The 114,097-nt window shown below is 40.8% G+C and overlaps 1 protein-coding gene and 1 pseudogene across 6 annotated transcripts; one reads left to right on the plus strand and one right to left on the minus strand.

Annotated features, from left to right (window-relative positions):
* Nucleotides 1-12,494: 12,494 nt before the first annotated feature.
* Nucleotides 12,495-91,264, plus strand: LOC309656937 (uncharacterized protein). Of its 5 annotated transcripts, none has more exons than XM_082453925.1 (6): nt 12,495-20,811; nt 21,617-21,729; nt 22,211-22,282; nt 25,561-25,652; nt 54,816-54,885; nt 90,103-91,264. In XM_082453925.1, the coding sequence occupies exons 1-6, from the start codon at nt 20,696-20,698 to the stop codon at nt 90,237-90,239; spliced, it is 600 nt and encodes a 199-aa protein (XP_082310051.1). In that variant the 5' UTR covers nt 12,495-20,695; the 3' UTR covers nt 90,240-91,264. The 5 variants fall into 5 exon arrangements, 4 of the variants coding, with proteins under 4 accessions (XP_082310051.1, XP_082310052.1, XP_082310050.1 ...); XR_014261621.1 differs by lacking the exons at nt 54,816-54,885; nt 90,103-91,264 and adding exons at nt 28,382-28,811; nt 29,753-33,975 and having other exon boundaries at nt 15,438-20,811; nt 21,617-21,790; XM_082453926.1 differs by lacking the exon at nt 54,816-54,885 and having other exon boundaries at nt 12,507-20,811; nt 21,617-21,790.
* A 7,779-nt stretch (nt 91,265-99,043) lies between these two features.
* LOC309656902 (NADH-cytochrome b5 reductase 3 pseudogene) lies at nt 99,044-108,271 on the minus strand (annotated as a pseudogene). Its single transcript has one exon. The product of its transcript is annotated as an NADH-cytochrome b5 reductase 3 pseudogene (transcript).
* Nucleotides 108,272-114,097: the final 5,826 nt, after the last annotated feature.

The following is a 114,097-nucleotide window of genomic DNA, read 5'->3' on the forward strand; positions in this document are numbered from 1 at the left end:
GTGGTTAGGACTCTGCGCTTTCACTGCCGAGGACCCAGGTTCAATCCCTGGTCAGGGTGGTGCAGCCAAAAAAAAAAAAGCCCTTTCAGAGTAACACATAGAATAAGCAATGGATCAGGGCAGACAATGACAGCATCACTAGAGACAAAAACTTTCCTGGCAAAAATTTTACTTTAATCTGGTAGAGTATGGACATCAGCAGGATGGTTGGTCAACAATTGAAGCAAAGACATAGGCAAGTCCCAGAGGCAAAGGGGATTTGGATTGTAGATGCATCAACACATGCTCTTGGTTCTTGTGACCTGTTTATCTTTGGAAGAGATGGATGTGGAAGGCTACATAGCTGGAGGCCAACACTACTGTTAGCGGAACATTCCAGTCTTTAGGAAGAATCTAAGGGCACTCTATCTTACCCTCAGAGGAGGAGTCTTTAATATTATCAAGAGTAAGGATTTTGGGGGGCCACAGTGTTGGGAGCTGGAGGGAGTGAGAGGCTTGACCGAGATGCAGCCTGCAAAGAATTTAAAAGCTACTGTGAACCTCAGGCAACATGATCTTGTACATAAAAAACTGCAAAGGGAACCCTTGTGCACTTTTGGTGGGAATGTAAACTGGTACAGTCATTGTGGAAAACAGTATGGAGGTTCCTCAAGAAGTTAAAAATAGAGCTACCATATGATCCAGCAATCCCATTTCTGGATATATATCCCAAGGAAACAAAATCACTATCTTGAAGAGATATCTCTTCAAGAGGGGGAGGGAGGGACAAATTAGGAGGTTGGGATTAACATATACACACTACTGCATATAAAATAGATAACCAACAAGGACCTATTGTATAGCACAGGAAAGATACTCAATATCTTGTAATAATCTATAATGGAAAAAAATCTGAAAAAGAATATATATATACATATATCTGAATCACTGTGCTGTATACCTGAAACTACCATGATACTGTAAATCAACTATATTTCAAAAAAAATAAAGAAGAAGAAGAAGAAGAGCTATCTCTATTCCCTTGTTCATTACAGCATTATTCACAATAGACAAGGTATGGAAACAACCTAAGTGTCCATCAGCAGATGAACGGATAAAGAAAATGCGATACACACACACGTTCACACACGGAATATTATTTGGCCTTAAAAAAGAAGGAAATCCTGCCCTTTGTGACCTGGAGGGCATTATGCTATGTGAAATAAGCCAGATAGAGAAAGACAAATATTGCATGATATTACTTATTTGTGGAGTTTTTTTAAAAACTCAAACTCATAGAGAGCAGAATGATGGCTGCCAGGAGCTTGAGGGTTGGGGAAAACAGGAAGAGGCTGGAAAAAAGGTAGAAACTTTCAGATACAAGTTGAATAAGGTCTCAGGATCTAATGTATAGCATGGTGATACTGTACTGTATTGTATACTGTATTGTTTAACTAAAATTTGCTGAGAGCGAAACTTGAGTGTTTACAGCAAAAAAGAAAAAAAAGGCAAATACATGAGGTGATGGATGTGTTAATTAACTCGATGGTGGGAATCCTTTCACAATATATATGTGCATCAAATCATCATGTTGTACACTTTAACTATATTAAATTTTTGCCAGTTATACCTCAGTGAAGCTGAAAAAAGTTCTTTTAATTGCAAAGAATCTGTGAAGAAATGACTAGAACTAATAAGTGTGTTTAATGAAATCACAGGATAAAGAGCAATGTACAATAACTAATTGTATGGGACTTCCCTGGTGGCACAGTGGTGTGGTTAAGAATCTGCCTGCCAATGCAGGGGACACGGGTTTGATCCCTGGTCCGGGAAGATCCCACATGCTGCAGAGCAACTAAGCCCATGAGCCACAACTACTGAGCCTGTGCACCACAACTACTAAAGCCTGCGCGCCTAGAGCCTGTGCTCCGCAACAAGAGAAACCACCGCAATGAGAAGCACGTGCACCGCAAAGAAGAGTAGCCCCTGCTCGCCGCAACTAGAGAAAGCCCGCTCGCAGCAACGAAGATCCAACGCAGCCAAAAATAAATAAATAAAAAATAAATAAATAAGCTAATTGTATTTCTATAAACTATAAACAAACAATTTGAAAATGAATTAATTTTAATTTATAATAGCATCAAGAGAATACAATACTCAGGGATTAATTAACCAACAGAAGTGCAAATCTGTATACTGAAAACTACACAGCATTGCTGAGTGAAGTTCAAGAGGATTTGTAAAAATGGGGAGATACACAACGTCCATGGATTGAAAGATTCAATACTGTTAAGATGGCAATTTCCCCAAATTGATGCACTATAGAGTCAACGTAATACCTATCAAAATCCCAGTGGGATTTTTTTTTGGTAGAAACTAACAGCTGTTCCTAAAATTTATACAGAAATGCAAAAAACCTAGAATACTGAAATGATTTTGAAAAAGAAGTGCAAAATCTGAGGACTTTACCTGATTTTAAAACTTACTACCAATCTACAATAATTAAGAAACACTGAGGGACTTCCCTGGTGGTGCAGTGGGTAAGACTCTGGGCTCCTAATTGAGGGGGCCTGGGTTCAATCCATGGTCAGGGAACTAGATCCTGCATGTCACAACAAAGATCCCAAGTGCTGCAAATAAGAGTCCGCGTGCCGCAACTAAAACCCGGCGCAGCCAAAATATATAAATAAATAAATATTTTTTAAAGAAACACTGGACATTTAGATGGATGGAAGAGAATAGAGAGTCCAGTAACAGACCTTGATGATCAATTGGTTTTCAAGGAAGGTGCCAAGTAATTCAATGGGGAGGGAAAGGATAGACCTTTAACAAAAGGTGCTGGGACAGTTGGATAAACACATGCAAAAAGATGAAACTTGACCCTTACCTTACATCATTCATAACAACTTAAAGAAAACATAGGATGAAATCTTTGCAACCTGGGATTAGGCAAAGAGTTCTTATATATAACACAAAGGCAAACTCAACACATTGAATTTCATCAAAATTAAAACTTTTGCTCTTTAAAAGACATCATTAAGAAAATGAAAATATTTGCAAAACCTGTATCTGATAAAGGACTTGAATCCAGAATATATAAAGAACTTTTGTAATTCAGCAATAAGAAGACAAACTACCCAATAAGAAATGAGCAAAATATTTTAATAATCACCTCACCAAAGATATATAAATGGCAAATAAGTATATGAAAAGATAATATCATTAGTCACCACAGAAATGCAAATTAATTAAAACCAAGATGAGATACCACTACATACCTACTAGGATGACTAAAACAAAAAACACTGACCAAGTATTGGTGAAGATATGGAGAAACACATACATCGCTAGTGGGAATGTAAATCGGGACAACCACTTTGGAAAACTGTCTGGCACTTTTAAAAAAGTTAAACATGCACTAATCATTTGACCTAGCAATTCAACTTCTAGGTATCTACCCCATAAAAATGAAAATGTATGTCCACAAAAACACTTGTATACAAATATTCATAGCAGTAGTATTCATAATAGCCCTCAGACTGGAAACAGTGTTTACCAACCGGCAAATCAGTAAATGAAATGTTGTATATCTATAGAATAGAATATTACACACAATAAAAGCATTATGCTAAATGGAAGGAGGCAGCCACAAAAGACTCAATATTGTATGATTCCATTTATATGAAAATTCTAGAAAATGCAAAACTGTAGAGACAGAAAGATCAGTGATTGCCTAGGGCTGGGGGTGTGAGCAGAGATGGATTGCAAATAGGCGCAAGGGAATTCTTCCTGGTGATGAAAGTGTTCTAAAACTGAATTGTGGTGATGGCTGAATAATGGTATGAACTCACTAAAATTCAACAAAGTTTACACTTAAAATGGGTAAATTTTATTGCATCTAAATTAAACCTAAATAAACATGTTTTAAACAGAATAAAACAGAAAGCTATTATGTCTTCAAGGCACCCTTTTTGGCTCACCTCTGAAATACCTGGCGCCTGCATAACCCTGTGGTAAAATTTTCCTTGCGCGTTCCTCTCTACACCCTCAGAAGGCCTCGTAGGAGACTGGAAGTAGATGGTTTAGCAAGCAGCTCTAACCTTAGTGGGGGTGGGGATCTTCATTCTCTCGGTAGAAGTTAGGAGAAAACTGACACACAGGAACACATGCAGAAGAGCATGATCAGATGGTGAAGACCTTAAAATCATATTCTAGTTAGTCACTGTTCTTCTAGCATACACTTTTTGATCTTTTCTGTGCCAGATAAGTGCTGTGGCTATAAAATAATAAACATTATGGGCAAAGTCCTTGCTCTCATGGGGCTTAAATTCTAGTAGTGTGAAACAGACCATAGGTAGATGAATGGATACTGAGATAGATAAATAAATGACAGCCAACTAGATAGAGATATAGATGGGTATAGAGATACAGAGATAGATAATATACAGATACAAAGATAGAAGACAGGTAGATGATAGACAGATAAAAGAAAGTACAGGCATATCTCATTTTTTGCACTTTGCAGATACTGCATTTTTTTTTTTTTTAATTTTTTGGCCGTGCTGCATGAAGGATCTTAGCTGCCCGACCAGGGATGGAATCCATGCCCACTGCAGTGGAAGTGTGGAGTCCTAACCACTGGACCACCAGGGAATTCCCAACACTGCATTTTTTAAAATTGAAGGTTGGGACTTCCCTGATGGTGCAGTGGTTAAGAATCCACTTGCCAATGCAGGGGACATGGGTTCGAGCCCTGGTCTGGGAAGATCCCATGTATGGCAGAGCAACTAAGCCCATGCACCACAACTACTGAGCCTGTGCTCTAGAGCCCATGAGCCGCAACTACTGAGCCCATGCGCTGCACCTACTGAGCCCATGTGCTGCAATTACTGAGCCCATGTGCTGCAACTACTGAGTCCATGTGCTGCAACTACTGAAGCCTGTGCGCCTAGAGCCTGTGCTCCACAAGAGAAGCCACTGCAATGAGAAGCCCATGCACCGCAACGAAGAGTAGCCTCTGCTTACCACAACAACAGGAAAGCCAGCGTGCAGCAATGAAGACCCAACGCAGCAATAAATAAATAAATAAATAAATAAATAAATAAATAAATAAATAAATAAATAAATTGAAGGTTTGTGGCAACTCTGTGTCAAGCAAGTCTATCAGCACCATTTTTCCAGTAGAATTTTCTCACTTCAGGTCTCTGTGTCGCATTTCAGTAATTCTTGCAATATTTCAAATTTTGTCATTATTATTATATTTGTTATAGTGATCTGTGATTAGTGATTTTTGATGTTACTATTGTAATTGTTTTGGGGCACCGTGAACTGTGCCTATATAAGATGGTGAACTTAATAAATGTATGTGTTTTGATGGCTCTCCTGACCAGCTGTTCCTTCATTTCTTTTCCTCTCCTTAGGCCTCCCTATGCCCTGGGACACAACAATATTTAAATTAGGCCAATTAATAACCCTACAGTGGCCTCTAAGTGTTCAAGTAAAAGGAAGAGTCACACATTTCTCACTTTAGACCAAAAGCTAGAAATGATTAAGCTTAGTGAGGAAGGCATGTTGAAAGCTGAGAAAGGCTGAAAGCTAGGCCTCTTGCACCAAACAGTTAGCCAAGCTGTGAATGCAAAGGAAAGGTTCTTGAAGGAAATTAAAAGTGCTACTCCAATAAACACAGGAATATAAGAAAGCAGAACAGCCTTACTGATGATACAGAGAAAGTTTTAGCAATTTGAATAGAAGATCGAACCAGCCACAGCATTCCCTTAAGCCAAAGTCTAATCCAGAGCAAAGCCCTAACTCTCTTCAGTTCTGTGAAAGTTGAGAGAGGTGAAGAAGCTGCAGAAGAAAAGTTTTAAGCTAGCAGAGGTTGGTTCATGAAGCTGAAGGAAGGAAGCCACCTCCATAACGTAAAAGTGCAAGGGGAAGCAGGAAGTGCTGATGTAGAAGCAGCAGCAAGTTATCCAGAAGATCCAGCTGAGATAATTAACGAAAGTGGCTACACTAAACAATAGATTTTTTTTTTTATGGGATACTTTGATTACACAAACTATTTATACCACAGGCAGTAAGAGCCACTGATGGTTTTTGAGTGGAGGAATAACAAGATAAGACAGGGTTTTAGCAAAATGAATCTAGCAGCCACAGAGAGAATGGATTGGAGGGGAGAGGTTTTTTAAAAATTATTATTTATTGCTTATTTATTTTATTATTATTTTTTATTGGAGTATAATTGCTTTACAATACTGTGTTAGTTTATACTGTACAGCAAAGTGAATCAGCTATACATATACATATATCCCCTCTTTTTTGGATTTCCTTCTCATTTAGGTCACCACAGAGCACTGGGTAGAGTTCCCTGTGCTATACAGTAGGTTCTCATTAGTTACCTATTTTATACATAGTATCAATAGTGTATATATGTCAATCCCAATCTCCCAATTCATCCCACACACCCCCATCCCCCTTGGTGTCCATATGTTTGTTCTCTATGTCTGTGTCTCTATTTCTGCTTTGTAAATAAGATCATCTATACCAATTTTTTCAGATTCTACATATATGTGTTAATATGCAATATTTGTTTTTTTCTTTCTGACTTACTTCACTCTGTATGACAGTCTCTAGGTCCATCCATGTCTCTACAAATGACCCAATTTCATTCCTTTTTATGGCTGAATAATATTCCATTGTATATATGTGCTACATCTTCTTTATCCTTTCCTCTGTTGATGGACATTTAGGTTGCTCCATGTCCTGGCTATTGTAAATAGAGCTGCAGTGAACATTGCGGTACATGTATCTTTTTGAGTTATGGTTTTCTCCAGGTATATGCCCAGTAGTGGGATTGCTGGATCATATGGTAGTTCTATTTTTAGTTTTTAAAGGAACCTCCATACTGTTCTCCATAGTGGCTGTATCAATTTACATTCCCACCAACAATGCATGAGGGTTCCCTTTTCTCCACACCCTCGCCAGCATTTATTGTTTGTACATTTTTTGATGATGGCCATTCTGACAGGTGTGAGATGATACCTCATTGTAGTTTTGATTTGCATTTCTCTAATAACTAGAAATGTTGAGCATATTTTCATGTGTTTGTTGGCCATCTATATGTCTTCTTTGGAGAAATGTCTATTTAGGTCTTCCGCCCATTTTATGATTCAGTGGTTTGTTTTTTTTTTGATATTGAACTGCATGGACTGTTTGTATATTTTGGAGATTAATCCTTTGTCAGCTGCTTCACTGGCAAATATTTTCTCCCATTCCAAGGGTTGTCTTTTCGTCTTGTTTATGGTTTCCTTTGCTGTGCAAAAGTTTTTAAGTTTAATTAGGTCCCATTTGTTTATTTCTGTTTTTATTCTCATTACTCTAGGAGGTGAGTCAAAAAAGATCTTGCTGCGATTTATGTCAAAGAGTGTTCTGCCTATGTTTTCCTCTAAGAGTTTTATAGTGTCTGGCCTTACATTGAGGTCTTTAATCCATATGGAGTTTATTTTTGTGTATGGTGTTAGGGAGTGTTCTAATTTCATTCTTTTACATGCAGCTGTCCAGTTTTCCCAACACCACTTATTGAAGAGGCTATCTTTGCTCCACTGTATATTCTGGAGTCCTTTGTCATAGATTAGGTGACCATATGTGCATGGGTTTATCTCTGGGCTTTCTACCCTGTTCCATTGATCTATATTTCTGTTTTTGTGCCAGTACTGTACTGTCTTGATTACTGTAGCTTTGTAGAATAACCTGAAGTCAGGGAGCTTGATTCCTCTGGCTCAGTTTTTCTTTCTCAGGATTGCTTTTGCTGTCAAGGTCTTTTGTGTTTCCATACAAATTGTAAAAATTTTTGTTCTAGTTCTGTGAAAAATGCCATTGGTAATTTGATAGGGATTGCACTGAATCTGTAGATTGTTTTGGGTAGTACAGTCATTTTCACAATATTGATTCTTCCAATCCAAGAACATGGTATATCTCTCCATCTGTTTGTGTCATCTTTGATTTCTTTCATCAGTGTCTCATAGTTTTCTGTGTACAGGTCTTTTGCCTCCTTAGGTAGGTTTATTCCTAGGTATTTTATTCTTTTTGTTGCAATGGTAAATGGGATTGCTTCTTTAATTTCTCTTTCTGATCTTTCATTGTTAGTGTATAGGAATGCAAGAGATTTCTGTGTATTAATTTTGTATCCTGTGACTTTACTAAATTCATTGATTAGCCCTAGTAGTTTTTTGGTGGTATCTTTAGGATTCTCTATGTATAGTATCCTGTCATCTGCAAGCAGTGACAGTTTTATTTCTTCTTTGCCAATTTGGATTCCTTTTACTTGTTTTTCTTCTCTGGTTGCTGTGGCTAGGACTTCCAATACGATGTTGAATAATAGTGCCGAGAGTGGGCATCCTTGTCCTGTTCCTGATTTTAGAGGAAATGCTTTCAGTTTTTCACCATTGAGAATGATGTTTGCAGCGGGTTTGTCATATATGGCCTTTATTATGTTGAGGTAGGTTCCCTCTGTGCCCACTTCCTGGAGCGTTTTTATCATAAATGGGTGTTGAATTTTGTCGAAAGATTTTTTTGCATCTATTGAGATGATCATATGGTTTCTATTCTTCAGTTTGTTAATATGGTGTATCACACTGATTGATTTGCATACATTGAAGAATTCTTGAATCCCTGGGATAAATCCCACTTGATCATGGTGTATGATACTTTTAATGTGTTGTTGGATTCGGTCTGCTAGTATTGTGTTGAGGATTTTTGCTTCTGTGTTCATCAGTGATATTGGCCTGTAATTTTCTTTTTTTGTGATATCTTTGTCTGGTTTGGTATCAGGGTGATGGTGGTCTTGTAGAATGAGCTTGGGAGTGTTCTTCCTTCTGTAAATTTTTGGAAGAGCGTGAGAAAGATAGGTGTTAGCTCTTCTCTAAATGTTTGATAGAATTCACCTGTGAAGCCATCTGGTCCCAGACTTTTGTTTGTTGGAAGATTTTTAATCACAGTTCCAGCTTCATTACTTGTGATTGGTCTGTTCATATTTTCTATTTCTTCCTGGTTCAATCTTGGAAGTTTGTACTTTTCTAAGAATTTGTCCATTTCTTCTGGATTGTCCATTTTATTGACATATAGTTGTTTGTAGTAGTCTCTTATGATCCTTTGTATTTCTGCCGTGTCAGTTGTAACTTCTCCTTTTTCATTTCTAATTTAATTGATTTGAGTCCTCTCCCTTTTTTTCTTGATGAGTCTGGATAAAGGTTTATCAGTTTTATTTGTCTTCTCAAAGAACCAGCTTTTACTTTTATTGCTCTTTGCTACTGTTTTTTTGTTTGTTTGTTTCTATTTCATTTATTTCTTCTCTGATCTTTATGATTTCTTTCCTTCTACTAACTTTGGGTTTTGTTTGTTCTTCTTTCTCTAGTTGCTTTAGGTGTAAGGTTAGGTTGTCTATTTGAGATTTTTCTTGTTTTTTGAAGTAAGGTTATATTGCTATAAACTTCCCTCTTAGAACTGCTTTTGCTGCATCCCATAGGTTTTGTGTCATTGTGTTTTCATTGTCATTTGTTTCTAGGTAATTTCTTCTTTCCTCCTTGATATCTTCAGTGATCTCTTGGTTATTTAGTAGCATATTGTTTAGCCTCCATGTATTTTTGTTTTTACAGTTTTTTTTCCTGTAATTGATTTCTAATCTCATAGCGTTGTGGTTGGAAAAGGTGGTTGACATGATTTCAATTTTCTCAAATTTACTGAGGCTTGATTTGTGACCCAAGATGTGATCTATCCTGGAGAATGTTCCTTGTGCACTTGAGAAGAAAGTGTATTCTGCTACTTTTGGATGGAATGTCCTATAAAGAGCAATTAAGTCTTTTTGGTCTAATGTGTCATTTAAGGCTTGTGTTTCCTTACTAATTTTCTCTCTGGATGATCTATCCATTGGTGTAAGTGGAGTGTTAAAGTCCCCCACTATTATTGTGTTAATGTTGATTTCCCCTTTTATGGCTGTAAGCATTTGCCTTACGTATTGAGGTTCTCCTATTTGGGTGCATAAATATTTACAATTGTTATATCTTCTTCTTGGATTGATCCCTTGATCATTATGTAGTGTCCTTCCTTGTCTCTTGTAACAGTCTTTATTTTAAAGTCTATTTTGTCCAATATGAGTATTGCTACTCCAGTTCTTTTGATTTCTGTTTGCATGGAATATCTTTTTGCATCCCCTCACTTTCAGTCTGTATGTGTCTCTGGGTCTGAAGTGGGTCTCTTGTAGACAACATATATACAGGTCTTGTTTTTGTATCCATTCAGCCAGTCTGTATCTTTTGGTTGGAGTGTTAAATCCATTTACATTTAAGGTAATTATCAATATGTATGTTCCTATTACCATTTTTCTTAATTGTTTTGGGCTTGTTTTTATAGGTCTTTTTCTTCTCTTGTGTTTCCTGCCTAGAGAAGTTCTGTTTAGAATTTGTTGTAAAGCTGGTCTGATGGTGCTGAATTCTCTTAGCTTTTGCTTGTCTGTAAAGCTTTTGATTTCTCTGTCAAATCTGAATGAGATCCTTGCCGGGTAGAATAATCTTGGTTGTAGGTTTTTCCCTTTCATCACTTTAAATATATCCTGCCACTCCCTTCTGGCCTGCAGAGTTTCTGCTAAAAGATGAGCTGATAACCTTATGGGGATTCCCTTGTATGTTATTTGTTGCTTTTCCCTTGCTGCTTTTAATATTTTTTCTTTGTATTTAATTTTTGTTAGTTTGATTAATATGTGTCTTGGCATGTTTCTCCTTGAGTTTATCCTGTATGGGACTCTCTGTGCTCCCTGGACTTGATTGACTATTTCCATTCCCATGTTAGGGATGTTTTTGACTATATTCTCTTCAAATATTTTCTCAGACCCTTTCTTTTTCTCTTCTTCTTCTGGGACCCCTATAATTTGAATGTTGGTGTGTTTAATGTTGTCCCAGAGGTCTCTGAGACTGTCCTCAATTCTTTTCATTCTTTTTTCTTTATTCTACTACATGGCAGTTATTTCCACCATTCTATCTTCCAGCTCACTTATCTGTTTTTCTGCCTCAGTTATTCTGCTACTGATTCCTTCTAGTGTATTTTTAATTTTGGTGATCACATTTTTCATCACTGTTTCTTTGTTCTTTAGTTCTTCTAGGTCTTTGTTAAACATTTCTTGTATTTTTTCCATTCTGTTTCCAAGATTTTGGATCATTTTTACTATCATTATGCTCAATTCTTTTTCAGGTAGCTTGCCTATTTCCTCTTCATTTATTTGGTCTTGTGGGTTTTTATCTTGCTCCTTCATCTGCAACATATTTCTCTGTCTTCTCATTTTGTCTGACTTACTGTGTTTGAGGTCTCCTTTCCACAGGCTTCAGGTTTGCAGTTCCTCTTGCTTCTGGTGTCTGCTCCCAGTGGGTGAGGTTGGTCCAGTGGTTTGTGTAGGCTTCCTGGTGGGAGGGACTGGTGCCTATGTTCTGGTGGGTGGAGCTGGAGTTTGTCCCTCCAACGGGCAGGTCCGTGTCAGGTGGTGTGTTTTGGGGTGTCTGTGGGCTTAGTACGACTTTAGGCAGCCTGTTTGCTGATGGGTGGGTTTGTGTTCCTGTCTTGCTTGTTGTTTCCAATAGATTTTTAATGTAGACAAAATAGCCTTCTATTGGGAAGAGATGCCATCCATGATTTTCATAGTTAGCTAGGAGAAGTCAATGCCTGGTTTCAAAGTTTCAAAGACAGGCTGATTCTTTTAGTAGGGGCTAATATATCTGGTGACTTTAAGTTGAAGTCAGTGCTCATTTACCATTCTGAAAACCCTAGGGTCCTTAAGACTTATGCTAAATCTACTTTTCTTGTGCTCTATCAGTGAAACAACAAAACCTGGATGACAGCACACTTGTTTACAAAATGGTTTACTGAATATTTTAAGCCCACTGTTGAGACCTACTGCTCAGAAGAAAAGATTCCTTTCAAAATATTACTGTTCACTTACGATGCACCTGGTTACCCAAGAGCTCTGATGGAGATGTACAATGAGATTAATGTTTTCATGCCTATTAACACATCCATCCTGCAGCCTATGGATCAAGGAGTAATTCTGACTTTCAAGTTTTATTATTTAAGAAATATGTTTCATAAAGCTATAGCTGCTGTAAATAGTGATTCCTCTGATGAATCTGCGCGAAGTCAATTGAAAACCTTCTGGAAAGGATTCACCATTCTAGATGCTATTAAGAACATTTGTGATTCATGGGAAGAGGTCAAAATACCAACAGTAACAGGAGTTTAGAAGTTGATTCCAACCCTCATGGATGACTTTGAGGAGTTCAAGACTTCAGTGGAGGAAGTAACTGAAGATGTGATGGAAAATGCAAGAGAAACAGAATTGGAAATGGAGCCTGAAGATGTGACTAAATTGCTGTAATCTCAAAATTTTAGTGGATGAAGAGGTGCTTCTTATGGTTGAGGAAAGAAAGTGATTTCTTCACTCCTGGTGAAGATGATGTGATGGTTGTTGAAATGACAACAAAGGATTTAGAATATTACATAAACTTAGTTGATGAAGCAGTGGCAGGGTTTGACAGAATTGACTCCAGCTTTGTAAGAAGTTCTACTGTGAGTAAAATGCTATCAAACAGCATTTCATGCTACAAAGAAATCTTTTGTGAAAGAAAGAGTCAATCAATTTGGCAAACTTCATTGTTGCCTTATTTTAAGAAATTACCAGAGCCATCCCAACCTTTAGCAACCACCACCCTGTTCAGTCAGCAGCCATCAACATCGAGGCGAGATCCTCCACCAGAAGAAAGATTATGACTCACTGAAGGCTCAGATGATAGTTAGCATTTCTTAACAATAAAGTTTTTTAAAATTAAGGTATGTAGGACTTCCCTGGTGGCACAGTGGTTAAGAATCCACCTGCCAATGCAGGGGACACGGGTTCTATCCCTGGTCCAGGAAGATCCCAAATGCCGCGGAGCAACTAAGCCCGTGCGCCACAACTACTGAGTCTGCGCACCACAACTACTGAAGCCCACGCACCCTAGAGCCCGCGCACCGCAACTACTGAGCGCAAGTGCCACAACTACTGAAGCCTGTGAGCTCTAGGGTCCACGTGCCACAACTACTGAGCCCACGTGCTGCAACTACCGAAGCCTGCTTGCCTAGGGCCCATGCTCCACAACAAGAGAAGCCATCACAATGAGAAGCCCGTGCACTGCAACGAAGAGTAGCCCCCGCTCACCACAACAGGAGAAAGCCCGCACGCAGCAACGAAGACCTAACGCAGCCAAAAAAAAAAATTAAGGTATGTACATTCTTTTTAGACATAATGCTATTGCACACTTAGTAGATAACATTAAGTGTAAACATAACCTTTATGTGAACTGGGAAACCAAAGAATTTGTGTGACTTGCTTTATTGTGATATTTGCTTTTTAAATGTTATTCACTTTATTAAGGTGGTCTGGAACCTAATTTGCAGTGTCTCCAAGGTATGCGTAAAAAGAAAACATGTTAAGTACTCGGAAGAAAGTTAAACAGGTGACATTAGAGAATGGCTAAATCACAAGAGGGAGTCAGTCATGCAAAGACCAGAGGGAGGAGCATCTTAGGCACCATTTTTTTTTTTTTATTGTCCTTTGCCCCTTGTGGTTCTCCATTCCCTCTTTACTCAGCTTAAAATTCAGAGTCAATAGACATAATCACTCCCTAAACTCCCTTGATCACCTTAATTCTGTCATACTGGTTGGCAAACTCACAACCCTGGTTAAATCCAACTTTCTACCCACACTGGTCTCACTTTAAGCTTGTCACGAGGAACTTAAGAAGGCCCTTACTGTTCCCCAGCTAACATCCTCCATCTCCCTGATCCATTCACTTTCCTGCACTCTACAGTCATACGTTCACTTTCTGCTAATGGACTATTTTACACCTGTGCCTCTCTTTTCCCCCATCTTCACTCTCAGCTGATGACTGTGCTTCTTTCTTGAGAAAACTGAAGGATCAGAAGAGAGCTTCCACTTGCTCCTACCACATCCACATGTCCGTACAGGTGTACATGCTTAGACCCCGTCCTTCCTGCATGCTCCGTGATCCTACGTAAAAGCTTCCACTTATGCATTCTTCCCCTCCCACAGCAGACTCAAGAACACCAGACCAGCAAATCCTACCTCCATCCTACATCATGAACTTTTCCTCTACTGGATCATTTCCATCAGTATATGAATTTTTTCAAGCACTTTCAAGACAAGCAAACAAAAATCTTGCCTTGATCTGATTTCCCTCATTTGATTATTACCTTATTTCTCTGTTAGCTTTTGTAGCCAAACAGTTGTCTATACTAGCTGCCTCTAATTCCTCTTCTCCTGTTCTCATCTCCAATCCATCTTTTGTGCCACCACTGATCTGTTTTTTTCAAGGCCAACAAAACCGACAAAAATAAAACCCTACCATAAAGAAAAATGAATGAGGCAGCCCTGAGTAAAAGAAGAGGGTGGGGTAGGGGGGAGAAAATCTTAAATTCTAGCAGCTGGATTGACTCCCTGTATCATAAGAATTCCTTAGGTAAACTGTCTTCTTTCCTCTCCTTTTGAAAAATACTTCCTTTCTATACATTTTATTTTTTCTGGAATCTACTGTTGCCCAGCTTCTGAATATCAGATTAACCTGCTCACCATTTAGGGGAAAGGAGAGTAAAACAAAATCATAGCAGCGAGTGAGAGAGCTTTCATTTACATTTAACTACGAAATCAATGTGGAATCTCAGAAACCTAAAAGACTCTTTTACCCAACCAGGAATGATTTTTTTTTTTAAGTTTGAGAAAGAATTAGCCCCCAAACAATATCCCTCTATTCTAAAATGAATGTAGTTGCCATTTGTGATAATTTTGAGCTATCCCTCTTTATAAATGGCCTTGCCAGAAATTTTGTATATTAACCGCAGGCAGGTTAGAAAGTCTGGCTGCAGTACTCTGCTTACTGATGTTATCAAAAGGGACAACTGTGACTTACCTCAGTGAGGTGGCCTCAAACCCTTTGCAGGCAAGGTGGTTCCTATTGGGGACTGCACCGCATGAGGCTGACATTTGACAGCTGTCCTGGTCAGTTGGATAATACAGGAAACATCATGGATTGTGGAGACCAGCGCTTAGCAAAATGCAAGTCACAACCCATTAGTGGGTTATGAAATTAATATCGTGGGTTAACCAATTATTTTAAAATTAATTAATTAATTTTATTTTTGGCTGCATTGGGTCTTTGTCGCTGTGCGCAGTCTTTCTCTACTTGCAGCGAGCAGGGGCTACTCTTCGTTGGGGTGCCCGGGCTTCTCATTGCGGTGGCTTCTCTTTTTGCAGAGCGTGGGCTCTAGGCGTGTGGGCTTCAGTAGTTGTGCTCATGGGCTCTAGAGCGCAGGCTCCGTAGTTGTGATGCACAGGCTTAGTTGTTCCACGGCATGTGGGGTCTTCCCAGACCAGGGATCGAACCCGTGTCCCCTGCATTGGCAGGTGGATTCTTAACCACTGCGCCACCAAGGAAGTCCACCAATTTTTAGAAGATGAAATAGAATAGAAAATATCAGAGTTCAACACACACACTCACATTATGACATAGTTCACGAGACTTTGGCTTCCATTATGAAGAGGTGCATCCTGGATCATAAAATTAAAATTTTAAAAATTAAAGCCACTAGTCTAGATCCATTCATAATGCAAAAGCCAGAGTGGTTGAATGCGCTAATCAAAATTAGAGGACGTTTGGAAAATTTCCACATCATTTTGAGCATCGTATATCACCAGGCATATATGCCTGACACAGAGGAAATCCAGAGAACTTTAGAGAGAAGCTTTCCTGTATAGAACCAGGTGAAGAGCTTGAAATTAGTTTCTAACCTAAATTACCATCATAGAGACTTTATAATTTACAATCCACTTTCACAAACTTCATCTTATTTGAGTCTCTTGTTCAGCCTTTGTAGTAGGCAAGACAGGAAGATGACAGGATCTGAGACAGGTTTCAATGATCTATTTAGTTTAGTCAGGAGCCCAGCCAGCAGCTGGGAGAAAGGATCTAGCCCCACAGCCCCATGGAGAGAATTGGCAAGGGTGCAAAACCACGTGTGGGTCCCAGCCAAATAAACGGAGGTTCAGGGAAGAACTCCAGTTTCAGGAGGGAGAATGGAAAAGATGAACAGGAACTAGGGCAGAAGCCCAGGTATTAAACAAGGCTCACAGGTGGCCAGGCTCATCCCCAGCACACTGGATTCTAAGCTCACCCTTGCAGAGTTCCAGATCCCATAACCGGCTTTTGAAGAAGCAGCAGAAGAATATCATGTGGATAAGGGGCAGGATGGAGAGGCTCTCAAGTACTGATAAGGGCATGAAGAGACCAGTGGGGAACGGCAAGTTAATTAATCTGGCTGGCATGAGTAGTGAGGGCTGCCAGATAAAATACAAGATGCCCCTTTAAATCAGGATTTCAGATAAACAATGAATATTTTAGTATAAGTATGTCTCATGCAATATTGGGGAGACATTTATACCAAAAAATTGTTGTTTCTCCGAAACTTACATTAAACTGGGCAGCCGGTATTTTTATTTACTAAATCTGGTACTCCTACATGTGGGTCTTATGGAGGATGCGGCTAGAAGGCTTGGCAGAACAAGACCACGAAGAATCTTGTGTGCCATGCTGGGCAGATAATGGGGAACCATGAAAAATTTTAAGCAGGGGAATAATATAATCGGGTTTGTATTTTAGAATCACCATTATAGTAGCCCTTTGAAGAACAAAATAGTTCAGAAAGACAGGAACTGAGAGACCAGAAAGCTGTTTAAATAGCCCAGACTCGAGGAGAATTGAAAATAACTGCTCACTTCACAATTCTGCCTAACGCTAGTGAGATTCCCAGGTTCATGTGGGCAACAGAGACCAAACTATTCTTTCAAGAGCCGCTCTTTGTTTCAAGGAACAAAAACTTTTGAGGTGGGGCAAGGAATATATATATTTTGTCTTGCCCAAACCCTGTGTCTGTCACATACTTCTTGAGGAAGCTGGAAAGATATGTGTATATATCCATCTCCATGTAGTAAGCTCATGTCTTGTTCACCGTCACATCCCCGAAGGTAATCAATAAACACTTGTTGAATGAGTTCCTTAAGGGCAAAGTCTATCTTCACCATCTTTGTTTCCTTAGCATCTGACCCAGGGCTGGGAATAAGTTTCTCAGAAAATAGTTCTTGATTAAAGCGATCTAATTAATTAACAACCAGAAGTGCTTCCTATTAACTACATTTGTCCAACAGTACGTCAAAGGTACAACCTGGCATATTTTTCACAACCTGGCAAAAGAAGCCTGTCTCATCTATGGGACCAGAAAACTTTTCAAAAGCTGCATAATGATGCTGATTAGAGGGAGTTTTAAATGTAATTTTCCTCGTTTGTGTGAAAATGAGTGGGGTTTATTTTTCTTTTGAGGTGTTTTGTTTGTTTGCTTGTTCGTTTGTTTGGTATTTTCCTAACTGCTTCCACAAGTATTGTCAGTACCTGGCTATTAATAAATCTAGATCTTAATTAAGTATTTCTCAGATAGATCATCATAAAGTGGTATGAACCAAGTACTTGTCTTCAGTCCTCCAGTATCAGTATAGTTACTGGCATATGTATCTTTTCCAAGGCTGAAGTGTGAACTTGAAGGCAGGACTTTATTCTTATTTATCTTCATAGTCACAGAACTTTTACCAATAGCAGTTTTGTTGAAGGGTCAAGAGTAGGAAGCCAAAAGGGATAGACTAATTCTAAAAACTGCATGGGGTAAATACAAATACAATAACAACATTATTACAGCTGCTTGTTATTAAAAATTATGTTCCAAGGACGATGAGAGGTCTTTACATATATTTTATTAAATTTTGATTAAATTTCAGTCCTAAAAACTCCTCTTTGAGGTAGGTGTTGTAATCCTCATTTTATGCATAAAGAAACAGAGAATCAGAACTGATGAATAATTTACCCAGGATGACACAGCTAATAGATTTGGCAGAGCTGAGATTAGGACCTGATTCCAAAGTTCATCTCACACACCAAGAATTGTCATTTTGCAAGTGTGTATTCGAGAGATGAAAGAAGAGTTGTTGAGTGTGCCTATAAGAGTTCTCTTTAATCAGCAACTATGTAATACCCCAGAGGACTAAAGTTTGATAAAGAATATCGTGATGTGAGTGCACGGATGTGGAAGACAAGAGATAGAGAGGTATTCCCTATATTTTTGAGCTGTGTCCCTTTTTTCTCTGTTGAGCTTTGTATTTAAGGGAGCACATGACATTACCTATAATTAGGCTTCATCTCCACCTTGCTGGAAGTTGTTATTTTTGCCCTTAAAATTATTATCACACTGTTATTATCTGGGATGAAACATATGAACTTTAGATGTTACGATCAGTAATATCAGCTTGTCTGCCCTATCCAAAGGAATACGTGCAGTTCATGCTCAGATATGCAATGGAACCTCATCGATCTGGATGTGTCTGAGCTCACCTGTGACAGTCCAGATCCTTCTCCAAGCTGTAAATATAATTACATTTATCAGCTTTTCTCCAATCCTTTAAAGTTGCAAATGTGCACTTTTTGTCCAGATGCTGACATCTTTCCAGCAGCCCTCTTCCGCTTGCTCAACTGCCAGCCTCCTCACTTAGTTCACTGGGTTCCAGGAAGAATCCGAGTCTCATAAAGAATGCTGCCTCTTATAATTTAATTCCAGGCTGAGCAGAGTAAAATCAGTTTGAACCTCACCAACCTCTTGGAGTCTATGAAAGCAAAACTCAAAGGGCAAGTGTTGGCATAACTAATTATATGAATTAGATGGAATTTGAAGAGGAACCAAATATGGTAAAAAGAGGGGAGACAGCAGTTGTTTTAAAAAAAAATTGAAAAAGCAAATTATGTTTTTCTTGGCTCTGTAAATTAGAAGCCAAAAAATGTTCCGCAGAGGTGTAAGAATCAAAAAGCATCTCCAGTGTTCCGCTTTCACCAAAAACATGGAAGAAATTTCCTAGAAATGGTCAGGATGGAATTATGGAAAAAATCCTCTTCAGACCTTCACTGGCTCATTCATTGCCAGGCAGGGTGCTAAACATGGGAGATATAAGATTAACATGGCCGTGACCCTCAAAGCTTACCCTCTAGTTCAGGGAGGTACAGCAACTGTCCTGTACAATGAAGTGTGAAAGGCACCAGGAAATAAATATAAAAGGGACACAGTGGGTGCACAAAGGGGGAGTGGCCATCTCTGTGATTCTAATAAAATTACCTCATAGCAATCATGTAGGGTTGTTCAGTGAGACGGCAAACTCTCGCATGGAAAGGTGAAGGAGAACCTGAATTAACAGATATACTGGAGTCAAGGCACAAGGAAGGGGGTTTTGAAGAAGCAATCAGTTCACAACAGTCCTAAGACGTGAATGATCTGGCAAGTGTTCTCCATCTTTAATTTCTAGGATATGAATTTCACAAAGCAGAATTGCTGCTATACGTCGTCGCTAAGTTAACTCCCCCCCTCCTTTCCATCGCCACCCCACTAACAGATGTATCAGGTGAGTAGGGCTCAATTCGAATTAAATGTGTCACCTGGGGCAACTCCTCACTACGCAGGGCCTCAGTTTCTTCGCCTGTAAAGTGAGAAACCCGAACCCACTCTTAAGTCCATTTCTGCTCAGAATTACGAAATAGGACAAGAAACCAGAAAGGAAACTCAAGAGAAACAAAAGTGAAAGTGCCCAAAGGAAATACAGTAGTAAACAAAAGCACAAAATTCTATAGCTCACTGAAAAATGTGGCAGAGTTCCCAAATACTTTTTTCAGCAACCCGTGAACACGAGACTTGGGAGAGAATGAAATGCCTATCACGCCCTCTGAATGTGAATGAGATGAGTGTAACAGGAATCCACCTTGCTCCATGCAACTGTCATCTTAAACAATGACCCTGAACAACCATTTATTAAAATTTTCTTTCTAAATAAGTCAATCCGCGATGAAAGGTCTGTCCCCACGTAACAAACCCCACGGACCACCACACAAGGGTGTGTCCCGTTTTGGGAAGAGAGAGAAAAGGGGGTAGAGAAAGAGAGGAAGGATTCGAACCAATATTAGGTTCTGCCTAGTGTTGCCACGCGGTTGTCATGCAGCACATCATGGAAGCAAACTATTTTAAAACTTGGGAAATACAGTAGCCTTTAAACTTGATCATTTCCTCCTTCACGGTGTTAGTGAGACTTCTCTGCACGTAACCCAGAACTGTACACCCGCCCGGGAGGGAGAGCGCGAGCTCTGGGGTGGACCGGCAAGTGGAGGCAGCCAGAGGAAGGGACCAAGCTGACAGCTTCGCAGAGCGTTGGCGGCGGGTGTGAGACCGGGACCCGCGACCGCCACGGCTACAGGGCTCGATCTGGACTCTCCGGAGTCACAGGGCTCCCAAGGTGGGAGGATGCTCCCTGCCCACTGCGGGAGCCTCCCTCCTCTGCGCAGAGACGGCAAGAGCGCGCACTCGCGCGCGCGCGCGCACACATCATTCCCCTGGAGTTGTGTCTTGTCTCTTTTGTTTTTCTCCCTTCCCGGTCATGAGACCCGGAAGTTTTTTTTTTTTTTTTTTTTTTTTTTAATCCTGTCTCTCTCTTTTCCAACCCCCACCCCCCCAATCTATCACATGGCAGAGATAGAATAAAAACAGAAAAATGGCGACGGTCACGTTGTGGCGAGCACGTTGTATCCTTGCTGCGTCATTAGATAATCCTCATGCAAATAGCTTGAAGAACAAAGGAAGGGGGGCCCGGGACCCCCGGGGGCGCAGGTGGGTGTGGGGGCGGCGTGCCGGGCGCGGGGGCGGCGGTGCGCGCGCCGAGCCGAGCGCCGGCGGGAGGCGTGCGGCCGCGCGGGGCTCCGTGCGCCGAGTGTCTACGTCCGTGTGCGCGCCCCTGCGGCGCGGTGGAGCGCTGGCCGGGCCGCTCCTGGCCGGGTCTCGCGGCACCAGAGCCAGCCACCCGCCCGCCCGGCGGCACGGGAAGCCGGGGGCCGAGGAGAGCCGTTCCGGTGAGGCCGGCCGCGAGGCGCGCACACGCACACGCCGCCGCGGGGCTCGGCCGGCTCGGCGGCCGCGCGGGGGGCGGGCCGAGGGCGGGCCGGGCGGGGGCCGAGGGCGCGCCGCTGCCCGGCGCTGGGCGGCCGCCTGCAGCCGCCGCGGGGGACCGCACGCAGCTCGCCACCTCGGGGTGGGCGGCGGCACTGGGCGGGCTGGGACCCCGCACTCTCGCACCGACTTGGAGGGTATTGCTGGGCTGGGTCTGTTGTGCTTGGGGTGTGTTTTTTTTCCTGCGGGGGGGGGGCGGGGGCGACCTCGCCCATCGGTATTTGCGTGGTTTCCCTCTGGCCCTCGCTGGGGTGTCAGGAGCGACGCAGGTTGGACGAGGGCGCGGGGAGACCCCCGGTGCCCCGCTCCGGCCCCCCGGCGGGCCGGCGGCGCGGAGGGGCGGGGCGGGTATGTGTAAATGTTGCGCACTCGCTTTTCCCCCACCCCCGCTTGCTTCCAGGCAGCTGGCGTGGGTCCCTCGCCGTCCGGCGGCGACTGTAAATAGAGCCTGGATGTTGTTTACATGAAGGATCCGGCGGGAGGAGTCTGCGGGGAGGAGGCGGAGGAGGAGGAGGGAGGGAGGAGAAAGGAAGATCGGAGTCCCGGCGGCAGCGGCGGCGGCGGCGGCAGTTCGGGGTGAGGGTGAGCCCTGCGCGGCGCGGGCACCGGGCGCTACCACGAGGCCGGGACGCTGGACCCTGGGGTAGGAGGGAGAATGGGCGCGGGGCGGGGAGAAGGGGTCTGTCAGAGTGGCATTTTTAGCTTACAACCTGCCACGCAGATTCTCCGGAGCGATAGGGGAGGGGTTTGCGGGGAGGGCGGGGAAGACTCGATTTCTCTGCACGTTCATTCTCCTATCCCCAATCTTTTCCCGCTTCCTCTCGGGGCTCACCTGTTTATTTCCATCAGCCAGAGCTTTCAGTTTTTATTTAGGCATGAGAGGCTGTTTCTTTTTTTAGAAGCGTAATTGGGGAGGGGGGTGCGTGGCTGTAATTTATGCCGGTCCCGGTCGCTTTTCAAGAAGGGGGAGGGGACTTGGCGGAGACCTCCTGCTCCTGGCCGTAGCTAACCCCAGGATTTCTCCCTGCCTTCCTGCGGCCACGGAATCTTTTCCCTCACTCAGCTACCCGCAGGCCAGCTGCCACCTTCTTGGAGAAGGACCACACCTGTGTTTATTCCTCGCTTTGGAAGAGAGGTGAGCTGAGAAACCGGGAAATCCTGTGTTCCCCAAAGCTCTTAGCCAGCCATCCCATCCCAGAATTGGCCAGAAAGTGCTGCTTTCACCTGCTGATTGCGCTGGGCACGCCCATCCCCCCACCCCGGCAAGTTGTGGTCTACAGATGTGTTGGGATTTTCTCTTGCCTCTGGACCTGCACCCCACCACCCGGCAACTAACTGCTGGGTTTAGATTGAGAGAGAAGTGATCCCCTTGGATTTAGTGTGCGTTCTGCATTCCCCAGTGGGTCTTCCAATGGAATCATCTGCTCTTCCATCACAGCCCCCTTTATTCTTCCGCTAAGAGCTTAGTCCAGAATCTGGCCGAAGAAGCCAGTCTCTGGCTCTCTTTTTCTGGGCTCCACCCTGGCCCCTCTTGGTTCTCCAGAGCCAAACACGCCTCCCAAGCAGAAGGCACACCCTGCCCTAAATCTCTTCCATTCCAAAAGGGAGGGGAAAACAGTGGAAGAGAAGGGAGCCAGGGGTCTTCCTTCTGTCCTGAGTATCCCCAACAGCATTTCCCTCTTGAAGCTTGCTGTATTTATAATCCCTTTCTTCTTTTTATCAGCTGCTCCCCCCACCTTTTGCCCCTAGTCCTATGATAGATACTTAGGGAGGTGCGGATGGGGGGGGTGGATTGTCACCCCTTTTCCTTGGTGCGAGGCATTTTCCTTCTCCTCGGTCTTTTCATTTTTGAGATGCTTAACAAGTAAAATATGTAAATATGTTTGCATGCTTATTTGAACTTGTTTTTTTGCTGGCTAATGAATAGCTGGGACTCAGAAGGGAGGGAGGGGAAAGCTACGAGAGGTGCATATTCCCATATTCCCGCTGGTGTCCCCCACATGAACATCCCCAGCGTTGCTGGAGGAGACCCTTCTGTGAAAGCCAACAGTCTCCCTTCCATGACATCACCACCTAAGCCCTTCCAACTTTAGCTTCAGAACAGGAAGAAGGCTCAAAATAGAACTACCTTAGGAATCCAGCTCCTTTTAGAAGATCAACTTTTAAATCAGCTGCAGGAGGAACACTGAACTTTGACATGGGTAGAGAAAGCTGTAGTGTTTGTAGTAATTGGTTCTTTTGGGGAAGGGTATGGGGATACTTCCCACGTATATTCACCAAATGCTTTTCTCAAGGTAAGTGGGGTACCTAGACCGATGGATGATTAATCGGATGGTTCTAGATTCTTTATTGAATTATTCATGTGTTTCGGTATGTCAGCAGTAACGAGTACTTTTCAGAATAAATTAAAGAGGGGCTCCTAGAATGTGCTCTAGAGTCTGCTAGAGATAGAGGAGGTTGTTCGTGGGGAGGGAGCTTTTGAAGGCGAGGAATCTGAGGATGCAGTGACAGCTGTTGTGAGTATGGAAGTTGAGAGGCTTACTATAAACAATGCCTGTAACTTTTGCAGGGTGACTAATATCCTGGACAAAGAAGTAATGATGTCAGGATTTTCCACCTTTACCTCGAAAATTAACTCCATATCTTTGAATCATGATGTCTCCATTTTTTTCCCTGAATTCTCTGAGCAGAAAGAGTTGTTCAGTCTTTAGGAAGGGCTGCTTAATGAATGATCATCACTGAAGTATTAACGACAATAAGGATTAGAAGTAAGGCAGAAAATACGTGGCATAATTTGAGTACCTGGTGGGTGCTGTAGAATGACTTGCTGGGTGAAGGGTTCCGGTTTGAAAAAAATCCGAATGACAGGACTTTCTCTACCTGCATTAATGCAGTAGCCACTAGCCACGTGTGGCTGTCAAGCACCTGCAATCTGGCTAGGGTGATAAGTTGATTTTTAAATTAATAATTGGTGTTCCATTCAGTTTTTGGAAAACTTCGTTATGTTTGGAAACAAGTTGGGTATGTGCAGCTACTTTTTAAGCTGTAACTTTTATGAAATCTAAATACGGATTGAGTATTTCTGATGAAAATTTAGTGTTCGAATTGACACGTGTTATAAGTGAATATGCTCTGGATTTCAAAGACTTAGTACAAAAAAAGAGTAAAATATCTCACTAATTATGTTTATATTGATTACATGTTCCAATGAAAATATTTTGGGTGTATTGTGTTAAGTGAAATTTATTGTTAATGTCACTTTAACCTGTTTATTTTTTAGTTTTTTCAAAATGTGACTACTGGACTATCTAAAATTACATAGCTTGCTTTTTACTTTTCTGGGACAGCACTGGCCTGTAGCATCGCTCCTTTTTCTCCCTGGATTAATTTCAAAAGAGATGACTGCATGAAATACAGTTCCTTCATGTTTGTCAACCATGTACTTTCCCCTGCTATTTTCCATTTGGAGATTTGGGGGCCCCAAGAATTAACTATCACAGTATATGAGACTAATAGTGACTGCCCTGCAGATTTCTATGCAGGAGGCGTGCCCTGCTCAGGAAGGTCAATAAAGATGTCCTGGGTACTGGAAGGGCTGATAGGGGTGTCTTGGAAAAATGTAGCGATCCACATATCTGGCCAGAGCTGCTTTTGTAAAAGGTTCCTGGGCATGCCAAAATATATCAGAGAACAGTTTGTGGTACTGTAACAGTAATGACACCTGGTGGCATCTTAGTGATGCCACCCACCTTTGTTTATTTTCTCTTTCTTTGCATTCACTTTCTGCCCTCATTTCATAGCTCCATTGGTGGTAATTGGGCCCACAAAGTTCCTGACCCTTTTCCTCCAACAAAAAGTATAATGCTGACCTGAATGGAGATGTTGCTATCTTTACCTGAATGGAGATGTTGCTATCTTTACCTGAATGGAGATGTTGCTATCTTTACCTGAATGGAGATGTTGCTATCTTTGGAATTTGGCTTTATCTAATGAGATTCAGTAATGGCAGTGGAAGGGACTTGGGCATTTAGTACTCTTCCCTCATTTTGTAGATGACAAACTGTCAGGTACCTTGCCGGTTGACATATAGAGAGAGGAATTAAGCATGTACGTTTGTTGATAAGCTATTTAGAGAATCGCTGGGAAATAAAGAAGTTTGTTAATGAATTAGGCAAGTATTTGTTGAGCTTGCACTGTGTGGAAAGGACTGTGATTAATGTGGAAGGACATGAAGACAGCAGTCTCTGACTTCAGGAACAATACTGTTGATTTGAGGAAATCAGATGTAAACAGTACCAAAGGAAATCACAGTTTAAGATATAGCACTTCATAATGAGTGCAGTACCTCTGTGTTACAAGTAGAAATGTGTTCCTTTTCTATGTGTTACAAGCAAAAATGTGTTCCTTTTCCAGATGTAGGAATAGAAGCTCTGAGAATGGTGGACTCTTCAGAAAAAAGGAGTGTGATTGTGTTTCCGGAACAGCCCAAGGCTCTAGAAGTAGAGGTCAGTGCACGTCTTTGGTATTGCCCCCTTTAGCTGTCCGTTAAGGGAATTTGAGACATAAGACCCAGCATTTCTAAATGGCAGTGCTGCCACTAATGAGGAAATCATAGATTAATTGGAGACACCCAGGGTTTTTAGAGACGACTAGCTAGGGGTGGATCATTTTGAAGTCAGCTGGTGTATTTTTGACTGGTTATTCTAAAAGGGTATGATAACAGGTGAGACGGAATAAAACTGACTTGTGAGCAGACTGAAATCCAAAACCTGGGGAAAAAAATTAAATCTCAAGCAAAATCCAACAGTGAAATAAGTAGACAGTTGGACTACAAGTGTGTATTCTGAGTACACATGTAAAGGGGAAAGGCCCATAGAATAGAATATTATATTCTATTAAGCGTTAAGTGGGATGGTCCATTTATTTGTAGATTTTTAGTCTCCTGGAGCCTTTTTGGACTAAAATCCCCACCAGTTCGTTCCTGTTTCTGTCTCTGCATTATTGTATAGAGACCTGTGTTAGGTTTTTTTTTCTACGTGACCTGCTGAGGTTATGCTGCGTGACTGTTTAGAGGCCAGTGCTTGGAATGGGTAAAACAATGTCACCCCCTCTGTAATTACTCCCAGTTAATGCTTCTCTGTGAGAATTGGGGCTGACTTGGCCAAGGCAGTCGTCCATGGCTTTTCCTTGCCATTTTAGCTGATTTATTTCTCCTACAGAAAGAAAGAAATGTGTAACCCCCTTATTCCTGGTTTCCTACTAATCTTGGCACAAGTTAGTTTTCAAACACTATTACCAGCAAAGCTTTGCCATGAAACGCAGGTATGCATTCTCTGTATTTCTGACAAAGCAGTAGTTGACATTTGGCATTTTCTGTTGACAGTACATTTTTATAACATGACGGTTTGGTCAAATTTGCACATTTTATAATGTCACTGAGTTGGATTGTGGTTTTCAAGTTGGGGAAGAAAAAAACATCACACTTTAGTAAAAGACCAGTGGATTTAAATTAACCTATTTAAACTAGTTTAGTTTTAAATTATTGTCAGATATTTTGCATGCCAGCAGTTCATTTTATGATCCCTCCAGTTATTTAATATATAATCAGATACTTAAAAGTTCAAAATCACTGTATTTTCACTTTCAGTCTATTGATAAGAGAGACGTGACATGTTTTTTGTGTATGCATTTGTACTCCACAAGGTCTAAAAGCACATTTTTAGTATACCAGTTTGCCAGTAGTACTTGGTTTTCTAGTTGATAATATTTGGTGCATGCATCACGAAGAAATTGTTCTCAGTTGTATCATTTTCATCATAGAAGAACTGAGTTTAAAATCAGGTTGACCTCTGGAGGAAAGCATTTTACATCATTATTTTTTTCTTCCTCTCTTACTGTGCAGTATACTTTCGTACTGTAGCATTAGCACCTGCCATCATTTGTTTTAAAATTAAAATAAGTCAATTTTTGTAAGAAAAATCTACCGAGAAAGAAGTGTTTCTGATAGATTTAGTTTTTTAAATGCGCATTTATAAGAAATAATTTCCATGAAGAAATAAAACATTTTAAGTGTTTACTAGTATTTATAAAATACAGTTCTGAAAACCCACATTTTTTTCTTCCTTGAAACTGCTTTAGAGTTATTCTGAGAAAATATTAATTTAACTCTTCACAGAATAATGGCAGTTTGCTTTTTGTTATTACTTGGCCTCTAGGCTCCCCGCCCTATCCCCCCGTGCCCAGTTTAGGTAGAAAAAGAAATGAGGGAAAATTAAGGAAGTAAAGGAAATACTCTTTGTTTTTTGTACCAAAAATCTTTAGTTGTCTGATTTTTGGTCATGGCTAAGAGAGTGAATTTCATCTTTGTAGTACATTGCAAACATTAAGTTCGTGTTTGTTGACTTCATATTTAGACATTCAGTTGCATTAGTACTCAGTCTTTGCGAAGAACAGTCTAATAACTACTAAGTATATCAGAGTTAACTTATTTGTCCCCATACTTACCCTCTAGTATCTCAGAGTAAGTATTCATCTTTTCCAAAACTGACAGAACTTGTGGCTGGGAATTGTTCGGTGGTGATCTTTTTATCCTTTTTGATGTATCAGCTATCTAAAATTTCATTCTCAAATAATCACAATATCTGTGTTCATGTAACAGATGTTTATAGTTTGGGTGAAAATGTGTGACTATTTCCAGGAACCTTAGGTTAAGGGATCCAATTTTTTTTTTTTTAATCTTCATTGCCCTCTCGTGTTTCAACTCTGTATTACATCAGTTGGCTAAGACCTAGGTGATGACCTCTTTAACTTTTACATATTTTTGCACTTTAGAGAATGTTGTTTTAATTTGTATGTGGGTGGATTGTTTCATTGGATATTCCTTTTCTGAAGATAAGGTCAGTTTCATAGTGCATTAAAGTTAACAGTTGAGCTAGGCTCGCTGTACTCTATTTTCTGACCTATGCTGATCTAAAGAATTGATTGATCTCTCTGACTTATTTGAAGTAGAGAGCTAATATCTAATTTGCATATAATGAGTCTTTGAAGCTGAGCCAATGCCTAATTGAAAACACAATTATTTTTCAAGTATCTGTCAAGTTCCACTCATATTGAAATAACTTGAGAGCTTATGACTGACATGGAAAAAAAAATGAGTGACTCATGGCTTTAATAAGTTGATTATTCTGAAGCCTGAATTCTAGTTTCAGAATCTTTTTGTCCTTTTTATTAAAAGTACATCATCCCCGGGACTTCCCTGGTGGTCCAGTGGTAAAGAATCTGCCTTACAATGCAGGAGACAAGGGTTCGATCCCTGGTTGGGGAACTAAGACCCCACATGCTGCGGGGCAACTAAGCCTGCGCGCGCCACAACTACGGAGCTTGCGCACCTCAACTAGAGCCTGCGTGCTGCAAACTACAGAGCGCACGCACTCTGGAACCCACGCACCACAACCTGAGAAGAGAAAATCCGCATGCGACAACTAGAGAGAAGCCCGCGCACCACAAGGAAGAGCCTGTGCGCCGCAGTGAAAGATCCTGCGTGCCTCAACGAAGATCCGCGTGCCAACTAAGACCCAGTGCAGCGAGAGATAAAAATAAATAATAAATCTTTTAAAAAAAAATGTACATCATCCTTGAAGATGACTTCAGGGTACATCTCAAAGGTACAGATAATTTCAAAGCAAGTAATGTGTATGTGTTGGTTTTTTAAAAGGCATTCCAGAGGTTAACGATCCTTCACCCTAACTGTAAAATTGACATAACTATAGTGAAAAACACCTCACAGGTGTGATAAATATGTAATCATCATCAGTGTCATCAATTTGAGTATATTCTTAGCACTCAGAGCAAGAACAATAAAAGTCATTCTTTTTGCTAATTTTTCTTAAATCGTAAAACTCCCACAAGCTTCTGCTTCATGATCTGAGATGCTGAGAAAACTAAAAATTTTAAGCAAAAAGTAGATGTTCTTAGAAACTTTGTTTGCATAAATTGTGTAAACTGAATATCCCCTTGATGGAGTTGAATGGCTAGGTTGGGGTAAAGAAAAAAGCACTAGGTTCAATTGTTTTGACATGGATTTGAACTCAGGTTCAATGTAACTTAGTGGTATGATCAGGTGAATCACCTAACCTCTCTTAGGTTTTTATTCTCTTTCTGTAAAAAGGGCTAATGATACCTAACGTATTCCAGAATCCTTTTGTGATGAATTAATGAGTAATTCATTGACAACCCCATAGGGGTTCTTGTGAAAACTAAAGCAGAAAGTCATAGGAAATTACTGAATGTTAGGCAGATATGAAGTATTATTGCCATGTTTGATCACGAGCACTTTGAGGATAGATAGGGACCAGGTCTTATTTATCTTCATTTCCTGGACATCTAGAAGAGGTCTTGGAATATAGTGGACCCTAAGTAAATATTTATTGCATGAATGATTGAGGTCAGGGAGATGGAATCAGCAAATCCAAGCACCGAAGAGGTAACAGCGTGAAATAGAGCTGGAGAGCGTATGTGATGTATTCGTGGTTGCTCATCAATATGTATAAATCATGTTTTCATCTTTTGTCTTAATATAATTCAACCAGGCCTTTTACTGTTTCAGCCTCACTAATTGTTGGGCTGTGACCCTACTTTTTCTTCTGCTTCCCCACATCTGGAACCAGAAGGGGATCTTTTAGTCTTCCACTTCCTGGGGAGCCTTCAGAGGGAGTCACGCAGCCACCCGGAAAGGATGCTGCCGGCCGACACAGTGACTGACAGGCTGCCCTGGCTCAGTTATCACAGTGCTGATGCTGTCCATTCTAAAGGTACAGTACTGTGATAACTGAAGGATGGCAGCCATCTTGCCTTCCAGCAGAGGAGCTCTGTCGTGCCTGGGAAGGAAGACAGAAGATGAAAGAGGCATGTGAAACAGTGGCAGGGACCCAGAAACCCCTCTTACCCTGTTCCTGTATCGTGCTTTCCCTAGAGCACAGGGAATGTTATTCCATCTGTCTTTGCCCTGTTTTGTGGTATGAGACTAAAGAGGAGTTGGGTAGTTGTTTGCCTTGTTGTACTGAGCAGACACGTTATTAAGATCTTTGGGGACTTTTAAGAGACTGATTTGGGATAAGTGCGAAGTGTGGATTAGTATCTCTGGAGTGGTATTCAGCGACATTTGTGCCACTTTTATAAACGTAAAAAGTAACCTGATTAAAATAGCTTGATGCTTGTCAATATTAGATGTTCAGAATGAAATTCAACTAAACGGAGAAAAAAGCCCTACGTGTTGAACAGTATTCATATTATTGCACGAATAAAATTAAATCTTTGTGTTTAAGAGTGGATAGAGACATGTCATGTTTCTTTCCGTAACAAAATTTAGAATCTAGTCTAATTCAAAACTTGTTGAATGCCCATGTTATTGCTGCTGTCACCTTTACATGAAAGTAAAATGTAAATATTTTTACTTGTATCAAATAATTAAGGGACTACTCTGCAGTGACATCTAGAACAAGTCGATTTCAGAGATATGAAGCTATAAAAATACCAGCCCAGCATTGGGTGTGCATAAAAGACCAGGAAATTTAACAGAGCACACATCTTCAGCCTGCATCCTTGAGAATACTTCTGGGGTTAGGGCAGGGGGTATTATAGAACCCAGGGTTTCCCACATCCCTCCTCCCTCAAGACTCCCGAGGAAGCTATACACATGGAACAGCAGCAAACAAGGCTCAGGATGCATGACCTGATTATGTGTTACATCACAGCCCGTTGCAAGGCTCAGGTAATTTCATGTAGTTCAGCCTCAGTGCCCTAAACAGAGACCTCTTAACCTCTTACCAGGCTCATGTCTGTACCTGGGAACCTTCCCACCCCATCGATAGGAACTGGTTTAGGAACCCAAAGCCGTGGGCAAAGAGAAAACAGCCTGCTGAGGTCAGGACTTGCTACCACAGGGCAAGAAGAGCCAGGGAAGGAAAAATTCCATGTGTGACCCTTTAATGAACCAGAGACCTTACTCACTACTCAGCACAGCCCAGTTAAGGCCTTAAGCCCATTTTATTATCAAGTCCTTCACTGGGACAGAGTATGGAAGAAAGGGAACCGGAAATGAGTAGGGAGGCAAAGTGTCGCCTCCTGTCCAGAGAGCTTTGTTCTCCCCGCTCATCGTGCTCCTTTGTTGGTTTACACAGTCCTCTGACCTCTTCCCTCCCCTTCTCGACCCCAACGGGGCCGTTGCTGGAAGAACCCCTTGAGCCACACCTGGTTGGCCCTGAATTGCTTTCCACATAGCATTGACCACGTTATGGCCCAGGACCTTCACATGTCTGCATAACTCAGGATTTCTCCAAACTGCAGGCTGACTATGGTTTTGATTAGTTACGGGGGGGGGGGGGGTTGGAATGGCCCTGCCCAGGTGTGTATTAGATTACCAGTTCTGAAATTCCTTGGAGTTTCCTACTCCCTTAAACAGAAAAGGAATTTCTGACAGAAACCCTGGAAGAACTTCTAAGAAAGGAAAGTTCTGGGATTGGTGAATTCTCAACTTGATACACTTCTAACTTTTAGTGTTACAGCAGGTAGAAAAAAAGTGCTTCAGGGAGTGATGTGTTGTGCAATCATTGGCCTTGGTGAGGATTTCACCACCTACCTTGATCTTCCTGTTTTCCCATTACTAGTTTTATAAAAATTCAGTTTTTATACTTACTGGATCTTGACCCCAAGTCCACACCCGAGCCCATGGGCTATTGCAGAGCTGAGTGTTGGGTGTAGTTTGGAGTCACTCCTGCATTTCTGCAGACAGCCATACTGGGTCCCATTTCTTGTCAACAGGAAAGCCTGGGCTCAGTCTGGGGCCTGCCTAGGCCTGGAGGTCCTTGGCACTTTGGGGCAGTTCATAGATGTAAGGGGTTTCCAGTGGGTTAAGTGAGAAGTGAATGCAAGCAAAATCTGATGAGGTTTTTCAACTGCTTTGTTTAAAACACACATACACACGATGTATGTTTGGTTGGTGTATTCTTCAGTTTAGGTATGTGAGAATGGGAAGACTGGGATTAAACATAGGAATATCACATGATCCAGCATTTCCACTTCTGGTTATACACCCAAGTGAACGGAGGCAGGTATTTTTGCACCCGTGTTCACAGCGGCATCATTCACGATAGCCAAAAGGTAGAAGCGACCCAGGTGTCCGTCGATGAATGTGGATAAAGTGTTTATACATACAACAGAATATTATTCAGCGTTATTAAGGGAGAAAATTCTGACACGTGTTACAGCATGGATGAACCTTGACGATAGCTAAGTGAAGCGAGCCAGGCGCAAAGCAGTGTATGAGTCGTCTTATATGAGATTCCTACAGCGGTCAGAGTCATAGAGCCAGAGGAATGGTGGTTGCCCAGCACTGCAGGAAGGGGGAAATGGGAAATTCACGTTTAACAGAGTTACTGGGAAGATGAAAAAATTCTGGAGATGGATGGTGATGGTTGCACAATGTGAATGTTCTTAATACTACAGAACTGTACACTTAAAAATGGCTAAAATGGTAAATTTTATGTCTATTTTACCACCGCCACAACCAAAAAAAAAAAAAAAGGCAAGGTAATAGCACTGTTGCAAGATTGAATTGATTGCTCTCTTCTTTAGACAGTCTTCAGTGTGAAGATAATTGCTGTTTCAAATAAGCAATTAAAATGTAATTCCCATGTCTTTATGCATTTAAAGTTCTCTAATCTGTAGACTGTTAGACATAAGTCCAGGGTTTCTCACATAGCATAGCTTTAAAATTTTGTAAAATATAAAGAAAACTAAGTATAATAACAATGAAAGTACTAAAAGTAGAGTGAAGAAAAGGCCTCAACAGGAAGGCAGATGATGGGGCATCTCGTGCTGGCTTTATGCCTTTTCTGGTGAAATTGGGCAACTCAGTGGCCCTTTCCGTGCTCTAGTTACCTCATTTGCCTGCCTCTTGGGAGTAGTGGTAAAGATGAAATTTTGTGTGTGTGTGTGTGTAGTTTGTATCGTATGCATAATATATATGTGTGTGTGTGTGTGTGTGTGTGTGTGTGTATGTATGTGTATGTGTATATATGACCATTTTGATGACCAAAGCAACATTCAAGTGGCATATTATTTCTTAAAATGTAGAAATACAATGTCTGAAAAGATTTTAAAATAACTTTTAATATTTTAAAATAAACTTTTAATAAACATCCTAACTGGACTTGTCACTCAACTATTCCCAGCCTCATTAAAAGGAGTATTCTATAGCTTGCTCTTCATCACGAAAGATTTTTTTCTATTTGTTATTATATGTTTAAATTTGAAAATAAGTAAAAGCATAGAGACTAGAAATAGACAACAATAACCTTCTCAAAGGGATTGCATGTTTTATTAGCCCTGAGTAGTTTGCTCTTCATCATGAAAGATTTTTTTTTCTATTTGTTATTATATGTTTAAATTTGAAAATAAGAGAAGTAAAAGCATAGAGACAAGAAAGAGACAGCAGTAACCTTCTCCAAGGGATTGCATGTTTTATTAGCCCTGAGTAAAAGGCATCATTTGTGGATTGTATCTCCTTTATCACGAAGCTCTCACTTGGACTCATGCTCTGGAAATCAGATTTTGGTGGTAGGAATGGCCCCCACCAGATCCCATGCAGTATTCTACCTTGATCATATCACACAGAGTTGGAGCAGAAAGCGAGCTCTGATCCCTGCCGTGCCAGTTTCAAATATTTTGCTATGCCTTGTACGTTCTGAGCTTCCCTGAATAACCAACCAACTATAAATATGCCACGAATTTGTCTGTACCATTATTAAACTGACTTTTCTTCCAAATCAATTGCTTTCTGAGACAAGAAGATTCTTGTGTTTCTGTGCTTCATGTAGAGGATTTTTTCCCCTAAAAGTGGCTTCCTTAAAACTCTACATTCATATTCACAATTTATCCTCGCCAAACAGTTCATTTTCACCATTACCTGTTAATCTTTTATTACACAAGTTCTTCATTAAGCATGAACAAGAGTAAGGGAGGCACCAAAAGACCACTTAGTTTTTTTCTTCTATATCCAAACCATGATTATGAAGATTCCCATTGGAAAGGAATGCCAGGTACCAGAGGGTGTGACTGGAATATTCTCAGCTGGAGTTCCTTATATTTAAATTGGTTGAAAGGGTTTTGTGTTGTAATGTGTGCCCCTAATGTAATAGATGTTGAAACAATTCACATAATTGACATGGAGTAAAGTAAGCTGATGATATCTTGCTTTATGCATTTGGACTATTACTATACTTTTATTTTTCCTGAGATTATGAGGAGATGGATAGTTCTGTTAAAAAGTGGGAAGACATAGAGGACAGTTCCAATGTAGTGGGAAATTCATTTTCATTTTTTTGCCACTGTCTTTGTAAATGAAATTCCAGACATATTATTCAGACTGCAATTGCTTGATTTTTTTTTTTTTTTCACTTGAAAATGAGTATCTTTGGACCAGGGATATCTTAGGGTCAGTGGGGGTAGCTGCCTAGAGCAATTTGCAGAGAAGACTCTTGAGGCCACATCTGGGTTCCACAGAAAGGATATATAACCACCTTTCCACGTCTACCTGTGGTCAACTCTCAGTGTCTGTCATTGGCATCAGATTGTGATGCAGGGGTACATTGCTGACGCCTTTCCAGGTACTATAATATTTTTAGTATAGAGCTTTAGATCCTCTGGGAAGGCAGACATTCTCAAAAGTTGTATTGATAGACTAGAATTCTGGGACGCTATGTCATTGAGAATCTAGACACCCTTTTTTATGGGGAGGGCAACATGGGCTTCTAATTAAAATGTCTACCAGCATAATGTGTAGAATTATGCCTAGACATAAATCTTCCCGGCCTTATTATCATTCACTGATTTCTGTAAAATTATTCTAATACTATTCTAATACCATAAAATTTGCCACGCTTTAGTAAATGCATTTGGGGCAATCTTGCATAATTTATGTATGTAGAATTTTGTGTACATAATTGGGTCTAGTAGCTAGAAGAGGACTTCCTTCCCCCCCCACCCTTTTTTTTTAAGTTGTCAGGATTATTTGCTTGAGATGAGTTAGTATTTGTTGAGTGCACGTGTACCAAGACTCTTGTTTCATCCGAATTCAAATCTTTGACGAAGAAGCGTTCTCCACATTTCATAACTGAAGAACCTGAGGAAGCTCACAGAGTCTTCAAGACACAGCTAGTAAGTGGTAGAGCAAGGGGAGAAGTCTAGAACAGAAAAAGTATGAGAAATTAAGTTAATGTAAGTTAATTCTGCTTTGCTTTTTTTTAAAATTAATTAATTTATTTATTTATTTATTTTTGGCTGTGTTGGGTCTTCGTTTCTGTGCGCAGGCTTTCTCTAGTTGCAGCGAGCGGGGGCCACTCTTCATCGCGGTGCGCGGGCTTCTCATTGTCGTGGCTTCTCTTGTTGCGGAGCACAGGCTCTACACGCGCAGGCTCAGTAGTTGTGGCTCAACGGGCTTAGTTGCTCCGCAGCATGTGGGATCTTCCCAGACCAGGGCTCGAACCCGTGACCTCTGCATTGGCAGGCAGATTCTTAACCACTGCGCCACCAGGGAAGCCTCTGCTTTGCTTTTGAATGTAGATTAGTAGATGAGGCTTTGAAAAGGAATTAGACCCAGCATATGTCACAGTGCTTTGAAACTTACACGGCACCTTCCCCCATCCACCATGGCTGCTTTCTGCCTTCTTGGCTGTACACTGTAGTTGCCTTTTTATTTTTTGTTTTTTTGGCCACACCAAGTGGCTTGTGGGATCTTAGTTCCCTGACCACTGATTGAACCTGGGCCCTCAGCAGTGAAAGTGTGGAGTCCTAACCACTGGATCGCCAGGGAATTCCCTATAATTGCCTTTTTAAAATGAAAATCTGATCATGGCACAATTTTATTTTAAAACCCTCTGATGGCTTCTTTGATCCTCTTGGGATTAAGACTACTGTCCTTAACATGCTCCATGATTGTGAAGATTCCCATTGGAAGGGAATGCCAGGTATGAGAGTGTGTGCCTGGAACATTCTCAGCTGGAGTTCCTTATATTTAAATTGGTTCCCACCCACCTCTCTTGTCCCCATGTCTCGTACCCAGTTGACCGGCCCATCCTTTGTCCAGGGACTCAAGCTTCTTTCCACCTCCGGTGCATTTCCTTCTGCCTGAGACATCCTTACCATTCATTTCTCTTATCCTTCAGTCTCTGATTAAATATTAATTCCTCAGAGAACCCTTTCCTGACAGTCTCAACTGTGTCCAGTCCCATAGCACTCTGTGCTTTTCTTTCAATGTACTTATCACAGCTGAACTACGTAAATGTACGTGTTTGGGGTGTGTGTGTGTGTTAAATGTCTCATTAGATTGTGAGTTCCTTGAGGGCAGGAACCATGGCTCTATCCATTGCTATGTTCACAGTGCCTGGCACAGAATCTGCCATGTGGCTCACAGTAGAAATCTAACGTGGTATGAGACGCTGAGTGGAGTCTTTCCTGTTTTCTAAGAACGGGTGAGAAGAGGCCACAGCTAAAAAGGTGTTTAAAATCCCCACTCTTCTATGCTCAGAGAACTTCAGCTCTGTGGCCAGCATTTTCCTGCAAAGCTTTTTCAAAAGGTGCCATTCAGCAGAACCAACTCTCAGATGACCCTTATCGCTTACACCCATCCCGGTAAAAGAGGGCTGGGAGCGGGAGAGACCCTTCCTCAGAGAGCAGCGTTCCACTTGAAGCTCACCTTTTGTCTGAAACTTGGTGAGCCGCTAGCTATCCCAGAAGGAGCTCCCCACGCCCAGACTCTGCAAAGCTAAGAGAAGGAGTGGGGAGAGGGAGGAAAGGAGAGATGGCGAATTGGGTGGGACCAGGATGTGAGTTTCTTGGACACTGTGGTCAATGGAAGTGAATCTATAGAAGGTGGCTTCGGACTTAAGCCTTCTGGCTAATGCCTCACGGGAGAGCAGCTGCCACAACCCGTGAGTGGATCCCAGGAGTGAGCCAGCGGTGGTATCCCAAAGGACAAGCCTCTAGCCAGCCAGAAAACTCACCCCCACCAAGGTGGCATGGCTCACGTGGGACCCCTCTTTGGAACTGATGAAGAGGGGAGCCCCGTTTGATGCAGAGCTTTTTTGAAAGATGTCATTTCAGCAGAACCAGCTCTCAGACTCACTGTCGGTGGTCATGAAAGGAGCCAACCAAGAAAGCAGTAAGCTCAGGGAGAAGAGGAGAGGCGGGGGTGGGAGAGACCACCTCACTCCTCCACCCCAGCCCCTGGAGCCTCAGGCCTGGCCTCAGCTGGAGAGAAGTACAGAGCTTTGTAATGAAGATGGGATTAAAATCCTCATCAAAGTGAAACGCTTGGCAACTCGACTTGGTTAGAGGTCAATTTGAGGCCCTTACTACTCAAGAGGAAAAGGGAGCACAAAAGTAGAAGCTACTGGACATAAAATAGTTTCATGTTTTACTCTTCACTGAGTTGAAAATCAAAACAGTTAAAAGTATTCGTTAAAAGGATGAAAGGACTATAAAACATCCTTTCAGGGGCTTCCCTGGTGATGTAGTGGTTAAGAAACCGCCTGCCAATGCAGGGGACACGGGTTCGAGCCCTGGTCCGGGAAGATCCCGCGTGCCGTGGAGCAGCTAAACCCGTGTGCCACAACTACTGAGCCTGTGCTCTAGAGCCTGTGAGCCACAACTACTGAAGCCTGCGCTCCTAGAGCCCGTGCTCAGCAACAAGAGAAGCCACCGCAATGAGAAGCCTGTGCACCGCAGCCAAGAGTAGCCCCCGCTCGCCACAACTAGGGAAAGCGCGTGCGCAGCAATGAAAACCCAACGCAGCCAAAAATAAATAAATAAAAATTAATTAATTAATTAAAAAAATATATCCCTTCAGATAGAAGTTTGCATGTCCGTGTGTCTTTACCTAGTTAAGTTCCCTCACCCGCTGCTTCTAACATGTGAAGGAGTTGAAATGCCAGTTCAATCCTAACACTTCCAGCAGCTTGTTACCTCCCACTACTGTCCCCTCTCCCCTGTCCAGAAAGCAGAAGGCAATTTAGGCAATTTAGTGAGAAAGCAGAAACCAGTAAGGACATTTCCCCGTAACCCAACTCCTAGCACATTTGCCTGAAGGCACCGTGCATGAGGCTAGATGGGAGTTATTCAGTGTTACCTGTAGGTAATCATCCAGTGGTTTGAATTCCACATCTTTGACCGTTCTTCTTTGTCACTAATAGACTCATTAAGAATATCTCAGTGTAGAACTAGGTGGCTTAAAAAACAAAAACAGAAACTTGTAGATGCGTCTGGCTTTAACAATGTCAGTCCTAAGAACCTGCTGTATATAGCACAGGGAACTCTACTCAATACTCTGTAATGACCTATACGGGAAAAGAACCTTAAAAAAGAGTGGATATATGTATATGAATAACTGATTCACTTTGCTGTACACCGGAAACTAACACAACATTGTAAATCAACTATACTCCAATAACAATTAAAAACAAAAAACAATGTCAGTCCTTACTAGACACCAGATTGTGGATGACTGACAGGGACCTACTTCCTAGCCATTAGCCCCATCAATATATTATGGAGAATGGGAACCCAAGAGCTCATTTGCTTCAGCATTTTTCACACTGTGGGTTTGAAATCGATTAAATATGTCTTGACCAGCACTTAAAAAAATAAAACAAGATAGAAAATATCAGAGTGCATAGCATGTGGTAAGGTAATATTACTTCCTGAAACTTAGCAGTTGCCCCCTTGAGTGTATGTTTGTGAGTGTGTACTGGGACACAAATGTTTTTTTTTTTTCACTTTGGGTGTCAGTTCAGTTCATAAGTTATTGATCTAGATCATCTCACTATGTATTGCAAATTTTGGAAACTAAAGCCCAGAACGGTGAAGACACTCGTCCACGGTCGGTTGGAAGAGAGTAGGAACTCAGACCTGCATCTCAGTCTCTTGGTTAATGTTTCCCCTTCTTCTCACCAGCCCAGAGAGACTAGCAATAGTAATAGCTGATATTCAGTGAGTAATTACTATGTGCCAGCCGCTGCACTAAATACATCATCTTATTTCATAGGAAAAGGGGGTTGTTTGGCTTTGTGTTTTGTTTCAAGTAAATGTTAATGGCTGAACAGTGACTTAGTGCTATAAGCTGTGGCTAGAACAGATACAGAAGCTGTGAGTAAACATTTAAAGTTTTTATAGCAGTTTGACAGAGTAATTTTATGTCTGTTGACTCTAGGAATAAAAACATTGACTTGCATTTTATGTCTTTAATAAATACTTTTCTAGCAATTCATTTTCATTGTATTTTATAAAAGTATCGGTCCATGATGGACTAGAAGTAAGAACAAACTGGTTCTTCTCCACAGATAGTTTAAGAAGCACTGACTTAGACCCAGCAAGGCCAACACCTTTGTCCCTTGAGGCCTCCGTAGTCCTTTTGAAGTGCCAGGTTGTCATAGATACCCCTGGAAGAGGCAGATTGCTGGATGCAAGCCCCCTAACAGCAGAGAAGGGGTTACTGTGTTATCTAGAGCCAATACGGGACAGCTGCCATTGTCTTGGGAATGACTAGTGGAAAAGGCACTAATGCCAATAAATATTCCAAAGCTTTCATTTACTTCAGAACTTGAGGAAGTGGGACTGATGGGGATGCTTTCCCCCTCTGGGAAAGCAGAAAGAGCTCCTTCTTTGTAAAGTTGCCCCATGAGAAAAAGTTCAACACAGAACAAATTAAATTCTCATTTCCCAAGACTCTCAGTCAGAGTGGTAAGAGCAGAGAGGATGCTACAGAGGTCTTTGGAAAACTAGGGCTCCATTAAAGGGAGCCTGTGGCTGTCCTTGACATGCAGGCTCTGTAGAGGGAAGCACACTTCATAAATCCTGCTGGACTGCTTTTTGGCTGAATCCTAAGATTTGTACGAAGAACTGTTTTGAGTGAATCATTGTGTCTTTGTTTGCATCTTCTGGAATTCTGAAGACTGCAGCCAAGGAGTTAGCAAGGCTGAGCACTGGACTGAGCATTTAATCAGTTGAATGCTTCCTTATGTTTTCCTGGTTTGTTCTCATAACAAGTGACCTTCGTCCAACTCCTAGCAACACATGATTGTGGAATGTTCCCTCCTGAGGAATACTGCCTTGTTTTTTCCTTCTGAACACACTGAAAATCTCTGAAAATTCAGATGACTTTGTTTGGACAATGATAATAATGTAAGCTAACTGTACCTGCTGTGTGCCCAGTATTTTACATATGTATTATATTTTCCGTATGTATTTACTTAGTGTTTACATACTAAGTGTCCCAACAGCCCTGGTCAAATGGGGGCACAGGGGAACTAAGGCTTAGAAAAATTAGGTCACTTACCTGATGTAATTTGGTTCAGTCCTCAACTTCTGCATTTCTATATTTCCTGCAGATTCATATCAACATCCTTGCACAAGTGAGACAATGCCAGAACTCCAGAGTCATGACATTTTCATTGATTCCTTCTACCTGAAAACAGTATCAGGGCCCGCTTCCTTTTGGTTTTGATTTTGAATACACACCACCTATTGAATAATTCAGGAGTGGAATGGTGCATATATAATTGTAGGTCCTGCAAACTCAGAAGTCCCCATGGTAATAATAGCTAGCATTGATTAAAGACTTTCTACATAACCTGTCCATGCAGTAATTTTTACCTGCATTCTCTTACTTCATCTCTTCACAGAAACCACCACCTTCTCCTTATCCCTATTTCTGCTTTCTTTTCTTTTTTTTTTTAAACCTTAACAAAATTTTTATTTTTTTAAAAAAATTTTATTTTATCTTGGAGTATAGTTGATTAACAATGTTTTTTTTTTTTTAATAACTTTTTTTTTCTTCCCCTGTGCCTCGCTGCTTGCGGGATCTTAATTCCCTGACCTGGGATCGAACCCTGCATCGGAAGCACAGAGTCCTAACCACTGGACTGCCAGGGAAGTCTTTCTGCTTTATTTTCTTAACAGCACTTTTACATAGTCTGTTCACACTAGCATACTTCAATTTACTTAACTGTATTTATTACTACCTCTCCCCCACTAGAATGTAAGCTCCATGAGGGCTGTGTGTCTTTTTAGCTCAATGATAGAAGTCCCCAGCAAGTAGAACCCGGTCTGGTACATAATAGGTGCTCAAATATTTGTTGAATGAATGAATGAACCGTCACTATAGGTAAATATCACTATCATCACAAACTGAGGTTTGTGGTATTACATAATGTGCTTAAATTGGAAGCAGTTACTCCTTTTTACTTCAAAATCAGTTTTGAAATGTTAGTGATAATAGCTTCCTTTCTCTGCTACATTGCAGGAATGAAAATTTTAACACACAAAAGAAGAGGTTGGTTTGGCACTTTAGATACCCTCCTTAGAGCAGATAAGCAGTGTGTATTTGTTAAATACATATATTGGGCCTCTCATCTGCAGTAGTAACGATAGCAAGTATTAAGGTAAAATATCTTTTTCTTCTATCCTGTTGTGGTGCCCCCAAGTTTTATAACAGAGTGGAGGACAAGCTTTATATGAAAGACTCGGTAACACAAGATAGCTTCTGTTGAAGCAGTCGTGGGCTTCTCATGAGATAGAATTTCAGAGCTGTGAAGGGCCTGAGAGCTGTCTAGGCCAGCCTCCCCACCTCTCCCCCCAGATGCCAGATTGTGGACTCAGGTCCTCCTTCACGGGACAGCCTATTCCACTGATGTACAGGAGCGTTGTTATTGGACGTCTGCACTGTCAGAAAATTCTTCGTACTGAGCCGAAATGTATCTTCAGGTAACTTCTCCCCATTGGTCTGCGTTCTGCTGTCCAGGGAATGACAGAATAAATGAAATCATCCTTTCACGGTCAGCCCTTCAGATACAGGTCTCTCTGTACTCCTCCTTGGGTTGCTCTTGTCCCAGTTCCTCAGACCTTCCGCCTGGCATCTTTCCAGCCATTTTTCCATCCTGCTGGCACGCTCTCCAGCTTTTTCACGTACAGTTTGTGTCCTCCAGTGCTCCAGGTGTGCTGTCGGGGTGACATCCATTGTGTTTTGGCAGCTGCACCACCCTGTTGACTCCTTCACACCCACGAAGTCCTTGAGTGTGAACTACTGTCGAACGCAAGGGGGCAGAAAGTATTGCACAGATGGAACCAAGGATTACTGATGATTATGAAAAGTAATGGTGATGTCTGTAGACACTCTGTCCTCCATTTCTTTGGGCACTTCTGCCACACCCAAGACAGTTATGATAAGAACAGCTATTTATTGCATTTGGACTGTGCGTGAGACACTGTCCTAGCCACCTTACATATACTTCCTATTTAACTTTCAAAGCAACCGTATTCATAGGTATTATGAAACTCTATGTTATACTTGAGGAGACAGAGATTAGGAGAGATTAACTAACATGCTTAAGATCACATAGCTTGTAATTAGTAGAGCATGGATAGGACTCTGTTTGACTACAAAGAGGACAGGCTTAGCAATTCAAGGCTCCAAGTCTCATTCTCTCTGAAAAACATGCACAGGAAGATATTTTAAAGGAGTTATGATATCTTCGTCCTGTCCTCTGAAGGAGGAAAGGATCCAAGTTATTGTGTTTTTCTACTCTCTGCCTGCCGTTCCATATCCGTTTATCTCATTTAGTCCTCAGGACAATTCTATGAGGAGAGCACTGTTGCCATTAACCATTTGACAGGGGAGGAAACCGTGGCTCAGAGAGGATAAAGCTAGGTCACTCACATAGCTCCCTGAGCCCAGAGCCTACATGCTTTCTGCCGTACTATGCCACTTCTCAGAGAAGATTTTTAACTCAACCCTAACTGCCTCCCTCCCAGAGGGTCTCTGACTAGACTGCCATCCACCATGACAGTGTCCCCTCTCCTGTGCAGCATTACCAGACTTACTGACTTACCAAATTACCTAAGCGGAAACAAGAGAAAACCCTCACGAAATTAGATGAGCATTCACTCATTGGTAAAGGCTTCCTATATGCATATCTTTGAGCCAAGGATCAGCCTTAGAAGCAAAGTAAGGAGCCAGCTGAAGGTATTAGAGCTCAGCTCAGATGTGGCCCATCATGCCTCCTTCTCCAATTGTAGGACCCCATATATAAATCTATGGTGAGTGCAATGGCTGCTGTCAAGACCTGATCATTAGTGATGCTCACTTGAGGGCCATGGACCCACCAGCCTTCAGAGTGAATTAATTTACTTGCCAAATCACAGGTCCAGAAATCTAGAGACCACCAGTAAGAATCTTGACAAATCACATTACTAATCTTTGCATTTGCATGGAATGTAAGTGTTCACAAAATGCTTTTTACTTACATTATTCCATTTGTTCCTCCCACCAACCTGGTAACAGAGGCCAGGCAGGGGTTCATTGCTCTGTTTTGCAAATAGGGAATCAGAAACTCCAAGGGACTCAGAGACTGGCTCAGAGCCTCATGGTCTCTAGGGCAGAGCCCGGACACAGTTCATTCAAGCTGGGAATCCTGCCTTTGCACTCTTGTCCCTTCTCCCTTTACTCCTCTCTCACACTGTGCCCCAAACTTCTTGTATGTCTCTGCCCTTGCCATTGGCCCATTAACTAAGAACAGGCACCGGCTCAGAATGAACTTCACTAGACCAAGCAGGGACTGCTCTTTTTCAGGCTTCACATCCCATGCCATCTGGTCACCCTGACTTTCTACAGAACAGATGTGATGGTTTACAGGTTGTCATCAATGTTCGCCATCACTTGGGAAGTCCAGTTGAGTCTGCAGCACTAAGCTGCCACAAATGTTCTTTTTCCCCAGGCAAGTGCCTGTGTATTAATCTTCATGTCACGCTAACCATTTGAAAAACTTACAACTTTACTTGCTTTCTCTAGGGTGTACAGTAAACTGAGAAATTGCCCTGGAAGCCAAGGCTTTCCTGTGTATTGGCTCAGGGAAGATCATCTGACCTAAAACTCACTCTGCACTTGGCCAATGGGCAGAGGCTGCAATCTCCACACCATCCAGCTCAGAGTTGAAGCCTGCTGACCCCTACCCCGTTCTATCTCTAATCTAGCCTCCCTTCTAAAATGTTGTCATTTCAGATATGTTCTGTGATTAGAATCATATTGTATGTAACCTTTTGGAAATGGCTTTTTTTCTGCTCAGCATAATTCCCTGGAGATTCATCCAAGTCATGATATAGATTTTATTTTTTAACATCTTTATTGGAGTATAATTGCTTTACAGTGGTGTGTTAGTTTCTGCTTTATAACAAAGTGAATCAGTTATACATATACATATGTTCCCATATCTCTTCCCTCTTGCGTCTCCCTCCCTCCCACCCTCCCCATCCCACCCCTCTAGGTGGTCACAAAGCACAGAGCTGATCTCCCCGTGCTATGCGGTTGCTTCCCACTAGCTATTTTACGTTTGGTAGTTTATATATGTCCATGCCACTCTCTCACTTTGTCACATCTTACCCTTCCCCCTCCCCATATCCTCAAGTCCATTCTCTAGTAGGTCTGTGTCTTTATTCCAATCTTGCCACTAGGTTCTTCATGGCCTTTTTTTTTTTCCTTAGATTCTATATATATGTGTTAGCATACTGTATTTGTTTTTCCCTTTCTGACTTACTTCACTCTGTATGACAGACTCTAACTCCATCCACCTCATAAAATAAAATAAATAAATAAATAAAATTTTTAAATCTAAGTGAAAATTTTAAAAAATTAATTAAACCTAAACTTAAAATTTTTTCATTTAATGTATGGACTTTAGATAATAAACCAAAACAAAAATCACCTGATACAGATTTTTGTTTTGGTTTATTATCTAAAGTCCATACATTAAATGAAAAAATTTTTAAGTTTAGGTTTAATTAATTTTTAAAAATTTTCACTTAGATTTTAAAAATTTATTTATTTATTTATTTTATTTTATTTTTGGCTGCGTCGGGTCTTAGTTGCAGCACGCGGGATCTTTCGTTGTGGCGTGCGGGCTCCAGAGCCCGTGGGCTCTGTAGGCTCTGTATTTGTGGTACGTGGGCTCTCTAGTTGTGGCTCGCGTGCTCAGTAGTTGTGGTGCGCGGGCTTAGTTGCCCCGCGGCATGTGGGATCTTAGTTCCCCCACCAGGGATCAAACCCGTGTCCCCTGCATTGGAAGGTGGATTCTTAACCACTGGGCCACCAGGGAAGTGCCTCACTTAGATTTTTGATGGGGGTGTGTGTGCGTGTGTTTTTAATTAACTAAAATCTGTAGCCGAAGTTACAGAAGCTAGCTGTGCTACTTCCTAGCCAGGAGCCCTTGTTGATCGCTTGATCTTTTTGAGACCTGGTGTCCTGACTTTCAGAATGAGCATAATAATTAGAACTTTATATTTGACTTTTTAAAGTTTCAAGGAGGAGAAGCATCCATTTTCCCCTCACTAATGCAAGCTTATTGTAAAGATGCAGGACAATGTCTTCTTTAGCCACAGGGTAACTCGTACTTCAAGTATGGGGATAAAGAGCAGGCCTTGTGCATTGTTTATGTGTGACCCCCTGTCATTCATATTATCCAGGAGAAAAGATCTGAATGAGTTGGTTGGCTGATTCCAATATAGAGAACCTGTAATGGGCCCACACCAAACCCCTTGAAGGTGTCCTCTCGAGGTCCTCTTGTCAATGTGCTAGGGGAATCTATTAACGTCTCTGTCTGGCCATCTGTCAGAACCAAGCAAAGATGCCTTGGGAGGTGATGCCCCTTTTGCAGGAGGTATTCAGCCTAAGGCTGATGGCCACATATCAGGTATGGGACACAGCAGAGAGTACAGCTGACCCCTGGCTTTAGTCCTTTGTAGATGAAGGGCAGATATATTTCATTCAGAGTAAAACACAAGAAGTCCCCATTCAGTCAATGTGCTCAGAAGGGTCTCTGCATTTGAAAGGTCCTTAAGGCTTAATGGACCCCCAACCAGGACAGCGTTTCACAAGATTTATAAGGAGCAGAATTCAACGGCTAAGAACACCTTTGGCCAACTATAAAGCCCTGTACAAATACTAGTGATTTCACAAAGTCGTCTGATTTAACATGAATTCAGTGTCATCTAAGTAGCATTTTGGTTATGTTCTACTAGAAAGGAAATTTCCGTGTGTGTGTGTGTGTGTGTGTGTGTGTGTGTGAGAGAGAGAGAGAGAGAGAGACAGAGATTTTTTAAAATAAGTGACTGGTTTGTCATAGCTATTCAGGTTAAACAGGAAAATGAAAACACACACATACACAGACACACACACTCACACACACGTCTGCTTGTGTTTCTGAAAGGAGACAGCAGAGTTCAGTATAGAGCTGGAAACAAAGCCAGCTGGTTCCTCTGAAATGTCAGTGGGCAGGAACATACAGACTCCCATGACAGCTTCCGGATTTCTTCTGATAACAGTTACAAAGTGGCCAGCAGGTAGGAACAAAGGTCAGTCCAGGCACATCCCGGGTCCTGGGCTGTGATACAGTATCTAAAAACAAACATAAATCATTGAAAGCTTAGGAGTTCGGGCTCCTTCCTCAGACTCCACATTTGAGATGCAGAGAGGAACTAAATTACATCTTTGTATATTTAATCTAACAATTTTTTTTCCCTTTTCAACTTTCAAAATAAGCCATTTCTTAGATCAGGCTGAGCCTGGGGAAATGAGAGTATCAACCCTCCCCGGGTTGAGCCCATCCCACTTGAAGACTGTAAATAACTTATTCCACTTGGCAGGGGTCCTCCTCTCCCTGGTAATGAGTAGTTCCTGCTGGCTGCCACTGACCCCAGGCTGAAGCAAGGCCTTCAGGAGCACAGAAGGAGATCTGTGTGCTCCTTTGCTTCTTGGCTTCTGAACAGCCCAGCCCTGCGTGGAATCACTGGGCACTGACACTTTAGCAATGCCTGAGACCAGATTACAGATCTTCGTTTTTCATGATGAATCCTACCGTTTTGATTTTGTGGGTCTTGATAGGAATAGGAGCAGTAAGGTATATCTTTGCATATCCCTCCCCACCCTAGACCCCAAGTCCTGAGTGCCCCTTCACCACCTATGCTCCCTTTTATCCCAGTAATTGCCATATTTTCTTGTCTTTTATGATTTTTCTGTCCGCTTCACTAAAACGTGAGCACCTTCCGGGCAGGGACAATGTCTTTTTTTCTTGGTCTCTCCTGCCCCTAGCAAAATGCCTAGCACGTAATAGGTGCTCTATAAATGTTTATTGGCTGAACATAGAAGAACCAGAATGCATCCGTAGGAAGGTGAGCAGGGTCCATAGGAAGGGGGAGGCCCTGGAATCCAGGTCACACGAGGAACTAGGTGTGTGTGGTGTGTCGGGAGGCTGCAGTGGACAGGATAATGGACACCCAAAGAGATGTCCACGTCTTCATCCCCTGAACCTGTGAATATGTTATGTTACGTGGCAAGGGAGAATTACAAATTGCAGGTGGGATTAAGGTTACTAACCTGCTGACCTGAACATTGGGAGATTATTGTAGATTATCCAAGTGCTCAATGTAATCACAGGGTTCTTATAAGAGGGAGGCAGAAGGGTCATGGTCAGAGCAGGGGACATGATGACAGAAGCAGAGATTGGAGTGACGTGGCCACAAGCCAAGGAACGCAGGCAGCCTCTAGAAGATGGACAGGCAAGGAACAGAGTCTCCCCTAGAGCCGCCGGAAGAAACGCATCTCTGCCGACACCTTCATCTTAGCCCTGTGAGGCCCATTTCCGACTTCTGACCTCCAGAACTACAGGATAATACATTTATATTGTTTTAAGCCCACTAGGTTTATGATAATTTGTTACAGCAGCAGTGGGAAACTAATACAGAGGCTAATCTTAGTGGAAAGAACCTAAGAGAGGGCATGAACCTGGAAAAGGAAATGGCCATGTGGGAATAGCTCAGTTAACATCCAAAGAGACCTTCGCAGCTGAATCACCATAGATCAAAATTAGTTGACAGTACAATCGGAACTGGTTACTAGCTCAACGTGTGCCACCTCTAGCCACCTAAGTAGTGAGTGTCTCTAATAACTCGGGAGAAGCCCTAGTACAGCTGCTGTAAAAGAGTCTGTCAGACCTGGGTTCGAGTTCTTTGCCGCCTGTAACTGTATGGTCTTCAGCAAGTTATGTAACCTCTCTAAGCCATAGTCGTCTTATCTGCAAACTGGGCACAAATCTGTCTCTTAATTAGAAGAGTTGATGTGAGGATTACATAAGATAACACATGTAATGTCCTTAACATAATGCCAGTCACATGGTAAACACTAACTGCTTTCTATTACTGCAAATATACATACAATCTTGTTTATAACAACAGTCTTTGCGGTATCACTGTACTCCTCACTGACTAGGTCACGTGTAGAGTCTGTGGTGAGAACAAAAGTTCGAGAAGAACAACCAGGATGGTTAAAAGACCCTAAATCAGGTTCTGTAAAAAGAATGGCCAAATGAATGGGGAGGTTTGACATGAAGCTCTTTGAAATATTTTCAGCACCGGTTACATGATTTGTGGGATCCAATACAAAATGAAAGAGTGGGTTTCCTCATTCAAAAAATTATTAAGAGTTTCAAAATGAGGACAACAGAGCATTAAACGAGCACAGGGCCCTGCTGCACAGTTCACGCACCCATGAAGTGGCCCTGAGTATCATCACGTAAAAGTGATAGACTCACTCTGTGAGGCGGTGGCGACAGCAGCAAGAAAGTGAACAAGTTCAAGGCCTTGAAAGATGATGACAGTGGGGACCATGATCAGAATGAAGAAAACAGCGCATAGAAAGATGGTGAGAAGGCAGCATAGGAATGGGACAAGAGTCAGAGCAGCAGCAAGAGGAAGGCTGTTGTCGTGGATCTGAGAGCATCCCTTGCAGTACAACTACACTTTCTGGTACTTCAGGAGAACCCCAGGCCATCCCACCCGCTCACAGGACTTTGAACAGAATATCAACCAGATTGATACCTTTGATACCTCCTGTCCTGGAGGCTTGACAGCAACATGATAGCTCCCTGCAGTCTGACAGGTCACAGTGACTTCTTCCAAGTCGGAATCCTTCAAAGAAGGAACTAATCCTATCTGGGAGGATCATACAAGTAAAAATAGTGGCAAGTGAATTATTTTCCTGTGGAAGGGTTTGGCATCCTGTTGCTGGCAGAATCTCATCCCCTGGCCATGCTGGGGGAATAGTTCACAGTTGGGGAGGAGATCTGTGGGCATGTGGTCTCTGTGTGGTTTCAGGAAGACGTTATTTCGATATAGAATAAGACTGGGAGTGACCTAGTCACCACAGCCTGAATCTGGACATGTGTGTGTTTGTCCGAAATGGGAGGGAGGTGTGCAGCCAGCCCTTCCTTTTGCTCACTGAAGGGACATCCGTGAGCCTCACACCCCCCTTTTGCACTCATTCCTACCCTCCAGCATTGCTGACTTTATAAAGCAGAAAAACGGAAAATGTGACTTTGTAATAGACACACTTTGGTTTTTAACGGGGTTCTGTGGAGGGGCGTTCAGCCTTTTTTTTTTTTTTTCTTTTTTGCTATGTGCTGTCCAGATGCCTCTTGGGTATTCTGTTGTGTTCTTCTCACGCTGTGACATCATGACCACGTGTACGAGCCAGCACGGTCACCTGAGGGTTGTCAGTGCTGTGAAGGTTTGTGCATCCGGGAAAAGCTTTCTGTGGGAGTGTCCTGGAATAGCTGTAAATGCTCTCTTCTAGCTCTGCCATGAAATTATTGGGACATTTTGTTGATTTCTTTCTCCTCTTCCCCCAAGCCCACCATGTTCTAAAAATGTGTTTCTGATTTTGTACAGGCTCTGCTTATGCCCTCCCTTCTTCCCTCCTGTGGTGGTGCTCTCTCTTTCCTTCTGAGGCACGGCTGCACTTAGCATTCCATCCAGTGGGCTACGCTGGTTTCACTGAGGCGGCTTGGAAGGGGTGATGCCTTGGTCAATTAAACTGGAGCAGAATCCAGCTAGATTAGGAGCTAGATTATAATGTGTGTTCTAAGTGCAGGAATTGGAGCTGAAGACAGTGACTGAAATCATCTTCCCAGGTGAGCAGGGACTGTGTGTCCAGCCTGTTTCTGTGGGCTCTTGCGTGCCCCTTTTTGGGGGAAGGGAAGTGGGAAGCTGGTTGATGGTGGCCTTAATGTTTTATTTGGTAGATTCTGTGATTCTGAAAGTGAGACATCTGAAGAAAAGGCGGCCTTGATGGATGCCGTCATGCGCATGGCTGTGCCTGTCTCTAGTGGCTGGAAAAACCTACCTCCAGTCCTCACCACCTGGTAAACCCAGGATTTAAATACCAGGATGGTCCAGGATGCCCAGACAGGAACCTCTTAAAGGTTGACACAAGCATGCTCTTAAAACGACCTCTCATCAGAGCACTTAGGATTCGAATAAGTAATGATTAAGAGTCATACAGCAACCTCCAAGTAGCTTATTTGATTCTTGTGAGGGAAGATTGCAGTTCTTTGAATTAAGACTTTCTTTAAAACATATCCTTGAAGGCTAGGAGGATCCTCAGAGAAAGATATGAGAGTGACAGGCATTTCCTTTTTGTGTATAGATTAATTTCTTCTTACTTTCCAACTTCTGAATACCCTCTAATTACCACTGTTTGGGGCTGCTTTTTCCTAAAAAAATAGAGGAGTAAAGGGGCCAAATAGAGGTGCTTCTATTACAAATAAAGTTAGGTTGGATAAGAAGATCAGGCAAAGGTATAAACTCCAGGAACATAAAGAATGAATTCTGGGGTCCAGACAGTCGTGGAGGGCTCAGGCAAATATAGGAGCAATACTGGCTAAAGTAGGAAGCAAAGTCTGCTTCCTAAAATTTGTTTAGATCCCAGGGAGGTCTTCACTTTTGCCTACACTCAGATTTACCATGAACATTCCAGAGAGAACAGACATTTGGATTTGCCCTCCTATTATGTGCATGTGGATGGGTGCACATTTGTATAATGTGTTCATGAGCGAGGGTCTTGTCAGACCAAGTGGTTAGGTACATTGTCCGTATTTTTGCTTTTTAGTTTTTGTCTCATTTGTTCAAGATTTTTGAAACTCTTTTTTTTTAATTGAAGTATAGTTGATTTACAATGCTGTGTTAACCTCTGCTGTGCAGCAAAGTGATTCAGTTATACATATATATACATTCTTTTAAAAATTCTTTTCTATTACAGTTTATCACAGGATTTTTTTTAACATCTTTATTGGAGTATAATTGCTTTACAATGTTGTGTTAGTTTCTGCTGTATAACAAAGTGAATCTGCTATACGTATACATATATTCCCATATCTCCTCCCTCTTGCGTCTCCCTCCAACCCTCCCTATCCCACCCCTCTAGGTGGTCACAAAGCACCAAGCTGATCTCCCTGTGCTATGCGGCTGCTTCCCACTAGCTATCTCTTTTACATTTGGTAGTGTATATATGTCCGTGCCACTCTCTCACTTCATCCCAGCTTACCCTTCCCCCTCCCCATGTCCTCAAGTCCGTTCTCTACGTCTGTGTCTTTATTTCTGTCCTTCCCCTAGGTTCTTCAGAACCTTTTTTTTTTTTTTTTAGATTCCATATATATGTGTTAGCATACGGTATTTGTTTTTCTCTTTCTGACTTACTTCACTCTGTATGACAGACTCTAGGTCCATCCACCTCACTACAAATAATTTCGTTCCTTTTTATGGCTGAGTAATATTCCATTGTATATATGTGCCACATCTTCTTTATCCATTCATCTGTCTCTGGACGCTTAAGTTGCTTCCGTGTCCTGGCTATTGTAAATAGTGCTGCAATGAACATTGTATCACAGGATATTTTTTTGTTTGTTTGTTTGTTTAAACTCTTGGATTCTTTTTTTTTTTTTTAGAAATTCACGTTCTTTTATTTATTTATGACTGTGTTGAGTCTTCGTTTCTGTGCGAGGGCTCTCTCCAGCTGTGGCAAGTGGGGACCACTCTTCATCGCGGTGCGCGGGCCTCTCACCATCGCGGCCTCTCTTGTTGCGGAGCACAGGCTCCAGACGCGCAGGCTCAGCAATTGTGGCTCACGGGCCCAGTTGCTCCGTGGCATGCGGGATCTTCCCAGACCAGGGCTCGAACCCGTGTCCCCTGCCTTGGCAGGCAGATTCTCAACCACTGCGCCACCAGGGAAGCCCTGTATCACAGGATATTGAATATAGTTCCCTGTGCTATACCATAGGACCTCATTGTTTATCCATCCTATATGTAATGGTTTGCATCTGCTAACCCCAAACTTCCAATCCATCCCTCCGCCAAGATTTTTGAATCTCTTTATGTTTTCTAGAGCTGCTCCTGTTTCTCCTTTCTCTTTGACATTGAAGTATTTGAAAGTTATCTTTTCCCATCAGAAGCATGCTGACTCTGTGCCAGTTAGAACAAGGGGTTATCCCTCTTAGGCAGCATCTTACCATCTTATCTTTTCCCATCAGAAGCATGCTGACTCTATGCCGGTTAGAACAAGGGGTTATCCCTCTTAGGCAGCATCTTACCCACAGTGTTCACCGAGATGGTCTGCCTAACAGCTTTAAATGGGGGGGTGGGTTGAATAGTCAATGTAATCAAACCACCTATTTTTTCCAAACTAGCTTGAGAGGTTTTTTTCCATTTATTTTGACTCCATGGGCCTCTGATATGCTGAGATATGACACAGCTTTGGGTATGGCATCACCTGTTCTAGAAACCAAGGCAAGAAGGTCTGCTGGGGAACTGGAAGTCAGTCTCCACTTTGGCTGTTTTCCCATGACCGCTTTGCTGGGTTTTCCATTTGCAGTTGGCCCCCACTCCCTTCCAGGGCTCTACTCTTTTCATTCTTCTGTTCACATGTATATGCTTTTTTTCCTGGGACACTGGCAATAATGTTCCACCTGGAGAGAAGCTTGTGTGGTCCACAGTGCTCCAAGAAGGAATTCTCAAGTATTTGTCAGTGAGAGGGAGCAGAGGCTGCTACGAGAGTGACTGTACTTTTAGAGCAATTGTCTACTGCAGCGATAATGGACATTTCGGGGAGAAAAAAAGAAGTGATAGACTTGACCCCCAACAGAGAGAACTAGAACTAAGGGGAAGAAACTGCAGACATAACATACGGAAGAACTTTGTAATCAGCCAACTGAAGAGAGGAGAAACTTTGGCACTTCTGTCCCCAGAGGTGTTCAGGCGGAAGGTGGGCAGCCGCTGTCCTGGAGGACGGAGGACTCCTCGTCACTAAAGGTACTCAGAACCTGAAGAAATGAAAAATTATACTAAATGACTGCTAAAATTATTTCTAGTTCTCATACCTGATAATTCTATCAAATATTTTAAGAAAGGGGATTTTAAGAGCCCTCAAGCTTTTCTCGAAAATTTAATGCTGTTTTTTGAACAATATAGAACACACATACACACTCACACACACATACCATTCTTTCCTGCATTCACAGCTTTTCATATATTTTCCCTATTTGTAATTATTCCACTTTTTTCTGTTTATGCACTTTCATGATTATATAATATTTCATTGAATGGACATAGTATAATTTATTATTCCCTAGTTATTGGGTGGCTCCATTCTTCCAATGTTCAATTATTATAAAGAGCTATGCTCTAGATATTTTTGCATATGCAACTTCTTTTCCCTCTTGAAATACTTTATTAGAATAATTAGAGCTCATTAGGTTGCAGATTATACAGCTCATTGGAGCAGCCTAAGTAAAAGAGGTTTGTGGATAAGCATATAGAACAATCACAAAGATACAAAGTGCAAGACACACGTAGGAACTGGAAAGGTCTTCAACACACCCCATCTCCCCTCCCTGGGCTCTTGTTTTCTTTAGACTGCCTTTCTTCTTCTTCTTTGCCTGCTCCTAGTTTCCTCTTCCCTTATAACTTTGGGTCACATGAGCCTTTGACTTGCCTTGGAGCCAGAGACCTCAGGTTTTTATCAGAAGAGTCCAGAGCCAACCACTATCTGAAGAGAATTTCAGTATCTCTTATACCAGATTCCTGAGTAAGAGTCTTTTAAGCCAAGCTCCTGAGACTTGGTGACCTGAACTCTCCTCTGATTGGTGGAGGGGGAAGGGATTGGTAGTGGGGACAGGGCTCTGGAGTCTGTCCAGATTCAAACAGAGCTCTACCACTTACTAGCCGTGTAATCTTGTGGTAGTTACTTAGCTTTTCTGTGTCGCTGTTTGTTCCTCTGTAAAATGAGGGTACACTGGCACCTACTGCAAGAGGTTATTGCGAGAATGAAATAAAATAATCCTTGTTAATGATTATAAGAAAGGCACTAAGTCCTCAATATGTGTTAGTTCTTAGTTGTTGTTTTTTTAAATTTGTTTTGTGGAAAAATATACATAACATAAAATTTACCATTTTAACCATTTTAAGGTGTACAGTTCAATTCAGTGGCATTAAGTACATACACCTTTTTTGTGTGTTTTTTTTTTCTGGCCACACTACACGGCTTGTGGGATCTTAGTTCCCCCACCAGGGATCTAACAGCGGTCACAGCAGTGAAAGCGCAGATCCCTAACCACTGGACCGCCAGGGAATTCCCGAGTACATACACATGTTGTACAACCACTACCACTGTCCATCCCTAGAAGTTATTCATCATTCCAAACTGTAGCTCTTGTTTTTAAATTATCATTGTTATGATTATTCAGATACGACTGCTTGGGTCCACCTTTTGGAAGGGTGTGATGGGGGCGTTTCCCGAAGACAGGAACATAGTGGGTAGGCACCCTCAGTGTCTACTGAAAATATTACACTCTTATAATTCTTTAAGCCGTACAGATCACTTTTACACATTATTTTATGCAATCCTCCCAAGAAAGGACTTCTTAAAGTAGAAAGGGGTTATAATCCTTATGTTACAAGAGACCCACCTGAGGTTTAGGAAATCTGAGTTCCCCAACTTCTCCAGTCTTCTTACTTGTACAGTCAGGACACAAGGTCAAGTCTTCTCATCCAAGTTCGTGCCTTCTCCATGACATCTCAGAGACGTGATTACTCAGCCAAGCTTTATACCATTTGTTTGTAGTTCCTATTACATATGCTATTTCAGCTTATGAGAAGGAAGAGAAGAATTTCAGATTGGAACTTGTGGGTGGGTTTTATCTGGGAGGTACAGGCCTTCAGGAGGTCTGTTGGCTGGTTTAGTTTACCAGTTTTCATCCTAACATATAGGAAAAACAATAATTAACTTTATTGTATAATGTGGTGACTCTGTGAAAGCCAAAGTGTGGAGGGATTGCTTAATGGATCTCTTTTTTTTTTTTTTTTAATTTATTTATTTATTTTTGGCTGTGTTGGGTCTTCGTTTCTGTGCGAGGGCTTTCTCCAGTTGCGGCAAGCGGGGGCCACTCTTCATCGCGGTGCGCGGGCCTCTCTCTCTTGTTGCGGAGCACAGGCTCCAGACGCGCAGGCTCAGTAGCCGTGGCTCACGGGCCCAGTTGCTCCGCGGCATGTGGGATCCTCCCAGGCCAGGGCTCGAACCCGTGTCCCCTGCATCGGCAGGCAGACTCTCAACCACTGCGCCACCAGGGAAGTCCTTAATGGATCTCTTAACTTTTCCTTTGGGAAAGTCCTGAAATATTTGCTGGAAACCAATGGCATTACTAAGTGAGTTTTTTAAAGCGAGATAGTAAAAAAGGCACCGTTAGAATCAAAATGGGTGAGTGTCTGCTGGTGTCTTATGGTTTATACAGAGAAACATACTGTGTGTGATTGGCTTGATTAAATTGAAAAGGTTAAAGTGAAAAACACCATTGCCAAATACCAGAAGTCTTATAAAAAGTCTTCATTTTATACAAAAACCACAGGAAGGAAGCTTGTGTGGACTCAAGCTACCTCACAGCATCTTTCTAGCAACTAGATTAATGTTTGCTATTAGGCAGTGTTTCCATTAAATTACTGACCACTTTTTTGGGTTAGATACTTGCCTTCCATTTGGCACTTAGGCTCATTTCCTGTCACTTGTTCTAAAACAAAATCACTCAGGATAACTGAGCACCTTAGTGTGATGAGCTTTCATTATGTCTGTTTTGATTATGCTTTTTGTATGAAACTTATGGATTCTCCTGTGCCCGTTCATAGCAAGTCACATATCTTCTCTTTGACTTTCAGCCTGATCCCACCCCATTTATGCCACCCTGTTCTCACCCTATCTATGCTGCTCTATTTTCCTTAGCTCTACAGTACCAGTTATATTGATTTCTTTGTAACTCTCAAATATGTTGTATTCAGCCAGTCTCTGTGTCTTTACCCATGCCTTTCCTGTACCCATGTGTAATACCTTTCCCCTTTATCCATCCTGAACATTTCAGTCCTTCACTGGCAACAAAATCCAACTTATTCTCTAAGCCTTTCTTTTCATTTTTTATTTTTTATTTATTTATATTTGGCTGCGTTGGGTCTTCGTTGCCGTGAGCGGGCTTTTTCTCGTTGCGGCGAGAGGGGGCTGCTCTTTGTTGTGGTGCGCGGGCTTCTCATTGCGGTGGCTTCTGTTGTTGTGGAGCACGGGCTCTAGGCACGTGGGCTTCAGTAGTTGTGGCACGTGGGCTCCGTAGTTGTGGCTCATGGGCTCTAGAGCACAGGCTCGGTAGTTGTGGCGCACGGGCTTAGTTGCTCTGTGGCACGTGGGATCTTCCCGGACCAGGGCTCGAACCCGCGTCCCCTGCATTGGCAGGTGGATTCTTAACCACTGCGCCACCAGGGAAACCCTCTAAGCCTTTCTTGATCATTTTAACCCATATAGATTTCATCCTGCTGTGAGTTTGTATAGCTTATAAATTACTACCATCATTTATTGAGCACCTATTAATGGCCAGTCCCATTATCTCTACCCCTCATTACAACTACACAAGGTAATCATTGTCATCCTCATTTTATAAAAGAGGCAACCGAGGTTTCAGAAAGATTAGGTAATTTTCCCAGAGTCAAACACCCTAAAATGCTAAGCTGAGGATAGAACTGCAGGGATAACTGATTCTAAAACTCTCTCTCTTTCTACCTGTGCTGTCTCCTGACTACATACCACCCAGCTACATGTGTTCTCTAAGTGTTTTATGTGCGCTAGTTTTTTCTCCTCAATTGGCTCTTAAAATCAGGGACTGTATAATTTAAAAATTGTATTCAACTGCTGGTTGCAGAGATCCTTTACTGTGGCTTCAATAAGATAGAAGTTGATTTTTCTCTCACTTAAAAGGAGTCCAGAGAAAGCCGGCCAGGACTGATAATGTGGATCCTAAGAGAGCATCATGGTCCAAGCCTCTTTTAGCTCTTCCCTCTGCCATCCCCAGGGTGTGAGCCTTATCCTTGTGTTTACAAGGTGGCTTCTGGAAGTCCAGCCATCATTTTTGTGTTCCAGGCAAGGTGGAAGAAAGGATGAAGGGAAAAGAGTAGTCCTCCCAGTTGAATTTTAAAGACCTTTTCTGGAAGCCTCACCTTAACAACTTCTGTTTATATCTCATTGGGCACCACATTTGCAAGGAAATGCAAGGGAAATATTTGTTAGCTGAGTACACTGATTCACTGAACAATGACGGTAGTCTGTTTCCGAGAAAGAAAGATGTTGAACAGACAACTAGTGGTTTCTGCCACAGAGACCCATGTCACGATCTTCTTTTATATTTGCATAGCACCTAGAAGGTGTTCAATAAACACTGGTGGACAGTCTAATGTAGAGAAACAGAGAGTGGAAAAAGGTAATTTAGAAAGCTGATAAATGAAGAAACTGAAGAGACAGGTAGCCACATGCGATTTCTAAGTATTTTTATAAAAAAAAAAAATACCCACTGTCTTCTCCCTAAACAACCCTGCTGTTATACAAGCTTCCTGTATGGAATGAATACTTAAAAAATTAACATCAAGTTTAAGAAAATGAGGCCAAGTCATTTGAAATTATTTTGACTAGATTCATGGTTGTTTCTTTCAGCCTTTCTTCTTTGCATACATTTTATTTCCATTAACAAAATTGGAACCATAAAATGTTCTGTTTTGCAAAAGGACTCATTGCAAACCACCACTTCTGACAAAATGACCAGTACTCAGGAATAGCTGATGAGCACTTAGAGAAAAAGAATAGATTACATTTCCAATAGAAATTAGTGCTATGCATTTCTGCAGCTCTCCCGAGTTTCTTATTTTGACTTGCAAAATAATTTGAACGCTTTAAAGAAATATCTATGGTAATTACCTGAAGTGTTTCACCAGCCCCCAGATTAACATCCAGAGAGGGTCTTCGTTTGAGATTAAAAGCACATTTTGTAATTTTTAATTTTGTTGTATTTTCAAATTTAGAAGAACGAATAATACATGGAACATCTGTATGCCCTGTACACAGCAGTACCAATTGTTTACAGTTTGGCCCATTTGCTTTATCATTCTCTCTCTCTCTCCCCACCCCTCCCCCTCTCTTTTTCTATAGTATGGAGGTATGACATTTTTTCTGAAATTTTGAGAGTAAATTGGCGATATCATATGTTAGGAGACCCCCTAAACACTGCAGAATACTTGCTGAGAAAAAGATATTCTCTTATATAACCACAACAGTGTGATCAAAACAAGAAGTTAACATTGATACAACACTGTTGTCTAATACATGGTCCATAGGCAAATTCCATTAATTGCCCCAGTAATGTCCTTTATAGCTGGTTTATTTTCCCAGGGCAGCATCCAGTCTTAGGTCATGTGTCGTATTTGGTTGTCATGTCTCTTTAATCTGGAACAGTTCCTCAGCCTTTCTTTGATGTTCTCTAACTAGACGTTTTTAAAGAATATGGGATAGTTATTTGGTAGAATGTCCTTCAGCTTGGGTTTGTCTAACTTGCCTCATGATTCCATTCAGGTTATACCTTGTTGGCAGGAATTCCACAGAAGTGGTACTCAGTCCTTCTAAGAGCATTATATGAGAAGGCACATGATATTGGTTTGTCTTAATAATACCACTGAAATTGACTTGGATTGCTGGTTAAAGTAGTGTCTGCCAGATTTCTCCACTGTAAAGATACTATTTTTCTTTTGTAATTAATAAATGATTTATAGGAGGTTTTGGGGAACTATGTAAACATTCTGTTCCTTAGCCAATATTCATCTACTAGTTTTAGCTTCCACTGATGATTTGCAAATTCCATCATTCCTTCCATTTTCATTAGTTGTCATTTTACTGTGAGAACAGGTTTCTCTCCTAAGAGAGAGTTTCTGATGCTGTGTGGCTGTATGTTTCTTTTTTTTGCCCTAAGCCATTTCCTTTTTTTTCTTCCATTTTTTATTGAGATATAATTAACATACAGCACTGTGTATGTTTAAGGTGTATAGCATGACGATTTTACTTACACACATCATGAAATGATTACCACAATAACTTTAGTGAACCTCCATCATCTCCTATAGATACAAAATTAAAGAAATAGAAAAAAAATTTTTTTCCTTTGTGATGAGGAAAAGGAAAAATTTTTTCCTTTGTGATGAGTCGTTTACTCTCTTAACGACTTTCATTTATAATGTACAGCAGTGGTTCATTATATTTATCATGCTGTACATGACATCCCTACTACTTATTTATGTTATAACTGGAAGTTTGTACTTTTTGACTACTTTCATCCAATTCCTCCTCCCCCCACCCTCCCACCTCTGGTAACCACAAATCTAATCTCTTCTTCTATGAGTTTTTGGTCTGTTTGTTTTTGAAGTATAATCAACCTATAACACTCTGTAAGTTCCTGGTACACAACATAGTGATTTGATATTTCTATACATTTCAAAATGATCACCATGATAAGTCTAGTTTTCATCTGTCACCATACAAGGATATTACATAATTATTGACTATATTCCCCATACTGTACATTTCATACCCATGACTCATTTATTTTATAACTGAAAATTTGTACCTCTTAATCTCCCTCACCTATTTCTCTCCTCCTCCCGCCCCTCTGGCAACCACATGTTTGTTCTCTGTATCTAAGAATCTGTTTCTATTGTGTTATGTTTGTTCATTTGTTTTGTTTTTTAGATTCTGCATGCAAGTGAAATCATACAGTGTCTTTCTCTGTCTGACTTATTTCACTTAGCATAATACCCTCTAGGTCCATCCATGTTGCAAATGGCAAGATTTCATTCTTTTTTATCGTTAAATAATACTCCGTTGCACATGTATGCCACATCTTCTTTATCCATTCATCTATTGATGGGCACTCAGGTTGTTTCCATATCTTAGCTATTGTAAATAATGCTGTAATGAACATAGGGGTGCATATAGCTTTTCAAATGAGTGTTTTCATTTTCTTTGCATAAATACCCAGGAGTGGGATTGCTGGATCATATGGTAGTTCTAGTGGCTGTATGTTCCTGAGACTTTGTCTTAGTCTGGTAGGGCTGCTATAACAAGATACCATAGACTGGGTGGCTTAAACAACAAAAATTTATTTCTCACAGTTCTGAAGGATGAGAAGTCCAAGATCAAGGTGCCAGCCAATTCGGTTACTGATGAGAGCTCATTTTCTGGCTTGCAGACAACCACCTTCTCACTGTAGCCTCACATGGTGGAGAGAGTGTACTGATGACTCTCCCTCTTTTTATAAGGGCATTAATCCCATCATGGGGTCTCCACCCTCATGATTTCATCTAAAACGAATTACCTTCCAAAGACCCTAACTCCTAATACCATCACATTGAGGGATTAGGGCTTCAACAAATAAATTTAGGGGGAACACAAACATTCAGTCCGTAACAGACTTTATAAAGAAAAAAAATACCCCCCATTGTAAGAAGATGGTATCTCCCTTGGGCTGGGTAACTGTGATAGTGAGCGTTGCAGCCCATGCGTAGTAAAAGTGATTCCTTACTCTGTCCTATGTAACCGGGGTCCCCAACCCCCAGGCCACACAGCAAGCGGTGAGCAGTGGGTGAGCGAGCGAGCGAAGCTTCATCTGCCACTCCCCATCGCTCGCATTACCGCCTGAACCATCCCCCCGCCCCGTCCATGGAAAAATTGTCTTCCACGAAACCGGTCCCTGGTGCCAAAAAGGCTGGGGGCTGCTGCTCTATAATATAACCCTTTTATTCTATTCTCATTTTTATTATCAAGTGCTTCGGGAATTTGGCCGCTCTCCTCTTGTTTTAGCACAAAAGTCTGTTTCTTATGTGTTGCTATCAGACAAATCTGGATTTAAATTCCATACTTAAGTTTGTGTATGTGACATTGAGTACCTTCTTTGGACTTCAGTCTCTTTGCCTGTAAAATAGGGATGACAAGACCTATTTCAACGTGTTGTTGGGAGTGGGAGGAGTAATGAGATAATGTATGCAAAAGCTTGTAACATGGTATCTGATATAAGAAAGCAGTTAATAAATACGTTTCCTGTCTTTAATTTAAAATTCCAATTTTTAGTGACCCGGTTTTGCAAGTTTCTTCACTTGCAAGAGGTTATATGCTTGACTTGCATAGAGAAGTTAGATGATCTTCTTAGATGTGAAGTCTGCATCAGAAAGAGAAAGATTTAGTGGTATCTACCAACTTTTAGATGATTCATGTGGTTATATCAGTTTTATTCCTTCCTTTTTTCCTATCTTCCTCTTTCTTTCCTTTCATTTGACATGTATTTAATGGCATTTGCTATGTGCAGTCACTACTGTAGGCACTAGGGACAGCAGCAAACATCTCCTGACCTGTCATCAGTTATATTCTAATCAAAGAAGACGGAGGATAAATATAGAAAACCACTTTTTCAATTCTGCATGGTAAATGCTTTGGAAAAAAATAAAGCCAGGAAGGGGAATAAGGATTGTGAGGGGGTTGCTATTTTATTAGATGGTCAGAGAAGAACTCACTGATAAGGGGGGACATGTGAGCAGAGACATGAAGGAGATGAGAGAGCCAGTCATTAGAGTGACTGAGGCAGAAGCCTTCCAGGCAGAGGAAATCTTTCAAAGAGAAGACATCTAAGGAAGAGAATGACTTACTGAGAGCTGATCCAGGGAATCATGAAAGAAGCCAAAGCAGTTCTGGGGAGCACAGCAACACGCCAGCTCCCTTCGGTGAGTGTGCATATTGGCAAAAGCAGAACGGCCAGATGGAGGTCAGGCCTTGTGGCAGCTGTAGGGGCTGCAGTTCAGCCCCGTCTTCAAAAAAGAATGTGCTTTCTTCCCGCAAGCTGCAAGGAGTGGCCTAATAATAATAATAATAATAACAATAATATTTTATCCTGTAGCCACACCTCCTGGTTTAGTTGCTATGATAAAATCATGTCAACTTTCAGTCAGACCATGGTTGGGAAGCACTGTAATGGGCATTTGCTAGTTTTTGACCTCTCAACATCCATTTTCCTCTTCTTTTGGTAAACATATTCTGACTTCTCTCTGGTGAACTCCCTCTCCCCTACTTGCAGTCCATGAGCTTTGGGTCGGCTCTAACTCTGGCTTCAGGAATGGAACCTATGACTCCTCTTAAAACTATGAGTGTACCTATTCCCCTGGCCACTGCAACTGGAATTCATCTGCAGTCAGTCAGGACCAACTAGTCTTTTGCCAAAGCTGCTGGGAGAAAAGCAAGTGCTCACTTCCAGTTCACCTGAACCTGGGGGAATGTCGCCTGGAGCTGCTGGAGCCATATGGGTGCCATCACTGAAAAGTCTGTCCAGAATTGTGTTACACAGCAAAAACAGAGCCAGGAGATGAATAGGGAGAAATGGGATCCTGTTGTCATTTTTACCCCACTGGATCAGGACATTCTTAAAGCCAAAACTATCCCAAGAACTTTCAGTTCTGTGATACAACAAATTCCAGTTATACTTAAGCTGGTATAGGCTGTATTTTCTGTTAGTTTCCATTAAAAGAGGTTTCCCTGGTGCAACAGACTTCCTCATTTCATTCAATTCAACCACTGTTAAAAGTCAATTAGGACTCAATAAAAATACAAATAGCCCAATTAAAAATGGGCAACAGATTTGAATAGATGCTACAGACTAAATATTTGTATCCCCTTAAAATTCATTATGTTGAAATCTACTCCTCCATTGCGGTGGTATTAGGAGGTGGGGTCTTCGGGAGGTGATTAGGTCATGAGAGCAGAGCCCTCATGACTGGGATTAGTGCCCTTGTAGAAAAGACCTCAGAGAGCTCCCTTACCCCTTCTGCCACATAAGAACACATGAATAGACTGCCTTCTCTGAACCAGGAAGCATGCTCTCACCAGACACCGAATCTGCCAGTGCCTTGATCTTGAATTTCCCAGTTTCCTGAATTATGAGAAAGAAACTTCTGTTGTTTATAAACTACACAGTCTGTAGTGTTCTGTTATAGCAGTCTGAATTGACTAAGGCAATAGATATTTCTCCAAAGTAGACATACAAATGGCTAATAAGCTCTTGAAAAGATGCTCAACATCATTAGTCATTAGGGAAATGCAAACCAAAGCCACAATGAGTTACAATTTCATATCTCCTAGGATGGCTTCAATCAAAAATACAGACAGGGACTTCCCTGGTGGTCCAGTGGTGAAGACTCCGCACTCCCAATGCAGGGGGCCTGGGTTTGATCCCTGATCAGGGAACTAGATCCCACATGCTGCAACTAAAGATCCCACATGCCACAACTAAAGATCCTGCATGACACAACAAAGATCCTGCACGCGGCAATGAAGATCTTGCGTGCTGCAGCTAAGACCCAATGCAGCCAAATAAATAAATGTTTTTAAAAAAATACAGACAATAACAAGTTTTGACAAATATATGGAGAAGTTGAAACCTGTGTACATTGCCAGTGGGAATGTAAAATGATGCAGCTGCTTTGGAAAACAGTCTGGCAGTTTCTCAAATAATTAAAGTTATCATGTGACCAGCAATTCGGCTCTTCAGTATATACCCCAGAGAAGTGAAAGATATGTCTACAAAAAGCCTTCTATGAAAATGTTCATAGCAGTTGTATTTATAATAGCTTAAAAAATGGAAAACAACTCAAATATCCATCAACAGGAAATGGATAAACACATTGTGACATAATCATACAAATGAATACTACTGAGCAATAAAAGGAATGAGCTAGTGATACATACAAAAACATGAATGAATCTAGAAACACGTTGAATGAAAGAAACCAGACCTAAAATAATATAGTACATAGTATGACTCCATTTATATGAAATCCAAGAACAGGCAAAACTAATCTCTGGTGATAGAAATCAGAAAGTGAGAAGGAAAGATATTTAATTAGAAAGGAAGTAAAAAATGCTATCATAAAGGAAGAAAAAGAAGAAAGGAAGAAAAGGGTATGGAAACTTTTTGGAACTTCAGGTGCTAATTACATGGGTGTGTACGATTGTAAAACCTATTGAACTGAACCTTAAGATCTGTGCACTTCACTTTTATTTTTATTATTTGTTTTAGATCTGTGCATATATTTATTAACAAAAGTTAAACATAACTCAGAAAGCTGCCCAAAACATTATGAAACATTGTAACATTATAACATTATAAAGCATTATAACATTATTTGTTATAGCAGCCTATGCAGACTAATATGTCCTCTTTCAAATGGTAGAGGACATAATCAGGAAGTAGGAATACAAAGATAAACAGGGCACATTCCCCGCCCTGTGCCAAAATCTCAATCCCTGATTGCAATGTCACTACTTCTCCCAGGAATCTGTCATCACAATCAATCTCTGCTCCACTCTACTATGGAAACCTATGATGGTAGTGGCTCTAACCCAGGGAAATTTCTACTTTTAATGCCTGGCCAATGTGGATTAAGAGAACAGATAATCACTCCTTTAAACCCTTTTACCACTAAGGTAAAATGTGGAATAGCAAATTCAGTGTGGCTAGAGCAAAAGGTATACAAAGAAAAGTCGAGTCATAGAAGCACATAACACATAAATACAGAGTGTATGTAGTATCAAAGTTTCGTGGGACAGTGTGATTAGGGGAAAAAATCTAAAACGGCTCTTTGGAGAAGGGCAATAATGAAAAAAGGTTTGAAAAACACTGATACAGACAGTACTTAAGGCAAGGAAAGTGGATGTGATCACCAAGAGAATGAGGGTAGACATCCTGGTCTTCAATGTATAGAGTCAGAGAGTTAATGAGATACCAGCAAAGAAGATCAAGAAGATCAAAATGAATATCATTTTTTAAAATGTAGACTGCTTTTTCATTTCTGATGAAAAAGCATCCACCAAACTTGCGTGATCTGATATGTGTGAAAAGCTCTCCTATCCAAAAACATCTTTCCCCACCAACTTAAGAATGGACTGCATCCCCCCATTATTTTCTCCTTTGATATAGAGTACTGAAGTGCTAAATTAAATGTTATATTAAATTTTCCCCAATGAGTGTTTTAGCACAAGATTAATTTGCAACATTGGTTCTCCTTCTTCTTCTTAGCAAGGCATCTCAACCCGCTGTTGACTAAGGTGACCAAGTTACTCAAGGCCTCATCCCTCATCTTAGAATGGAGAACATTTATAAAACCTTAATTCCCAACTTCCACTCCTTTTTTACAAAGTTTTGTGGCAAAGTTCAAGAGAGCAGGTGATTTTTATCTAAAAATTCAGAAATTAAAAAGTTAATGAAAGCAATAAAATAGTGATTACCATCTTCAAATCACTAAGGTAAAGAGCCACCAACGCTTACAAACTAAGTTTCCACTTTGGGTAACTCATTCTCACTTCTTTATTTCTTTCTTTGCCTCATCCCACCTTCCAGCATTATGCCTCATCACTTACTGCCTACTGATCAGTTTAACTCCAGAAAGACGATGGAAATCCTAAAATGCATAGTCACTTACAAACTTCTGAAATATCTGTTTTGATGGTGTTTTATGGATTAGAGAGAGCCCTATTGCTTCACTAGTATGGACCCTCTGTAACTTAAAAAAAAAAAAAAGCAATGTGAATTCCTTTGGGGGAGTGGAGAGGAGAGAGTACAAAAGAAAAATGGTATTATTTTCCAATACCAAGGAAATTCATTAGGAAACACATTAAAATGCAGTTGAGTAGTCATCACACTGAATTGTCTTGGAAAAGGCCCTGCTTTGGAAAAACATAGTGCAAAAACATCTTCAGGGCTGGAGCTTGGCACAGTGAGACAGCAGGATGACAAATGTCTTATTCCCTATGGTGCCTTAATACTTAGAGGACATCTGCTACTATGTGTTTCTCCCTCCCATGAGTCACCTTTATTACAGTCTAACATTATGTTCCTGCTATTTTCCATGTCCACCTGTTAGTGTTAAGACACAGATGTACTCCTCCAGTGTGTGGGAAACAAATTAATCTCAAGTCAGGAGGCTGAGCTTTTAGCCTCAGCTCTTGTACTAATTACGCAGTCTTAGGCAAATATCTCAAACTCTCTTTGCTTCAGTGTCTTCATATGGAAGATAGGAAGTATAATAGACGTGGTTCCAATGACATGGAAGCTGACTTCCCCCTGTTCATTAGGGGTTCCTCAGGCCATAGAGCCAATATATAGAGAAGGGCTGATGTATCCTTATTAGCAGTAATTGGCTTGCTGCTACATGGAGATGGCATAGGGAAGGCTCTTTTAAAATTTATTTATTTATTTATTTATTGGCTGTGCCGTGTGGTGTGTGGGATCTTAGTTCCCCGACCAGGGATCGAACCTGTGCCCCCTGCATTGGGGGCACGGAGTCTTAACCACTGGACCACAAGGGAAGTCCCAGGGAGGACTCTTTTTTTGTTTTTAAAGAATTATTTATTATTTATTTATTTATTTTATTTATTTTTGGCTGCGTCAGGTCTTCGTTGAGGCATGCAGGATCTTTAGTTGTGGTGTGCGGGCTCTTCCTTGCCGTGCACAGGCTTCTCTAGTTGTGGTGTGCGGATTTTCTCTTCTCTAGTTGTGGCGCACAGGCTCCAGGGCACGTGGGATCTGTAGTTTGCAGCATTCAGGCTCTCCAGTTGAGGTGCATGAGCTCAGTAGTTGTGGTGAGCGGGCTTAGTTGCCCCGCAGCATGTGGGATCTTAGTTCCCTGACCAGGGATCGAACCCGCTTCCCCTGCATTGTAAGGTGGATTCTTTACCACTGGACCACCAGGGAAGTCCCAGGAAGACACTTTTTAAAACTCAGGGATTCAGTGCATCCCTGGACATATATCTAGACAAAACTATAATTCAAAAAGATACGTGCACCCCTTTGTTCATAGCAGCACTATTCACAATAGCCAAGACATGGAAACAACCTAAATGTCTATCAACAGATGAATGGATAAAGAAGATGTGGTACACATATACAATGGAATACTACTCAGCCATAAAAAGGTTGAAATAATGCCATTTGCAGCAACATGGATGCAATTAGAGATTATCATACTAATGGAAGTAAGTCAGAAAGAGAAAGACAAATACCACATGATATCACTTACATGTGGAATCTAAAATATGACAAAAATGAGCTTATCTGTGAAACAGAAACAGAATCACGGGCATAGAGAACAGACTGGTGGTTGCCAAGGGGGAGGGTTTTGGGGGAGAGATGGGGTAGGAGGTTGGGGTTAGCAGATGTAAGCTTTTATATATGGAATTGATAAGCAACAGGGTCCTACTGTATAGCACAGACAACTATATTCAATATCCTATGATAAACCATAATGGAAAAGAATATTAAAAAAAAAGAATGTACCATATATATATAACTGAATCACTTTGCTGTACTGCAGAAATTAACACAACATTGTAAATCAACTATACTTCAATTTAAAAAACTGACAAAAAAAAAAAAAAGAACTCAGGGATGCAGGGGACAACCTCCTAGCATTCTTTGGCCCAGGGGCCAAGTCTGGTCACTGGAAAAGTGCATTCGCCTAATGAAGACAAGACTACCATGCCTCATATCCCATATGTATGAATTTTAGGTCTCTCCAAAGATGTTTTAGAAAAGCAGGCAAAAGCATCTTTATTCCTGCAGCCTGGAACAAGGAGATGGGTAAAAAACAAAACAAAAAAATGAACAAAAACATTCAGCCTAAGTGCTGATAGAAAATAACAGGAATAGAAATGGGAGGGGAATTCCTTGGCAGTCCAGTGGTTAGGACTCCATGCTTTCACTGGCAGTGGCCTGGGTTTGATCCCTGGTTGGGGAACTAAGATCCCACAAGCCCCGCAGCGTGGCCAAAAAATAAAAATAAAAAGAATAGAAATGGGACATAGAAGGTAGCCTTGAGTACCAGCTTAGGCCCTGTGACCTGCTGCAGAAGCAAGGATTATACAAGCTCTGTTTTATGTCACTTAGTCATGTTTCCCTTTCCCCCAGACCACGTGCTTTAAAAGAAAAATAATGGAGGTGGCTAACATTTTAGGTTCAGGTAGACATGTGACCAGCTTCTCATCACTCCAGATCTACTCTCTACCCTTCTTCTTTCTGGTACATTCCCTGGGAGGTTGACCTAAATGCACTGCATCACTTCCTTCTGGTTTCTGGTCCGGTTCATCAACAAGGGAGCACAGAGAGAGGATCAGAGGAAAGAAGGGAAAAGAGTACAGTCAGCGTATTCACGCTCTTTCTATAGTCACTGTACTGCGAGCGGACTGCATCCTTCCACTAGATGTCCTAGCTCCTGTCAAGCAGCTCTCTTCACACAGCTCTATTTCCTGGTTCTTATACTGGCTTTCTCTCCTTGCCCCTTCAAGCCTTTGTGTGGTAATGGAACTACTAAGTTATTAATACCAGGGTATTTTATTATCCCTTTTGGGTTCCTTAAATCCTGCCCACACTTTTGTAAAGAGTCCCTTTATTAAACTCTCCTCAAATTACCAAATTTGCACAAATAAATGATTTCTCTTCTGGTGGGGCCCTGACTAATGTAGACAGGCTTTTCACAGGAGCCACAGGTGGTAATTGAAAGATCAAATGACATTTGTTTAAAATGTGTGTGAAATTTCTTTGAAGAATATAAGGACTTTGTAGAAGTTTAAAGGAAGCATACATAATATATATAGGAAAATGCATAAAATGTATATGTATAGTTTAAAGAATAATTTATAAAATGAACACCTATATAACCAGTACTATGGTCCAGATATAGAATATTGCTGGCTCCCTAGAAACACAAACTCCCCATCCCACCCCCAGTTAAAAATCACCTTTATTCTGTGTTTTATGGCAATTATTTCATTGCTTTTCTGCATTTTACCAACTAATGTGTATTTTATCAGCTATGGAAGAGCATCCTTTATGTTTTAAAAAATTTTTATTAAAGTATAGTTGATATGCAATGTTGTGTTAATTTCTGCTGTACAGCAAAGTGACTCAGTTATACATATATTCTTTTAAATATCCTTTTCTATTATGGTTTATCACAGGATATTGAATATGTTTCCTATGCTGTACAGTAGGACCTTGTTGTTTATCCATCCTGATGCAAGCATCCTTTAAATCTAGTTTCATTTTGCCTGTTATAAAACTTATACATATGGAGTCATACTATAGACATTATTTTGCGTCTTGCTTCTTTTGCTCAATATTATGTTAGATTCATCCATGTTGTCGTATACAGCATCCATGTCTTGTACTTTGTTCACTTTCTCTACTGTCTACTGTCCCATAGTAACTATATTCAACCCATAATTTATCTATTCTACTTTTGATAAATGTGAATTGTTTCTAGTTTCAGGCTATTCAGAACAATGCTACTAAGAAAATCTTGTGCTTACCTCTAGGGCACAATGCAGAAGTTTCTCTAGGACAGTGGTTCTTGAACTTTGTGGTTTCAAGACCCCTTTACAGTCTTAAAAATTATTGAGGACCCCATGGAGCTTTTATTTATAAAGTTATATCTATTACTATTTATTGCATTAGAAATTGAAACTGAAAATTTTTTATTATTTTATTAATTTTTTTATTATTTTATTAAAAAATAAACTCATTACATGTTAACATAAATGTGTTTTTTAACATTTATTTATTTATTTATTTATTTATTTATTTTGGCTGCATAGGGTCTTAGTTGCAGCACCCGGGATCTTCGTTGCGGCATGCAGGCTTCCCTCTAGTTGAGGTGCGTGGGCTCAGTAGTTGCAGTGTGCGGGCTTAGTTGCCGCGTGTGGGCTTAGTTGCCCCATGGCAGGTGGGATCTTAGTTCCCCAACCAAGGATCGAACCCGTGTCCCCAGAATTGGAAGGTGGAGTCTTAACCCCTGGACCACCAGGGAAGTCCCATAAATAATGTGTTTTTAATTTAAAAACTAAGTTTTAGGAAGAAAATATGGAATAATTTTTATGACTTTGGAATAGAGAAAGAACTCCTAAATAATACAAAAAGCAAAGCTACAAAAATGGATAAATTAGACAACATTGAAGAACTCTTATTCATGAAATGATACCTAACAGAGTGAAAATTCAAGCCACAGCGTAAGAGAAGATATTAGCTACAGATATAACCAACAAAGGACTTGAATCTAAAACATATAAAAACTCATACAAGTCATTATGCAAAAGTCAGGTAACCCAATAGAAAACAGGCAGAAGATTTGAATAGGCACCTCATAAAAGACTGAGTCCACAAAGCCAATGTATGTATGACTACTTCCTCCACCTAGCTCCCCTCATTGCAAATGCAGCATAAAACGACAATAAAGTACCAATGTGGTACCAACCGGTAGTGATAATGTGGAGTGGTGGGAAATCTCCTGAGCTGTTGATGAGAATATAAATTAGTACAACTATTTTGGAAAAGGGTGTGGCACTGTCCAGTAAAGATAAAGTTATACATACCTTTTTTTTTTTTTTTTAACTTTGGGATTATTTATTTATTTATTTATTTATTTATGGCTGTGCTGGGTCTTTGTTTCTGTGCGAGGGCTTTCGATAGTTGCGGCAAGCGGGGGCCACTCCTCATCGCCGTACGCGGGCCTCTCATTATTGCGGCCTCTCTTGTTGCGGAGCACAGACTCCAGACGCGCAGGCTCAGTAATTGTGGCCCACGGGCCCAGTTGCTCCGCGGCACGTGGGATCCTCCCAGATCTAGGGCTCGAACCCGTGTCCCCTGCATTGGCAGGCAGATTCCCAACCACTGCGCCACCAGGGAAGCCCTATACATACCTTTTGACAAAGCAGTTTCACTTCTAGGCTTGTATCCTAGAGCAGTGATTCTCAAAGAATGGTCCATGAACATCTCAAGGTCCCTGATATTTTCGGGAGTCTGTGAAGACAAAACTATTTTTATAATAAAACTTATATGTTATTTGCCTTTTTCATTGTGTTAACATCTGCATGGGCAGAGCAAAAGCAATGGTGGGGAAGAACTTCTGGGAGCTTAGCCCAAATCAAGGCAATGATAGCAAACTGTATTGGTAGTCATTGTATTCTTAAATACCACTTACCAAAGAAAATGCCAGTTTCACTTAAGAATATCATAAATGGGGGCTTCTGTGGTGGCACAGTGGTTAAGAATCTGCCTGCCAGTGCAGGGGACACGGGTTCGAGCCCTGGTCTGGAAAGATCCCACATGCCGTGGAACAACTAAGCCCGTGTATCACAACTACTGAGCCTGCACTCTAGAGCCCGTGAGCCACAACTATTGAGCCTGTGTGCCACAACTACTGAAGCCTGCACGCCTAGAGCCCGTGCTTGACAACAACAGAAGCCACTGCAATGAGAAGCCCACCCACCACAACAAAGGGTAGCCCCCGCTCGCCGTAACTAGAGAAAGCCCGCTTGCAGCAACAAAGACCCAATGCAGCCAAAAATAAATAAATAAAAAATAAATGTAAAATTAAAAAAAAAAAAACTTCTTTACAGTGAACTGCTTACTCTGAGCACATCTCCCCAGGGTTTCTATCCACTGGAGTCCAGCTGTTTGAAAAAAAAAAAAAGGAATATCATAAATGAAGCAGTAAAAATTAATTTTATTAAATCTCAAGTACATTGTACATTGAATACGTTTTTTCTGATGAGATCAGTGGTGATATTAACAAATGTGAGATTTTTGATATTATATTAGGAAACATGAGCTAACATTTGGAAAATCTGCATAACTCAGTTACTAATATTTTCCAAATGACTGATGTGTGATGTTTAAACACCTTGATTTATGTTAAAACTTACACTCAAAGTGGGGCTTCCCTGGTGGCACAGTTGCTAAGAATCCACCTGCCAATGCAGGGGACATGGGTTCAAGCCCTGGTCCGGTAACATCCCACATGCTGCGGAGCAACTAAGCCCGTGTGCCACAGCTTCTGAGCCCGCTCGCCACAACTACTGAAGCTCACGTGCCTAGAGCCCATGCTCCGCAAGAAGAGAAGCCACTGCAATGAGAAGCCCACGCACTGCAAGGAAGAGTAGCCCCCGCTCACCCCAACTAGAGAAAGCCCTCACACAGCAGCGAAGTCCCAACACAGCCAAAAATAAAAATAAATAAATAATTAATTAAGAAAAAAGTTAACACTCAAAGTAAAAAGAAAGAACAATGGATTTTAATATAACAGAATACATAGTGCACTGATATGGTTTCAGATTCTACACTGCAACTAATCTTTAAGAAACTACCAGTGTCGTGTCGAATAGAAGAGATGATAGTAGGAATTTTTCCATTTTTCCTTCTTTCAAAGAGAAAGCCTCCAGTATTTCACTAGTATGATGTTTGCTGTAGATTTTCTGTATTAATTGACTTTAATTGACTTTAAAGTTCCCTTGTACTTCAAGTTTGCTGAATTTTAAAATTAAGAATCTATGTTGATTTTTTTTAACCATTTGCTTCTTATAAATAGAGGTGGCCGTATGGTTTTTTGCCTTTAATCTAATAATGACAAATTACATTGATTCATTTTCAATGTTAAACCAACTTTGTATTCCTAGGATAAATCCAGTTTGGTTTTACATATTATCCTTTTGTATTGCTGGGTTCAGTTTGCTAAAGTTTTGTTTCAGATTTTTAAATTAATGTCTGTAAATCAAATTACTCTAAATTATATTTTGTCATATTGTCCATGATAACTTTTAGTATCTTATTATGAAGTTTGGGAGTCGTTTCCTTTTTTATTTTCTGTTTATGTGATATTAGAATACTTTGTTTCTTAAAAAGATTCACATTAAGGTTTTCTTTGTGGATTTCCTATGAATGATTCAATTTATTTAATGGTTATAAGAATTTTCAAGTTTTTTATATTATTATAGGCTTTGCTAATTTTTCCGCTAGGAAATTAGTCCATATAGACTACATTTAGTCATCCTCTTGATCTTTCCAATGTCTGCAACATCTTGAGTAACATGCTCCTTTTCATTCCTGATAGTTGTGTGTGTGTTTCTCTCTCTCCCTCTCTCTCTCTCACCAGACAGTTGACACCCTACTTAGTGTTCTCAAAGAACCAACTATTGGCTTTGTTGTTCCTCTCTGCTATGTATTTTTTCTATTTCATGTATTTTTGTTCTTATTTATAATATCTTTTTTACTGCTTTCTTTCTATTTTACTGTTTTTTTCTCATACCCTGAGGTGGATGACTGGCTTGTTAATTGTTAGCCTTTTAAATTTTTTAATATAACATTTAAGGCTATAATTCAACCCTCTAAGTACTTTTTCGCTGTAACCTACATGTTTTTGATAGGTAAGGTTTCTTTTTTAATCATTCAATTGAAAATTTTTTTTTTAATTTCCATTATGAGTAATTTGCCAAATATTGTATCTGTTCTGTTTACCTTTTTATTATTGATATAGTTTGATCACATTATGATCAGAAAACCTCTTCTGCGTTAACTTGGTCCTTTAATAAAATTTATTGAGGCTTGCTTAAATGATCTAGTATGAGTCCATTTTTGAAATGTTCTGTGTGGACTTCAGAGTATTTATTTTGCAGTTGTTGAATGTAATACATATATAAAATCTCAATTAGGTCAACTTTATTAAGCATCATTGTTTGAATAATCTATCAGTGATTTTTTTTGGTCTTCTTATTCTATTATTAACAGATGTATTTTTTTTAGCAGATGTATTTTTAAACTTTCCATATAATTGTGGATTTGTCTATTTCTCCTTATAGTTCTGGTATTCTCTTACATAGTTTGAGGCTATGTTTTTAGGTGCATATAAATTTTATATTTCCCTAATAAATTGAAATTGTATTGTTTTTTTAATTTTTTAAAAATTTAGTTTTTATTATTTATGTTTGGCTGCACTGGGTCTTTGTTGCTGTCTCTAGTTGTGGCGAGCGGGGGCTACTCTTCGTTGTGGTGCACGGGCTTCTCGTTGCAGTGGCTTCTCTTGTTGCAGAGCACAGGTTCTAGGCGCGTGGGCTTCAGTAGTTGTGGCATGCGGGCTCAGTAGTTGTGGCTTGCGGGCTCTAGAGCACAGGCTCAGTAGTTGTGGCACACGGCTTAGTTGCTCCACAGCATGTGGGACCTTCCCGGACCAGGGCTCAAACCTGTGTCCCCTGCATTGGCAGGCAGATTCTTAACCACTGCACCACCAGGGAAGTCCCTATAGTGTTTTTATCCAGTCTGAAAACCTTTGTCTTTTAACTGATGCATTTAACCTATTGATATTTTATTTAATTAATATTAATAACTAATGTATTTTAAATCCATCACCACATGTGATATTGTTTATTTTTGCCACTTCATTTTTCACTCTCTACTGGTTTATAGGCTGTATTCTCTGTGTCTGTTCTTTTAGAGGTTAGGTAAAATTTATATATATACATAATCTATCAAGTCAAAAGTTAGTCAATAATGTTATTTTTGTGCTTGATACTACAAAGGCTTTAAACACTAACTTCATGTACTCTCTTCCTAACTTCCATGCTTTTACTTTTGTGTATTTAACTTATTTTTGGATCTGATAAGACATTATTAGTGTTGTGTAATGAACAACAATGCATTGATTAGATTTAATTTTTATTTATTTATTGACCACTTTCTAGGCTCTTCATTTTTTCTTGCATCTCAGAGCTTCCCTCTGAGATCACATTCTTTCTTCCAGAATGACATCCTTCAGGATTCTCTTTTTCAGGGGTCTGGATAGTAGCAAATTCTCTGTGCTTCTATTTTTTTTTTAATGTCTATATTGTGCACTCAGTGTTGAAAGATATTTTCACTAGGAGTAGAATAATAGGTGAACAATTATTTTCTTTCACCTCATGAGGGATATCATTGTACTGTCGTCTGGTCTACCTTGCTGTAGAAGTCAGTTGTCAGTCTGTTTTTCCTTTGACAATGATCTTCACCCCACAGCCTACCCCAATATCTTTTTTTTTTTTTTGGTGTTCATTAGTTTTATGATGAATCTAGGGTGAAGTTCACTCATTAGTTAGTTCTTCCCTCCCTCTCTCCCTCCTTTCTTGCTTTCTTGGTTTCTCTTTTCCTATTTAGAATTTGTTAGACTTTTTGAGTATGTGGATTGATACCATTCATTCTGCAAAAGTAGAGACCATTATTTCTTCAGATATTATCTCTGTCATATCACGTCTCTCCTCTCTTTCTAGAACTCTAACTAAATGTAGAGTTTAGTTACATTTGAGAGTTCTCACTCTCTCTTCCATGAATCTTAATCTCTCTTTCATATAGTCATTTCTCTGAATCTCTGTGCTGTATTCTGCAAAATCTTGTGACATATACTTCCTGTTCTCTAATTCTCTTTTCATTTATGTCTAATATGCTGTTAAACCACTGGTTTTTGTTTTGTTTTTAATATCAGTAATTGTGATTTTCATTTCTAGAAGTTTTATTTGGTTCTTCTTAAAAACTTCTTGGTCACTTTGTATAATTTCCAGTATCCTGAGAATATTTTCAAGCTTCTTTGTGCCTCATTGTTTTTTACTGTGTGCTGCTTATTGACCTTGAAAAATTATTTATGTAAATATACTGAGGCACAGGACAAAGGTGACTTTTCAAAATGGATTTGTATTTGTCACTTTCAGTCTCTAAGGGCTTTGCCAGTATGGTACCAATTTAAATTAAGTTTATGGCTTGAACCATTTTGGACCACCAAGTGTTTATAACTGCATAACACCAGCAAGTGATTACAAATTTTCAAGGATGAAATTGTTTCCCTATTGAATTGTTCAGTAGTCTCCTGCCGGTGGAGATTTGGGGAAAATGTAGCCTTTGAATTCCCAATATCTACTGGTGGATTTCCTTTTGTACTTTACTCTTTAAGAAGACAGAGGCTCAAATTTGGCTGGATTAACAAATACCCTCAGGGCAAAAGTGGCTTGAGTACTCAGTAAATCTTAGATTTTATCCATCTCATTAGTGCTTTGATACTTTTAATATAGTTTTCTTGTTTAATACCTTTAATGTATGATACTTTTAATATTCAATCTAGCATTCTTAATTGTCAGTTTCTGCAGTCAAGTGGCTGGGGTGAGCTACTCGTGGACCGGCTCCTGGACTGGTGTCCACTGAGGTCTCACAGGTGCTCTCTCTGGTTTTCTGCTCTTCTATGTTGCCCATCTGTAGCTGGTGTATTTCATGGATGGTCATGTTTCTCCACTTGTTCAGGACTTGGTGGTATGCCTCGGCTGACTCAGGCCCACCATCAGTCTCATCAGCACTACAGATTTCTTTGAATCTCCACCACACTCTCTGTTCAGTGTCCTCATCTCCACTTCTGCTGTGGGGCTACTTTGTCCTCCTTATGGTAGAACTACTATCTCTTAACTGAGCCATGTTCTTTGTCTTCTACAAGAGATGTGGGAAGATCTGTGTCCCTTCTTCACCACACAGGGGCTAATGGAAGCTCAGATTGGGTCCTCTTTTGGTTTCTCTTCTACTCTGTTCTCTTTTCTCCTCTCTGCCCACCCCATTGTGCTGCTGGCTCACCTTAAACACTGATTTCCTTCTGGAATCCCAAATGGGAAGTAGAGGAGAATCCCTCTGGCTTTAGCCTTCCCCTTGACCCTTCTAACACACCTTCCCTCTCTGAGACTTATTCCTGGGATCAAGAAAACTTCTCACTGGCTGGCTTTCCAAAATCCAGCTCCAACTTCTCCCCACAATCCACTGGAACAGGAAGAAGGCTCGAACATTCCACTTCTTCAACATCGTCTATTTGCTGTATCCTGGGACAGGAATTCAATGGCCTGGTCATCATAGGTGGACAAAGTTGTTTCCCTATACTATAAGAGAAACTCCATGATCTAGGCTACCAGGTTTAACCCTTGGTATGTCAATGGTGGTAAAAGGAATTTGGAGAATACTTTCTCTCTTGCCTCTTTTTTTTGTCTTTCTAAATAACTATTTTGATCAAAAATCTTATTTTTTATGTCAAAAGCTAATTTTTAACCCTTTAAAAAATTAATTCCTGCTTTAACAGTCTTAACCCCACCCTCCACATACCACCCTTAGGCACTGGAGGCTTGAGGCCAACCAAAGGAGAGATCATATTCATGAAAACGCAAAAGAGAAAAGCATATTAATATGTTACATAAATATCCAAGTTACAGATATATATATATGGATATTATTTTTTAATCAAAAGCATTTGTGTTAATTATCTATTGCTTTGTAATAAATTACACCAATCTTTAGTGGCTTAAAACAATGAATACTTAATATTTCACAGTTTCTGTAGATCATGAATTTTGGAAGCAGCTTAGCTTGGTGATTCTGGCTCAGGGCCTCTCAGGAGGTTACAGACCAGATGAGAGCTGCAGTCATCTGAAGGCTTGACTGAGGCAGAGGTCGACTTCCAAGTTCACTTACATAGCTATTAGCAGGAGGCTCCTGCTGCTTGCTGGCTGTTGGCTAGAGGCCTCTGTTTCTCACCACATGGGTCTCTCCTCATGACATGGCAACTGGCTTCCCTCAGAGCAAGTAATCAGAGAGAGAGAGAGAGCAGGAAGTCATCGTGCCTGTTATGTCTTAGTCTCTGGTCACCACTGCCACTGTTGCTTTATTCTAGTCATTGGAAATGAGTCACTAAGTCCAGCTCATACCCAAGGAAAGAGGAATTAGGCTCCACCTCTTAAAGGTAGTGACAAAGAATGTGTGGACATTGTAAACCACCGAAACATTAAAATCATTTATTGCCCACTTCCTATGTTCAGAGTGTAAAAATCAACAACAAAACAGAGATATTTTTCTTACATAATGGAGCTGAAAGTCTAGTGGGTATGTGAACCTGAAAACAGTCAATTACCATACACTGAGCTGTGGGTCCTAGTTTTCTCCCATGTGACATGGGGGACAATAGGTGCTTGGGGGCGCATGAGTCAATACATGTGAAAATGCTTTTGTGTAAGTATAGTTTAGCAAAGTGATCAAGAGCTGAGATTCAAGAGCCAGAAGGTCTACATTCAAATCCCAGCTCTGCCACTTACTGACCAGTTGACCATGGGCCACTAACTCATCTTCTCTGTGCCTCAGTTTCCTCATCAGTAAGGTGGGAGAGTAACAGTACTCAATTCATAGGATCCTTGTGAGCATTAAATAAGTTAACGTTTGGAAAAGTCTTAAAAGGTGCCTGGAACATAGCAAGATTTAGTTACCACAGTTGTAAACTTCAGGCTGCTTCAGAAATGAAGGGAATTATTATTCTGATTTCTGAGATAGTTATATATCCTTATGCCTGTCTAACTGAAAATGAAATTAACTTTTTAAAAAAGATTTAGTTTGTAATGATATATTTCTACTTTGTTTCTTTTTAAGCATACAATGTGTAGTAAAATGTGAATGTCACTCTTCACCTCCACCCTCACCCACTCATCAATCCCACTTCCTTCCCTAGAGGAAACCACTTTAACAGTTTCATGAACGTTCTTTCAGAATTTTCTATTTAAAAGCTATGTATTTTAAAAATAGTTTAATATAAATGGAATCATACATATCTGGTACTTTACTTGCTTTTTTCTGTTAATAATTTTACTGTTAACAATTTAATAGATCTTTTCATGTTTGTGACTATAGCTTTATATCAATTCTATTTAATGACTATGTTAAATTTTATAGGATAGATATACCATCAGTTCTCTAACCATTCTTCTGTTAATGGACATCCATGTTGTTTCCAACTTTTTACTATTATAAACAGTTGTATAATAAGTATAAACTTTTAAACAGACTTTCTAACCTTCAAAGACTTCATGAATATAAATATTTTTGATTAAGACCTGTTACACTCATTGAACCTGTACAGCTGTGGGTGACCATTGGGTCACCAATGGTCATCCCATAGGGGTGGCTTCCTGGTTTCCGAAAGCTGATCACAATTCTTTGGACTGGGAGTTGGCACCAGCCCCAAGTTGTGCTAATCACAATCTCTCCTGTGGGAACTTGGAATTGGGACCAAAAGTGAAGGTGACTCTCTCCAGGCAGCCAGACTTGGGTCACTATGGAGCTATGGGATGGTTATCTGATCCATGAGGGCCAGAAGTGCAGCCACAGTTGGCTGGCAGAGACAAAAGAATGAGACAGACCTACAGAGAGGAGATGAGAGACAGAGTCTGGGTATTTTCCCAAGATGGTACCTGGATCTTCTTCCTTTCAGGGACCAAGTTACATTCCTGCCTTGGATTCTGCTAGATACTGGGCTTGCTAGAGCTGGTTTTTCCCTATTTATATTCATAAAAGTGGGTCCCATTGTATCTTCCTTCAAGATTGAGCCCCAGTTACTCTGATATCAGAGGACTTCCTTGACCACCCTAGCCCTAGCCTGAACCTGTAGGCATTGGCCCTTAGGTCCACTCACTTGGAACTTACACCACTTATTTTGGCCAATTTGTTTCAAAATCATGAGTATCTAACATTACTGTGCAAAGAAGAATTCTAGGTAAGGACGATAAAAGTCAATATTTTTCCTTTTTTAAACTTTTAATCATCTTGGATGAATCTTTTTAAGGCAGATGACAAAAATTACCTAGCTTATTAAATTGAGTGCATTACTATTTCATCATTTCTGGATGATTCAATGTAAACATTATAAAGATCAAACATTTTATACACAGGCATAGTTCAGTAAGTCTACATGTTCAACTGACATAATGAGCACCTGCTACTAAAACAGAATAAAAGAAGCCCCCTCTTTGAAAAGGAAAATATGATATCAGATATGAGTCTCTCTTTCAAAATGGAAACTGTTTTAAAGAAAAGCTATAAAGCAAACCACCTAGGCCTAAATATATTTTCAAATTCAGATGCTATACTGTAAAATATTTCAGTCTGTCTGAAATATATCAGACAGATATATCTGTTTATATATCTCTCTTGCTAGAAAGCCCATACTCATTGTTTACCTCTGTGTTAGTATGCACATCAAGGTTGGTGAAATATTTAGTTGTGGGGTGTCCTAAAATGAGTATAGCTGGTGTCCAATCAAGAGAGTTTGTAAATAATATTTACTGTTAAACTTATGATGATCTTATTTTGTTTGTTTTGGTTTAGAGCTAAGCCCCTTGTTTCCACCTACAGAACTTCCAGTGTGATTTTTTTGTTTTATTTTTAATTGAGTAGTTTTAAAAAAAATAATCATACTCATAAGAATGTATAAGACGTAAATGTACATTCTGAAGAATAAAATAAAGTGAGCATTCTGTCTAACCTTCCCCAGGTTAAGAAAAGAGCTTTGAGGGACTTCCCTGGTGGTGCAGTGGTTAAGAATCCGCCTTCCAATGCAGGGTACGTGGGTTCGATCCCTGGTCAGGGAACTAGATCCCACATGCATGATGCAACTAAGAGTTTGTATGCCACAACTAAGGAGCCCACTGGCCGCAACCAAGGAGCACATGTGCCACAACTAAAGAAGCCGGTGAGCCGCAGCTAAGGAGCCCGCCTGTCGCAACTAAGACGCAGCACAACCAAAATAAATAAATTAATTTAATTAAATTAAAAAAGGAAAAGAGCTTTGACCTTGTGGAAGAAAACTCCCCTTATGGGCCTCTTCAATTGCTTCTCCCTCCCTACATCACTGGGGTAATACCAAAGTCCTGATTTTTAGGATAATCATCCCCTTGGTTTTCTTTAGTTTTCTTTGTGCATCCCTAAATAAAATAGTATTTAGTTTTGTCTGTTTTGAGCTTAGTATAAATAGAATCATATTGTATGTTTTCTTCTCGGGCTTGCACATTGTGTTTGTGTTATCAGTGTCGATGTGTGTAGCTGTTAGCTCATTGTTTTCATCGCTGTATGGTAGTTCCTTTTATAAATATACAATAATAATTATATATTCCACCCTAGTGGATACTTGGATTGCTTCCAGTTTTTTATCATTATGAACGATGCTGCTATAAACACGCATGTACATGTTTCCTAGTGCTGGAGTTTCTAGACTAGGATAAATAACTGGGAGCAGAATTGTAGCATCATAGGATTGTACATGTTCAGTCTTATGAGGTAATGCAAAACTCTTTTTCAAAGTGCTTGTACAAATTTATGCTCTTATCTGCAGTGAATAAGAGTTCCCATTGTTCCACAGAATTTCATTTGGAATGGTCAGACTTATTTTTTAATCAATCTGGTGGGTATGTAAAAATATTTCAATGTGATTTTTCTTTTTAATTAATTTATTTTATTTTATTTTTTTGGCTGCATTCAGCCTTCATTGCTGCGCGTGGGCTTTCTCTAGTTCAGGAGAGCCGGGGCTACTCTTCATTGCTGTGCATGGGTTTCTCATTGCGGTGGCTTCTCTTGCTGCGGAGCACGGGCTCTAGAGCACAGGCTCAGTAGTTGCGGCACACGGGTTTAATTGCTCTGTGGCATGTGGGATCTTCCCAGACCAGGGCTCGAACCCGTGTCCCCTGCATTGGCAAGCAGATTCTTAACCACTGCACCACCAGGGAAGTCCCTTCAATGTGCTTTTACTTTGCATTTTCCTCCTTACTTATCAGGTTGCACATCTTTTCATGTGTTTAGTGGCTTTTTGAGTTTCCCCTTTCATGAAGTATCTGTTTGATAGTCTTTTGCCCATTCTCCTATTTTGTGTTTGTCTGTTTGTTACTAATTCATAAGTGTACTTCGTATATTTTTTATGATCTTCTTTTTGTTCCTTTTTTTTTTATTGAAGTATAGTTGATTCACAACGTTGTGTTAATTTCTGCTGTATAGCAAAGTGATTCAGTTATACGTATATACATTCTTTTTCATAGCCTTTTCCATTATGGTTTACCACAGGATATTGAATATAGTTCCCTGTGCTATACAGTAGGACCTTATTGTTTATTCATTCTGTATGTAATAGGTTGCATCTGCTCGCCCCAAACTCCTACTCCATCCCTCCCCCAACCCCCTCCCACTTGGGAGCCACAAGTCTGTTCTCTATGTCTGTGAGTCTGTTTCTGTTTCATAGATAAGTTCATTTGTGTTATATTTTAGATTCCACATATGTGATATCATATGGTATTTGTCTTTCTCTTTCTGACTTACTTTGCTTAGTATGATATTATCTAGTTGCATCCATGTTGCTGCAAATGGCATTACTTCAACCTTTTTAATGGCTGAGTAGTATTCCATTGTATATGTGTACCACATCTTCTTTATCCATTCATCTGTCGATGGACATTTAGGTTGTTTCCATGTCTTGGCTATTGTAAATAGTGCTGCTAGGAATATAGGGGTGCATGTATCCTTTTGAATTATAGTTTTGTCCAGATATACGCCCAGGAGTGGGATGGCTGTATCATATGGCATCTCCATTTTTAGTTTTTTTGAGGAATCTCCATACTGTTTTCCATAGTGACTACACTAACTTACATTCCCACCAACAGTGTAGCAGGGTTCCCTTTTCTCCACATCCTCTCCAGCATTTGTTATTTGTAGACTTTTTAATAATGGCCATTCTGACGGGTGTGAGGTGGTACCTCATTGTAGTTTTGATTTTTATGCTACTCTTTTATCACTTAAATGTGTTGCAAATGTTTCTTCTCCCAGTTGATGGTAGGTATTTTATGAAGTCTTTTGATGGATAAATGTTCTCAATTTTAATGCAGCCCAATTTACCAATCTTTTCTTTTATGGTTTATATGTTTTATGTCTTAAGAAAACTTTCCCTACCACAGGGTCATGAATATTTTCTCCTGTATATTTTTTTAAATGTTTTTAGTTTTGCCTTTTACAGTAGATTTTTAATTCACCTAGAAATTATTTTTTTGTATGGTATGAAGTAAGTGTCCAATTTCATTTTTGTAATGAATACCCAAATATTCCAGCACCATTCACTGAAAGGACTGTCATTTCTCCTTTATTCTGTAGTGCCTCTTTGTCCATATGGATCTAGATCTGGGCTCTCTCTACAAATTCATTGAGGTATTCTTCTATCCTTGGACCAATGTCATACTATCTTAATTATTATGACTTTATAAGTTTTAATATCTGGATAGCAAGTCCTCTATCTTATTCTTCTTCGTCAAGAGTGTCTTGGCTATTTTTGGCCTTTTGCACTTCCATATAAATTTTAGAATTAAGTTGTCAAGTTCTACCGAAAAAGTGTCTATTGGGATTTTGATTGGAATTGCAATTGAATCTATAGATCAATTTGGGGAGAATTCACATCCTTAAATGTTAAGTCTTCCAATCCATGAACATAGTATATCTCCATTTACTTACATTCTCTTTAACAACATTCAATAAAGTTTTATAATTTTCTTGCATATATTTTGTTAGATTTATTCCTGGATTTTTAAAATAAATTTGGATGCTACCACAAATGTCATAGATATTATCTTCTTAATTTTCATTTATGAGCTGGTATTTAGAAATCAATGGTTTTATAATTGTATTATTTTCTAAGGCTCCTGTTAAAAATTGCCACAAACTTAGTGGCATAAAACAACAGAAGTTTAATATCTTGCATTTCTGTAGTTTAGAAAACAGAAATTGGTCTCACTGGGCTAAAATCAAGGTGTTAGAAAGACTGTGTTCCTTTCTGGAGGCTCTAGGGGAGAATCTATTCCTTGCCCTTTACAGTTTTTTTTTTTTTCTTTTTGGCTGTGTTGGGTCTTCGTTGCTGCTCACAGGCATTCTCTAGCTGCAGAGAGTAGGGGCTACCCTTTGTTGTGGTGCGCTGGCTTCTCATTGCGGTGGCTTCTCTTGTTGCGGAGCACCAGCTCTAGGCACGTGGGCTTCAGTAGTTGCAGCACGTCGGCTCAGTAGTTGTGGCTCGTGAGCTCTAGAGCGCAGGCTCAGTAGTTATGGTGCACGGGCCCAGTCACCCTGCAGCATGTGGGATCTTCTGGGACCAGGGATCGAACTCGGGTCCCCCGCACAGGCAGGCAGATTCTTAGCTACTGTGCCACCAGGGAAGTCCCCCTGTCCAGTTTTTAGAGCCGCTTACATGCCTTAGCTTGTGGCCCCCTTTCTGCATCTTCAAAGCCAGCAACAGCAGGTCAAGTTCTTCTTTTTTTTTTTTTTAATTAATTAATTAACTTATTTATTTTTGTCTGTGTTGGGTCTTCATTGCTGCGTGAGGGCTTTCTCTAGTTGTGGTGAGCGGGGGCTACTCTTCATTGCAGTGCATGGGCTTCTCATTGCAGTGGCTTCTCTTGTTGCAGAGCATGGGCTCTAGGCATGCAGGCTTCAGTAGTTGTGGCACTCAGGCTCAGTAGTTATGGCTCGCGGGCTCTAGAGTGCAGGCTCAGTAGTTGTGGCGCATGGGCTTAGTTGCTGTGTGGCATGTGGAATCATCCCGGACCAGGGCATGAACCCGTGTCCCTTGCATTGGCAGGCAGATTCCCAACCACTGCACCACCAGGGAAGTAATGTACTTCTTATAGCACATTACTTTGACTTTTCTGATGCCCTCTTTCACTTTTAAGTACGCTTATGATTGCATTCAAATAATCCAGGATGATCTGCTCATCTCAAATCCCTAATTTAATCATATCTGCAAAGTCACTTTTGCCATGTAAGGCAACATATTCACAAATTTCAGGGATTAATATCTAGACATCTTTGTGGGGGTAGGGGGCATCATTCTGTCTACTATGGTATTATTGATTTTGTATCTTGCAACCTTACTAACATCTCTTATGAATTCTTGTAATTTATCTACAGGTTCTTTTAGATTTTCTACATATACAGTCAAATCATTTGCAAATAATGACACTTTTGTCCTTTCCAATTAGTGTATGTGTGTGTATTTTTTTCCCCTACCTTTAAGGCCAAGGTACAACAAAAAGAATGGCTGGAAAAATAAAAAAATGGCTAGGACCTCCAGTATAATGTTCAATAGGATGGGTTATATCAGGCAATCCTATATGGTTTCTGCTCTCAGATGGAATACGTTCAGCATTTCACCATTATGCATAATATTTGCTGTAGACTTTTTTCTTCTGAAATTGAGATTATCATATGATTTTCTCCTTTAATGTGTCCACATCATTAATTACATTAATGATTTTCTAATGTTCAATCAACCTCCACTTCTGAGAAAAACCAAACTTAGTCATGCATTTTAGTAGTTATGCTAATGAGGGATATGGGCCTTTTATTTTCCTTTTTTGTATGCATTGTCCTTATTAGGTTATAATACCTAGGTTATAACAGCCTCACAAAATTAGTCACAGAGGGTACCTGCTTTTCCTGTTCTCTCAAATAGTTTGTGTAAGATTAGAACTATTTGTCACTGCAGTGGTTTTAATAAGATTGCTGACATTTTCTAAACCTAAAATGCATTTTGAAGTTTGTACATTCTTCTGAAGTTCTGTGTCAAGTGCATTATCATCTTATTTAATGCATTTAATTATTCAGTCCAGGGAGATTGGAGGCATTTATCTCTCTCTTTTTTTTTTTTCTGATAGGGAAAATGAAGCTAAACAACTTACAGATAAATCTAAAGATTATATAGCCACTAAATGGCAGACCAGAACTTGCATCAAGACTTCCTGATTTCATATCCATTGTACAGCACCACATTTTCATTGATATTCTCAAGAAGTACTGATAGTTGGCTGTGGTGGTTTTAAATTCTTTTGAAAAAAATTTATGTTGTTTCTGTCTCTTCCTTTGATGTTATTTCTTGCCATCACTTTTTTCCTTTCTTTCTCTTTGCCTCACTATTTATGTTATTTCTAGTATGTTGTGCTCTCAGAGACAAAAATAGATTATTATTTTGTAACAGTAAATATGCTCTGAGTGTCTGAGGGACATTCCTAGAAGTAACCAGCATGAGTTTTATAACATCCATTTTCGATGCTAAGAAGCTTTTATCATTGTTTCTCTGTGTTACAAAAATTTCAGGTTACTAGACTGTTAATTATCTTTCTATTTATATTTCCTACACTTTGCTACTCAAAGTGTGGTCTGTGAACCAGCAGAATTGGCATCTCCTTGGGGCATATCAGTGGCAAAACAATCTCAGGCCCCATTCCAGAACCAGTGAATCAGAATCTGCATTTTAGCAAGATCCCTGTGTGATTCCTATGGACATTAAACTTTGAGAAGCATTGGCCTAGATCACCAATTAGATTATAAAAAATCTTTGAGAGCTTCTTATACCTTTTCATATCCGCAGTTTTAAGCACCATGCCTTATACATGGTATGAACCACACACTTATGAAATGAAGGCTATGGTGATGATTTTGTAAAGCACATGGCAAATCAGAATCCTCAGTTCTGTTTTTGACTGTGTCAGGAACTCCATATATTGCTTAATTTCAGTAGCCTTCAGTTTCTCATCTGTAAAAAGGAGGAATATAATTGCATTTTCTCTAATGACCCAACCAATTCCAAAATGCTGTACCATAACTGATAAATATCATCTTATAGTTAAACTAATTAATGTTGATAACAATTGAAATTGTTCTGAGATATTTTCTTTGCAAAAAAATTCAACACCAGTTATGTGATGGTATTGAAAGGAATACATAATATATTAAAAAGTATCATTTGCATCCAAAGTTGTTATTGGTAAGATCTGACTTGGAAAAGATGTTTTTTTGTTTGATCAGGTATCTTTTCTCAAGCAGCAAAGCAGGGCAATAATAGGGGCCAACAATTTGTGTTTCTAGAGTTCAGGTTTGATAGTCTGGTAAAATGGCAAATCATAAATTGCTATATGGGAAAAATATAGGAGATGATTTTTTTTTAAGGTTCAACATTTTTATTACTGAAGAATAGAATGGCTTATTAGAATGTTAGGAGATAATGCTTTGATTTCATGAACATTGTGTAGGATTATCAAACCAGAATTAATATATTCTACCTAGCAGTCTAGAATTTCACATTTTTCTAGCAATTTGTATTTGTTCCTACCTTCAAGATATCAGATGTAGAGAAGGGTAGATAAAACAGCAAAGTTACAGAAGAAGATTACCCCATTTCAGAGTGTATCTGGCTGACCTAAAAAATGAGACATTCATAATTTGATCTGCTGTTGTGTCCATCACTGGAAAACCCAGCATTTTCTTGGATAAGAATTTGCACTCAAATTGTATTACTATAAGGACATCATAATCATCATTGTGGAAACCATTTTTGACAACCCACAAAAGAATCAAGTTTTACTCATGATTGCCACTTATAGTTTTGATTCCTTTGATCTTCACATCTACTTGTTTGGCAATTCTGGTCCCTAAATTAGACATTTGGTATACTTGGTCAGCCTTGAAACTTCAAAGACAACAAGCTGTCCAGCCATCTGCAAGACTGTCATTGAAGTCCCTTGTGTTCTCACAGATTGCAGCTTGTCTACTCTGAAAGATGAGCAACAAACCTATTCCAAGCCTGAGTAAACCAACTGACCAATCTCAGAGCAACAACGATGGTCACTCAGGGGTCTAGCAGTTCCCATTCGAAACACCAAAACACTGTACTTAGAAAAGTAAGGTTAGTGGAAACCTGGTGTCTTCCACACCATCTTGGAGAAGTACTGTTTATTTATTTATTTGGTTGCTCCTGGTCTTAGTTGCGGCTCGCCGGCTCCTTAGGCGTGGCATGTGAACTCTTAGTTGCAGCGTGCATGTGGGATCTAGTTCCCTGACCAGGGATGGAACCCAGGGCCCCCTGCATTGGGAGCACAGAGGCTTAACCACTGTGCCACCAGGGAAGTCCCAGAAGCACTGTTTTGTTTGTTTGTTGGCATATTTTGTGTGATTAAGAAGTGCTCTTAGCTTATGGGAATAAGACAAAAATGCCTCTCACATATGCCTTTGGCATTGTCACATTTAACATTTTGCATGTATGTATTGAATTTGGAGATTGTTGTTTTGTTTTGTTTTGTTTTAGATGGCTGGAGTAAGAGGGCCTGGAGTAAGACTTTGCAGATATTACGGCAGAAGGCATTTTATTTTCATAAAGAAGGAAAAATACACCCATCTCATAATTACAAGCATTGGAGTTGAAACATTGAGACAGTTTCTATTCCTGCCTTCCACCACTAATTGGTAGATGACCTTGGGCAAATCAATTAACCTCTAGATTTCCTCATCTGCAAAATGAAAGCATTGGTTTACAGACAACCATTTAAATCCCTCCTCCAAAATATTCATTCACTCTAATTTATTCAGGACCTACTATGCGCCACCGGCACTAATTAACACTGTGATTCTTGGAAAGCTCGAGATTGTCTCCAACTCCTTTAAGGATCACTCCCCATCCTGCCTTAAAACCAGCTCCTGAATTCAACCCCAAAGAGATCGAAACACTTTCCCTGTCTGAAAATATCATGGGGAAATGTCAATTGCCTTCACCCGGCGTCAACCGAGAGCGCGTGCTCCAGCCGGTTAGTGACTTTTTCTTTCTTTGTAAAGGGCAACCTCTGCATTTTAAAGGGCAACCCAGTCACCCGAAAAAATGCAATTGAAAGGGCGCCCGGAGGTCAGGGCGGGACACCCAACCGCTCCTTTTTCGGCCGGGGAAACCTAGGAAACATTTTTTGGGCTCCGTCCGAGTCACGCGGCAATTCCACGGCAGGAATTGCGCAATGCGGCGAGTCGGACGGGCGTCTGGGGGTGGAAAGAAGTGGGGAAGGCTTCCGCAGTGCCAACTCCCGCCCCCGCTAGGGAACTGCGAGGCACTACGGCGCGGTCAGGCCAGCTGGGCTCCGGGTGGCCCCCAACCCGGGCCAAGAACGCCTCGCTTCGCCGTAGGGGCCGAGGACTGAGAAGCGCGTGGGCGCCGTCCCTCTCTCGCGCTGGGGCCGCCGCCGCCGCCCGCGTCCCGGGACTCTGTGAGGAGTCGGAGCGCGAGCTGGAACGGCGCCCCAAGGCGACGCGGGGGGGACGCGGGGGGGACGCAGCCAAGCCGCATCGATCGCGAATGGGAACTCCGCGCTCGCGCTTTCGGTAAGAGCACCGGGGCTTCCAGCGGCGCCTCGCTCCCGCCCTCGCCGGCCCGGCTGCCCTTTCGGATGGTGACGCAGCCGGCGGGGTACGCAGAAGTCTGCGCGGAAACCTGGAACCTCCGCCGGCCGCTGGCGCCGCCTTCCCGCCCCCGCGCAGCCTTAGCCGCGCCGCGCTCCGCTGAGCCCCGCGCCGGTTGTCCCGCTGGGAGCGAGGACTTGAGCCGCGCTGCAAGGGTTAAACTTCTGAGCGGTCCCTGGGTGCAGCCTCGGTGATGAACGTTTGGTCCCACTCATTACTCACGTCACTATCTTTGTGATGTGCATACTGTTGTTAGCTTCACTTAAAGAGGTGGGGAAACAAGCTCAAAAAAATCAAGTTACTTTCTTGAAGTCGAACAAGGCAGAGCTGCGACTCAAATCCAGGGCTGTCTTGACACAGATATATCCTACTTCTCTTGGATCAGCCGCTTCATGGCTTTCATTCCGGTGAGCCGCGAACAGGTAACAGGTGGGACAGGTAAACAGAACTGGAGCTCCTCTTCCTGGGGTGACGGGAACAGTTTGCTTCTGATTGGTGCTCACACATTAGCCCAACTGTGCTGTTAAAAAAAAAAAAAAAGAAAAAAAATGTTTTCCGTGTATACCATGAAATTGAAAAGGTTGGAAAGAGTTTCTCAGCCTTTGCGCCTCTATTTTCAAACTGTATACTGGGATCCGGGACACCTATCATGTGGGATTGCTGGAGGATTAAATAAAACAGTATTTTACATGTTAATTTTTCCTTCCTTTTGCAGCGCTCCCGGGGACATCGGGGCACTCACCCTCCTCAGCACTGAAGAGCGGACGCAGTCATTCTAGGTCAACCCCTTTTCTGACAGATGAGAGATTTAATCCACGCAACGGAAGATCACTTAACCCCATCGCCATTTAATTAGTGACAGACACCAAGCTAGGGGGCTCTGTCTCTTGGCCCCTACAAAGGCTCTTTCCATTTCACCCCCTCCCCCCGCTTTTCCTCCAGAAGCTTCAGAACAGCTCTGAGGCCAGAACGTGACTTCCTCCGTGACCGATGGCAGTGAAGTGGGCGGGAACCTCCCGGAAGGCTAGAGGAGGAAGTCGAGTCCTGGGTCTCACAGCCTGCCTGCACCCCCGGAGAGGGGGACACCCCCTCCCCCCGCCTGGGCCTCTTTGCTGGCCGGGGGGCGGGTGGTGGTGCCCCTTTTGGTAACTCGGGGAGTAGCTCCAGACCAGTAAAAAGACAGAAGTCCGTGTGTGTGTGTGTGTGTGTGTGTGTGTGTGTGTGTGTGTGTGTGTGTGTGTGTGTGTGTATTTCCAGCTGTGGAATGTCCAAGCAAAAGTAGATTAAAGTAAAAAGGAATATGCTAGCTTTAGGATTCTATCCTGGATGGGATAGAGTCCTTCCATGGCAAATCATTTCAATATCAGCACAGAATTTTCAGGGGAGTTTATCTTGAAAAGTGAAACAGGCTAATGGAAGTTTTCTAACATGATAAAATCTTGGGAATCGTCCACTCTGTTTGCTTGGGTTTCAAAATCACTATTGACTGGAGCAGCTGTTTTTCCCTTCCAAGGGTCCATTTTCTGAAATGAGGCTAAAATATCTGGACAGCCCTTTCCCGTGGGTACCATGGAATGTTGGGAACATGAATGGCCTCTTAGTAGAGTTGGAGCTCCAAAGGGAAGTAATAGGACCATGAAAGGTCCTTTAAAAACAAAACTCTCCTTTTTAAAAATCATAAAAATAATTAGTACTCATTGTGGAAATGTTAGATTTTTTTTTTCAGAATCAGAAAGAAGAAAAAGAATTGGAATCCCACACCCAGAAAACTGTTGACAATTTGATGTATAGCATTATATGTAATCAGACTGAACACACTGCTTTTTTCCTTGAACCACCTCTTTTCCTTGAATAAAATATCATGACATGCCACTAAATATTTTCCATACTTGTTTTAAAATATTTAGTATTCCATTGTACATTCATTTAGCCAAAGCCCAATCGAAGGACTTAAAATTGTGCCCAGGATTTTGCTATTGAAACAACAATGAAGTATGAGCCTTGTAGCTAAATCTTCAAGTACATTCTCAATTATTTATAGAGGTAAATTTCCTACAAGTGGTATTTCTGAGACCAGGGATAAAGATTGCCCTACAGTGACCTTTTCAGCTTGACTTTTTCCCCCAGTGTTTCCCTGGACTTTCTATACCATTTGTTCACCAAGAATTTATTGAGCACCGTGTACATGCCAGACATGCCTGGATACAGAGATGAACCCGCCGAAGCACAAAGTGTCATAGTTGTTGTCAGAGAAAGCTTTGGGTGGCCAGATGCCCAGTTTGAAGAGGATCATGAAAGACCAGTAGACTTTCTTGAGACCAACAGATTTTAGGTGAGAGGAGGTTAGTGGGGAGCATTGAAAAGGGATGGGAGGCACAATGAGGTCAAGGGGGAATTTCCTGTACAAAAGCATGGTGGCCTAATAGGCTGGTGGCATGTTTTCATATATTTGGGGAAATTGTGAGTTGTCTTGTGTGTGTATATTAAGAGTCGATCTGGGAAGGAGAGCAGGACAGAAGACAAAGAAATAGCCTGTGTCATGCTGAAAAGTTTGGACCTTATTCTCAAAGCAAACGGAAAGGGATTTATGGCGCCTCTAAGGTCATGATAAAATTGGATTCCACCACTTAACCCATTGATGGGCACTGTCTTCAGTGGGTCCCCCAAATCATTCCTGGGGAGGGAAAACAAAAGATAGAAAAATTTGCAAAGGAAATCTCCCAAAAGAATGTTGAAAACTGCAGAGAATCAACCAAACTCATTGCTAGTTACTACTGTATCCATCACACTTAAGGGCGGGCTGTAGTTATAATTAGTAAGTTGGATCATGAGAAAATTTCTCTTCTCTATCTTGAAGAGAGTGACTTTAATACTGGTGCATGCCCAGACATTACTTCAGTTTCCTATCTGAAAAACAAATCCAAGACTTCCAGTAAGTCTAAAAACATGCTGCATAGATGGTGGTTTAAGAAAAACTTTTATTTATAGACAAAAACTCAAGTGCCTGCTGTGACCAGGTAGGTAATGACTTTCAACAATTCAGGAAAGTTCTCAGCTATTATTTCTTTGAATATTTCCTTTCCCTCATTTTTGCTATCTCCTTAGAGAATCTGGTTACATGTGTATTAGACCTTCTTTTATTTATTTAATATCCCGCAGCTTGTGGGATCTTAGTTCCCTGACCAGGGATTGAACCAGAGCCCTCGGGCAGTGAAAGCACAGAGTCCTAACCACTGGACCACCAGGGAATTCCCCTAGACCTTCTAATTCTATTGCCCAAGTCTGGCAGTCTCTCTTTCATATTTTGTATCTGCATTTGGATAATTTTTTAGGATCTGATTTCCAGTTTGCTAATTCTTCAGCTTTATCAAATCTCCCTTTGAACTTGAGTTTTAAATTTCTGTCGTTTTTTCATTCCTAGAAGTTTTATTGGACAATTCTATATAGTTTCTTGCTCATTTCTGTTGGCTTTATTTTCTTGAAACAAAGTCAGTCTCTCCCCTGACTTCTATACCTCCATCAGCAGGAAGCAAGAGGGAAGCCTGTAGTAACCTGTGCTTCAGATAAGAACATTTCTTCCCTAACCCTCACATAAGCATTGTCAAGAGCGAACAGAGAGGCCTAGCACTCTATGTGCTTTTGTGAAGAGAATTCTCCCTCCACAGCAACCATACTCACAGTGGGGTTCCTTACCACTGCCTGCCTTGAAACCATTATAATCTCATTATGCCTCTGTCCCCTGTTAATGTCAGTCGCACAAGAAGCCCAGGACTCTCAAGTCATCCCTCACACCCAGAGCTAATCCCAATGTGGCTCTAAGGACAGTGAGGTAGCCTCTACTGTAGTACGCCATATCTCTCCTAGTTTTTTTCTTTTTTCACCACCTGCCGTACTACATATTTTATTAAGTTATTTGTTTGTCTTCCTCTCCTAAAATGTAACCTCCTTGAGAGCCAGGGTATTTATTTTGTTGGCTGCTTTGTCCTTAGAGCTTAGAACATTACATGGAAAATAGAAGGTATTCAAAAAATTTTTGTTGAGTGAATTAATATTAAGCGTTATTTTATATTCTGTGTCTTGACATTCTATAGCTGAGGATTTTGCAGGTCTGATTTGTGTTATCTGCTGCTGCTGCCTTTTACTCTCTGTGCCTCATTTACTTGTGTGTTTTATGGATTTTGACTCTGAACTCATATTTTTTGGATTTTGTCTGTAGGAATTCTTCAAAATATAGATTGAAGTTACATTCATTCAGAGATCATTTGTGTTTATTCTTATAGTTGCCTGGGGTCACTACTTACCCAGGACCAAATTAGTATCTCTGTTTTTAACTACAAAAGTAGGCTGAACTGGGCTACAAAAATGTGTGTGGGATTATCAGCTTGTGGATGTAAATTATCAAAAGATACACATGTCAAAATATATGTATGTGTATTTATCTTTTGATAATTTATAACCACATTCTCCTTGGTACTTGGCTGTATATATTTTTCCCACGTGCCAAGGTCCAGACAGGCAAGTTTCCTTGTCCCTTTCTGTGCAGCAGGTTTTATTCTGTTTATCCTTACACTGGAAGTGTAGCCCCCTTTGGGTTTTCCAGCTTTATTAGGTTTCCCCATCTTGGGTGGACTTAAGCTTGAGCTGATTTCTAAAAGTCCAGTCTCCTCAGATCTTCAGATTTCTCAAGAGTAACTTGATTTTTCACATGAAATCAGCAATTTTTAAGTGTTGACAATCAATTCAAATTTATATTTTTAAGTGCTGGACAAAACAATTACCATGAGTCATATTTGAGCTTTGGTCTACCAGTTTACAATCTCTGTCCTAAACAGATTGACCCATGTGTATTGTATATATATGATGCAGGATGCATTTTGTTGGAATACATCTATTAGATACAATAGCCACAGATTTGGAGAGAAAGGTCCAATTTTAGATTTCTGCTTCTTTTTCTCTATAAATATACTTGCCAGATCATGTGTCTAGATTTTTCTGTTCAGGAAATATGATCATTAAATCTACAATATAAGGAAATATAGGGCATAGTCCCTGCCCCCAAGGTTTTACATTCTATGCAAAGTAGAATGTGCAAGATGGATTGAAGTATCATGAGTTTTAAAGAAGGAAGACCATCTAGGAAGTCACTACCTCAGTCTGGGCCTGCATTAAAAGAGCCAGAGTGAGGGCGTGATGGCACTAGAAGGAAAGGGGCAGATACCAGATATTTAAAGGAAGAAGTGATAGGAGTTGATAACTGAATGAATGTGGGCTAAGAATAGGAGAGGAATTATGTTTGTGCTTATGTGATCAGTAAAATTCTAAAATTTCTTTTGGTTTTCTCATTTCTCATAAACCAGACAATATGAAAGATTTTATAATTTATAAAAGGCTCAACAAATATAATCAGTTTTTATATAATAAGGAGAAAAGGAAAAATCCAACTATTGGGGGAAATATTTTGGCTGATGTATTTATATATATTATCCCCTTCTAGTACCTTCTCAACATTAAAGGACTGCCTTTCTCCTTTAATAAACAAAAATAATGTACACAGACACATCAAGATTTCAAAATATCTATATGCTTCTCAGGTTGGAAAGCTTCATTGAAATAGACTGTCAGTATTCTCCTAAATCAATGCTATTAGTTCCACTTATGGCATTTCACTGGCATCTGATTGTTTGAAGGGGCTATAGGGAAGCGGATGATGTTAAGTAAGATAGATTATGGATCACATTCAACTCTCAGTGGGCCTGGCAGGCATAACTCCCATTATTGCTAATGGGAGTTTTGAGTATAAGCTTTTGTGTACTTAAGAGTTTACCATTAAAAATCTGTCCATCTCTTCATCCTTTCAGTAGGTTGAAATAGCTTTAACTTTAGGTGTAACTGATTAATTGGTTGGGACAATGACCTGATTGTAAATGATCAATGCCCAGCAGTTTCCCCCAACTTCTACCCCTTTTTAGTTCCACCCTAGAATAAAGAAAACAATTTAGAAATTACCAAGCACTTTCACATGCATGGTGTCACACTTGAATCTCTGCAATTCTGTCCTGAAAGTAGGTTAGTGTCTTAGTTCAGGTGGCTATAACTAAGTACCAAAGACTGAGTGGCTTATAAACAATAGAAATTTATTTCTCACAGTTCTGGAGGTGTCTGAGGTCAAGGTGTCAGCATGGTCAGGTTCTGATAAGAACCTTCTTCCTGGTTGCGGACTACCAGCTTCTCATTGTCTCCTCCAGTGGTGGAATGAGGATGAGAGAGTTCTTTGGGGTCCCGTTTACAAGGGCACTAAACCCATTCCCAAGGGCTCCACCCTCATGACCTAATTCCCTCCCAAAGGCCCCACCTTCTAATACCATCATATTGAAGGTTAGGATTTCAACGTATGAATTTGGGGGAGACACAAACATTCAGACCACTGCAGTTGGGCTTACCTACTATTTCAATTTAGAAACTTGACTGTCAGGTTGCCTTGAAGTTTCTTGTTCAACATCACAAGGCTTGTGCACGTGAAAACAGGATTAGAACCTAAGTCTCATGGCAACAAGTCCGTTGCTTTTTCCAGGGCTCCAAATTGCTTCTCAGCCATTCAATTTAACAAGTGTTAAATTACATGTGTGGCTTCATCAGGTTCTGAGGGTGGCAAGAGTGCACAATATTGCCACTGCTCCCCAAGGACTTAGAGTTTATTTGATCAAGATCTGTGTACATATAAAATGGCTACAGCATGAGAATTGTGTTTTCATGAAGTATTTTAGGAATGTAGTGAAAGGAGAAATCATCATGGCTGTTCACTGGGGAAACTTTCATGGAGGAGGCCTGTGGGTGTTCATAGCTGCTCGGTAGCAAATTAGGTACCAAATTAGGTAACTCATCAAGAGGATGAATACCTACTCTGTGTCGGGCACTGTGCTGGGTACCTCTCTTACCTTCTCTTATTTAAACCTACTCTCCACTTTACTCTCCACTTTACACTCTACTCTCCCTCAACATGCAGGCAGACCTATGGGCTAGAACAGAGAGAAGGGGCATCTATTGTGTACATGGTCTCACTTTATAAAAGAAAGTCCTGACCCACAAAAAAATGCTTTGAGATAATTATGAAAAGGCCAAGCCATCAATCAAACATTTTGCCAAACTTAGGAAAACAAAACAAGAGAGAATATAAGTACAGAGGACATTAAAAGATCAGCATCTTTTTTTTTGTTTGTTTTTGTTTTTATGAGATTATTTTATAAAACTTCCTATGTACAGCACGGTGACTATAGTTAACAATACTGTATTATATATTTGAAAGTTGCTAAGAGAGTAGATCTTAAAAGTTCTCATCGCAAGAAAAAAAATTGTAACCATGTGTGGTGATGACTAGATGTATTGAGGATCAGCATCTTTTAAACAGACCCAGTCTTTGTGGCCTAATACTTGGGGGACAGTCAGCTTCAGGAGGTCAAGATGCTTTGTTCCCCGAACGACTGAGGAAGGTGATCCCTAAGGAAGCTCATCTCCCTGGACAAGTTTCTAAAGCTATCAAATATGGTTTACATGTGTTTTCTAGAACTTTTATTCAATGTACTTTTTGTACATACATATTTACAATACATACATACTTTTCTATTCATATTATTTAAAAATTTTCCCCCTAATGCCCTATGTTCCATGATAACAGTTTTGTCAACACTGTAATGGTTGCCCAGCATTGGTGCTGGTTGGTACACCCTTCTCCACAGCTGTCGCCAAGTGTACAACTTGTTGCCAAGGTGCCAAGTTTACAACACAGAGGAGAAAGGCTTCAAGCAATTGCAGGAGAAGGGGGCAGCGTCAAACATTAGGTCACAGGGCTCAAAGGAGGAGGATAAGAAGATGCTGGAAAATTAGGTGGAGAGTTGACAAACAAGAACAGTTCAATTAGGGTACTTTTTTATTGTGGTGAAATTAACATACATAATATGCTATTTTAACCATTTTAATTGCACAATTTAGTGGCATGAATTATTTACACTGTTGTGCTACCACTACCACTATCTATTTCTAAAACTTTTCCATTACCCCAAACAGAAGCTCTGTACCCATCAAGCAAATAACTTCCCATTACTCCTCCCTCCAGCCCCTGAGAAACACTAATCTACTTTCTGTCTCTATGTATTTCCTACAGTATTTGTCCTTTTGTGTCTGGCTTATTTCAGGGTTCATCCATGTTGTAATATGTATCAGAACTTCATTCCTTTTACTGGCTGGATATTATTCTATTGTATGTATATACCACATTTTGTTCATTCTTCTGTTGATGGACACTTGGATTGTTTCCACCTTATTGGCTATTGTGAAAAGTGCTGCAGTGAACATTGGCATACAATACCTCTTTGAGTCCCTCTTTTCAATTCTTTTAAGTGTATACTAGGAGTGGAATTGCTGGTAATTCTAAGTTCTTGAGGAACTGCCAATCTGTTTTCCACAGGGACTGCACCATTTTACATTCCTACCAGCAGTGTATGAGTGTTCCAATTTCTCCACACCCTCGCCAACACTTGTTATTTCTGTTTCTGTTTGTTGTTTGTTTATTTGTTTAATAGTCATCTTCATATGTATGAAGTAGTTTCTTATTGTGATTCTGTGTTACATTTTCCAATGACTAATGATGTTGAGCATTTTAAAAATTGGGTTGTTTGTCTTTGATTGAGTTGTAGGAGTTCTTATATATTTTGGATATTTAAACCCTTATCAGATGTATGACTTGCAAATATTTTCTCCCATTCTGTGGGTTCTCTTTTCACTTACTTTTTTTTTTTGTATTAGCAAAGTTTTACTTCTGGAGGGGCTATATGTATACATATAGCTGATTCACTTTGTTTTACAGCAGAAACTAACCCAACATTGTAAAGCAATTATACTTCAATTTAAAAAAAAAAAAAAGGAAAAAAAAAGATTTGCTTAGGTTAAAAAAAAAGTTTTACTTCAATATTTTTCCTGCTTATAAATAACTCTGAAAAACTTGATATGCATGAGGCTAACATAGCTGTTATTTAAAGGCAATGTAGGGGCCACTGAAAATGTCTCTCTGACAAGAGACACTGCTCAAAATCTTCTTCATGCTGGGGGTGAAGGCAGGAGGATGGGGTAGAGCTCTGCCATCAATCCCCTGCCCCAGTCCCCCTCCGCATGGTGAATCAGACTCTGCTAAGTTGACAGCTTGGAGCTCCTAAGGTTACCTGAATATTTCGGTGTGTTAGGGGAAAATGCCAGGGTTTCAAGATGGCCCATGTGCCAGCCTGATGGGCCCTCAGCCAGCACCTTCTTCCCACTCCAGACAGAAGAAGAGCCAAGCTCCTGGCTGGCTGGGGCCTGCTTGGGCCTTTGGGTGGGAGGTAGCCTTTCACCCCCAGCACCCCTCCCCACTCCCCACCAGGAATTTTTGGTGTCACCTGTCTCATGTGGTATCAGATGCTGCTGAGGCCTAGTCATGGCTCTGAGGCAGACAGTGAGGGGTGGCAGGCAAAGGTCCCAGGACCGTGGCTGGGGGCAGTCCCAGCACCTGCAGCTCTGGGCTGCCCCTACTTTTATGTTTATTTCCAGACTGTGGACCCCCACAGGGAGGGTTGGGTGGGGCATGGTGATGGCAGCCGCATCCCTGTAATAGGAGAAGAGGGCAAGAAGGGAGAGACAAAGTGTCATGAGGACAGGGACAGGGCTGAGTGAGAACCAGCCAGGAACTTGCCCTGAAGTTTGCCAGCTGTGGCCCACCTGAAACAGAGCTCTGCTTCCAAGGGGACCCCTCAGGTCAGCCCAGCTGGGTGACCACCCAGGGCATAGGCAGGCCAGACTGAGCCTGGGGCCACAGCATTAAATAACACTGGCAGAGGAGGACTGGTTGAGGACAGGGCATGGTGAGTGTTCAGGGTGTGATGCTGCCAGTGCCCAGCCATCAGAAGGGGAAGCAGCGTTCCTTGAAGTGACCCACGTGGTCCAGGTTGGGCAGGCAGGAGTACCAGAGGCTCCTCCTCCAGGGCGGAATGTGGTCCTGGATCATCTCCTTGTTCACAAAGCCCGAGCTGTAGTCCCAGGCTTCAGGGGCTTTGTCTACCATGTACCAGAGCTTGAAGCAAGTGGAATGTTCGTTCCTCCAGCTCCGGCTGCAGCAAAATGTCTTTCTTGGTCTGACTGGCAAAGAGCAGTTGGCACACGGTGTCATCCAAGTCCCTCATGATGGCACGGATCACCTGTAGCATCCAAGTGATGCTTGTTCCTCCTGTGATCGTGTGAACAGACTTCACTTCTTGATGGGGTTAGATTTCTTGTCTGGACAGATAGCAAACTTTCCTTTGCCCTGGTAGACTAGCAGCCAGCTTGGGCCCTGGAACTCAATGATGTCTCCAATCTTCTTGTTTTCCAGGTGTGGGGACATCTTTACTTCCAGTGGGAAACTTGGGCTGGGTGTCTTTGAAGTAAACCTTGATGACCAGGTCCACTAAAGCCCTTTCATCATGGCTGGAGATGGTGTAGGGCTGAATGGTAAGGTTTTGGTGGATTTGAGCTGAAAAGTAGATGTGATGGCCTATGAGGAGGCCCAAGATGTAATGGGGCCGTAGCAGGTTGAAGTAGAACCACTGGGTGTTATGGCTGATGATCTCCTCATCGATAAGCCACAGTGAGTACTTGATGTCCAGGCTTTCAAAGGTAATGGCTGGGGCCCAGTGCTGCATAGCAGGGCTATAGAGGAACCAGGCTGGGGAGAGCACCGTGTGGCCCAGTGTGCTCAGCTGGGCCCTGTGGTGGTGGCGGCTGCCCCAGCCAAGAAAGTTGGGCTGCCTCTTTTCACTTTCTTAATAATATCTTTTGATGCACAGAAGTTTTCAATTTTGACGAAACCCAGTTTATCTTTTTTTTTTTTTTTGGCTGTTTTGGGTCTTTGTTGCTGTCTCTAGTTGCAGCGAGCGGGGGCTACTCTTCATTGCGGTGCGCGGGCTTTTCATTGCAGTGGCTTCTCTTGTTGCAGAGCACGGGCTCTAGGCACGCGGGCTTCAGTAGTTGCCGCACGTGGGCTCAGTAGTTGTGGCTCACGGGCTCTAGAGCTCAGGCTCAGTAGTTGTGGCGCACGGGCTTAGTTGCTCTGTGGCATATGAGATCTTCCTGGACCAGGGCTCGAACCCGTGTCTGCTGCATTGGCAGGCGGACTCCTAAACACCGTGCCACCAGGGAAGTCCTTATCTTTTTTTTTTTTTTTTTTAATTGCTCATGCTTTGGTGTCATATCTAAGAATCCATTGCTAAACCAGACGTCACCAAGATTGACCCCTATGCTTTCTTCCAAGAGTTTTATGGTTCCATTTTGAGATAATATTTGTATATGACGTGAGATAAGGCTCCAACTTCATTCTTTTGCATGTGGAAATCCAGTTGTGCTAGAACCGTTTGTTGAAGAGACTACTCTTTCCCCATTGAATGAAAGTAGCCCTTCTGGAAAATCAATTGGCCATAGATGTATGGGTTTAATTTCTGGACTCTCAATTCTGTTTCATTGGTCTATATGTCTATCCTTATGCCAGTATCATACTGTTTAGATTACTGTAGCTTTGTAGTAAGTTTTGAAATCAGGAGTTGTGAGTCCTCCAACTTTGATCTTCCTTTTTAAGATTATTTTGGCTATTTTGGGCCTCTTGCAATCCCATATGAATTTGAGGATGGGTTTTTTTCATTTCTGAAAAAAAGATTGTTAGAATATTGATAGAGATTGTGTTGAATCTGTAAATCACTTTGGGTAGTATTGCCATCTTAACAATTTGAAGTCTTCTAATCCATTAACATGGATGTTGTTCCATTTACTTAGGTTTTCCTTTATTTCTTTCACAGATGTTTTAGAGTTTTCAGTGTACAATATTTCACCTCCTTGGTTAAATTTATTCTTAGGTATTTTATACTTTTGGATGCTATTTGAATACTAGTGGAATTGCTTTCTTTATTTCCTTCTTGAATTGTTCATTGCTGGTGTATTGAAACACAACTGATTTTTGTGTGTTGATTTTGTGACCTGCAACCCTGCTGAATTTTTTTATTAGCTCTAGTAGCTTTCTTGTGGATTCTTTGGAATTGTCTGTATGTAGAATCATGACATCTGTGAATAGAGATATTTTACTTCTTTCTCTCCAGTTTGTTTCCCCTTTATTTATTTTTCTTACCTACTTCCTCTAGCTAGAACTAGTGTTGAATAGCACTATTCAACTAGTGTTAAATAACAGTGATGCAAGTAGGCATCCTTGTCTTGTTCCTACTCTTAGGGGGAAAGCTTTCAGTCTTTTACTATTATGACGTTGGCTGTGGGTTTTTCATAAATGACCTTTATCATGTTAGAGAAGTTCCCTTTTATTCCTAGTTTTCTGAATGTTTGTATCATGAAAGGTTGTTGGATGTTGTCAAATGCATTTTCTGTGACAACTGAGATAATTTTTTTTTACATTTGTCCTATTAATGTGGTTTATTACATTGATTAATTTCCTTATGTTGAACCACTCTTGCATTCCTGAGATAAATCCCACCTGATCATGGTGTATAATCCTTTTAATATGCTGTTGGAATTGGTTTGCTACTATTTTGTTCAGGATTTTTGCATCTAGAAGGGATATTGACCTGTAATTTTCTTTTCTTGTGATGTCTTTATTGCCTTTGGTATCAGTGTAATGCTAGCCTTCCAGAATGAGTTGGTAAGTGTTCCCTCCATCATGGTTAACTGCATCAACTTTGGAGGCAGATGGTGTCAGTTTTAATCCTGCTTTTGCCACCAAAAAGTTTGTAATAAGTTTTTCATTATTTAACCTCTCTAAACTTCAGTTTCCCATCTATAAAATAGGTGCGTTGGGAGTATTAATTGGGATCATTTATTGTAAAGCCAGTGGTGTGCTGGTAAAGGTTTAAAAATCAGCTCTTAGGGGACTTCCCTGGCAGTCCACTGGTTAAGACTCCACACTCCCAATGCAGGGGGTGCAGGTTCAATCCCTGGTCGGGGAACTAAGATCCCACATGCTGTGTGGTGCGGCCAAAAAAAAAGAGTCAGCTCTTAGAGAAGGTGGGAGTGGGAAACCCTGATTTGTAGTGTTTGCCTATTTCCATGGTGTAAATACTCCTGCCATGGCTGATTTAAAGATACCGTTGTGAAGTCATCTAAGGTGGAGATGAGAAGAAATGCACACAGTATGCTTTCATGAGCCAGTGGGAGCTGACTCCAGTACATCACTTTTTTTAAAAAGTATGAAGTACATAATAAATGGTCAATCATGAAATATTATCACTTCAGTTGCCTTTAACAAAAAGCATAAAATAAAATGAAAATAGAATGATTCCTGAAAAGTCAAGATATAAATCTCCCTTTCTATTGCCTTATGTTCTAAAATAATTTATATTCTAGGTACTTTGAAATGTTATCTTCAGAAGGTCTGTCCTCTGTGGGAATCACATTGCATATCCCCTTACTATCTCTAGATCCTGTATCATTGTTTACAGTGAACATAATCACAGGGCAGATGGTCTCTGTCCACAAGTCCGTCTGCCCTGCTGGCAATTGACCGCACCTGGAAAAACTTGTTACTCCTAATTGCTTAACCATGTTAACCTTGAAGGCTGCTGGAAAACTTAGAGGCATCATCCTGCCTTGGCTCCCTGGTAACTAAGGTGTTCTGCCTGATACTGGTCTTGACAGCAGTCACCACCCGCTCATGCTTTCCCTAGAAGGCATAGATTGCCCAACCACCTCATCAGGCAAACAATTCTGCCAATGTCATGTCCTCTAGACTTCTGCTCAGACCCAGGCTTAGGAACATTTATGAAGCAAAGACTGTCTTGCCCTGTTCCCTGGGTACCTTGTCCCAATTCTTTTACCAAGTCACTGTTGTCCCATGTTCCTTATCCACCCATCTATCCACCCATCGTGCATCCAACCAAGACTTACAGAGTGCCTAATGGCTGGAAATACAAAGATGGTATATGGTTTCCATTGTCCATAAACTCACAGCCTGGGATGGGGTAGGGTAGAGTGGAGACAGATATGCAAACAAATAGAATATATTGTGATAAGGGAAAGTACAAAAGTATATGCAAAGTACTCTGGGAAACTAAAGGAGGAATTCTGCTTGCCTCTGGAAGTTAAGGAGGTTTTCGCAGAGTGTGTACAGGTAACCGTTGTGTAAAGCAGAGGCTTGGGGCCAGATAGGGTAGACTTTGTGTGCCTGACTGTGCCATTGAACCTGATCCTTCAGCAACAGGGAGCCTTTCTTTTCTTTCCTTTTTTTTATTGCCCTGCATCTTAGAACTTCAAGGCTATGGTCCCTGTTAATAATAAAAAAATAACCAACTTTTTAAGGGCTTATAATGTGCCAGATATTGTACTAAGTGCTTTAAAATCATTATTTAACTTAATCTTCACAACAGCCTTAGAAAATAGAAATTATCATCCCCACTTTACAGATGAGAAAAATGAAATTTAAAACTCTAAGTCACATAACTAGGAATGGGTAGAACTAAAACCCAGCTCTAATTCAGTGCTGAGTCTGTGCTCTTAGAAGCACAAGCCAGCTGGACTTGGTATAGTTGAGGGCCTGGGAAGAGTGGTCCCATCTCCCCACACCAGCCTCCCAAAACTTCCTCCCATTTTACAGTGCTCGTACGTTAAACCCTCTTACCACCTACCTGGGCCGATAGCAATTATCTGAAAGTACCTTATTTAGGAGGCAGCGGTAGTTAATGTGGAGAAGGACTTCGAAGGATGTTGACAGCAGTGGGAATTTACTTCCAAGAACTGCGGTTGCTGTCGGCTGACATTGAGTTAGTGATTAATATGCTCTTGTGTGATTCAGCTAATGCCCCTCCCAAATAATGTGTTAACCCAGTGAAAAAAGCACGTGTCCAACTAAGCTGAATGTCAGACCTCTGTGTCAACTCCCATTTTACATTCTGTAGAAGGAAAAGCAGTCCCACTTAACACTGCTTACCAGGTATTTTATATATATATAATTAATTACATTATTAATTATATATAATTAATTATATAGATATAGAATTTAATTTAGTGTTGACATCAACTCCGTGAGATTGTGTGTGTGCAGATAAGTAACCTGAAGCTCAGAAAGGTGAAACCACTTGTTCAAGCTTATGGAATCAACTTCTTTCTACTACTCCAGGACCCTAACTATTGGGGTGGTCTTGTTTAGTTTATAACATAGTGAATAACCGCTCTTCTTTTTAATACAGAAACGTTATTTATTTTTAGAGATGTCTCTAAAGGAGCATTATTATTTTAGAGATGGGGGTAGTGGAAAGAATGGGCACTTTGAAGCTAGGTATTCCTGGGTTAGAATTCTAGTTCCTGCTCTGTAGTGGTGTGACCTTTGGTAAATTCCCTAATCTTACCTCAAAAGATGATTGTGAGAATTGAAGCAGGTGGCTGGTCCCTAGGGGTACTTCAATACAGGTTAGTCCTTCTCAGCTGCTGGTTGGTGTAACATGAATGAGCATCTCCAGACATCTCAAGCAAATTGGTTAAATAATCAATATATTCTTAGAGTTTATTTTAATTAAAGAAAAAAAACCTCCTACCAGGTGGCCTTTTGGGGGGAAATTTAGGGACGGTAGTGTCAAACGAGGCAAATCATACAGCTCCCACAGGTTGAGACTCAGCAGACCCACCAGTGAGGCCTGTTATACCCATGAGAGTTCTGGGGAGGAATGGGAAAAGCTGCTGTGTTGAAGCTGAAAAAAATCTGGTCCGGGAGACAAAACACACAGACAGATAGAAAGAGAAATAACCATAGAAGGCAGCAGAGGGCAAGAGTCCAAGGAGTGATGCAGGCAATCAATACTGCGTGAATTTGGAAGAGAGAGAGAGAGACCGCTTAGAAGGGGCCAAGAAACCCTTCCTGACCTGCCTCCAGCACTCCGTCCTCCTTCTGTCCCTCCATAGTACTTCAGGTTTCTCTTAGAGTCACCAGTGCACTTAGCTCTTCGTAACAAGGTGGAGAAACTTTCACTGTCTCTTAATAGCTGGTGCCAGAATTCCTCTTGGGGATGGAAGCATCTAGGTTTGGAAAATTCGGTGTAATGGAATAGGCTGGGGAGTGCTGGAGGCACAAAGCTGAGACCCAAGGACCTGGCTGTTGGAGGAGGGGCGACTTACTGTGTTAAGACAGGGAGAATTTGAGATGCGTGGGGGCAATCTGGGATGGAGTGAGTGAGGAAAAGAGAGGAGGGAGGGCAGAGGGAAAAGGAAGAGAGCAGCCAGCAGCACAGCAAAGCTGTGATTCCTCCCCACAATTACCTACATCTCCAGCGATTGCTACTAAACCCAGGCAGCTTTGTAGGAGTGCCTTTAATGGGAAAACCAGGAAGAGGCCAAGTTTCGTTTCAACACTGTGCAGAACACATTAGACGTGGGGCGGTGGAATTTACCCAGCTCTTGAAAGGGCTCTATACTTCCACAGGCCAGGTAAAGGCTGGGGGTTCAAACCAAGTTTACCCAGATCTTTGAGAGGCAGACTTCTGAGTTATCTCTCAATTCCTTTCTCTTTTCTTCTTTGACTTTTCCTCCCCTCTAGACTCACAGTACCTGACACATAGTAGGCACTCCATAAATATCTGTTGTGCTGAATCAAATAAAAATATAATACCTGGTTTCTGCTGTCATGGTACCTAAAATTGAGTGAAGACAACACAAATGCATTTCACACATAAAAATCTAATCTTAACAATTCTGAGAAGGCTATAGGTACCCATTAAATAGGCCTAACACTTCTCTGTTTTTCAGTATCCTTCAAGGTTTTGCTCACATTTCATCCTCCAGGAAGCCTACCAGGATTTTCAGTGATGTGTCCTGTCTCTGAAATCTTACGACATTTTCTACCTGTATCAGCAAATTTGACACTTGATCACTTATTTTTTGATGGATGTCTTTCCTTTTTCACTACATACTACAGTCCCTGAGGGCAGGAAGCGTGGCCACCCTTGGACAGAGGCGGCCACGCTCAGTGGCCTGAGCGTGAGTACATAGAGTACCTTAACGCACATGGCTGTTCAGTTGATTGTTACTGATCGTATGTGTCCTGCATCATATTCTCAGAAACTTGAGAACTTAGTATGTGCTTGGCAAATATTAGTACTGATTAACTATTTGCTGAATTGAGTTGAATTGTTGGGTAGCATAGACCTCTGAGATTATAAGATTCCTAGATATCATTCTCCTACCAAAGAAACAGAAAATTAGAAATTAGGAAGGAATCAAATCTAATTCTTGTTAAGCTGTAATTTATCTTCCTATTGCTTTTGGGCATAAATTTAGGCTTTCCACTTCAAATGCAAATCTGATTTCTTGGCCAGTAAATTTTGTATGGCTACTTTGAGGTTAAGAAATAAAGATGCATAGCATTTTGAGGCTGGCAGGCAGCAGAAGATCATGTGATCTAACCCAGGCGAAATGTGAGTTCAGAGAGGTTAAATAGACTGCCTTATGCTTCTGTAGGCTGTTGTAGAGCTTACTTAGCTTTCAAGTTTCCTGCTTTCTGGTCCAGTGGTCTTTCTAGGGCACTAAGCTTGGTTGTCAGAATAGCATTTCTTCAAAGTGTATTCATTATTAATGCAGTATACTAAGTCCCTGGGGTAGAATAAGCCTCATTATTATAGCTAGTAAGTCAGTCTAAAGCAATCTGATATTCCTGTAAAACTGAATAAATTTTGTAGTAAAGTACCCTTGGGCTCACTGCCTTCTGAGGTGGCCATCATCTCATTTGTCCTATATTTTAAAAAAATCCATAAATGAGCCCTTCTGTGTTAACATTCATTATAACTTAGCTTTATTGATTCTGTTATAGTGCTGTTAATTACAGGAACCACAGAAATCATTAGGTTAAATCCATAATAAATAAGATTAGTAATACTTATACTTCTCTGTATACTGAGTGTTTTTATAATAAACTGATGTTTATCTTTTCAGACATTACTACATTAACATCTTGTAAAATAATTATATGAGACATTTTAATTTTTTTAGGCAAAAACATTTGAGTATCTTCTAATAACTAGTGATGTTAACAATCATTATTAATCCTCGTGACAACCCTATGAAGTGGACATTATCGTTATCTTCACTTACAGATGAAGAAATCAAAGCTTATAGAAATTCAGTATCTTGCCCAAGATCCCACAACAGGGGAAGCCAAGATTAAATGAGATGATATATATGTACCTAGCACAGTGCTGAGCGGATAGTGTAGTGAATAAATACAAGTGGAAGAGTCAGTGTGAAGTGAAAATAAGTGAAAGAAAAGATGAAGCTGTTGTGAGGATAGTATATAAAGTATGTGTTATAAGTTCCTATATATTATACACATATGACTAAAATTTGATTCTGAGCTTCCTAACAGTCAAAGGGAGAAACGTAATCAGTTACATAAGTGGTAAGTAACCTTGCTTAAGAGAAGTATATACTCAGCCATAGAAAGGAATGAAATTGTGTCATTTGCAGACATGTGGATGGACCTAGAGACTGTCATACAGAGTGAAGTAAGTCAGAGAAAAACAAATATCGTATATTAACACACATATATGGAATCTAGAAAAATGGCATAGATGATCTTATTTGCAAAGCAGAAATAGAGACACAGACGTAGAGAACAAACATACGGACACCAAGGGGGAAAAAGGGGATGGGATGAATTGGGAGGTTGGGATTGACATATATACACTACTATGTATAAAACAGATAATTAATGAGAACCTACTGTATAGCACAGGGAACTCTACTCCATGCTCTGTGGTGACCTAAATGGGAAGGAAATCCAAAAAAGAGGGGATATATGTATACATAGAGCCGATTGACTTTGCTGTACAGTAGAAACTAACAACATTGTAAAGCAACTCTACTCCAATTTAAAAAAGGAGAGAGAAGATAAATATTTCTGGAGCTCAGACCTAAGGGTCCTTTTTCAAGACAGAGGATTTACTTTAGCAGGGACCTTAGAGGTTGAGACAAAGTCACTATGGGATGCTGTTAGAAGCCTGGAGGAAGTGATGGCCAAGCCTGAGTGAAGTGGAGAAGCCTGAGTTGCCCTGGCAGGAGGCAGAGGAAGGATTAAGAAGTTGGAGGGGTGTACTAGAAGGGCAATGTTATGGAAGACTCACCAGAGCATTATGTTCCATGGGAGGCCTGAAGGATACAACATTCACCTAAACCATTAAGAATGGCTGAGTAATATTTCATTGTATATATATATACCACATCTTCTTTATCCATTCATCTGCTGACGGACACTGTCGTACTTGTTTCTTGATGGACCTATACTAATACATGCTCCTCAGCTAGTAACTAGCTAATCAAGTGCCATCCATGCACTGTAATGTGGCTGGAATAGTGAGTTTGTATACACCTTCTTACCTAACCTTCATAATCATTTATTGAGGTAAATGGACTGGGTAATATTATTCCAATTTTACATGTGAGGAAACTAAGGATTATTTTAGGAGAACTTGCCTGGGGCACACAGCTAGGAAGTGGCAGAGCTGAGATGAAGTTCAAACTTAGGTTCACATTTACTCCAAAGTCAAATTTACGACTAGGCCATGGGACAGTTGGGCTGAGGGCAGAGTTATCATCTCATGAGAGTCGAAGTATCTGAGGAAGAAGGATCTCAGGTCTTACAGGAGTGGGCTGAGACAGTTCAAATCAGATCAAGGTTTATCTCAAGCAATAATTTGAGGGCAGAATCAGTATTGTATCAAATGTGTGATGCCTCGAGACATCAAAGTTCTATTCTGGACAGTATCCCCTCAGTAATTTTAGTCTGAAAAGGTTTTAAAGTGTGCATTCAGGGACTTCCCTGGTGGTCCAGTGGTTAAGACTCCGCGTTCCTGATGCAGGGGGCCAGGGTTCGACCCCTGGTCAGAGAACTAGATCCCACACGCCACAACTAAAAAGATCCCGCATCCTGCAACTAAGACACGGGACAGCCAAATAACTAAATAAAGTGCACATTCATAAGCATAAATATGATTCATTTGCTTTCATCTTTTTTCTTTCGTTGAATTAAACTTTTAGCAAATATCTATTGATCTTCTACTACATGTCATGCATGGTTCCTTCTAAGTAAAAAATTATATACTTTCCTTTTCTTTCCTGTTACATTTAATCAGACTCTTTTTCTTCCTTTCAGTCTATCCTTATGAGTAAGTATATTCAGTGGTCTGCAGTATTCACGGTACTAAGCAGTGGAAAAGGATCTCATTCTTGTAAGTGTAATCATTTCCCCATCATAGATGGAGCCTAACTCGTGCACCAGAGATCATATAGAAGAAGATCTGTCCAGTTACCATCAAAGTTTAGTTTCGAGGTAAAAGATTTAACATTTAATTTTACTTATCCTTTTTTTGGAGAGTGGGATGAGGGAGAGGGATTGTTAAATGAAGGGCATACATTTATTGAATACTATATTTTCAACATAAATGACAGTCTTGATTGTAAAAAAAAAAAAAGCACTTTAGACACTTCAGAGCATCCACTGAAATTGTAGATGGTTTAAATATTGGATATTTAAAATATTTAGCTATATAAAACCTAGAGTAATATAGAATGAACACATGCCATTTCCCTTCACTTTCTATCCCTTAAATCTCTTTTTTTTCTTAGCATATATCACTACTGACGTTATTTTAATTATTTATTCATTTACTTGTTTTCAGCTATCCTCCCCAACTAGGAACCTTTTCTGTATTATTTCACTGCTGTATTTGCAGGACAGAATAGTGCCTGGTACATAGTGGTACTCACCAAATATTTGTTGTATTCATTTATTTAACCTAAAAAGAGAGGATAATTTCCTAAAGAATCACAGGCGATATCACAATGCGAACAGACAGACAACAAACCCAAAACCCACAGCAATTCAACATGCTTGACTACAAGAAAACGGAAAACTTTCACAAGCATAGTTTTTTAAAGAGCAAATAGTATGCTGAAAAAATACATATCAAAAGCATGACAGAAAAACTATTGCTATTTTAATTGAAGATCCTATTACTACAAATTGATAGAAGATACTATGACCCCAGTAGATAGTGGACAAGAACAAAAACAGACTGTATTTCCCCTACCCACCCCGGCACACACATTGGTAAATTAAAAGAAACACAAAAAACAGAAACTAGTGAGAAAGCATAGGGAAAATTATTAATCTCTTTGACAATCATGGAAATTCAAAATTAAAGCAACAAGGTATATTTTTAAAACATTAAAGTTATAAACCATTTAAAATGTTAAAATGTCCATTGTTACAAAACCTAACATTGTGTACATTTTTTAGGGCAGTGTAAATTCATGGAAATTTCTTGGAAACTGACTTGCCAATATGAATCTATGAATCAAGAATCTAAAACTATGCAGTCCATTTGACTCAATAATTACATTTCTGTGAATCCCTCTTAAGGTATTATCTAAATATTATATATTTAATTATTATTTAGGTTATTTGCATGGAGAAAGTCATTAGTTATGAAACTTCTGTAGTAGGCATTTATAAGTAAAATGCTTATAAATTAAGTTTAAGGAAACATTTACAAAATTACATGTACACCATGATTATGCTTGTATTAATAATATCCCTAGTGAAAAAATAACTGCAAGAAAATTAGAGGTGATTTTGCCTCTCTTTTCTAGTTTCCAGAATTTTATGATTTGTACAATGGTATTTTAGTTTAGTTTTGTTCGGTATAACCTTTTAAATGCAAACCTCAGTGTTTGAATCTAATATATTTTCCCATTGTAATCTAGGAAACAGCTTTTGCAGAGAAAGACTGGTGACCAGATGCTCTTTTGATGAAAATTTATGTGTGAAACCTATGTATGTATGATTGCTGGCTGGATGATTTTTTTTTAATAGAATTTCCTAATAAGAGGCTTCTACTTCATTACATTTAGTTTGGTTCAGTTTGGATGAATATTTGTAGCAGATTGTAGGTTTCTTGCTACACATGACATGTTTGAAGGAGATATGTTTATTCCTCCTTTTACACTGTTCTCTCTCTGTCTCTCTCCTGTATATTCCCTATAGAGTAACCTTTAAAAGCTTTTCTATTTTCAAACATAAAATTGAATTCCTCGCCCAATTTAGTTGGTGGCATCCTTGGTCAACTCGTCGACTAATTTAGAGAATTTGGGAATCATGTGAAATTCCTTCCTCTGCCTCAGCACCCAGATCTAAGCAGTCATCACCCACTGTCTATTCTGTCTCCTCAGGTTTTTGACAACTTCTCAGTATCCCTCCCTGGTCCACTGCCTTAGATGTTGGTCTCATCACTTGCAGTTTGAAGCCCTACAATGTTATATGATTAATCTCCTTGCCCTGCAATCCATCTTCCACATTATCCCTATATTAGTGGTTCTCAAAGGGGATGATTTTTGTCCCCCAAGGCATATTTGGCAATATCTAAAGACATTTTTGGTTGTCATAAGTGGACCAGGTGGGCTGGGGAGTTGAGGGGGAAGAGAGTGGAGGAGGAGTGGAGGATGGCTACTGGCATCTAGTGGTTAGAGGACAGAGATGTTGACGAACATCCTACAGTGCACAGGACAGCAACCCTACCCCCATAACAAAGAATTTTCTGGCCCCAAATATCAGTAGTGCTGAGGTTGAGAAACCCTGCCCTGGAGTGATTCTTCTCAAATAAAAATCTGCTTACATACCTCAAAAACACTATTTATTTTGGGCAGAAGTTTTTGCATAAGGCCCATCTCTTTTTATTCCCCAGTCACACAGCGTATACTTATTACTGCCTGAATGTGCCACTTTCTCCCTGGTTCCTGTAACTTACCTCCTACTTGTAGCTTCTTCTTTTCTTTTTGATTTCTTCAGGCTGGGTTTCATGGTTCTTCTCTTGATCACTTTTAGAAGAGCATGAATCATACTGAATTGTTGCTTATCTATCTCCTCCACTACACTGTGAGCATCCAGAGGTCAGGGAAACCGTGTCCCATAGGGTTAACAGAAACTGGTAACTAACGGAAATTCTTGAGCTTGTCTTCACAGCTTGCTAAAAAACCCCTCTGCTTGTAGCCTGCCTTCACTGAGCAAGCCTTAATTATTTTGTTGCAAATTGCATACCCTCCAAGCTTCCCATAGCCTAAACAGTAAGATGTTTGCCCAAGTTGTTTTCCAGGAACTTGGGGTCAGCTGAGTTTAGTTTGAGCTCCAGCTGGCTAAGACTGGTTGGGACCACTGACCCTAAAACTGGGTCTGTGCAAGTGTCCCATAAATAACCTTTTGAAGTCAGAGGGCCAACAACTGTACCCTCAGATCATGCCAAGTGCCTCCATTTTTAAACATGCAGGCCATGAAGAAGCATGTAATTCAGATACTCCTGTGCGGGACCTGATTATCTCACCTTTCCCCATGCCTAAGACCACACTGCTTCTTTATTCCTGATATACCCCAAGCTCCTCCCCTTTGGGGAGGCAGATTTGAGATTTATTCTCCCATCTTCTTGCTTGGCTGCCTTGTGAATAAACCCTTTCTCTGCTGCACACCTTGGTGCCTCAGCATTTGGCTTGCTGAGCTTCCGACAAACGTGGTTCAGTAACATCAGGAACTGGGTCTTTTTTTTGGAATCTTCAGGACCCAGTGCAATGCCTGGTATAGTGGAATGGATCTGAACTCAACCAAGGACCTCTGCTCATTCCATTTCATGAGCCCTGCAAAGCAACCAGATTTGTTCTCGGGCTTTTCTGACTTTCTTTTTTCTGTACCCTTTGCCTTACCTGAAATACTGTTCTTTCATGTTTCAGTCTCCACTCATATCACTACCACCTGTTCTTTAAGGCCCAGCTTGATTAAAAAAAAAAAAAAATCACAATAACTTACTAAGCCCACCACTTGTGTCAGGCCTGGCATTATCTTAGTTCACTTTCGGCATAGTCTTTATGAGGAAGGTATTATCCCAATTTAACAGGTGAAGAAAATAATGCAAACAGCCTTGAGTGGCAGGTGAGGCAAGACATTCACTCAAACACCTGCAAGGTAGGCAGCTGGACTGACCTTCCCCACTTGATTCTCTTCTCTGTTATCTCTGCTGTTTCCTTCCAGAAGACACCCTAGAGATTGTTTAGTCTGCCCCTCAACTCTTTTTTTTTTTTTTTTTGCCCCTCAACTCTTATGAGTAAACTGTGAACTGTTTAGGGCAGGGGTCCTCAAACACCCCTCCCCACGCACACACAGCAGGAGGTGAGCCGCGAGGGAGCGAAGCTTCATCGGCGGCTCCCCATCGCTCGCATTACCGCCTGAACCATTCTCCCCTCCCCCGCCAGTGGAAAAATTGTCTTCCACGAAACCGGCCCCTGGTGCCAAAAGGGTTGGGGACCGCTGGTTTAGGGTAACACAGGTGGTTAATGGTGGGAGCCAGACCTAAAACCCAGAATTCCGGATTCGAATGCGCTTTTCACGCACCACGTACCACACCCAACACTTGCTCCATATGAAGTAAGCTGCCAGTAACTCTCCAAGTCTCCAGGAATCCTCCAGCAGGGTTGGTGGAGTCAGGGCACATGGGGAAGCCTCAGTGAGCAGTGAACCGAGCTGCAGAAGTCTGATCATGCATAGCTTAGGCAGATTCTCATCCAAGGATTTCCGGGGAGAAGGCACTGGAGTATTTTAAGCATGGGGGTGAGTGGAACACATTTGAATTTTTAAAAGC

This window comes from Balaenoptera physalus, assembly GCF_965194825.1.
Source record: "Balaenoptera physalus genome assembly, chromosome: 1".
Taxonomy (NCBI): domain Eukaryota; kingdom Metazoa; phylum Chordata; class Mammalia; order Artiodactyla; family Balaenopteridae; genus Balaenoptera; species Balaenoptera physalus.

What these genes read in the sequence shown, in the direction of transcription:
- LOC309656937 (XM_082453924.1), top strand. Translation starts at nt 20,696, where the DNA reads ATGGCGACGGTCACGTTGTGGCGAGCACGTTGTATCCTTGCTGCGTCA. An exon ending in TTCCTCGCTTTGGAAGAGAG is followed by an intron (nt 22,283 to 25,560) that starts GTGAGCTGAGAA and finishes TTCCTTTTCCAG; the next exon opens with ATGTAGGAATAGAAGCTCTG. An exon ending in CCAAGGCTCTAGAAGTAGAG is followed by an intron (nt 25,653 to 28,381) that starts GTCAGTGCACGT and finishes TTTTATTAAAAG; the next exon opens with TACATCATCCCCGGGACTTC.